This window comes from Phyllostomus hastatus, unplaced genomic scaffold (assembly GCF_019186645.2).
Source record: "Phyllostomus hastatus isolate PE091 unplaced genomic scaffold, TTU_PhHast_1.1 phas_scaffold_755, whole genome shotgun sequence".
Lineage (NCBI taxonomy): Eukaryota > Metazoa > Chordata > Mammalia > Chiroptera > Phyllostomidae > Phyllostomus > Phyllostomus hastatus.
Window position 1 is genome coordinate 10,949,371 of NW_025334039.1, and position 109,853 is coordinate 11,059,223.

The window sequence follows — 109,853 nt, forward strand, 5'->3', positions numbered from 1 at the left end:
GGTCAGCACACATGCCTCCCCCACACAGAGCATTAATCGTGTAGAAATAAATGCTGGAAACAGCACAACAACTTGTTTCAAGGAAGAGAGCAAAAAAGCACACCTGCGAGTGCCGGGTGGTGCCTCAGCGCACGGTTTGGGAACCGCTGTTCGCTTGGCTAGCCTTCTTTGACTGTCACTGACAGCCACCCAGATGACTCGGAGTCAGGAAGGGAATGGGAGGGTTACTTTGAGGACACAGGGGAGAGGGAGGCCGTTGGTTGGAACCTGTGGACAGACAGGAGGGGACGGGCACCCAGGACTGCAGAGCAGTCGTACCCTGGCCGCATGGCTGCTTCTCTAGTCTACACTGGACAGCCTGGCTGCCCCAGCCTCCGCTGTGGCAAACAGTTCTTTCCTCGTAGGCAGACTGTCTTAATTCCAAATTTCCAGAGGTGAGACTGACCCAGCTCGGGTCCACTCTTGGCCAAGTAAACTCCAGCCAAGAGGAATGGTGTTTTTGAGTATAAATGTTTGTGTGGGTGTGTGTGTGGGGGGCTATATCCTTATTAAATACCCCCCCCCCCAAAGTGCTGATGCAGGGACAAAAGTCCCAAAGCAGGAGCAAACAGCAGGAAGGTGGGGGAGATATCAAAGGCAGCTTCCTGTCTGTCCATCCCTATAACCCTGAGGCTGCTGCTCTCTCTCCCCCTAGGACCCGTGTCCACTGCAGTGTGATTCTGCTTCTCAAGTTTCTGTTCCCACCCATCTTCAGTGCCAGGAATACCAGGGGCGAGAGTTCAGTTCTGATCCCTGGTCTATGATCACATTCTAAGTGGTTAGACTTCAGCAAATCCCCGAGGCTACATGATATTTTTGAAGGTGTCTCTGGCCGTCTAAGCTTACCCCATATTCTAAGCTAATGTCAGTTTTCAGTCTCACGAATGAGTGATACTGAAAGTGAATTGGGACAAGGGCCCCTTGAAGGGTGGTGTGGAAAGGCGCTATGAGGACGGTAGAGGGCGCTAAAGACAAACGAACAGATATTTACCCCTCGCAGGCTCAGTGGAGCCTATTTATTCACTTCAGCTGATAGGCATCTGTTGAGTGTCTTTGTGCCAGACTGGATGAACACATAATTTCCAGATGAACAAAGATAAGTAATTTGTATAAAATGCTAAAGAAGAGGTGTGCTAAAACAGCCCAGAGAAAAGGGGTTTAGGGAAGGCTTTCTGGGGAAGAGAAGGCATAAACCAAGTCTTAAAGAGTAAGAAAGATCTAACCAAGCAGAGAAAGCTGGAGGTGTGTTCCAGGTGGAGAAAGAATAACATAAGTGAGGGCATAGGTTTATGGGTTCTTGGGTCAGGGATTTGGACAGAGCCAACGGAAATAGTTAATCTCTGTTCTACCATGTCTAGGGCCTGTGCCTGGGGTCCTCAGGTGTTGGGTGTGATTCAAATTGCTGGGAGCTGGTATCAACCCTCAGATGTCCCATATCTGGCCTGGGGTTACTGAAAAGCTGGGCTCAGTTTGGGTTTTCTCACAGCACAGGGCATAGTTGGACTGATCGGTCTTCCTTACTTTTCTGCATCCATCACCAGAGAGAAAGCACCCTAAAAGCAGAGAATGTGTTATTTATCTCACCACCAGCATCTAGCATAGCGACCCTGGGACATAACAGGTGTTCAAAAATGCTTCTGGAATGAGTGAATGGAAGAAGGCAGAGAGTTAAGGTGCTCTCTGTCTGAGGGCCTCAGCTTTCTCTGAGAGGGAGGAGACCTTACGTGTAAGGTCTTCCTTTGAGGACTGGGGGAGGGGGATATTGAAAGGTCCTTGAGGAGTTGTTGACGGGAGAGACCTGGTTCTTCTTGCAGACACATGTAAAGAATTACATATCAGCAAATCTAGTAGTATGTAATCAGTTTATTAGTGGTCCATTCCCATGGAAGAGAACGGGACTGGATAGAGTAGGAGGTGAAAGACAAAGTTTCAGGGCAAAGCAGGGCAGCAAAAGCAAGAGCAGCTGAAGACCAGGGTGGCAAGCCCCTGGGTAGCCTGGAGCCAGGTGGCCAGAGGCCCTGTGGCCCTAGAGCCAAGAGCCCCCTGAGCCCCGGAGACAGAGTGAGTCCTTTGTTCTCAGGACTTATATAGTTGGTGGGATAGGAGGGGAAAAAGTTACATGCTGATTAACAGGTACATGCACTGCCAGCTTTCCTGGGGGAATGTGACTACCCAAACTTAGGTATGTGTGCGGGTCTGTTGGCCCAAATCCTTGTCTTGCTCCAGACCCTATTTGTTCATCTTGTTGTAAAACAAATACTTGACAGGAGGCAGTTAATTAAAATTGGGGCACTTTCCAAAGTTATTTATGGGCTCTTTTTATAAGTATCAGGGACTCCATGGTAAAACAGATAGTAACCAGAGGTAGGCAATTAACCAAAGTTGTTTTATGGGCTCGCTCTTTGGGAACCCGGGGACCCTCTCCCACATTCAGGCCTTAGGAGGAAAGCAGTTTCAAGGCTTTATTTCCCAGATAGTGGAAATGCTACATAGAATTTCAAGGACTGCCCTTCTTTCTTGCTAATATAGTGTCTCTTGTGATGTTGGAACACCTGGCAATATTATCAGACCAGGCTCAGGACTGCTGAGTTAGCTTGTGAGACTTGTCTCCTTCCTCCTCCCTGCCTCAGTTTACTATTTATTCTACCTGATTGGTAAAAGGCATTTCCTGGCAACCAGGGTGCTAAATGCTGGCCTGTGACAGTATTGCAGTCTCCAAGTTCTTCCTATGCTGTCTCCTGCCTCAGAGTGGGTGAATGTTTTGGAAAATGGGGGGATGGGGAGCAAGGAGAGGGGCAGTGCCGTGGTCCATACCTTCACAGGACTTTCTGGAGCAGAGCCCTCCATCTGGATGAACACAGATGACGGTTTGTGTGGTGACCCAGGGCTCCGGTTTCACCTTAGGCATAGGTGTAGTGTTCCAAAGGCATTTCAAAGAGCTGAAGAAAGTGGTCCAGGGGAGCAGCTAGGGAGCCAGTGTCCTGGGAAAGCGCTGAGGAAGCAGATGGGAGGAGGAAGGAAAAGGCACTGACCAGAGGTCAGGCCTCAGGGCAGAGGTGACCCAAGTAATGGTGTGGGGGTGGGGGGGGCACTGAAGGCTACACGGTTACTGTTAGAAGGTGAGTATTGGAATGTAAGATGTATGTGGATCGAATTCAGGTGATGACAAATTCCAGGGTGTGGTCAGGATTTGGGGGGTGCAAGTTTCCATAAGGCTTAAGGCGTGGTTACCCCTTTATGTGTACCCATCCCCAGAAGCTGTCAGGGAAAGAGATGCTGGACATGCCTGTTTTCTGGGAGCGACTGTGTCTCTAGTCCCAGAAGAAATCTGTTTCCATGGGGACAGACCTTTTAGGATCTTTCTGTTGTGTTCATCAAACCTCTAGAGACTGGCTCATTACTGGACTGCTGCTAAACTGTGTGCCCGCTGCGAGACTGGTGCCCACCTCCCATCCTTTTTCCCGCTCTTCAGACTTCCTTAAAAGTCTGCGGTAATGAATTGGGTGTAGGGAGCAGTTATCTGTGTTGAAGAACCTTCATTGGGTTAGGGATATTCATGTACAAAAATGAAAGAACGTATATACAGCAGGACAGGTACATAGAGTATGAAAGTTCACGTAATAACCACAAACATTTCTATAGCATTTCCAGGGTACCAGGTGCTGCTTCAAGGGCTTTGCATATCTGAACGCAATCTTCTCAACAGCCCTTTGCAATAGGTACCATCATTATCCCCATTTTATAGATGAAGAACTTGAGGCCCAGAGAGGTCAAACGACTTGCTAGAGATTGCACAGCTAGTTAAAGGCAGAGCCAGGGTTTGATCCCAGGTCGTCACGGCAAATACTGTAGGGAGGCATTTATTCCTTTTGCCTTCCGAGGAGGAAACGGAGGCTATTGCAGAACTTACTTGCTGCAGGCTAATAAGCAGTGGAGCTGGAGTCCCACGCACAGCTGTCTGAGCTGTTAACCTTTAAGCCATGGTGGCCCTTTCGTCCAGACGGTGAGCTTTAGTTGTGAGCATGATCTCTGGCCTCTGCAGTCTCCCTCTGCGGGGGGGGCAGCCTCAGAAAACCTGGGCGGTGGCAGAGTAGTTGCTTAACACATGTTTGTGGAATCAACAAATAAGTGAGGGTTGCCACACTCCCCAGTGTTGCAGTTGGCCAGCAGGGTGTATTGTACAGTTGAGTAATTCCCGATAAAGACAGGAACAGGGTGTTTGTAAGCTGCCCGTAATGGCAGACAATGCAGACAGGAATGCGGAGGGGAGAAATCGAGAGCCCTGAGGAAAAGGGCCGGCAGCTGCTGCCAGCAGGTGCTAGGACCCCCAGGCCTTTCTGCCAACAGGGCTGCATGGCAGGGTCACAGGGGGCTGGCCTGCCTGCATCCCCCTCTCTGGCCCCCAGCTCAGCTGTAAAATCCCAAAGGGATACTGTAGGCCCTTAATAAATATTTGCCCAACACTTGAATGAGTAAAGGCAAGGGCGGTGGCCTATTTAAAGTCCATCCTCACCCTCCCCACTCACCACACCTCTTTAGTTTCTGCTAGATAAAACTCTGTGCTCCTGGTAACTGTCACCTGCAGAGGAGCCTGGCTGCTGTGGCCTCATCAGCCTGCAGGAGCAGCTGGAACCATGCCCAGGTACACGGTGCACGTGCGCGGGGAATGGCTGGCTGTGCCCTGCGGGGACGCGCAGCTCACGGTGGGCTGGCTGGGCCGCGAGGCCGTGCGAAGGTACATAAAGAACAAGCCAGACAATGGTGGCTTCGCCTCCGTGGACGACGTGCGCTTTCTTGTGCGCCGCTGCAAGGGCCTGGGCCTGCTGGACAATGAGGACCCACTCGACGTGGCGCTGGAGGACAATGATTTCGTGGAAGTGGGTGAGTGGCAGGAGGGGAGCAGCGCTAGCTGACGCCGCAGGATGCGGCTTAGTGCTCACGTCCCTGGCGGGGAGGTCCCAACGTCATCCCCAGTGCCAGGGAAACTGTCTGCAGACGCTGCTAGGCCTCCGTGTGCCTTAGGTCCCCACTTACCCCTGTGATACAGGGGGCTTCTAGTCCCCATTTTAAAACAGGGCAACAGACTCCCAAAGGGAGTCAGGCCATTGGTAAGAAGCAAAGATCAGATCTGTGGGTTTGAATCCCTTTGCAATTATTGAATTACTATGTCTTATGTAATTATTTTTTTTAGACAGGAAAGAGGGGGAGAAAGAGAGGGGGAGAAACATCAATGTGTGTTTGCCTCTAGCACACCCCCTATTGGAGACCTGGCCTGCAACCCAGGCATGTGCCCTGACTGGGAATTGAACCGGTGACCCTTTGGTTCGCAGTCCAGTGCTCAATCCACTGATATATCCAGGGCTTATATAATTATTTTCATGGATTTAAAGACGAAGATCTTCTTGCCCTTCAAAACACTTACCAGATGAAGAGGCCAGTGGCATAGAGGAGATCAGATTTGTAAATCAAAATAAAGCTGGGATGGGCATAGAGGTGGGGGTTAGATCTTGAACTTTCATTTAAACCTGGGTCCGCCTATATCTCTGTTGTTCACTGTCCTTCCTTGTAAAGATGCTAAGAGCACTTGAAAGTGTCTGAAGTCGTTTCAAAGCAGCCATTTTGATAGACTTCAAAGGCAATTGAAGAGACCTTCCTTGGTTTACCAGCCAGGCCCAAAGTGGCTCTCCGTTGTGGTCAGTAAGGGGTCATTCTCGCATTCTTGTTTCAGTCATCGAAGGGGATGCCATGTCTCCCGACTTCATTCCATCGCAACCGGAAGGAGTTTACCTGTATCCTTTCCTGCAGGCACCCTGGCCTGCTCTGCAGGCTCCTGCCAGGGGTGGGGCTGGGGCTCTTCCACACTCCCCCGTATTTTCCTTTACCTGGCTTCAGCTACAGCAAATACCGAGAGCCTGAAAAGGTAAGCTTCGAGCCACTCTCTCTTTGCTAGGAAAATGAAGTCCCCCTCATTTAAGGAGAGTGAGCAGAATTTATGAGTAAACGCTATCCCATGCATGGGACAGGACTTTGTCCCACTGTGGGTAGTAGGGACAGGCGTTATGCTTTTCCGTTTCTAACATTCCTTACTCAGCCTCCTCTTCAGTGAGCTGTCTTCTAAATTAGTATATTAAGTAGCAGCAATAAAATTTCTGAAGTGTCAGACTTTCGTTCTGCTTGAGGCTTCCCTACTTAGTGGCCCTCATTCGAGCAACTAAGCTGTTGGGATTCACGGAGCTCCCCTCCTTTGTGCAGTACATTGCCCTGGATGGGGACAGCCTGACCACGGAGGATCTGGTCAACCTGGGCAAGGGACGCTACAAAATAAAGGTATGGGGAAGGGCGGGGCATCCTCTGACCTTTTCTGCTACCTGTGGAAACCTTCCATGTGCTCAGCTCTGACCCATGTTTTCCTAGCTCACCCCAACTGCTGAAAAGAAGGTGCAGAAATCCAGGGAAGTCATCGACAGCATCATAAAAGAAAGAACTGGTACCTTTTCCCCTTTGTGTCATACATTTATTTTTACAGACTTAAAAATATGGCCTTAAAAACACTGGCCCTAATTGGATAATGTCTGTTTTCTGTTGTTGTTGTTTTTTATTCCAGTTGTTTACGGCATTACTACAGGCTTTGGGAAGTTTGCCAGAACTGTCATTCCTATCAATAAGCTAGAGTAAGTTTGATACCTGCTCTCCCCACCAAAGACACCCACATTCACATGCCAGCTATGCCCATTTTTCAGATTCCTTTCAGCAAAGGAAATAACATTTGCCCCAGTTTACAGATGAGGGGGATGAGTCTCGGGTTAACTTGCACATGAGCTGGCATTGAAAACACAGGCCTACTGGTTTCTTTCATTGGCTCACACTGCCTCACTCTGTTCCTCCAAAGACTGAACTGTCTCTCCCTTCACTTCCCCAGAAGAGGGCACGTCTTCACCAGGAGGTTATCTAAGAGGGTTTTTTCCCTTTCTCTTTCAGGGAGCTCCAGTTCAACCTAGTACGTTCCCATTCTTCAGGTAAATCATTGCAAATGCTGCGTGCCTCCTAGATCTTGTCTGATTGGTGGAACAAAGTGTGACACATCCCGTAAGAGCCGTGCAGAGCTAGTGCCTTCCAAGGCCGGGTGCTTTGGGGGAGGAGGAAAGCAGAACGCATCAGACAAGACCACCTTCTAGCTGAATCTCACAAAAAGGAAGGGGCTCGGTGGAGGGACGGGATTGAGAGCAAAATTAAAGCTGAAACTCAGGGAATGAGTTGATTCGGATGAGTTGAGGTCAGACCGTCTGTCAAGAATTGGCTCCTGTAAGAATGAGAGGCAACATTTGCTGAGGAGTCTGCACGCTACTCTAAGGGTGTCGGGTGGAGAATGGGGGGCTCACTGAAGGGTTCCAAGAAGGGAAACTGAGAAGGCAAAACTGGAGTTTCACCTTTGTCTGGAAGATGAGACTTGAAGCAGCAAGGCAGTCAGGAAGGAGAGCAGTCCAACCATCTGAGTCAGGAGTGAAGAGACGGTCATTACCAAGGCTTTCAGAATGCAGTGTCTTGTTTGCCGTGGACATGACCGCAGAACTTGTTCCTACCAGGTTTTCTGTTGCTACGCTGCTTGTGTTCAGCCTGTTGGGAATATTTCATTAACCCTTACTTATTTTCATTGCCTAGATCAGCACTGCCCAACATAAATATAACACAAGCTTTGTGTGGTCTTGTAATACCCATTGGTAATTAGTAGGGTTTTCCAATAGCTGTCTTAGGAAAAAAAAAAGAAGTGAAGAAAAATTTGAGAGATGAAGACAGCCAGGAGGTGGGAAAGATTTTGTTTTTCAATTGTTCTGTAGGTGTTGGAAAACCACTAAGCCCTGAGAGATGTCGGATGCTCTTGGCATTGAGGATCAATGTCTTAGCCAAAGGATACAGTGGTATTTCCCTGGAGACACTCAAACAAGTTATCGAAGCATTTAACGGTAATGCAATGGGTCCCCAACTGGCCCTCCATTGAGGCTGGGCACGTCCCTTAAGGTAGACTTGATTGACGGGATGGTGAGAAATTGGACGAGACAGGAAGACACAAGATAATGGAGATGGATGGAGAAAGGGCTTGGCAAGAAGGAGGGTAGCGAGGTGGGGGGAGTGTGGCCCACACATTTTCTCGCATGTACCTCAACCCACTCTCCACCATTCTTCACTTTGTATTTGGCATCTTTAAGACTGGAACCAGTCTGAGAGTCGGGCCTTACATTCAGGGGTGGGGAGAACTTCGATTCAGCGGTGCTCAAGGGTGGTTATAGAAGTAGCATCACATCATCAGGGAACGCCATGGCTCCTGGATGTCAGGCCCAGAGACTGATTCGGTTGTTCTGGTTGGTGCCTGGGAATCTGAAATCTTAATGCTCCCCAAGTATGCTCTCCAGGCTTGAATAACTGAAATCCCCCCATAACTTGCTTGCAGTTCAAACTCTTTGGAGCTTACTTCCTGGGATAGGACAATTCAAATACGGAGACAAGGTTTGAAATGCTTTGAGAGACTGTTGTCCATTTTCATAGATACAGATAAACATTCCAGGTCAGCAGAGTCCTGGGGACCCTTTGAGGTGAAGGAACGGGAGGAAAAGCAGGGCTGGGCAGTCACAGATAGAAACGCGTGCCAGAGCTCCCAGGCTATGGACACAGGGAGCCTATATGTGATGTGCCCATCAGTGAATAGCAATTTGAACAAACAATTGATAGTATACAGGGCTGTGCTTTCAATGCCTATTTCTACCCCCTTCCTGGTCTGCCTTACAATCCCAGCTAGTACAAATTTGGCAGTGACCCCCCTCTGCATGCTTTATGGGTAAGTCTAAGGTATTCCTGGGGCCCTAGAGTTCTGAGAATTCCCCAGAGTGAACTCTGATCTGGAAGCTGGCCTGGGGGTGGCACTGCTTTATCCCATTGACGTTATTTAGCAGTTTGCAAAAACGCTGCTATTAGGAGTCCGAGTTTACTTAGAAAAACGAAGCCTCTTTTTCTGGTAACTTATTGGGAATTTCCTACAGAACAGTACAGTCCGTTCACAAGCGGTGGCAAGGTGGTAATAAGAAGAGACTGAGTTGCCTAAGACTTCACCCCCACAGAAAACCATCCACAGCTGGGGGAACCTTATCTTCCTGGCACACTTTATACTACTTTTCTAAAGTCAACATTTCCAAACATTCTCTGATAGGTTGTAATGGCCACACACAACTTTCAGTCAGAGGGAGATCTCTTAATGCCTTATTTAGATCACTTTAGATTTTTGTTCTTAAAAACAAGGCTATAATGACCCAGCTAGTTTTTTATTACATCTTTCAGATACATAGCTAGAATTCTAGAAATCTCTAGGTCAGATTAGAACATGCACAGGAACAGTAAGAGAAGGAGCCGAGGTCCGAGGAGGAAGAAGACGTTAACAGATCATCTTTATGGGGATGTAGGTTCCCGACTGCCTTTCTCCCGTGCAGCCTGACCTTGATTGCTTCTGTGTACACAGTTCCCCCCACCTACCATCCACCCCAGCTAGCTTCCCACAGTGAGTCTGCGCAGGTCCTGGCTAAAACCTGCCATGCTGCCTGTCATCCTTAGGCGAAAGTCTATACTGACAGTGACCTGCAAGAGAAGGGAGGGTCCTCTTTCCTCCCTGCTCTCCCTCACTCTCTTCCCTCCCTTTTTAATTCCTTCCTGCCTTTTTTCTCCCTTCTCCTTACCTCTTTCTGTAGCACCTCACCCAGGTCCCTTAAGTATTATTAGCTGTTCTTGAGAAACTGTCTTTACCCAGGTTATTTGTACCAGAAGAGGGTAGTAGACCCTACAAGGGGGAGGCGGGTCTCACTGGCAAAGTGAGGTTGGCCAGAATGAAGTTCTCCTGGAGTAACTGGTGTCGTTTCCCTCCCAGCCTCCTGCCTGTCCTACGTTCCCGAGAAAGGAACCGTCGGTGCCAGCGGAGACCTGGCTCCACTCTCTCATCTTGCTCTTGGGCTGATTGGAGAAGGGAAGATGTGGTCTCCAAAGAGCGGCTGGGCTGACGCTAAATACGTAAGACTTGAACAACAATGTCCATCTGTAGGAGTTTTCCTGGACTGGACACTGTGTGTATGGCATGCTCTATATCATTTAGTCCTTACAGCAGCCCCGTGATGGGGCCACAGTTATCCCTAATTTATAGATGAGAAAACTGGAGCTGAGAAGTCAAACTAGGCAAGGCTGTTAGCTCCCATACCCAACTGTCAGCCTCTGGACTTGGCAATCTCCTTGATGCAAAGGTCCAGCTGCCAGTGTTGATGCCAAGAATTTCTTTTGCACCTAAAACACTTCCGGGGCCTATTCAGGAGGTCGTGTAGTGTCACAAGTTGACTTAGTTGCTGGTCTCACAGGTACTGAGCTGTGGATTATAGCACTTACTCTGTGGCCTCTGGAAAGAAGGTCCCATTTCCCCACAAGCTCCCACCCTGGAGGCTAATTAGAAAGGCTTATTTTTGATAAAGCTTTACTGGTTTCTTCATACATCTCCAAATTCCACAAGAGCAGCCTGAAGAATTATTTAAAGTGCCATCTCTGATCTATTGTTGGGAGGTCCCCTAACAGTAAGCAAAGTGTTGAGAACCAAAGGGGAGGGAGAAGCTAGGGAAACAGATAATCCCTGTGGGGATACAGGTTCCCTGTGGACTCATCTTGATTGTCTCTCTGTGTGCAGTGTTCCCCCAAACACCTTCACACGGCAAAGCTGAGCACACCCTGTCTAAAACCTACAATGCTTCCCATTTCCTTGGGAGAAAGCGTAAACTTCATGTGACCTACAAGACTCTTGTTTGTCGTGTTACCCTGTCCCCCCTACTCGCCAGGGCTCTCCATCACAAAAGCCAGAGGTTCCTTGCAGCTGGAGTGTGCTGCATCCTGGGCAGAGAGAGCAGCACGGGTCCTTCTCCCCTTCCCCACTCACTGCTGCATCTCTGTCTGACTAGCACTCTGGGAAACTCCCCTCTCTGCTCCTCTGGTTCTTTTCCCCACCCCCAAGTCACCTTTGCTCCTCCTCTGTGTTCTCCTAGCATCTTGTACCCACTTCTCACCTCCTGGAACACTTACCATTCTGCACTGTAGTGACCCTTGATCTTGCCTGTCTCCATTTTTCCTACCCTAACCCCGCCCAACACTCCGAGCAGAGTTAGACGTGTCATAGGTACTGTAATAAGCCTGAGAAATCAACATAGGAAGCGATGCTGGCTCTGTCTTCCTCCTTCCCTGGAGGGACCTTCACTCATTGATGGTATTTACTTCTTTTATCTCAGAGAGAGATTATTTGGCCCATCTCCCCTCAGGATTTTGTTTCCATTAGGCCAACAATCTTCCTTTCGTTGGTGCTCACACATATGCCACACAAGCGAGAAGCCCTACTTTGAGGTTCTGCCAGTGTTGAGATGCATAGGAGGACTTTGGGGGTTAAGCTCCCCAGGCAGGGAATGTGCAGACTGTCAGAAGCCCCGTCCTTCTGCAGTACAGGTGTGTGTATGTGCTCAGGAAGTGGCACAAATCACTAAAGTGGACACTGAACACACAGGACCTAGAAACCAGAACTCAAGGGTGATTCTGTAGACACCAGGGCCCCTGATTTAAGTATAAAAATCATTTGAAAGTTACATCTCTTTTTAGACTAAAGAACAGAACTAGAGAATAGACCAGAGGTGACAAGCAGAGCTAATCCATCTAAGAAGTAGGTCTAATCTTTTATAAGACAGATCTTTCAGCTTAAAGATCTTTCATTGGATTCCTCAGGAAATTAGTAATAAGCTAGTATTTCATTTGTTGCCCATTTTAATTTCTTAAAACCATTCTTTAGGTCCTGGAAGCCCATGGACTGAAACCAATTGTTCTGAAACCAAAAGAGGTAAGGAGACCCAAGGAAAATTTGTTCATGTCAGCAAGTCTCTATTTATGCACTATTTTCATTCTTAATGTCAGTCTCACTGACTTCTTTAAATAAACATGGCTTACATGTTTGTTAAAATTGGCCACTAAAGAAACAACTGCTCTATGAGTATTTAAAGATTCTTCATGTCATAAGTGCCTAGGGGTTCTCTTACCTAAGAACTTAAACTTTAAATCAGAATTTCTAGGGATCCCCAAGAGATGCTCTAAGCCAGCAACCATGAGGATGCTGTAAGCCAAGAGTCTGGGGCCAGAAATGTTTCAGGGTATCTTGTCTATAATGATGAGAAGTTAAAGAAGAAATGTGACATAATTAAGAGGTAAAGATTTTATATGCCTTCTATACTGGAGCTGTTCTGCTGCCTTGAGAATGGGAGTACTTAACAGCTGTTTGATTTATAGTGATTTTATAGATGTATAGTAATGATTTCACATAGGATGGCACTTAGTCCTCAAGTGCTTCAATAAACATTACTGCCCTACACTTCAGAAAACGTGGAAAAAAAAAACATCTTTTAGTTGACTGGCCAACTTCCCGCCTATAAAAGCAAATGGTACAAAATCAACTTGCACACAGGTTTGTTACAAAGAAACAGTAGGAACCTTCTCTCCCCTGCCCCAAAGGGTCTGGCGCTCATCAACGGGACACAGATGATCACCTCCTTGGGCTGCGAAGCTGTGGAGAGAGCCAGTGCTATTGCGCGGCAGGCTGACATAGTGGCGGCCTTGACCCTTGAGGTGCTGAAGGGAACCACCAAAGCCTTCGATACTGGTCAGCACGGTTCTCCTGTTTGGCTGCTGTTCATTCTGCCAGAGCTGGTGGGGTGGGCTGGTCTAGGCCTTTAGACACGGGAGAGGTGGGGTGGGTGGTAGGGAAGAAGGAGGAAACCCAAGAGCCTGTGGCATACCCAACACTTCTCCAGCTTTATCTAGATTCCGCCACACTCGACCCTTGAAATGACCATGTTTTACAGACAGACACTGACCCTGAGAGTTAAGTGACCTGCCTCCGATCACCTGGGTCTGACTCTTTCTAAACTATGTGTAATTTTAGGAATCTGTTTGCAGGGTTTTAGAACTATAGTAGGACTCAGGCTGGTTGCCATTAGAAAACTGAGGGAGGGGGGAGCTTTAGAGGTGATAGCTTACCTAGAAAGTAGCGAGTTTGAAAGACTCTCTACTAGTACATAGGACAGAAAAACTGTCTAAAAATAACTGAGTATATCAGGCTACTATAGAACTCCCTTCCATTATGAGTCTAACTCTTTTTAGGGTAGCTCAGTGTCTTGAGTTGAATTCCCAGTAGCTGAATTCTCAACACATAATTTGCACTTGGATATTTAAAGTAGAAAGAATAAAGACAATAAGGAATATCTTGTTTTGGAGTTAAGTTTCTAATCCCGAGTGGTGGATAAGGACCCCAGGACTGCATGATGGTCCGGAGCCGCCCACGATATTGTGTTCTAATGTGAGTTGCTCAGACTTTGCCCCTTCATCAATTCTAGACATCCATGCTGTTCGCCCTCACCCTGGGCAAATTGAAGTTGCTTTTCGGTTTCGGTCACTCTTGGACTCGGATCACCATCCATCAGAAATAGCAGGTCGGTACATTTTTACGTGAGTGAACTTATCTGGGTTTGGGTTATGTGGAAGAGAATTGATAACATTTTTCCTGCCCTCCCCTCCACCGCTTCCACAGAAAGCCACAGGTTCTGTGACCGTGTGCAGGATGCGTACACCTTGCGCTGCTGTCCACAGGTAAACCAACAAACAAAAAGTTTCTTTTCTCTCTCCCAGTTCCGAGGGTGGAGGGGAGGAGGGCAGTGGGCAGGATAGAAAAAGAGGAAGGTATTAGAAAATCATGTAATGGTCTATTAGAGTCCAAATTTCTTTACTGCCTCTATTAAAAGTTATGTGGATCATACTTCTTTTTGTCCAATTATTGTCAAGTTTCTATTCCATGTGACAGGCTGGTGTTTTCCTTTCGAATTGCTGTGCTCAACCTTGTAGGGAATTCCAACAGACGACTTGCTGTGTTGGCTTAATGCCCTCACTTCTTAAAATTCTGAGTAATAACATCATCTCGATCTGTTGGTGGAATTTTACTGGGTCTCACCCTTAGACAGAACTAGAGCCAGCCTGCCAGGGCTGTTCACAGGAAGGCTTCATCAAAATTCAAGTGCCCATCCTACTCTACCTTATCTGCCCTTAAGAGGCAGATACAAATCATCATAAATTGAATCTGTGAAGCCTAACTTTAAATAATAAATGCAGATGACTCAGGTTGGCGTGGTGATTAGTTGACTGAGAGATTAACATGCTTCTCAAGAATGAGACAATACAGGGTGGGGCAAGAGTGGCCTTACAGTTGTTCTTATGGGAAATAAGTACTTAAGAAAGAATAATACAAAAATAAACTGTGTTTTTCCTACTCACAACTGTAAACCTGCTTTTACCCACCCTGTATGTCAGCGTGTGCCAAATTCCAGTCTACCATGTAATGAAGAGTCCTCCCTAGTGTAAATACTCACACTTCCTTGTGCTCGGCACGTTCTAGTGTAGCTGGCTGGATCATAAACATCCACAGGGAAGAACTGCCCAATTCGCTCCAGCGTAAGAACGAATCCCACTTTCCAACATTCTTTCTATTCTAATAAGAATATCACCTCTATGTGACAGGCACCATTGGCAGTGCCTTCCACGTATTAACTCCCTTAATCTTATGTTTTAGGTGCACGGTGTGGCGAATGACACCATAGCGTTTGTGAAGAACGTGATCACCACAGAACTAAACAGCGCAACAGATAACCCTGTATCTTTTGACGGTTTACTAAACTGTAGTTACAGAATTTCAGCTGGTGATTTTGAGATCTGAAGTGACCGTTTTGTGTAGCTTCTCTTCTCTGTCACTCCGCTTCATAAACTGAGTAGCTGAGTCTCGGAAGGTAGGTGGCTGTCTCTAGATCAGAGCTGGAAAGTGGCAGAGGTAGGCTTGTGGACCTAATCTCGGGTTCGGAGTCTCACATGCCGTGCCTTCAAAACTGACCCATTAAAGATTAAAGGAGGGATTTCAGCATCAGCCGAGACATTTCATGAAGACATTTGCCCTAAAACCCATGGCTGAGGTTGTTGGTAGAAGGATGAAGACCTGCGTCGCAGGTGTGATTGTGGAGACCCAGGGCAGGTGGTACTTATGCAAGCCTTCCTGGTTCTAGCATTAAACAGAGAGCCACTTTTTAACACTGACCAAAGTGTTGTTCAAAAAGTTACAGCTTTGCACACCGGAATTTTAATTTCCGACGTGGACATCAAGCAAATCAATGTTTCTCCATGTTTGCACAGAGAAGAGTAAGAACCCTTCCCTTTCTCAAGGATGGGACTCTACTTTCTTTCCTGGTGTGGCTGCCTCAGAGCCGTCTTCTCTCCGCTGTGGAGTGCTCTGTGATGGCTCCGCTCCCCCAGAAGCTGGTGTGATCAGCCAGGGGTCACACTGGCAAAGTCTTCACAGAGACAACACTGCCTATGAAGACCACCAGCCCCTGAGGGATCTGTTTTTCCTCTCCTACATTTTTAACACTGGAGACGGTGCTGAACGAGCTGCAGACAGGTCCCCAGCCGCGGTGCGAGGTTTCTCACAAGACCTGTTCTGCGTGGCTTCTCTGACGAGCTCCCTGCGGGGTGTGCGGTTTACATCCTCTCGGATTGCGTCACAGTTCGGTCAAACCCACACTAGATAATCCTCAACTCACTAGCCCACCTCTACACCGTCCCACCTTCCAAATGGAATAGATTTCCTGAACTCCGTGTGGTCTGGTCTTGTCTGTCTATCCTGTAGAGTGGAAGTATCCATTTTACGCTTACATAATTTAGGCTTGAAAGGGTATCTTAGAGAGTTTTAAAAAACATTAAATTACTGGAAATGGGGGAAGAAATAATTCCCTACTAAATCCCCCCCCAACCCACCACTTGCTTCAACAAAAATCTCAGCCAAAAGTCCTCTACTTCCTCAATTAAAGATTTGTAATTGCTGATAAATTTCCAATAAACTGATCTTTGGGAGCTCTCCTGCAATACTGGTGTTACCCAAAAGAATATTTTTCTAACTTTTCTATCGTGGATAAAGAGCACCTATCACCTAGTTGCTGGGCATTATGGGAGTTAACTTCTAATTGCTATAATTTAATAGCCAACAGATTTGGAGCTAGAGAACAGTAGAACATGCTCAAACTCCAAACTGATGCAGAGATCACTTGCAATAAGGATCCAGAGAACCAAGACCTGTGGGTGGGGTGGGTTCATGGACAAGAGCAAGAATGGGGCCTAATATGCTCTCAGCTATAAGGTACAGAAAAGGGTAACTCCAAACTTGACTAAGATGATGTAATACATGCATCTCCAGCTCTTCACCTTTCTCACACAGAATGAGTTTCTAGTCAACAGGTAGTGAATATTCTTGAAACTGATAAGAACAGATACTACACTTTATCTTAGCCAAAAGGCTGAGAAGCGATTATATCCTTTAAAACCTTTTTATTCATTTTTTAATTCTAGTTATTTACTATTTTTTAGAGAGAGGAGAAGGGAAGGAGAGAGAGAGGGAGAGGAATCGTGATGTGAGAGAGAATCAATGGCCTCTTGTGCGTGCCCTGACTGGGATCCGAACTCACAACCCAGCCACGTGCCCTGACCAGGAATCGAACTGTTGACCTTTTGCTTTGAAGGATGTCACCTAACCAACTGAGCCACACCAGTCAGGGTGGTAGTGAATATTCTTTAGTTCAGTAGGTAATAATTGGCTTTTTGGAACCTGAAAGAAGGGTCTGTCACTGCCTTTGTCTGTTGGTTTAAGTAAAGTGCATGATGGGGTGAAATAGGCCCTGAGAATACCAATATTCAGTGAGTCCAAAGCTACCTCTGACCTAAACGGGTTTACGACGATCATTGGCCGCCATTTGCTGTGAACGTTGGCACGGAATCACTGAGTAGACAGGTTTGTCTGAAAGTTTTCCCAGAATTGACTGTTCCAGACAATGTGGTGGCTGGTCATCAGCAAAGCCTTCCATTCAGCAGGTTCTTCCGTGGAGCGCAAGCTCACAGCGCCCACTGAAGAAATACAACTTGCTTTTAAACTAGTGTCCTGGTCTCTGCTCTTAGTTTCAGGTTATAAATTTCTTGAGGGCAAGTAGTAACCACCTGATTAGTACAGTTATAGTGCTTGAGAATCTCAAATCTCAAGAGAAAACAGCCTTTCACGCCTTGTGTTTCTCTGGCCCCGAATTGTGCATTTATGATCCTCCTTCAAGGTTATGTTGGTTTGTTTTGTGTGTTTGCCCCTTTATGTCGACAACTGCTTGTGGAAAAACTCTTCTTCTCTCCACCTCACATTTTGCAAGGGCTGCCACCTCAATGCTAGAAATCAGCAGTTGGGGAAAGCATCACACTTGGAGTGATCAGCCAGTGTTACTTTCAAGCCTTAACCTGTTTTGAAAGATGGTCTTTGCCAGCCGGGGAGAGACTATTTCTGGAGGAAACTTCCACGGTGAATACCCAGCCAAAGTAAGCTTTTTAGAATTGCTGCTGCCCCTGAAAGCGTATTCCAAATACAGGCCAACTGAACTGAGACCCTCTTTCAGGCCCTGGACTACTTGGCCATTGGTGTCCACGAACTTGCCGCGATCAGCGAAAGAAGAATTGAAAGGCTCTGTAACCCCTCCCTCAGCGAGCTGCCCGCCTTCCTGGTGGCTGAAGGCGGTCTGAACTCTGGATTCATGATAGCCCACTGCACAGCCGCAGCCCTCGGTAAGCACACTGCCCGCTTCCCAGAACGCAAGCCTGCCCGGTGAAGGGCCTCTCCATTTTACCTGAAAATATCAAATGTTGTCTTTAAATGAGATCTACCTGTTTCAACACCTGCATTTGCATCCTACCTCTCTTAATACAAAAGCAGCAGGTTGTCTCTTTAATATTTTATAGAAAACAATTAAAACAAAACCTAAACAATATTAGACTGAAACATAAAAAATACATTAGTGCAATGGTAAACCATACGGCTTCCATAGTTTCTCTGTAGGAAGCAATTTGACATCACATACGAACTTGATCTTTGTAGCTTTTCCCCAATCTCAATTTGAAAATGATCAAAAAGGTCATCTGAAATTTGCACTGACCTGAATAATTGGACTTTGGAGACATTTCATTAGATACACTGACCCCTGAAAATGTGGTCCCAACATGCAACAACGCTTATAACAAACAGGAGGCCCTCTGTGAATACTGAGCTCCAACACAGATTTCTGGGCCAGCACTGAAAGGGAGAGATCAGTGACTCATCAGAACGGCACCTGGCACAAACGAAGTGCTAAGGACTTCACCTGTGTTCACTCACTCGGTCATCACAACAATATTGTGAGGCACAAACTATTTTTACCTCCACGTTCCAGACGAATACCTGGAGATCTGAGAAGTAGTGTTGTACCCAATATTGCACATCTAGTGAGAGGCAGAAAATTCAAGCCCAGGCATGTTGGCGCCTGAATCCGTGCTTTCCTTTCAGTTAATAAGGATCTCGTTTTCATCGATACTTAATCCTAAAATGAGGTAGCCAAATTGAACAATAGAAATGCAGGATATGCAATTAAATTTGAATTCTTTAGGACAGGCTTCTACTAAAACTTATTTTTTAATCTGAAATTCAGATTTAACTGAGCATTCTGTGTTTCTGTCTGGCTAACCTACCCGGAGGCAGGATAGCGTGGTGGTTCATTAAGAGCACAGAGTCCGTGTTCGAATCCTGGCCCTGCCATTTTCAGTGTGACATGGAATGAGTCTCAGTCCTGTTGACTCTCAGTTTACTCCTCTGTAGAGTGGCATGATAAACTTCCCTAGTGGGGCTGTTGAGTAGGAAGCGAAGTAATGCAGGAAAAGCCTTAGAATTATGCCTGGTGGTAAACAAGTATAGTTGCTCTTACTATTACTCCTAATTCCTTCCTCGCTTAAACCTCACACTAAAACTCAACAAAAATAACCAACAAAGGGCCACTGACGTCATCTTCTCCTCTGTCTAGTGTCTTCTATTTGTTCACTTACCTGCTCATTAAAACTACCCTTTCAAAGGGTAACAAGTTCTCACATTAACATTGTGTGGGGAGAGGTCACTGATTTCTAGAGAACATTACGGACTTCAGAAAGCCCCGTTTGAATGGGGTTAGCTCCCCAAGCTGCCTATCGAAGTTGTCCCGTTTGCTTTCATTATAACGAAACTGTCATTTTTCTTCTTTTTTTAGCCATTTGTATATTATGTTTCTGAATAAGCCTCATCACAGCCTGCTGACCCAGGGAGCGGGTTCAGGGCCCCAGGACCTGGGTTGCAGTGCTGACATCCTGGGCAAACCAGCATGAGTGGATCACCCCTATTAAATCTAGATTAGTCCAGATAGGATCCCTTAGAGCAGTGATGTTCAACCTTTTTCATCTCATGGCACACATAAACTAATTACTAAAATTCTGTGGCAACCAAAAATATATATTATTTTTTGTTGGCCTGACCAAAAAAAAAAAAAAAGGGTATAATTTTGATTCATTCACACTGGACAGCTATTGTTGTGTTCAATGTTGTCATTTTTTTATTTGACAGTCTAAGGGGAAAGAGGTCAATGCCCCTGACTACTTAGTCAGGTACTGCATGTTTTAAAAAGTCTTGCGATGCGCTGGTTGAAAATCACTCCCTTATAACGTGGAAAACTGTGGATGCTTCACTCACAGCCACTCTCAATGCCACAGAAAGAGGGGACAAGGCTCTCTGAGCTTGACCTTTCCTGGCTTCTGACGCTGGAAAGAAGGAACTCTCTAATCCAGGTCCTTGCTACTTCAGGTGTGGGCCACAGACCAGGAGCACAGCTGTCACTGGGGAGTTTGTTAGAACAGCAGAATCTCAGGCTCCACCCCAAACTCACACTGGCATTTTAATAAGATCCAGTGATGCGTGTGCCCTAGAAAGTGTGAGAGACATCACTCTGCGGTCCTCTCTAGGAACCTGTCACCGCCCGAAGATATCTCTGGCAGCCTTCAAGCCCTTGATTAAACTCAGACCATTCACTTATGTCACTGTTGAACAGTGTGAACCATCAAATCTTCTTGCCCAAGGTCTGTGGATCCAGCCTCCGTGCCCAAATGCCACACTTGAATTCCAATGTCACCTCCGCTGGTGACACAAGCAGTCAGGTTGTTCTCGAGGACCTGGAAAGGACCACATGTCTTTTTTTCTTTGTCTCCCTGGCATGCTAAGTGCTTCCAATGTTTTCAATGTGGCTTTGTAATATGATGATTTCCATTGGTTCTTAGAACTCACTATAGCTTTAGAGTTCTTCTCACTTTGTGTGTGTGGGAGAACATCCTATGTCCTTTTCCAAAGTAACTTTGGAGCATCTGGTGCTTGGACAACCACCAAGAGCTCCTGGAGAAGGCCCTCCATGCCACGGAGCACTTTGGGACAGCGTGTGTCACTTTGGCAGTCCTTTCTGCAGGAACACACTTAACACGCCCTGGCCTCTTGCAGTTTCCGAGAACAAGGCGCTGTGCCACCCCTCGTCCGTGGACTCCCTCTCCACCAGCGCTGCCACGGAGGACCACGTCTCCATGGGAGGATGGGCAGCCAGGAAGGCCCTCAGGGTCATCGAGCACGTGGAGCAAGGTAACCCCAGCCAGGTTGGGATGGCAGGCTTCACCGGTAAACGACTTCACCAGTGGTCCTCAAAGTGGGGTCCCCATGGGCAGCATCAGCACCAGCATCCTCGGGGCTCTTGTTAGAGGGGCGGATTCTCAAGCCCCTCCCCAGACTTGCAAATGAGAAACTCTAGGGAGGGAGCAGAAGTTGGGTATAACAAGCCCTCCAGCTGATTCTCACATTTGCTGAAGATTAAGAACCACCCTTGCTGGCTAAGCTGGTGCATCTGCCCGTTATTTTATTTTTAAAAACAAGACTTTCCAAAAATCTCAAAGTGGGGAGATTAGTGCCATGAACCTCATTTACACTGTGACTCCACAGTTAGCACATTTACTTCATTTTTTCTTATACTTTCCTCAAATTATTTTCTAACAAATCCCTGTTACATTATTTTCTGCCTTTAACGCTTTACCTCTTAAATATCAATGTTTGCTTATCCACCAGAATGCCATCATCACGGCCACCGAGTCTTGGTATCACCATCAAGTACATATTTTAAATTCTCCCAGTTCACTTGGTATCTTGACAGTGGGTTTGTTCAAATCAGGAATTGAGGCCCACAGTTTAAATTGCCAGTCAGGGTTTTAAGCTGCTTTTCCTCTAGAATAGTCCCATCCCCCGCCTTTTCTCCTGCCTTCATTCCGTTGGCTAGTTAAAAACTAGGTCAGTTTTCTGATAGAAACCGGTATCCTGAACTTACCTGCTGCTTCCTTGTCGTGGTACTCCTACCTTGTTCTCCATCCCGTGCGTTTGCTGTACCCTGCAGTGGGCTCTCAAGGCCTGACAAGCTTTAGGTCCAACCGTTTTGGCAAAGACACTTCACAGTGGAGCCTGGGTTAGGGCCACGTCTCCCCGCCTTCTTCACGACCTCTTGTTTTGTTTTTTAAAGGGAAATAGCCTTCCTTTAGACTTACTTTCTAAGTTCCTAAGTTTTTGCAACTGTATAAAAGGCAGTTGGCTGACAAAAGAATATCACTATTTTAAGATAAATGTGATCAAATTAAGTCTTCCTTTTCATGACATATATTTTTGGTAACGGCTGCACTGAGACGTAATTCACCCACCATGAGATTCACCCGTTTAAAAAGTACAACTTGGTGGCCTTTAGTGTATTCGCAGAGGTGCACAACCACCACCACGATCAGTTTTAGGACATTTTTATCACCCCAAAAAGGAACCGTGTACCCTTTAGTTAGCACCTTCCCATTTTCCTTCTCCCATCTGCCTTCCTCCCAGGCCTGGACAAATTAATATGCTCTCTCTCTGTACTGATTTGCCCATTCTGGGCATTTCATATAGGTGGAATCATATCACGTGTGTGGGGCGGGTTTTGTGATGGGCTTCACTTAGCATAATATGTTCAAGCTTCACATATGTCGTAGCATGTGTCAGAACCTCATTCATTTTTCTGGCCAAATAATACTCCATTGTACAGATACATCACATTTTGTTTATCCACTTGTCAGCTGAGGGACATTTGGGTTCTGTCCACCCTTTGGCCAGAATGACTAATGCTGCTATGGACATTTATGTAAAAGTTTCTGTGCAGACCTGTGTTTTGGTTTGTCTAGAGTGGAGTTGCTAGGTCATGCAGTAACTTTAGGTGCACCTTTGTGAGGACAGCCGCAGAAGGGGCTGTGCCGTGTTGCATGCCTATCCCCAGGGTGTGGGAGCTCTGATTTCTCCACAGCGTCGCCAACCCTTCTTGTCATCTGTCAGCCACAGCGTATTCTTAATGTTCATTCTCAAGATGTTTATTCCCCTTAAACTTGCTGCTCCGGCCCAAGTCACGCTTATCAGTTCTCAGATCTCTTATCCAGTTCTTCAGCCAACCAGCCTGACCTGCAGAAGACACCAAATCAAGCCTGTCATCTTCTTTTGCTTGGTCTCCTTGTTTTCACTACTGTTCTTCTACAGTCACCAGGTACAATAACCAGGGTGAGCTCCTCACACCATAATTTGACCGTGCCATGTCCTGCTGAAAATTTGCCGATTACTTCTTACTGTTCAAAACAAGTTCCAACGCCCTTCCTTAGCCTACAAGGATCATGTGGGGCAAGATCTGGCTTCTGGCTCGCACCGCCACCTCTCTCCATCCCCTTCTCTACCCTGGAACCACAGTGTTGTTCTTGTTCCTGCCAAGGACCCATCCCTCCCTCAGCACCTGAGTCCCCTCTGGTCCCTCTGCCTGCAACACTGTTCCCCCAGGGCTTCCCGTGGTTCACTTCCTCACTCCAGGTTTCACCACAGACGCCCTCCCTGTTCGCCCCGGCCAGCATAGTGCCCACTGTTCTGTACCCCCCTTGTTTTCCTAATAGCACTTAGCACTCCTGACATAGGGACTTAGGCTAGCTTGTCTCTCCCAGTAGACTGTAAGCTCCATGAGGGCCGGGATCTTGGCGAACATGCTCACATCCCTACATGGACCTAAAATACCTAGAATGGTGTCTGGCACAGATTTGGTGTTCAAATGTTCACAGGACATTAAAGTGGGCAATATAGGTCCAAAGTATAGGTCCAAAGTATAGGCCTAGCTCATCTGATGTAGTTCTGTATGTTGCGGACTCCAGCCAGCAGAGTCTGCATGTTGTAACTGAAGACAAAAACAAATGCACACAGATTATAGCAGTCCTGTGGAGAAAGGGGGATGGTACACGTACTGTCTTAAGATGAGAGTCCTATGGCTGCTTCTCTCAAGGGGAGAGCACCCCACCCTTGCCTGGACAGGCTTTTATTGTTTCTCCTGGGTCTTATTATCTATACACAGAATGTTGTTGTCTACATTTTAGATACAATCAAGGCAACGAAAATAACAAATGCAGAAGACAAAGATGGCAAGCTGATTATGTTCCATCCTTGGGAAAATTCACACAGGCTTTGGAAATTACCTTGAAGATAGGCAATAAACATCTACTGTTTCAGACCAGGGCGAGGGACTTTTAGCAAGAGCAAGCAAAAACAGTCTGGATGCATTTTCTGGGCCTGGTTCCCATGGGGAAACGGGTTTGAGGGTCTGGCTCCTGCCCACCACTTCGCTCCTATCTGCTTTCGATATATGGCTGAGTCACATTCATCATTTTCAAACAAACCGGTTCCCTACATCTATACATTGATAACAGGTGCAATTCAAAAGAAAACCAGAATTGGCAGTTTGAATTTCAAGCTTGTTCATTGTTACTTAAGTTTGCTTTGATTCCAGTATTAAACAAATACCCACAAATCTTGGAATCCAGTAGTGCCGGATATGAAGTAACAAGATGAGTACTTGCTCATTATAGCACCCAGTGATTCCTCACTGCATAAGGGGTGCAGAGAGAGAGTAGTTCTGCCTGGATTAAACAGTGAATGAGACGGTCGTTCTCTCTGCCCGCTGGGAAATCAGAGTCTAGCCAGAGAAGCAGACATTGGACAACAACGTGGCCACTCTTAGCAGCACTTACCAAAATTCTGAGTAAATAACAGAGTTCAAGGAGAACGTAACTGTGTCTGAAGGAATAAGACCTGAACAACAAGTAGGGCCAGCTGATTGGGTGGCGAGGTGCAAGATTCGCTTTGTAAGGGAAGAGGTGTGGGCATAAAGCAAATTGCTCTGACCTGCATTGAGATGATGGCACAAGACATTCAAGTACCGATTTCCAGAATTCCCATTTTAGGGGACGTGCGAGCCTTCGAGCTGGAAGGCTCGAAAGGGACGTTATGCAAAGTGGGGGTAAAGTCGGTTTACAGTTGTGAACATGTGAAACACAGAGTTTACTCTCATGTTATTATCTATGAATCACTGTGCCAGTTTCCACCCGAACACGGAGAACCTACCTTGGCCCCACCCTGCAGATCAGGCCCAGGGCAACCCAAGACGGGTCCGCTCATTCCTTCCCGGCTTCCGCGATCCTTGGATGAGGTTCTGTGTGCAGGTGTTTCAGGCTAAAGGGATGAGCAAGGCTAAAAACATGTGGAAATTTACAGATTTTTCCATCTCGATTGAATGAGGTGAGAAAGGGAAAAGCAAGACATTTCCCTGGATTTTTCCCGCTTCTCACCGTCCACGTCCGTGTGGTTCGCAGCCCTCCAGCCGAGGTCAGGCCTTAACCAGCCGCCCCTCCCCCGTCTCGTTTCAGTGCTGGCCATCGAGCTCCTGGCAGCCTGCCAGGGCATCGAGTTCCTGCGCCCCCTGAAGACCACCACTCCCCTGGAGAAGGTCTACGACCTGGTGCGCTCTGTTGTAAGGTGAAGTCACACAGGCCCCGGGATGTGACGCCATTTCAGAACTGGGAACCCTGGCCCTATTGCTGCTCGCCTGACGATTTGACTTGCCTTCTCTGCAGGCCCTGGATAAAAGATCGATTCATGGCTCCGGACATCGAGGCAGTGCACAGGCTGCTTGTAGAGCAAAAGGCAAGCGGCCTACTTGGCTGATTTCTTTGTTTGGGGTCAGATGGGAAAGTAAAGTGGAGTGGGTCTTGGAGATGCATTGTCTCATTCTTCTGTTTTCTAGCTATTTCTTGGAAACGAACAAAAAGGTACTTGGGCAATTTGCAAGGCCACCACTAAAAGCTATCTTAGGTGTCCCATGTTGAATACCCAAACATTGAATACCTGAGGATTGGAGGCAGAAATACATTTTAAATGGATTTTGGAACAAGTATGCATGGGGAGAAAATGAAAGTTTTGTGGATCCCCTTCACCAAAAATGTACTTTTTCATTCAAAAGCACTTTCTCTTTCTATAATGCATCCACCACCACCACCACCTGGTCCCACGCCTGCATAGATCAGAGGAGAAAACAAAGTCCCAAGGTTTTGCTTAAAGGGCCATGGGGCTGCCTAGTGCTCTGGTGCGTCCTGCCCATCACCCTGGGTGGCACAGGTTCCCTTTACGGCTGATTTCCCCCAGCCACACCGACTACAGGCTTGTCTGAGAGAGACAATTGCCTAGCATGCTGACTCATTTTAAGTCTATATTTTAAAGCTCTTGAAGTCATTTTTACTAATTTGTGGGTATCATGTTCCCCAGAGTTGCTTGATTTCCCCTGAAATCATTGCTCTGCTCTTGGGGAACAGTTTTTCCCTTTGACCTTCACACCTGCCATTTTCAAGTGTGCCCTGCACCCTCTGAGCAGAGCCCCTCGCCTGCTGCCAACTTTGGTGCCAGTGCAGAGTGTGTGAGAGGTTAGCCTTTTTTTTTTTAAATTGAAATACAATTGGCACAAAACACTATATTAGTTTCAGGTGGGCAAGGTAATTATTCAGTATTTGTATATATTGCAAAATGATCATGGCAAGTGTAGTTAACATCCATCACCATACATTGTTGCAAATTATTTTTTCTTGCTATGAGAACTTTTAAGATCTGCTCCCTTAGCAACTCTCAAATGTACAATGCGGCATTATTAGCTATAGTCGCTGTGTTGTGCACTGTGTCCCATGCTCATTTATATTATAAGTGGAAGTTTGTACCTTTTCACTACTTGACCCATTTCACTTCCCTCTACTTCCCCCCTCTAGCAACCATCAGTCTGTTCTCTGTATCTGTGAGTTTGGTGTATTTTATTTTATTTTATTTTAGATTCACACATAAGTAAGATAAGCCAGTATTTGTCTTGGACTTATTTCACTTAGCATAATGCCTTCAATGTCCATCCATACTTTCACAAATGGCTAGATTTCCTTTTTCTTAAAAAGCTGAATAATATTCATACATGTGTATATATATCACATTTTCTTGGTTTCTCTATACATTCATCAATGGACACTTAGCTTGCTTTCATGCTTTGGCTGTTGTAAATAGTGGCAAAGAATGTGGGGGTGCAGATACCTTTCCAAAGAGGTTAGTTTTTGAAAGAATACATCATGTAAGGCGATTCCAGAGAATAGGCAAAGAAGTCTCCTCGGCTGTCAGGGGCAACCAGGTAAAAAGCAGCTGTAAACCAAGAACAGGACTTAACTTGAGATGTTGTGCTTGACTGAGAACAGGTTGGCGGGTGGGGGTAAAAACCACACGAGGGTCGGAGGCAGTGCTTCCTACGCTGAAATGTGCATGTGAACCTTCTGGAGACTTCGTTATATTAAATGCTCGGGGTCAGCAGGTCTGGGGTGGGGCTGACATTCTGCCGTGTCCCAGGGGCTGCTGGTCCAAGGGCCACTTTGAGTAACAAGTCTGAGGGGCGGAGCCCACGTGGCAGGGAAATAGAACAAAAGAAGAAATCCATCACTTTTTATGACCCAAGACTCACTTTAGAAAACACATGGTCAGATCCCCGAGCAACTTTCTTCATTCTGTCCACACTGACTTCTCCGGGTTTTGTTTATTGGCTTGTTTGGCTCCAGAAGAGTAAGCCACTGAAAGAAAACCTTCATGGTAACTTTAGAGAAGTTTTGGACTTTGTATGTTAAAAGCTTTGAATGTACTCAAAGATTAATCGACACGGATTGTGTGTTAGATGCCTTGTAATAAAGGCAAGCAAACAGATGTTCTGTGTCTGGTCAGGTGTAGACAATGTTTGGGCTTCCGGTGAGGCTGATGCCTAATGGCATGCGAAAACAATGTTGTCAACATTTCGGTTTTGTCCTTGTTTCTCAGGTTTGGGAAGTAGCTTCACCATATATCGAAAAATACAGAATGGAGCATATCCCTGAATCAAGACCTGTTTCTCCAACGGCCTTTTCACTGGAATCTCTACACAGGAAATCCAGCATCATCCCAGAGTCTGGGGATCTTTAAAGGGCTTTGTCATGGAATTGTAGATCAGATGCTACTTAGTTTAACAGCAAGCTGTGTCATGCAGAAGCAGAGACCTGAGAACTTTTTTTCGGTAGATCAATTCATTATACAATTCAGTTCTTCTAACACCTACCTTGGTTAGACTCGAGGCAGCATTACAGTTGTTAAATCTAGTGCTATGTTCTTATCGATCTGGTCCAAGGTCTAGCCAGCAGGTGTTTTCAGAGGGTAGGAGTTTTCTTTCTTTAATGCTATCCAAAGGCCACTAACTCTTAAGGGTGAGAAGAGCAGCCACACTGCATGGGTCTTTTACTCTTAACAGTAGATCAACTCAAATCCTGAAACAGACTGACGGCATTCTTTCCCCCCCAGAATTAGACTTTGGTAAAATTTTTTTTTTTTTGCTTTGGCAAGCTCTCCACTAGTTAACTTTGGCTCAGTGTACTATGATATTGCACTATAAAAAATGTTCCTCAATATGCCTTCACAAATAACCCTTTTAAAAACCATAATTTGTCTTTAAGTTTCTCTTTCTTCTATTAAATTGAATCATAGTAAAGAATAGTCAATAGGTCAACAGGAGGTTTGTGTAAAGAAATTAATGAATGATTGCTATTGGAGTGGCGCTTATTGAACTGTGTGTTTCATATTTATCAGTTATCACTACACATATCCAAACAAGGACTCAGATGCTTAAACTGGAGTTGGAGGTTAGTATTATCACTACCTTACTATGTGTTAGTTCATGATTCACATTGTTTCTTTTTTATTGGATTATTGGGGTGACATTGGTTAATAAAGTTACACAGATTTCTGGTATACAATTCTGTGATACATCATCTGTGTATGGTATTGCATCCTCACCACCCCACATCAAGTCTCCTTCTTGATTCATGTTCTTGTAATAACACTGCGTTAAGCCTGCTCATTTCACAGACAAGGAATCTGATGATCGGGTCCAACCCCTTGCTGGCATGGTAACCATTAAAATGAGACCCCATTGACAAAGACCAGATGGGGCCCTGGGATGTATTACCCAATCTGGGTTTTTCCCCCTCAAAATTAAGTTTTAAAGGGCCTTTCTGGAAAGGCTTCAGTGTAATTTTCCAGATGAAAGATGAATCAGAGGACCTCTCATCTTCCCAGATCTGTGACTTGGTGCCCATCTGTGCAAATGGGTGCAAAGCTTCCCCAGTTCAGGAGTCTGGAACCATGTGTCCAAAAACTGCAGCTGGTTCAGGAAAGGGCAGACACACTTGCCAGATTGCATACCTGAGTACAGCCAAACTGCGTGCAACAGTATATTGCCCAAGAGAGTTTTCACCCTAGATTGCAACCTGTCTGCAGGAAAGGTGGGGGCAGGAGTCAAAACCACTGCCCACAGCAATTCAGTGAACAAAAAATATGCTGAGGAACTTGTTTGCAAAAAAGATGTTCTCCATGGTGTTCCTTGCTGAAATGTAAACACACACACACACAAATGAAGTTGATTCATTCTTACCTGTGAGCTGCAGCTGAGCTAGTAAACCCACCTGTCTGATGGCTGGTTTTCACTCCAATTTAGGGAGTGCTGGGTCCCACAGGCCCCTATGGTCCTTAGGGGCCCTTTGTCTTTGAGATTTTTTAGACCACTCACATAGTAACTGACATCACATGCCTTCAAGAGAATGTCAAGGTAAATATGGAATAAACTCAATTGTCTTATGTTGTCACTGCATTCTCAGATTTCTAAAACAAAGTTTAACAACTCTTTAGGGAAAGGCTATTCTAACTGCCGTTAATCAGGTTTCTCAGAGATGTAGCCAATAAATGTTACCAGTGAAAAAGTATCTTTAGAAAATGTGATGGACTTCGTTTTTCTCTCTCTTTCCCACTGAGTAACCGCAAGAGAGTTGGAGGCACTGTACCTACCTCCCCAGCAGGCTTGCCTGGCTTCCCCACCTACCAGAGGGGAAGCCCCAAAATGCCAGGACTTTTTGAGCTTCTGCTGTTCTTGTTGGGCAAAGCGAGTCAAGGTCAATTTGGGAGAGTAGGACTCAAGGGCATGAGCATGCGATTTGGGGGCTGTTACTCTAACGATCTGCCACATACATAAAATTTCATACATACCCCCAAAACTTTGAGAAAAACATACTTTTCATACTACTTTAAACTTGTGTCTTATTTCTGGATCTGGTTGCTGGATTATTATATTTTTGTTAAACCTAATTACCTCATGAACAGTATGATCACTTTGCATTTAGGAGTGATTTCTGTTAAAGTTATGTACTAAATTTAAACACTGACAATATACCAAAAAAACAAACCAAAAGAAAAAGGAGAGAGAGTTAGTGGAGCCTGGCCAGGTGGCTCAGTTGGTGGGAGTGTCATCCATATACCACAGAGCTGCAGGTTCAATTCCCAGTCAGGGTACATGCCGAGGTTGTGGGTTCAATCCCCAGGTGGGGTGCTTGCAGGAAGCAATCAATCAATGTCTCTCACATCTCTCTCTTTCTTTCTTCCCCTCCCTCTAAAATCAATAAATATGTCTTTGGGTGAGGATTAGAAAAAAAGAGTTGGTGGACATTCATTTCAGCTCAGGGCGAAGGCCTGGTTGGTCTCAAGGTATTCCTGTTCTCTTCACTTAGTGATTAGTTAAGAAAGGGCTGAGGTTGCAATTCAGGCCAATGAGACAGAGAAGAGTTTAACTGGAGGTGCTGAGAATCGGTTTTCTCGCTGGAGAACCACAGCAGCCATCCTTTGTCATCCTCCTGCTTGACCTGAATGAGGAGACGGGGAGCAACCATGTCTGCTGATAGCCAGCCCCGCCCAAGGCGGGCAAATGGCCTTCGGGTGATACCAAGAGCAGATGGCAGAGCAGAGGGAAGGAAGGAATCTGTGTCATCAGCATTATTGAACTTCCAGATAAACCAGCTCTGAAGCCTACTCTTCCTGTGAAATTTCCATGGGTAAGCCAATAACCTTCCTAATTCTGTAAGCCAGGTTAGGTCAGGCTCTGATACTTGTAGCTGTTGGCAGTCTACCTGCCAACCGGCCCAGCCGCTGTTTGTGAGGTGCTGCACCAGGGTTGTGGAGCATCAGAACAGCGTGTGGTCCTGTAACCAAAGACTTTCCATCTAGTTGGGGGCATGAAGCGACAATTACTAACCAAGGATGTGTCCTGGAGGAAGGCACAATAACTGCAGTGCCTTTGGGTCATCTGGGGAGGGGGGCTTCCTGGAAGAGGTGATTGAGCCAGGCTTTGAGTAACAGGAGTCAGAGAGAGGATAAAAAGAAGAAATGTAAGTTAAACTTTAATGTCAGCAGGCATTGATGCCAAGAAATCAATTCTATGCCTGGTCAGTTTCTATCACTAAACAGATGTGACCAACATGGTCCCGGCCTTGCCCTCACAGCGTGTATGTAGCCTTGGCAGTGGGCTGGAGGATGAAACAACAGCAGCAACACGTAGCAGTAAGATGGGAAGTTTGGGGAGTGAGTAGAGGCCACATCATTGAGAGCATGAGAATCCATGCAAATGGGACAGCAGGGGAAGTGAAGCTCCACCAGGACAGGCCGCCTCTGAACGCTCACAGGTGTGTGAGTGAGGACTCTGGCTCACCCGGGGGCTCTACCCTCTGGGGGCCTGGTGCCCTGTGCCTGAAGTTGCTTCAGTAGAACCCACTGGAAAAACATGTGCCTTTGTATTTTGGAATAACTTCCCATCAGAAAACTATCTCTCCTCAAGAAGCTGGCATTGCCTTTGTTCTTCTGCTTACTGTTATAAAGACCAAGATGCTCATGCTTTGAGGAGTAGGGGGTAGTCTGGCAAAACTAATTTAAATTTAAATATCACTGTGTTTAACCAGAGTTCTTTTTAAGACAACCAGCTCTTAGTATTGTCTGCCTTTCTTCCACTCTTTAATGTCCATCTTATTGCCCTAAATGGATTGTAAGTTCCCTGAAGGCATGGCCCAGCTTCAAAGCAGAATTTCAGAGCTGGAGGGAATCCACCCTCTGCAGATACAGAAAGAGTTACAGAGGAAATCAAAGCCCAGACATCAAGTCCCCCTGTTGCCTTGCCTGTCTCCCACGGTGTCTGGTAAGCACATCCTCAGCTCAGTGGGGCTGATGTTACCACTGAGGGGGCAAAACTGGTCTGGAGAGGCAAAAAAACCCCCTGACATGTTGATAGGGGCTTAAGACTTGGGAAAATTTAGCTTAAGGTAAATAGTCATAAATCTAGCAAGTAATGTGTATGTTAAGTTTTTGTTTCAGTAACTACAGATAAGGCCCATCCTGGCGCCTAAGAATAAGCAGCTGACCTCCTGGGGCAGTGGCTGGAGATTACCTTGCCTGGAGACATCTGTACCAGGAAGAAGCAAAGGACTACCCTTCCCGCCTTGGAGGCAACTGTTGAAGTTCAAAGGCTTTCGCTGACACCTTGTTTGCCCTCCCCCAACCCCCTTATAAAAGATCTGGCCGGGAAAGAAAGAGTAAGAGGGTTTGTTAGGGTATAAACCCGCCATCTTCTCTGATCACTGGCCATCTGAATAAAGTGCCTATAAAAGACTCAATCACTGTCATTGTTTATTGGATTTGGTAGTGACAGGCAGCCTGAACGCTGGTGTCTTTTCCAGTTACAATGTCACAATGGTTTGTGGTCTTCCAAAGCTCAACCCTACCAGACAAAATCTTATTCCTTAAAAAGAAATTTATTTTTTCCCCTGGGAGAATGGCCCAGTGATTTTAAAAGGTTGAGAGAAAAAATGTTAATCTAGGCCAGTGGGGAGCACAGATTAGAGTGTTCACATCTCACTTTCCAACTGGACAGCTAGCCCCTGAGGGCTCCTCCTGTCTCCACTAAAGGACTTGGTCAAGGTGCCGTGCCAGAGTCCACTCACACAACAAATATTTGAGTGCCTGCTGTGTACACTGAAACCAGATTAATCTTTTTACAACAACACTCTCATCCTGGTTCTAACCTACTCAGAAACATCCAGTGGCTTTCCCTGTCTTTAGTTTTTTAAAGATTTTATTTATGTATTTTTAGAGAGAGGGGAAAGAGGGAAGAAAGAGGGAGAGGAACATCAGCATGCAAGAGAAACATGGATCAGCCGCCTCTCACATGTGCCCCAACCAGGGACCAGGCCCCAGTTAGGGACCAGGCTGCAAACCGGGCATGTGCCTGGACCGGGAATCGAACCTATGACCTTTTGCTTTGCAGGATGATGCACAATCAGTTGAGCCACACCGGTCAGGGCACTTTCCCTGACTTTAAAATGAAGTTCTAACCAGTGAGACTGACATTAAAAGCCCTATGAAAAATGACCTCACCTTGTAGTCTTAGCTCCCACTAAATGCTCTACTCCAGGAAGACTCATCATCTGTCTTCTAAACATTTCATGATATTCCACCTTGGAGCCTTTCCCTCTCATCACTATCCTCCCAGCCTCCTAAGCTGAGGATGGCAACCCCACCCCCACCCCCTCCCACCCATGAAACTGGTTCTTTGGTTTTACTTTAGCACGTGACTCCCCCATGAGCATCATCCTTTGACATTATATTAAGGAACCCAAACACTCTTTCCAACCCATGCAATAATTGCACTCCTAGGTTGGCCTGTGTCATGTATTTTGATGAGTAATTTTTACTATGACGATCTGTGTGTCTGTGCAGCCATTCATTAATTCATTTGTTGATCACCTGCTGTGAACCAGTCCCCCACACTAGATCCTGGGGACATGATGAAGTCCCTGCCCTCTACTAACTCGCAATGCAAATTACAATGGTATAGAAACTGTATTCGAGGTAAGGGAGCATGTGGAGTGGGCCATAACTAGCTCTGACTCCCACCTAGAAGAGAGAGGGACAGCATTCTAGGCAGAGGGGACAGTTCCTCGAGGCCTGAACAGTCCATGCAGGTGGGTGTTTTTGAGGAACGGGGTGGAAGCCGGTTTGGCTGGGGCCTTAGGCTGCAGCACTTCTCAGACTTCAATGGGAACACGGATCAGCTGGGGGCTTCTTAAGGCGCAGACTCTAATTCAGCAGGTTTGGGGTCGGGCTGACATTCGGAGTTTCTAGCAAGCTCCCTTGGGCTGCAAGTTACTATTAGACACTGGCCTGGGAGGACTAAGGTAGTTCCTGGTGGGTATCCTCTTCTGCTTCCCTTCAAAACAGACATAAATATGACTTGTTTTGAGTGAGTGTCTCCTGGAGGCAAATAGGATGTGCTACGCCTTCTTATTCTATAAGGATAAGGATAAACTTCTGTGTGGCTCGGGTTCCAGGGCAGTCCTAATACATAGTGTTGGCCTTTATATCTACCTCATACACCCTGAATTCCTGCCATTGACTAGGTGATCCCACACCCCCTCAAGATGCTTCTGCCAGGCATGTGAGGGGACAGCCAGAGCCCCCATGCTCAGGAAGTGGTGACACAACGTGCCACGTTACCCTCGACATTCTAACGAGGCGTATCTCGACTTGATTTACACTGAACACAGAAAAGCCTCATTGATTCAGCCTCTGTTCACCTGAAACCAGTGAGAATTTGGATTGTTATCATTTACTCTTCCAATCGTTTCTTCATAAATAGGACAACGTTTGATAATACAGTTGTGATCATACAGATGATTAAAACATTTTAAAAGATTTCAGATAAACTCACATGGCTTTCTCAGCTATTTATATATGTAAATAATCATCCACTCTTTACGAGTAATTCCGTAATTTGTTTATTTGCAGAAAAGCTCTCCCAGACCAGGCCGCTGTGCTACCTCCCGGGTGGTAAGGAAACCACAGCAGCAGTGACAGCGAACACTTATTGAGAGTCATACATGTTCTCTGTACATCTGTAATGTGAAGTATCAAAAGCTTAAAAACAATTTTAAAAGTGACATTATTGGATTTGGTCAAAATGCACTCACTACAGGAAGTCTTGAACTGTGCTGGGAAGTCTGTTTCGAGCTAGGGTGGAAAAGAAATTGGAAATGGAAGGACCCTGGAGCATTCAAAAAGCACCTAGACAGACAGACTGGGTGCGGGAGGGAAGAGCTATTTGCTCGTCATAGAAGCCTACATTTCAGCCGAAGCTGGGCCATGCCATTGGGTTTCCCTCCACCCCCAACTTTCACTAAATATTGTTGAGCCGAAATTCGAAAAGCGGAAACAAAATGGGAATTTCAAGCCACATCTACCTAATTGTCAATCGATTCCTACCCACAAATGTGTTCTTTTAATAATTCATCATCTTAACCCTCACAATATTGATGACAAATCTTTGTGAAATAATTTAATGTTTTGAGATGATCATCATGATTGGTTTACCTGTTTCTGCATCCAGATGCATATCAAATGGTAATAAATGAATCCCTTGGGTTTCATGAATGGATTAACAAAACAATAAAATACATTTGGTTTTAAGTGACATCATTTTGGTAAACTACTAAGGTAATTTGTATTTTAATATAACTGTATTGATGTATTTTATGCAATTGAAGAGTCTTCTCTTCCCTTTAAGATCTGTCACTTTTTATAGATGACTTTTCCTTTAGCTATAACATATTCAATTAATTCATTGTGGCCTCCAAACTGGTAAATCAAATGCTCCCACCTAGAAAGAAATCAAACATTGCTTCATTACAAGTCAAAAATTTATCACTGTCATTAAATGCTAGTTTAAAAACACATGTTCTAAAAATTTCTTTATACCTAGTCATTGATATTTGGGCTTTTAAAAAAATAGCATATTACTCAGTAGCCTATGATAACTCAAATAACGTTTAATCATATCATTTAAGTAGTTGATCCAAAAACATTTGATTTAACTAAGTAACGCACAAATGGTAACACCAGTACTATTTTCAGTATACAGAATGGTTTGTGGGCACAGAGAGGAGAAGTACAGAGCTGTTCACTTCAGTCGAACGTGAGGCCCCAGAGCTGTGATAGGCTCACTAGAGTCAGGGAATGAAGATTTAGAAGAACACGACTCAAACTGTCACATGGGAGACCCAGAAGGCAGCAGGCTCTGGGCAATGAGAAACCAGGACAGGAACACTGAAGCAAGGATTTGGGGTCCCCTAGGAATAAGAAGTTGGAGCAGTAATGAATCCGAACCAGGGTGACAAGCTGAAGTTGAGACATATGTGGCCCAGCATGGCCACAAGGTCAGAAGCCAAGCAGAAAAACAAAACCCCATGCCAGAGGGCACGGTGAGTCCAGAGTCCACGTAGACAGGGCAGAAGCCTGGAGCTCTATGGGAGATGGGAGATGGATGGAGAGACCGGAAACTTGGTGTACCCTGTAGTTTAGGACCTGTGGGGGGACTTCATTATAAAAGGGTGAAGATGGAGGGGACAGGGGACAGAGCCTGACACTAGTAATTAGTGGAAAGCGGATTTAAGCAGGCGTATACACTGCAATGGGCATAAAATAGGTTAGCTGGGAGAACACTCGCCTGGATGCATTGATGATGATGAGATCTCCCTGTTTGCCAACTTCCAAAGATCCGTGAGTGTGAGATTTCCCCAGCGCATACGCGGCGTTGATGGTGGCAGCGGCCAAGGCCTCCGGCATGGACATTCTCATGTTTACGCAGGCCAGGTGCATGACCGTTGGCTGAGGCGGGGAGAGCAGAGTGTTGGAGGGAAGCAACGAAATGCAGCTGCTGTGTGGGACATCTCTCAACACAGCACAGCACACAATGGTGATCACAGGTGTGGGTGGACAGGGCTGGATTGGTATGGGAAAACTTGAACTTACACATGAAGGTTCTTTATGCCTTAGAAAAGATTCCTTTATTATAGAGATTGCCTCACGTGTATTTAATATTTATTTATAGCTTTTCAAGACCACTTACTGTATAAAATGAAACTCCCCTTCATGCTTACTTACTAAAACTTCCTTGAGCTTATCCTCTTCTTCCAGAGGGGAAATGGGTTATTGTAAAACCACAATGCAGACTAAGTCAGGAAACAATTTGAATAGGACCTTTTCTCCTTTCTCTATGCCTGGAGGCCTTCACGTGTGCAGAAAAATTCACGTACGCTACTGTCTATGTCTTTGTTTCTTGTTTCATGGGAAAATATTTTTTGATGTTTGATACATTTGAACAGAAATATTTTTAAATTATGTATATGCTTGGTGGGAGTTCAATACTCTGTTCAGAAAGGCATATTAAAAATAATTACCATCGAAAAGCAATAGGCATTGGGGTTGAAGTCACTGCCCAAAGCAACTATTACTCCTTCATCCAACATCTTCCTGGCCCGAGGTTGCTTCAGTCTGAGGGAGGGAAAAAACATGGTCAGCACCCAGCATCGGAGCTGTTGTAGAACAGATGTGCAGAGCGGAAGAAGACTTAAGATACCCAACCCCTTTGTCAAACAGAAACCCAAAGTGAAGTGATGGGCTATTGACTGATATTTCCTGGCTGAGGTCTACATTAATGTATGTGTATACAATAGTATGTTTCAGGAGAGCACTGAAATAGTTCTTTCTTTTCCCTTGTAACAGTTACTCAAAACCTTGTTTTTCAATCCCTAAGGCAGAGTGTTTCAACCTTGACGCAATTCATTTCTTGGGCTCGATAATTCTTTGTTCTGGGGGGTTATTCTGTACCCTGTAGGATGTTTAGCAGCATCCCTGGCATCTGTCCACTCGTTGTCAGTAGCATCACTTAGTTGTGAGCAACAAAAATGTCTCCAGACATTGGTTAATGTCCCCTGAGGGGCAACATCACCACTGCCCTAAGGCCGCACCTGCAGGATCACCCCCATGGAGACCGTGTGTCCCAACCACACAGAAAGCACCGGCCTCCCTGCCCAGGGACTCGGTGGCTGTCATGCGAATGGAATGATGAAAAGAGTCAGATCTCAGGTCTCCGATTTGGTGGGATTAGAGTAATGGCAACCATATGAGATGTACTAAGTGTATAAAATCCATGGAGAGAATAGAGCAAAATTCTTGGGGAGATTTTACAAAATATATATTTTCTCTCACCCTCAGTGTTTGTGAGGATTCTGGTCCATAATTATGACACCCACACTCCTCAGAACACAGCTCATGCAGATTCTGAGTACTGCTAATATCCCTACTATCTCATGCATGGTTTTTAAAGTATAAAACCTACTGCATCTTTTCTCATTTATAAAGGTACTGCATACTGATTTTTCTTTAACTTAGAAAACCCAAAAAGTAGTAAAAAGGAAAATGAGCCGCCCTCCCCAGTAATTCCACCACTCAGTCAGTTTAGTTCTGGGCTTGGTCCTCGGGATAATTCATTTCTGAACATCGTTCCAGAACTGGCTTCTTCCATGAGCTACATTTTCTTCATCTGCATTTTTAAGGGATGTGTAAAGACAATGAAATAATAGCTGGGCATCTTGCAAGGCTATGTCTGCACAACTTTTCTTTCAGCTCTTGTGCGGGGGTGAGGAGGACCTCACCGTAGCATGTAGGCTGTGGTGGGCAGAAGGACAGCAGAGCACCTGGCCGTGGCCATGGCGGCGATGCCTTCGTCACTGGCTTCTTCCAGGTGACTGATGGCCCGGGCTCCCAGTTCAGCTCCGAGCTAAGCAGAATGAGCAAAGAGGAAAAGATTTAACCAACAGCAACAAGAAATTGATAAAGTGCCATCAAACTATTTTTCCTGCAAACATAAACAGCATTCTATTATTAAAATTTCTTGCCAACTACCTTTAGTAAGCACAAGCTCCAAAATAGATAAAGGGTTTGTGATCAACATTCATTTGAAAATTTTTCTAGAGTGCTACTTCAAAAACTATTCTTAGACAGAAATGCTTACTGACAGTATTCATATATTTGTTTTAAAAATATATATATATATGAATGAATCTGCCCTGGCTTGTGTGGCTCAGTGGATTGAATTGAGTGCTGGCCTACAAACCCAAAGGTCACCAGTTCGATTCCCAGTCTAGGGCACGTGACTGGGTTCTGGGCCAGGTCCCCAGTTGGGGGTGTGTGAGAGGCAACCACACATTGATATTTCTCTTCCTCTCATTCTCCCTCCCTTCCCCCCTCTCTAAAAGTAAATAAATAAAATCTTTAAAAAATTATGAATCTTATGAATCAGAATAAAATGTTGGGTAATATTGGTAATAAAATCTATTATAGCATCATAAAATCACAATATAAAGGTATTTTGGAATGCCATTGCTCTCAGTGAAAACAGATCAGTTAAGAAAACAAACTTTTAAAATGTGGGATCAAGTATATAATTAGAGAATACTAGTTGAGCTTGATTCCTCTCCAGATGAAAAGTTTAGGCTAGATTGTTCGGAGAAAACCAAGAAGAGGCGATGCTATGCTGAAAACGGAACCATGCACTACGGTGGCTTTCTTCTCTTGCCAGTTTTACACACACACACTATGCCCCAGGAGGGAAGGTGGTATGTTTAACACATTCCAAGGAAAGGAGAGTGGACACTATTTGACACTACACTGCGGCCCAGGCCCGGGAGTCTGCGGTCCCCCCACACACCAGGGCAGGAAGAGCTGGCCCCCAGCAGCAGCCAGCTCAGGTCCGGCAGCATTTTGGACCACAGGACAGACAGACTGTGCTCCCTCAGAGGGGCTCCTTTCTGACTTTGGAATTACCCTCACTTTTCCAAACTTGATTTGCTCACCCTGGGTATTGATTAATTGATGGAAACCTCTATTGAGTTCATTTGCCAGTCACTCTCTACAACCGAAAGTGTCTTCTTGACCACCCGGCTCACATTCATGTAACAAATGTCCAACAACTATTTACTTAGGAAAGGCCATCGGTATGCTGGGCGCCGGACTGTGTGAGAGAGCGGTGGTGCGGCAGAGGCGGGTTTAGCACAGTGGGAAGAGCACAGGGAGAGCTACAACCCACTGCTGGAGAGGTCTGCGAAGGACCCCAGAGAAGCCGTGGCTAAGATGAGATGTGGAAGGGAGTTAGAATTAGCAAGACAAGAGGGGAGTTCAGGTTAGAGAAACAATGTGTGAAGAGGCATGGGGTATTCAGTGTACTGAAAGTAGTTTATTGTGGCTGGTTCATGGTAGAGAGGGTGAAGGAGGTAAAAAAAAAAGGGGGAGGAGAGACAAAGGAGGAGAGAGAGGTAAACAAGGGCTGGATCCTGGCAAGCAGGGAGTTTGGAATTCACCCTGTGAGCAGTGGTGAGCCGTTAGGTAGTTTTAAGCCATGGAGAGGAGGGGAAGAAGAACTAAGGGGATGGATTAAAGAAACAGATTAAAGCGGAAGCAAGCCTGGAGGCAAGAACAGTAGTTACAGGAATCCCCCGTGGGTGGGCCTAGGCAGTGGGCTGAGGAGAGATGAATCTAGAGAGATTCAGGAGGAACTGGCAGGACTGGCTGCCTGGTTGAAATGTGGTTAGGTGAAGGGGAGGGTGGAGTCAAATGACATCTGGGTTTTGACTTAGACAATAGGTAATGTTGTCATTCACTGGGGCGGGAAACACAGCACACGGTTTGGAAGTGATAGTAAGAGGTGAAGTAGGATGCGTGGAGCTTCAGGCACAGGTGGGGCATCTACATCTGTATTAATGCCCCAAAGGCAGTTTTCATTTAGCCCCTCACCCCCACACAAGAGCTGTCTGCATTCACTGATGAATTCTCAGTGCCTGGCACACGCTGCACACTCAAATGTTTGCCGACAACATGAATACGCGACTCTGGGCAAGACATACAGATTTGAAAATCATGCCGTGGCCCTTAATGGGGGGCTTCACCAAAATTCATCTGGATGGCGCCACAGAAAGCCCCGAGAGGCTGCATGTGAAATTAGTAGACTCTGCTGGTATGACTTTCTGTACCAACCCAAATAGGCTGTGAACTTAGTAAAAGAGATCCTGGAGGTACATTTTTCCACTAACACTTCCAGCAGGTGTTAAGAAAAGTAAATGACCAGCAAAAAGTAAATTTCTAACAGAAGCCGGGGATTCCAAGGCTCAACCAGTGCATTCTGCACACTGTTCAGGCAAATATCCCCACATCTTTTTAAAAGGCCGCTCCTGTCTTTGAACAAACCAGGTAGGTTTTCTATAACATGGGTGTCGTTGACAGAGGAGAAGCAAAAGGGCGACTGTACCTCCGCAGCCTTCATTGGGTGCAGTTCATCCCCGTGGAAGTTGATCTGTAACCCTATATCTTTTCCGCCTTGAAGGATCCTTCTGGTAGAATCAAGGTCAAAGACACCCTTCTCACAGAACACATCTATATTGTCAACGTGAATTTGCCCATTTCTGCTAAGTTCCTTCAGCTTTGGGAGGTGGTTATTGATGATGTCATCAGCAGCTTCTGTAGCAGTTTTTCCTCTGAGGAAAGAAAGGAAGATTTCTATGAGTGAAATTTTAAAAAAATGCAGATAGGCTTATTTGGTCTTTGGAGAACCTGAGAAACTGTAGGTAAATGACCTCAAGCCTCAGACAGGCAAAGAAAGAATCATAGCTCAGAAAGAATCAAAGCTACAACAGAGGACTCAAAAATGTGACCTGCCCACATAGCAGAGGTATCAACAAGACTTCTGTGTGCGCCAACCCTGTACACAGAGGCTCAAATCCTCATCCATTCAGGTGCACCAGTGCTGCCTTTGGGAATTCCAGCAAGGGCCATCTGGTGGAAAAAATGGATCTACTTGTCAAGGGCACTTGGAGGGCATCATGGATGCTTCCCTGACAACCCAACTGCAGGCCTCTTCCCTAGCCTCGAGCTATCAGCTGGCCCTGAAATTCTCACTGAGATCCTGGGGGTAGTTATATATTGGGAAGGGTTGGGCTTTATGAGGTCAAATATACACAGAGCTTGACCACTCGCTGGCTACTAACTTTCAGACACGTTGTTTAGGTGTCATTTGCCATGCTCTGAGCCTCGGGCTTTATCATTGGGGATCAAGATGCAGGACTCAGAGGCTCGTTGGCAGATGGAGAAATTTTCTGTAAAACTCTAGCCCTGTGTTTGGCACATAGAAGACTCTCATTCAATGCAAACCCTTTGGGTGGGGAGACAGAGATGGACCATGAGGAGACAGGCACTTACGTATAATTCTTAAGACAATTGTATAGAATAGGATGTTAGGTAGCTCTTTTACAGATGGATAATTCATGTTCAAAAACGTTGAGATGTCCTCAAAATCACCCAGCTGGAAGCAGCTAAGCTGGGTTCAGGCCCCAGTCTGCTACCACTCCAAAGCCTGAGTCTTTTCTATCATGTCACACTGTCCTTCCTACTGAAGAAACCAGATGGTCAGACCCCTTTTTGTCATTTGGGGGAAAAAAATCTGTTTTCTATAGACCAGCTCTCCCAAACATCTGAGGGCAATTTCAAACTTTAATAATTTCAGATGTATAAATGCTAAAAACATTCAATAAACACCATTGGAAATATTAAGTATTTATGTTTCTTTTCCACTTAATTCACTTTGTGAATTTTTGATAATAAAAGTTAATGTTCAATTTCTAGTTCCTCTGAAGATGGTAAACACAAAATTACCATTATAATTTTCTTTTTAAACTTCACAAAATGAAATACCTTTATAAAATATAGAGATCCTTTTTTGAATAATTTGTGTAAGGCTATAACAATTCTATATCTAAGCTGTGAAAACTTAAAACCGCACGGACACTGTGGGGAATCCCTATGGATTCTGAAGTCCTGGTTTCCTTTTGGATCTCTTAGTTCCGGAACTCCGGGCCTTCGGGCCTAGAAATTCGAGGACCGGGGAGAGGCAGATGAGAGACAGCCATTCTCTGCAGTAAAGCCACATAGATAATGGGGGGAGCTGAAAACCAGTAACAACAATAACATGAAAATGTTTGCCGATAAACAAGCAACCATGAACAAAAATAAAAACTTCCGAGTCACTCCAAGATTGCACATTTCTCCTACCGGGTGTTACTCTTAATCTCTAAAGTGCTTTTATGCTGTCACGGGAAACTACTTAGATTGATAGCTGTCATTTTCAAGGATCTACGAGGGACATGTCTCTTTGTTAACCGAAGGAGTTTTGAGCATCTTCTCTCCCTTCATCACTAAGGGACTAGCAAAGTGACAGGTCTAGTGGAGGTGACCTTCCTAAAGCCACTTGTGTGAGATGACTGCCCCTTAGAATCCGAACACATTTCCAAAGGCTTCTACTGGTGTCTCTGACAGAACTAAAGTGCTGAACCGTGGCGCGGGGTCGGTGTGGGGTGTGGGGGTGGAGAAAGCAGCCCCCTCTATGCCGTAGTTAAACCGGGTGCCCATAGCCAGAGGTTACTTTGGCACTGAGTGAGCCCCGCAGTAAGTGGCCGAGATGCCGAGGTCCATCTGCTGCCGGGCGCGCTCAATCACGCGAAGCATCTTGAGCTCGGTCTCCAGGTTGAGGCCGTATCCGCTCTTGCACTCCACCAGCGTGGTCCCCGCCCGCATCATGCACTGCAGCCTCTGCTGGAAGGAGCCGAACAGCTCCTCCTCCGAGGCTTGGCGTGTGCGCTCCACCGTGAAGTTGATCCCTCCTCCAGCCCGGTGGATGTCCATGTATGTGGCCCCTGCCAACTGAACACACAGCTCATCGTTAGGGCAAACAAATGCAGGGAGGTTGCAGGCAGGTCTCCAGAACCTACTTGCTGGGGTGATATTCAACATGACTCACAACCAATAAGCCATGGCACCAGCCAATCAGAAAGGGGTGGGGGGTTAGCCGTGTTGTCTCAGGACAGTGCTGGGGTGGCAGAGATGGGAGACATGGTGGAGACTTCTGGTCTCAGGGCAGCGGCAATTTACCACCCAGTACGGAAGGATTTCAGTATTTTAACAACCCAATCCACCCCAGTGTGTACCAGTTAAGTCTCCACCTATTAAAAAACGAAGACAAACAAACAAAAAACAAAGCTTAGCTGCTCCAGGGAACCCCACTGCAGTCATTCAAACCTCCACCAACAACACCCAGTCGTGTTTCCTCTCCTTGGTATGAGGCCACAAGCGTTTGGGGCCTGACATCTGGCTCAAGCAAAGGAAGAGGCCCTTTGTGGGATCCCAGTGGGCTCTGTTACTCTGGGCAGCAGAAAGTGTGGTGCAAACACAATATGCCTGTGGGGGGTGGGGGTGTCTCCTCCCAGGAGTTTTTATCTGGGTTCTGCCAGGTGAGCTAGTGAGCTCGGTGGACACCCCTCCCTCTACGGACCTCCCTTTCTGTGTGTGCACAGTGAGAGAACTGGGCTGCCAATCTCTAAGGTCGCTTCTTAACTCTGAAATTCTGTGATTTAATAAAGAAGTCTTCAAAGCAGCTCCAGTGTGTTGAGGAACGTACACGATATCTGAAGAAACGTTTCCTTTTTCTGAAATAATGCAATTTAGCTGTTAGGATGCATATATTTTTTAGGAACAATGTGAAGAAAAGGTGTGGAGGAAACCAGGTGCATATTACTGAATGAAAGGAGCCAATCTGGAAAGGGTACACGCCAGATGATTCCAACTATGTGGAGGTCGGGGAAAAAGCAAAACTGTGGAGACAGTGAAAAGATCAGTGGTTGCTAGGGGTTGGGGGAAGAGAGGGGTGAACAGGCAGAGCACAGAGGATCTCTAGGATCTCTAGGGCAGTGAAACTACTCTGTGTGAGCCTACAGTGGTGGGTTCATGTCATCATACATTTGTTAATAGTGCATCAACGTAGGTTCATCCAGTGTAACACATGTACCAGTCTGCTGGAGGATGCTGACAATGTGGAAGGCTGGGGTGGAGGATGGTGTGTGGGAAATCCTTGCAGCTTTAGCTCAGCTTTGCTGGCAACTTAAAACTGCTCTAAAAAAATAAAATCTACTAAAAACAAACAATGTAAAATGGCTCCAACCAGGGATCTGAGGGTTGACTACAGCTAATTAATTACCAACAGACTTTTTTTTTATGTTTCTTAACAAATCTCGGGGTTTTTTCTGGAAAAAAGTGAGAACAACATAAGACATTTTATTTTTGTTATTAGTAATATATTTCTCCTAGTTTGACCTTAATGGATAGTAATTTTCAAGCTGCTCCCTGGAGCCTTTTCAGACACTGCTAGGACTGGTGGGATGGAAAGGGGGGAAGGAAAAGAGAGGAGAAATTAGGTAGCAAGGCAACTCAGCTGTGTCAAAATGAAGATTCTACAGCTAAAATTTTTGAAAACTTTCCTGTTTAAAATGATTGCTAGCCCTGTGCATAGTATAAAGATCTGAGGCAGTTATAAACTAGTTAAGTTTTATTGTAATTTTTCTGCCATAGTCCAGGCTGGTAAAAATATCTACTAAGAAGACATGTAGGCACACATTGCAAAGCCTGACAGTCTACAGACTCCTTAGAAAAAGATTTGTCTATGTTGTCTATGCCTCCTTTTGATTCACCACATCATTCACCATAGTTACCTTCATTGCGAACTCGTGGACTCTTTCACCAGCCCATACTGGATGTGTGTGTGCATCCACCAAACCTGTAATCAAGAAATCAAATCACTTTTAAAGTTAAGAAAGAGAAAGCCCCAGCTGGCAGGTGACAACACCGTCCTGCTCCTTGGGAAGCACAATGTGGTCAGCCACCTCGGGGTGGGGGGCGGCGTCGGCAGAGAAGCAAGAATCTGTCTCTGTTTCCCTCACATAGAGGACACAAGCGGTACCTCTGAGTAGTTGTTCTCGAAGGCTCTGATAGAGGAGGGTAACTCAAAATTATGAAAATATTCCTTTAAAAATACAGCTCTTTTTGCCCTCAAGCCCATGCTCACCATAAACAGGATGTCAAATCTACTAATTGAGCAAAGAACCAAGGACTATGTCACCAAGGAATAATCTGGGTGTGAAAACAGACTCATTCAATCCCTACTCTCAACCTTGGAAAAATATGAAATCAGGAAGATGAATCTTTCTTCAAAAAAGAAATGTATTTTATATATTTATATAGAAAGAGAAACTATAAAGCAATCACTTGGAACATTTGTTTACCCTGGTACGGTTCAGAAAAGTGTGTCTTTCCAAGACATTCAAAACACCTAAGAGATGAAATGGCTTATGAGTGGGTTCTGACCTGGAGTAAAATCAAAAGTCCCTGTTCAAATGGCTTTCCAGTATAGTCTGGTTTCTCCCAGGGTTCCACCCTGACCTTATCTTCTATCTCCCAAGAGCCAGAAGGTAGAAGCTCTGTCAGATACACACAGTACACTCTTTAAATGCACAAATCTTAGCCTCTGGGTTTACATAGGACTCAAAATTTGTGAAACCTGTTTTAGATCATGACATGAAGCCATAAAACATAGACCCTGTAGGAGATGATGGCCCACAAACTGATTCTGTCGTCAGTCACTAAAGATACAAACGAACTTCAGCTACAGAAATCTCTAAGGATTTTTTTTTCCCATCTAGAGATGGGTCCTTTGTTTCACACTCTCTACTAATTTAAAGTATATTCTGGTAAAGATAGCAGTTTTCCCTCTTTGCCTTCCCATCCTGCCATCCTGCCACAATGCATTAATACAATTCTTCTGATGGTTTTGAACCTAAATACAACACAGCTGGTCTGTCTTCACTAGGAGAGTGGGAAGAAGTAGAACTGATGGGTGGGTTTGAGTCTCAGCTTGCAGTGTACCTGGTCAGCAGTCCCAGGTGAGATACTTCGCCCCTGAACTGCAGTGTTCTAATCTAAACAAGCTACTATTCTTCCTCTTGGCATCCTTAAAACTGCATTCAGGGTTTCACTGAAAAGAAGTGAATACCTGGCAAGATGCATTTCCCAGAACAATCAATTCTTTCTTCAAACGTTTCTTCAGAAAACTGTTTTTGAATAACATCAGCAGGACCGATGGCTTTTATAAACCCATCCCTGAAGAAAAATCAACAAATAATTAGTGAAGTTTGGGGAAATATTGTGAGAAATCTGACCAATGATTTAAAATAAGTTATCAATGTCTCAACATTTATTGTATTTCCTTTTTGGAGTTGTGTCTTGAGAAAATCGCCTCCAGCCACCGGTCAGGCAAAAAGTCCAATAGAACCTAACAGAGAATGCCAACTGCTCTCTGATGCCCATGTTTCCTTTTCCCACAGCGCCGGATTCCTGAGCTTCACCAGGACACATAAAGGGCCACCCAGAATAAAATTTCGTTTCCCAGTCTCTCATCAGCCTGCCGCAGCCACGTGACTAGGTTTCAGCCAGTGGGATCGTTCTCTCTTCCGCTGTCCTACTGGCTGGGAGACAGATGCCGGGAGAGCCGGAACAGCCACGTGGGGTGACGGAGTGACTGGAGAAGAAGGGGTGTGCGCAACAGGGCGAGACCGTGGGGGGCCCGAATCCTCAAGAAGTCTTATTTTGTGCAATTCCGTTAACTGACTTTAACAGCCTTTTGACAGTAGCACTGGAGATGTTTCTATCCTTTTGTCCATGAGAAACACACACATTCCCTAAAAGCTGGACTCCAGCCCTACCCTAAGCAGCCTCAGCTTTGGGTGAGAAGGACCGCTCTTGCACAACCGTCCCGCCACGTCGCTCTCCCCTTTGGCATCCGACCCCATCCCCGCCCCAGGCGCGCCCTCCCAAACTGGCTGTTCCGTTATGTGCTTCTAGCAGGAAACACAGAAAGTTTAATAAAAACAATTGGACATGCCCCCGTTCTCTGGTGGCTGAACCTTCATATCTTATAACCACAAACCATCACCATCCAGGGCGTTCAACCTTTTGGCAAATCTGGGCCACACTGGAAGAGTCTTGGGCCACACAGTAAATACACAAACACTAATGAAAACTGATAAGCAAAAAAAAGTTTTTAAGTATTTATGATTTTTTGATGGACCGCATTCACAGACATCCTGGGCTGCAGGTTGGACACCCCGACTGCCGTGGTTCTCAAGCTTTAGTGTACAGAGAAGGGGTTGGGAGAGGTATTTAAAAAAATTCAGATCTCAGCCCTGCCTGGCGTAGCGCGCGGTGGATTGAGCAAGGGCTGCGAACCAAAGTATCGCAGGTTCGATTCCCAGTCAGGGAACATACCTGGGTTGCAGGCCATGACCCCCAGCAACTACACATTGATGTTTCTCTCCCTCTCTCTCTCTTCCTTCCCTCTCTAAAAATAAATAAAATCTTAAAAAAAATTCAGGTCTCAGAACTCCACCCAGAGATGCTGATTCAAAAGATCTGGGGATGGAGGGGGGGGGGGCAGTGGGCCGGTGGGTGGTCTTAAATCTGTGCAAAAAAAAAAAATCTCAGGCCATCGGACGGACGCAGGTGGTCTCTTGGCTACACTTCAGGAATCACTGAAAGGAACCCTGACCCCTTCTGCTTGTCGGACAACGAAATTTTGTCGGCAGAGGTGGGATCCCGATGCGTCCCGGTGCCATGTGCAGCTGCAGTGCGTTTTTCCACGGAAGGACAACCTGAAGCCGTCAAACACGTCGGCAACAGGTTCTTAAAGGCTGCCCTGCCAACGTCTCCCTGGGCTCGGGGAAGCTTTCACCCGGTTTCCCTCCACAGCGCACAAGTTGGAGAAAAAGCGCCAAGCAGGGACTTGTCCACGCCGCCGCCACTTACGTGCCCACCACCAGGCTGGCGTCCTCCAGCACCGCCAGGCTGCGCAGCGCGTCCCGCACCAGGAAGCGCTCCCCGCGGGCGCACACCAGCACCACTTGCCGCGCGTTCTCCAGCAGGAGGCGGTGGTCGCCCGCCATGTCGCCTCGCGCCGCGGGTCGCGAGGCTGTCGCAGAGCTGAGGCCGTGGGAGGGACCGCAGAGAGTGCAGGTCCGCAGGCGGTGCCGCCCGGGGCCGGGAGGGTGGAGCAGGGGCGGCCTTTGCAAACCCGCGAGAAAAGCGCGCCTCCCCTCCAACCTTGGCAATGACAATCCCAGAATGCTGATTGATAACCAGTGTTCTAATGAGTCTCCGCCGTTTTGGTCGACTTGTCACGTTCTTGGGCAAATGTGGTAGAGATTAGAAACTGAAGTGCTGTCACCAGGAGAGAGAAAGGTGGGCTGCGGCGATCACGTGGCCAGGTGGAAGGGGGTCACTGTAGGCGAGGACTTTCAGAGTGGGTAAAGTGGGGAGAAGCCAGATAGAAGCAGGTGCGGGAACCTGGGGCAGGGCCCCGGGAAGGGACAGAAGGCGGGAAACCTCCGCCCAGGGGGCTGAGTCCAGCCTGGGACGCGGAGGGTCGCCTGCAGCAGAACCAGCAGGTAGCGAGGAGGCGGATGCGGTGGGGGAGCTGCTCCTGCGTCCGCGCGGCCACGAAGCAGGGTGGCGGGTGTCGCGTGTCGAGCATTCTTCGGTTGGCCAGCTTCGCTCCGGGATGCTCTACCAAGCGATCTCCGAGATGAAGGGGGCCCGGGGTGGGGGAGGCTAGAGCCGAGACTGGAGAATCGATTGGTGCCTCCACCCATCTCCCCCGTCTCCTTCCTTGAAGGATTTGTTGAGAAGGCTCCCGCATCCACAGTCGTTGAGGTAAAGGTGGTTTCAGCTCCCTGTGCCCCACGCCCCCAGTTGTATCTGGTCAGGCCTACCCTCCATTTGCATCGCAGGCTGGAGACCAAATCAAGTTTGTTTAAGGAAGACTTAGAGACGGTCTGTGATTCTCAGCCACAGCTCTCCCTGCCTATCAGTTGCTGTGAAAACACCGTCAGGGCTGCATTCTGTTAGGAATTTCTTGATTATTTCATTCAATTTATATTCTTTTAGTAGGAGCTTTGTGTCGTTAGGCCTGTGGAACATGTAAAGACACGCAGAAACTTTCCCTGCCTAGCACAGGCCACAGTCAAAAGGAAGACACTTATGGATACAATAACATACCATTAAAGGAGGTGTGAGGCCCATAAACCTGTAACATATTACAGTAAGTCAATTTAGTGTCATTTTAAAGCCATCTCAAAACAAAGAACAGAAAAGCAAAGACTCCTTTAGATGACACAATAAGTAAGAATATACTTTGGCTTCATATTGTGTCCATGAAAGAGAACCCAGTCAGGGAGAAAAGAAAAAGCAAAGAAAAAAAACTGGAAAAGAATTCAGTAGACAATGTGAGTCACAGAGATGGAAAAGGGAGAAAAAAAATCCCTAGATTATTCATAGCAGCACAGACACATAATCATGAACAGCTGTGTGTGTCCATACACAGATTTTAAAAGAAAGGTATAATACACAGAGAGAAAAGTAGAAATAGTGGAAAATAGAAACACAGAATCACTAATTCATAGAAAATATTAAAATGTTATATTATAAACTTTATGCTAAAGACTTGAATGTCACACTTTGCATGTATATTTGCAGATTTATGCAATTATAGAGGGTGAAGGGAAATTATAGGAAAATACAAGACTGTGGGATTCAGTAAACTTGTCTTAATCCCATTTCTGTTACTTATGAGCTGTTTGGCTTTCAGAAATTCATTTCCCTGAGCCTCAGTTTTCTCATCCGTATTGTGAGGATAACTGTTTCTGCTCTATGGACTTATCTGAGCTTTAACTATGATGGAATGTTAAACACTTAGCCCACTGCCTGTCTCTAAATAAGTCACAGCTATTATTATTGATAGTAGTTTATTTTAATCCTGCCCTTTCTCTTGCTGGTCAATTAAGTTAAAGGTTAGATTTCAGCAGTACTAGGTCCCCTCCTGACTTCACAGAATGCACCGTGTACTTCAAGTTTACAAGTTCTGGACAAGTTTAAAAGAAATCGTACTTTTTAAAACGGGGATTTATGTCCGTGGGAGCAGTGAGTGCACCTGATTACAGTCCAGATAAGCAACGTTGCCTGAATGGCCCCTGCGAATGAGAGGTCTGCAGATGCAAGAAGGATGAGGGTGGACTTCCCTCCTCCCTGGTCACCGTTCAGTAACTACAGAGAGGAAAGATAATGTGTTTCGTCCGTGGCGACCAACATCCCTGTAGTGGCAGCTCTTAGTGTCCAGGGTTATCGTCACATCATCTGACTCACACTGGCTGATTTCCCTTCCTCAATCTCCCTTCTACTTCACCTTCAGTTATTTTTTTCAGTTTGCAAAAGGGGCAGTCAGAGACGTCAACAGAAAAGTCTATGCCAAATAGCCAGCTTGACGTCAGCGGGGCCTTCAAGGTCCAGCTGAAGGTGATTTCTTCATCGGTGCGCTCTCCCTCTGACCTGACCCAAAAAGGCAGTGCTCGGTCAGGCCAAGGACCTCGTGGCTCCTGGCTCTCAGGCAAACAAAAAACTGCTGGCTCTGGCCTAGAGAGAGGACACAGTTCACAGCCCTTTCTCTCCTCATTTGTCCAAGTGGGTGGGAAGGAGGTGGGAAAAAGCCGGGAGTCATTGGGCCTGAGAGAATCTGTCTACATCCTCATTTGCATGTGGGAGATAAAGGTGTTCATCTCATATGGATATCTGCTTTCACTGAGTTTGTAGAGTTGTGGAAAAATTTAAACAGAAACTTCTTTGAATAATATCTGGTAGATATTGTTATTGTTAATTTTATTTAGAGTTGGTCTAGGGCTTACGTTTGGACGGAATAAAACCCGTTCCCCTTCCTCCACTTGCATGAAGCTTCTGCACTGAGAATAATCTGGAGAATCTGACAAGATTGCACTAATGGGGCGGAGGGGCGGGGGAGGTCAGATTTCCCCAATTTGCACTGACATTGCTGGCAGATTCCTCTCAAATGACCCAGTTTCAAGAACTTTAATTCAGGATTTCTCACGAAAGCTAGTTATCAGTCATCCCCACTGTTCTTTTCAAATGCTGGTAGTTATTCACAGAGAACCAGAAAGAGGACACACCTGGATGTCTGGTCTGAAGATGGTAGAATCAATTATTTCCAATAGCCTACTGTATGTAAGCACTTTGCTTACGTTATCTGTGTTCGAAAATAGCAACAGGTCTGTACGAAAGGTGTTAGTATCCACACTTGATAGAGGAACTTGAGGTACACTTAGTTCAATTGGATAGGCAAAAAAAAAACCCACCCCAAATCAAACAAACAAACAAAAAACCAGAACTGGTAAGAATCAGAGGCAGGATTCAAACCTGCTTGCCCCCAGAGGCCAAGGTCTTTCCACAGTGCCTTCACGCGGCCTCTGTGATGACATGCATCAAAGACGCTGACTCGGTGACCACGTATGATTGCATGGTGTTAGAGGAAGGCAAAAGTTAAATAAATCAGACAGCATAGGGTTCACTTGGAAGAACAGCATATTTTACATCCGAGTCTCTTAGATGTTTCATAAATGTGTCAAATTTAGCCTGTTCCAAACTGAAGGTTTGCTCTTCCCAACCACCCCCTCCCCCACAGCCTTCTGTGTCTCAGTTGATGGCAACTCTGTCCTTTCCTGACTGGGCTCTCTGTCTCATACCCCACGTCCAACCCCTCAGCCGCTTCTAAAGCTCTGTTTTCCAACTCTACCTAGAATCTGACCACCTCTCGCCATTTCCACCACTGTCCTGAGACCCCATTATCTCCTGCCTTCCAACAGGCCTCCCTATGGGACGCTCATCTCCCTCTGCAATGTCTTCTCAGCTCAGCAGTCGGAGTGATTCATTTCATGATTCTCATTTCACTGAGTCCATAATCCTCAGGGCCTCTGTTATTTCTCTGACCCCACCCATCACTCCCCTTTGTCCTCTGTGCGTACCAGTGTCCTTGCTGCTTCTCCTTAGAATGCTTTCTCCTTGGCTTGTGCTTATAAGGCACTTACTATACACCTGATGCTGTCCAAAGAGAGGGACATATGTCAACTCACCTAACAGTCCCAGCAGGTGGGCACCATTCTCACCCTCCCTTTTGGAAGATAAGGAATTGGAGTGTGAGGGGAGGAGCATGATGAGAGTCTGCTCTTAGTCATTAGCCTCTAGGCCGTGTGTAAAAATAATGGCTTACAACCACTAGCACTATTTTAAATCCCTGATCTTTCTGAGTTCTTTATCTTTTTCAGCTATCAGATGTTGGATTTGAGGTTGTATTTTAAACGTAAATTTGCAGGCATTTACTATGCAATTCAACAGCATTTCCCCTCTTTTTTGGTACCAAGCTATAGGTTAGTCATTATACTATTTTTATTTTGCTCAACAAAGACATTCACCAGCTTTGACTTTTTTTTTCCTGGTTGGTGCATCATATTGGTTTAGTTCAGAGAATGTTATAGTCCCCTCCTCAGCGTAGCTGGTTCTCTTCCTCTCTCACGTGTGCTTCACCAACCAGTTCACTAATCAGCAGGGGGTTAATACACATGGAAGTACAGAAGTATAACAACTTCTAGAGACTATTCGTTCTATTTACATGTTCTATGAGTCACTGGAGAGGAGGAATAAGAGCAGAGATCTGCTATTCACAGTTGGCTTAGAGAAAGAGGAACTTCCACTTTCCTGTAAGTGAGAGCGTGCCAGAACCCATGAATAAGGTGTTTATTGAAGACAGACTTTTTAGGACAAAGGGAATGGGAGTGGGGATGGAGAAGAGAGCAAATTCAGAAAGAAGCATTGAAGAAACAAAAGTATGACAAGAAAGAGGTGAGCAGAACCTTAGGAGTGAAGATAAGTGCAAAACAGAAATTTAAGAAAATCTACAAGTCTTTATATTATCAACCCCACAGATTATCATCAATTTTTCACCAGTCTTTCTTTCCCGCCTGTCGGAATAAACCTAATACCTATGAAAAAATTCTCAGTAATATCAGTGCTGTAGATTTTTATTAACTTTTCTCTTTTATAAGCTTTAATGTAATTTCTTTTTCATCTTTGTTTTTGTAATTACTGGAAGTCAAATCACATATTAACTAGTAAATATTAACACTTAATAACTCCCACTTACTGAGTTCTGTCTTATGCTAGGCACCTTGCCTTGTTGTTTATGCAGTTGATCTCATTGAATCCTCATGGAAGGCTTAGAAATGGAACTATTATTCCCATTTTATGCAATAGGAATCTGAGACTCAGAGATGCTGAGCAATTAAACTGTAGGTTCCATGCAGACAATAGTTTTTGTCCTTTTTGTGTGCATGTCTTATTTTTTAATAGCCCTGTCTCCAGCACCTGAAACAGTGCCTGGCACATAGGAGGTACTCAAGAAATATTTTCTAATGTGAAATGAACTTGCTCACACATCTGTAAATGCCAAACCAACAGGCTTGTCCAAAGTCTGTGTTCTTTTTTTTTTAAAGATTTTATTTATTTATTTTTAGAGAGGGAAGGGAGGGAGAAAGAGAGAGAGAGAGAAAAACATCAATGTGCAGTTGCTGGGGGTCATGGCCTGCAACCCAAGTATGTGGCCTGACTGGGAATCGAACCTGCGACCCTTTGGTTCACAGCCCGAGTTCAATCCACTGAGCTATGCCAGCCAGGCAGTCAAAGTCTGTGTTCTTAATCACTTGCTACAGTGCCTCTGGGACACTTGGCTCTTAAGTGTGGCTCTTTGAGAATGCTGAGGCACAAATTAAATGAGAAACCTGATATAGGATGTTTTGTCCCACTTTTCCTATTGTGGGTACACCTTTTTATATAGACTCCTGAACATCCTTTCTTCCCCCCCATTAAAATACCATTGTTATTATTATTTATTGTAAAAATTACACAAGCTCATTGAGAAATTTGAATGATACAAAAAAGCACACACATTCTAGACAAGGATTAGGGTGAGGCAAATGAGGCATTTGCCTTGCATGCAACATTTAAGGGGGAGGCAAAAACTCTGTAATCAAACATTTTAATTCACTATTTTAAAAATAAGGTTTAATGCAAAAATCCATAGTGAACAAAATATCCAAATGTTAAGGCTAGATCTGTGGGCTGGGGCAGGGTGTGGCGAGCGTGACACTCACTCTGAGTCACCTACATGTGGTGAGATCCCATCCACATTTAAATGTTTGATATTTTATCTTTAATTGTTTCCTGCATTAATTTTTATTTTTTAAGGCTTGCATTAGCATGTTATTTATGTTACTAACTGAGTTTTGAGGGGCATTTCCTTAAATTTTGCAGCCAAGCTGATTGCCTCACTCAACTAACCTGCATCCCAAACCTGATAAAAATGAAAGGAGATTGTTCCAATTCAGCGATGACCATTATTAATGTATGGGGAACATTTCAAACACCTCCCTTATTTGCCATGTGTTTTTATCTACATTATTCCTGTCCTTTTGCTTATAGAGTATAAGTATGATGTCCTTATAGAGTAACTAATGCTACAGCATGGTTTTATGGGGCCACATGGCAATCCATTTTATGTGTACACCATCACCTTTCCTACCAGTTTCGACACGATTTCTTCTTTAATTCTGTAGTTGTAGGACTTCCATTCAGCTCTATTTCTGACAGTTCTGAATGATGGTCATTCTGTTTAGTTTAGTTGTACTTTTGATATGGTTGTGCGAGGAGGAAAGCCAGGCTTACCTATGCTGCCATCTTGACCGGAAGTCCCTGCACTACTTTTAAAAGCAATAAAACCTATTTGGGAGTAACCGGCAGTTGAATTTAGTGACTTTATGCCAGGTTTATAGAATGTTTTCCAATGTGTTTTATTTTCTTTGGACAGGACCAGGAGACAAAATGCCATCACCTTTTTTGTCAAAACCATTGGCTTCTAAAGGTAAGGAAGAAACCAGTCCCTGAGTTCTTGCTTTGTGCCTAGCACAGTTAGTCTCCAAAGCGGATTGGGTGAGTAAGAAAAGGAGAGTGCTACACGGTGAACATCAGACATGGTCTCTCTACGTAAAGAACTTATGAGCTACTTGCTCAGACAGTTCCTTTCTAGTCCTTAATTCTCAAAAGAAAAATCTTTAAATACTGTTGTATTTAGCGAGATTACCAGTCTTTCATGACATAAAATGATGAACTCAATTATTTGTTATGATAAATGACAGGAAGAACTACATTTTATGAAAATATGTCCTCTCCTTTCCTTTACCACCCTCTCTCTTGTTATCCTCCCACTTCTTTACAAGTTTTCAAGGAATTAGTATTGATCGGTATGTAGTAATAATTTTTTACACATAAATTTGATGAAGATTTAAAAATTGGAAAGCCCCAAGAACTTGTTATGGGTAACAGGCACTGTATAGGGATTCTCTTTGAAAGAAATTTGGTCCTCTCTGTATTTAGAATTAAAACATTTGGCTGTAGCTGACAGAACATATAAAAAGAACAGGGGCTTAAATGTGATAGAAGTATATTTCTCTCTGAGATAACAAAGTCTGCACATAAGCACTCCAGAGTCCATCCATATGGAGGCTGACATCAGGGGCCTGGGCTGCTTCTCACTTTTTCTGGCCTGTATTCTTGGTCCTGGGTGACTGCCTCTGTACCAGTGGTCACACCCATCCATACTCCTGCCAGCAAGAAGGAGAAAGTGGGAGGCGGGCACACCCCTTCCTTTTAGGACATTTCCTCAAAGTTGCACTCCCCACTTCTCCTGACAACCCCTCTCCCCAGGACTCAGTCGTATAGCTAGATCCAGCTCCAAGGGAGGTCATGACCTCCCTTTAAAATAAAGATAAAATACAGTCTTTACTATAATAAGATAAAATATAGTCTTTACTTTGAGTATGTGCCAAGCTAGAATTAAGGGCCCTATTCTTAGAGAACAGCTAGTCAACTTTTTACATCGTGGCTTGAATAAACTAATTTCTAAAGTTCTGTGGCACATTAAAAGACATTTTTTGCTGATCTAACAAAAAATAAGTATAATTTTGATTCATTGACACCAGATGGCTATTGTTGCATTGGCTGTTATTTTTTCATTTAACAATCTGCAGGGAAAGAAGTCAGTGCCCCTGATTGAACAGTCAGGTATTGCATGTTTTAAAAATTCTTGTGGCACACCGGTTGAAAATTGTTGCTATAGAAGATGGGAAAATGGGTACCGAGGGACCGCCAAATTATCTGAAAAGCATTTAAATAGGGTGTTGAGAAAATTTCCCAAAGTACTAGTATATTGGAATTGATCTCTCAAGGAGGACAGGCCAAGAGATAAAAGAAAAAAGAGGTGAACAACTCTGGAATCAAACAAAGTTTATTAAGGGAACTTATGGACGGAAGAGAGTTTGGGGCCTCAACAAGAAGGTGGATTTCCACACCCAAAGGGGGATGGGGGCTTGATCTATACAGTCTCCAGGCACACAGGTGGTTTGTAGCCCAGTGATGTGTGCTTGTTAAGAGCTGTGCATTCCAAAGCATTAAACAACTTAATGGGCCTACTTACCTATATAAGAACATTCCTTTCAGGTGATGTGGGCAAACTGTTGATCGCTCAGAGCAACTTGCTTCTTAAGATGGCCTCAGTCACAGCAAGCACCAGAACCCATTTTGCCTAACAAAGGACCATGCTGACAATTTATTCTGCAGATAGGTGTGCTCCAGTGATTAAAGAAGCATATAAGAACAGTCAATCCAGCCTTGCTTAAAATAGCAGAAGACTGGGTTCAACCCTAATGTCCTTTGGTGTGGGACTGGTTATATAAAGTATGATACATCAAAGGAATGGGCCACTGGATAGCTGTTCTTTTTTGATGAAATAAATATGTAAATGCTGATGTAAAAAGAACTCCTAAACATATTACTAATTAAACAAAAGCAAGATTCAGAACAGTCAAATAGTATGCATTGAACAGTCTATTTTATTAAAGGATTTAGGGTTCTTTGTGAAAAGCTGTGAGAAATCTAAGGTTAGTATGGTAAACATTCATGTACAAGTTTTATGTGGACAAATGTTCTCACATCTCCTGGATACACACCCAAGTGTGGAATGGTTAGATCATGCAGCAGCTCTATGTCCAACTTGAGGAACTGCCAGACTGTTTTCCAAAGTGGCTGCGTGATTTTGCATTCCCACCAGCAGTGCGTGAGGGCTCAGTTCTTCCACATCCTTGCCCATACTTGTTATTATCTTTGACTTCTTTCAAGACTCTATAGACTGAGGATCTCTGTAAGGGTATTGTATGAATCTATTGTGGCAAAAATGGTGGTATAAGGGTAATGGTGAGTTTATTTGTAGGGGTGGGAAGAATCAACACGTTAATATCTCAATATATGATCCCACTAACCTATAATAAGCCCCTTTATCTAAATACTCACACACAAAAAATACAGACTCATTCCCTGTGAATCACCCAGCACTGTCCTCAGTGCCATGGGAAACAGACAGGGGAGCCGCAGCCCCTGCCCCTGGATGCTGGCCCCACATCCTGCTGGGGAGGCAAAGCTGACTGCACCTGCCTCTGTGAAGACCCACTGATCCCCCTCACTCTCCTCTGGCTGGTGGGAGCCTGGCCACCTGGTCAATAGAGAAGGGATGACACAAGTTTTCCTTTCCTTTTTCTTAACAGATAAACGAAAGGATGAGTCCACCAAAAAGCAGGGGCCATATAAGATCTTTTTCAAAGATCTCTTTCTTTTCAAAGACACTGAAGCGGCAGAAAAGAAAAAGGTATGGTTTTATTAAAATCCCAATCCCAGTCAATGTTAGAAACATATCCTCTTATCAGTCACTTTTACAAAATTTGCTGGGGTAAGGTACGGAGTCAGATGTTGATGTATGGGCTATGCACTGTGCTGGGGCATGGTATGTACACACACACACACACACACACACACACACACACACACACACAGCAGAACAGTACCCAGCCTGTGGTGGGGACCTAATGATCGCCCCCTACTGGAGGAAGACAGACACACACTACAATCCACTATGACAAGTACACATATAACCTTACTTCATTGATTTTAATAGCCACATCTTTTCACATTTTCTCATTCCTGAAACTGAGATCCAGCTATAGAGGCAGGGTGGAATACACAACTGGAAGTGCATAAAATAACAGTACATCTTACATTCCATGACATCTTGTTTTAAGATAATATTATATTTGGTATATTAGAAATTCTTTTAAATTTTCTCACTTGGGCAGGAAAAACTCTTGAACCACAACAAGAAAATCCACCAAAAGTCTACCTTTTCATCACGAATGAAGAGTCGTTCACACCTGAGCCAGATAGCAATCCGCACTGACACTGCTGCTGCCTCGTTTGAGAAATTCATGCTGGACCCTGCTCTTATTCTCAGGTTACAAGAAGGTGAGTCTAAATGGCTGTTTGTTTAAAAACACTGTTTGAATACTTACTATTGATATTGGTGGCTATTCTGGAGATGAGAAACACAAAGTATGCTATCTCATTATATGGTTGGGGGGTTTTTGTAGATGTGGGGTTGAGAGTCAGGAGAAAATCTGTTTTAAATAGGAAAACATACTGTGCCAAGAAACAGGCTGTCCCTCATTTTCGTGGCTCTGAGGAAGGCGGCCACTGCCTAAATGCCACAGCATTGACGTTAATGGCTCTGGCCATTTAAGTTCAGTTCTCCATCTAGAACTGAATCTAGAACTGAATTTAAAAGAAGTCTTTCTAAAGAGAAGTCTTGCTTGTCTGGGCTATACAACTCACATACTGAGAATCAGGAAGCTAATAAAATGAAATAGTTTGCCTGTGGTTGCAAAAACAACCTGTTTCAGTGACCTATGCAGGCAACATGCTAAAATACTACAAACTATTAACTACCGCTCCGTGAAAGAGGGCGGCCTGGGAATCAAAACATCATGGCCATTTCCTACTTGTCAGATCGAGAAGTGCCCGCAAACCAGATAGGAAGCAGCTGGAAGCTAGCAAGGTTAAAGAGATTAATACCAGGATGATGGATTGCTTAAGACAGTCTCCAAAATGAGTTTTATTCAAACCTTTAAATTAAAAACTAAAATGGAAGAAAGGGAGGAAGGGAGGGAGGGAGGGAGGGAGGAAGACCGAGTGTCCAGGATTTGCTGTGGTACCTCAAAAAAAAAAAAAACAAACACATTTCTCTGGCTCCTGAAGTCCAGGCGCTTTCTCAAATATTGAAAACATTTTTTTCCCTCACAGAAAACCACTTAGGAAGGAGCTTGGGATTCAATAATGACTGTAGAAAAGGAAGCCTTGTCGACTCGCTTAGAAGGTCTTGGCGGTGCACAGCCTGCACTCCCGTAGGCAAAAGCGGCAGGTGATAGACAACACAGTGATGCCCGCGACTGGACCGCTGATAGGGCGGGTCTAGGTCCAGTCTTGTGTCTCATGTCTAAGGCTCACCTCTGTCACACGGTGAATCCTGAGTCACCAAGTGCATTTTAAATCACACGTGGCATGTTTTAGAAAGAGTTGTGCACAAAGTGGCTAACTTCTAAAACCCTTGCCGCTCGGACCGTCTGACGTAGGGAGGAGGCACGACACCGCAGCTGACCCCATTCGACACCACTGGTGGTTAAGAGAGGGGTAAAGGGTGTCGGGCAAACTCTTGAAAACGAAATGGTAAAATTGTCCAGTATTATCCAAGGTAACCTGGGCTCTGTCTGCAAAAGGCAATCAGGTCGTCAGTTTCCACTGATGACACAGATAATTGGACATTTTCATTTAAATAAGAAAGTCCCCCTCTCACTCTTTCCAACTGAGAACTGCTTTGGGCAAAACCCTCATTCCCCAACCTTGCACTTCCTGCCTGAATTCAGATTACAGACAAAGCTACATGATAGTCCCATGAGCAAGCGACCCCTACTTTGGGAGCCCAGGTTATTTTATTTCTGTGTAGGCAGCAGTGGCAAACTACTACATCACCATCCCAAAAATTACACGGGCAACTGCCATAGACCAGTCCGCTAGGAATATGACAGAAGTGCACTTCCACCTTCCTGCGCCCAGCAGCTCGACTTAAAAGGGCAACCCCTCTGGGTCACATCCCTGGGAGTGGTGGGGGTCTCGGGCGCCCAGGAACAGTAGTGCTTTGTGTGGGGCTTTGCCACACATGGTCTCTGGGTCAAAGCAGCTGCCAGAGCTGCCTGAGAGCTGGCAAAGCACTATAGCCAGTCTATTTAGAACTGAAAAATCAGATCCATTCAGCCAGACAGTAGCATCTTAAAGTAGCCTGGAATGGTGCGCATAGCTATAATATTTAAAATAACCCTATACAATAGGATTATTTTTGGATATTGAAATTTATTTTCAATTCATCTGACCCATCATAACTGACCAAATGAAAGCCATGGTAAGGCCTTTCATTTTTTTCTATTAAAAATGTTTAAATAAACTGAACCTGAATCTGATCAAGTAAACACAGGAGTCTGAGAACTATGCTCAACACATCCACCCTGGCCAGCGTGTCTCAGTTGGTCAGAGTGTTGTCCTGCAAACCAGAAGGCCATGGGTGCCGTTCCCGGTCAGGGGACGCGCATAGGTTGCCGGTTCCAGTTGATGTTTTTCTCCCTCTCTCTCCCTCCCTTGCCCTCTCTCTAAACCAATTAAAAATTTAAGAAAATAACCCCATGAGAATGCAATCTGCCAGAACTATTTTGTATGAAATTCTACAGGAACATTGACCTGGTTTCTCAAACAAATAAAAGGCATGGAAGAAAGGGCAGTGTATGGAGAGGAAGGTGGCTGTTGTAGATTTTAAAAATAGACTTTAAGAGTCATACCAGCCAAATTGATCTTTATTGAAATTTAATTGTTTTTTAATTCTAAATAGGTTTTTTTTTGAGACAGTGGGAAAAATTTAAACCCAGACTTGGTATACAATACTAAGAAATTGTTCATTTTGTTTGGGATGATAGTGGTATTATGGTTATGTTTACATTTTTTTTGTTATATGTTAGAGTTACATACTGAAGTATTTATGAATGAAATAATATCTTGGATTTGCTTTAAAATATCACAATGAGGAGAAGAATGAAAGATGGCAACCGATGAAGCAAAACTGGTAAAATGTTGACAACTTGGAAGTTGTGTTACGTGTGTGGTAGTTCCTTAGAGGACTGCTTTTGTGAATGTTGATGATTTCTATAACAAAAAGTCTTTTTAAAGTATTTTTTTAAAATGGTGCTAACTCAGCATTTGTTACTTTCATGTATGTTATTTTATTTAATCTTCAACAAACTGCTGTTACTGGGTTTTGCCTCCTCCTCTCTTTATCTGGGGAACATGGCTCAGTGAAGTTCAGTTTCTTACTCGAAGTCATCAGCGGATGCAGAATTTAAACCAGTGCCTGTGTGACTCCCAAGCTGCTCGTCTGTCATCCACCCTCGGCACTATTCGTCAACGATTATGATGATAGTTATTATTGAAAAATTAAATGATTATTCCAATTGTATTTTTGAAATAACGACAGCTAGCAATCATTAAGAAATTACTATGTGTTCTATAATACATTGCCTCGCTTCATTTTCGCAACACCACCACCGTAAGGTGGACAGTAATGATAGCATATCTACTCGGTAAATTATGCCGTGGCAATAAACCAGCCCCGAACCTCAGCAGCTTGCAGCAGAGCTTTATTTCTCACTCACTCTTCAACTTCGGTGCTTTTCACTGAGGCCTGGACTGAAGCAGCAGACCCTGCCTGGATGGTGCTGTAATTAGGGCGAGAGGGAGAGAGGGAGACACGTCTTACTGGGAGCAACATAGGTCACGTCCCATGGGGCCACATCAAGCTAATGGGCAAGCCCAGCATCAATGGAGTAGCGGCAGGGGTGGGAGGATGGAGATGATCTCACAGAGAGGGGCAGCAAATATTCTTGAACCATAATATAACTAATCTACCACAGTTAGCATCCTATTTGACTGAGGCTTGGAGAGGGAAAGTCATTGACTCACCCACCCCACAGCTACCAAAAGGTGGAGGCAGAACACAATCCCAGGGAGACTGTGGGCTTCCTCCTGCAGCCCAGGCTCACTGGCTATTTGGGAAATACTGTTTTCTCTCTATTTCCAAGTACATTTTTAGTAAAAGATTTTATTTGATATCACGCATTCTGCTGGTTTTTCACGAGGCAAACATTGTTGAAATATAGCCTACATGTTGTGTAATTTTTCCAGAACAAAGAAACCTTGCTAGGAAACTTTGGTATTTTCTGTTGCCAAACGGTAAGCTGGTTGTCATCTTCCTTTCCTGCCATAAATTGGTGTGTGATCTCCAAACACACTTTACCCAAAGACTCCAGTTTTATGTCCAGAATGGCCAAAGGGTTAAGATTTAAAACAGCTAAGTTGTATTTAGCACAGGCTTCGGCGTCCTATGCCCTCCTTCTACCTGTTAGCTGTGCAATCTTGGACAAGCATCTCGACGTCTCTGAGCCTCAAGACCTCACATACAGGATGGGGATAGTACCCAGTGCCTCACTGGGGTTACTGTTAGGATGAAGTAAAATGGTGTTTTGAAGTCTCTAATAAAATTCCCGGAATATTATGGACACAAGTAAATGGTAGTTACTCTAATTAAATTAGTTTTAAGTCCAGGGACATACTGAATGCAATCATTTAATTACATAGCTTTTATTTTATGCATCTTAGAGGGATAATGAACTAAACCTAAATCAATTTCAATTTTCTTTACAGGTGCAGATGTAAAAAGGAATATCCATGAATTTATTAATGACCAGAGACACAGGTTTCTGCTCGAGGTAGTAAAAATGATTTGTCTCCCAAATATAAGACTTATAGTCTTACATAGGCTATAGTCTTATAGCCAAATATAAGACTTCTCGCATAGCCCTGCCAAATTTTCACCGTGACACTCTATTTTCCCATTACATGCCCAGATCTATTGCCTCTCCGATCCACTTCTTCTAAACCCATTTCAGCCAGGCTTTGGCGCTCATCATTCCACCAAAACCACTTTTGCCGAATTCGAATGGGCACTTCACAGGCTTCCTCTCACTGGTCTTTGGGCAGTAGCGGGTCCATTGGGTCACTTCCCCTCTCTGGAAACACTTTCCTCAGCTGGTTTTCGGGATCCACTCTCTCTCGGTTCTTCAACGTCACTGGCTGCTCCCTCCTTCACAGTTTTCCCCTCCTGTCCCTTTTCTCCTTGCTCCCTGGATGCTGGAACATCCCAGGGCTCGCTCCTCACCTGTGGTCCACCGCGCCCCTCCAGGCCACGGCTTTCACTTCCGCTTCCATATTAACAACTTCCAGATTTACTTCTGCAGCCTGACCCTCTCCCTTGAACTCCAGACTCACAAATGCAACTGCAGTTCTTCATATCTCCACTCAGACGCTCACTAGGCATTTCTAGGACTTGGCCCCTGCTGCACTCTTCCCGAGCCCTGCAAACCTGCACCTCATGCAGTCCTCCTATCTCAGTAAACAGCAAGTCCATTTTTCCCAGTCGTTTAGGCCAAAAATATCAGAGTTATCCTCCACTCCATCTCCTTACCTTACCACCCGTATCCAAATACACTTTCAAATATTTTGTCCAAATATATCCATAATTGCACTGCTTTTCGTGACTGCCACAGCTGCCACCCTAAGTCTGTGTCACCAATATCTCTTGCATGAATTCTCCACTCAGCACCAGGAGTCTATCCCCACCCATGCCCCCTTCTGCTGAAGACCATTCATCAGTGACTTACCTGGTGCCCAGTGTGCGCGCACTCTTTTTCTCTCTCTTCCTCTCCCTCCGCCCCCCCTCCCCCTCTCTCTCCCTCTCTCTCTCTCTCTGACGTTCCTACCACTCTTCGCTTTGCTCCACCTGCTCCAGACCCACTGGCCTCCCTCTGTTCCTGGGACACATTGACGGTGTTGTTGCCCCGGAGCCTGTGTGCAGAGGCTCTCCCTTCTTGGAGGAACGTTCCTTCCTCAGATTTGCTCCCCACTTCCTTCCAGCCAGTCTCTGTTTCAGTGTCAGCACACCAGGGAGGCTTTCCTCGCCTGCACATAATGGCGACCCTGGCCCTTACCCACTGGACTCCTCATCCTCCTTTATTAGACTCCCCGTCTACCAGCATGTGTACCCCATGAAAGCGATTTTGCTTATTTTGTTCTTTGCTCTAGTAACACCACTTAAAACAGTCCTGGCACTCAGTAGTCACTCAACACATTCTTGGTGAATGAAGTGATAAATGAAATATGGTTTTTGTTATAAACGTGGAATATCTAGTTATTGGCTGTGTTTCTTTAAAATGATCTCATTTACATAGTTTTAGTTAATGCGTATTACAATGTTTACATTATAGTCTATAGTTAATGTCTATCTATAGTCTACTTTCCAAGCACGGCATTAAAAACCCTCGTGGATTTTTGTATTCTGTACTAAAAAAATACAAGCTGATGCCGAAGTTGGATTTGGGGCTCTCTGAGGCAGAGTGCCGCCTCCCTGGGCTGGCCTGGAGGAACGCATCCCTGGCTCGGCAGCTCTGGAGCCTGCCTCTCCCTCAGTGCTTCCCTGCTTCCTGGGGCAGGGCCTGGGAAGCTGCGCACAGCCCAGCCTTCTGATGCACAGGAAGCACTGGAGGGACGCTGAGGGTAATACAGGTGGGCCTGCCCTTGGAGCAATAGGTAGCTAATTTTGATTTGTAGGGCCCAGGCATTTTGGAACAATATTGAACCCCTTCATGAAAGTGAGAGAGGAATTAGCCTCCCTTCTCATTATCTCCCAAATAAAATTCCTCCATGAAGTAAAGGCCAAAGCCCCAAGATTTGGGCATACCATTTTTTTTCTGATATAAATGACCACTTACAATGCAGGCTATTTTCCCCTTTATTGTGAGACTGTTGAGATGTGCTAGCCGTGTGGGGCAATGTTCTCGATGCCCTTCTGTTTTCAATGTTCCCAGTACACTCTGTCGACCAAAAGGAGCGCAATCACAAAGTTTGAGAAGTGCATGGAGACGGAGGAGCAGCAGATCCTAAAAGCAGAGACAAAGCTCCAGGACGACGCGATCGCCTTTGAGGAGTTCCTGCGAGAGAACGACCAGCGATCTGTAGAAGCCCTTAAAGTGTTCGTTCTTTCCCCTCCAGCCACGTCGCTTTCCACCTCCTGCTTCCTTCTTTCTGGTTCCTCAGAACACCACACCACACCACACCACACCACACCACACAACACAAACTAACGAATCTCTGTTCCTCCTCAGTGCAGCCCAAGAGACTGTGAACAAGCTCCACATGACGGCGGAGCTGAAGAAAGCGAGCCTGGAGGTGCAGGCAGTGAAAAGGTGAGGCCAGGGCACCATCCTCGTCTCGCCGTGTGTCCACGCCCCACTCAGTCCTGTGTGTGCTCAGCAGGACCTCAGTGGGAAGAATCCTTACCTGCTGACGATTTCATAGGTATGACCGCATTTTTTAAATGAGTGCTCTGCTGACCAGGGACTGTCCCTGACTGGGCGTCAGGACGGCACAGTGATCCCGGGCTGAAAAGTTTCTCCAACTTGTCAATACAGAAACCAGGAAATGTAGTTGCAAAGAAGAAAACCAATGCTAGGAGTAAACAAATCATCTTCTAAGGGTCCTTTATTTTTCATTCTATAGCACATTTCTTCCCACATTTTAACATCTCTGCAGTGGGGATTCCTAAAAGGAATTTTAGGAATTTTAATTTTAAAAAAATTATCTTGCAACTATCTTGCTACTGCGTTTATAACTGGCAGTATTTTTTATATTTATCCTTATACTTAGATGAACCTAGCATTGATATTAAAAATGGGTCTATAATATTGAAAATAAAGGAGCAGGAGTTTGAAATAAAATTTGTGTACCATCTGCCACTTTCCCCCCCCAAACCTGGACGATTTCTTCTACAGTCAAATGTACCTCACCTGATCTCATTTTAAATATCTGAAGAAGCTTCCTTTTGTCATCATCCTTGGACAGCAATTTTATGATCCAGGAGACTCTAGCCTTGGTTTTAAAGCATGCTCAATATTGTTTTTTTCTTTTTGAGGACTTGATGTTTAGTTTTGCTCTAAAACCAAGCCCTAGACTTAGACTTAACACCCTTCCTTGACTTTTCTGGGGAGGAGGACAGGAGGTTGTCTAAAATGCAGCAAATGAACTGGAGGGCGGTTTCTTTGAAACCAACTGTTATGAACAAAATGTATGTTTCAAACACATTCTGGCTCCAGCAGCCTCTTCCATGGTAGGAGCCCGGCTGTAGGCACTCAGAGATGCAGAATTCCCTTCCCTCCTTTATGCCACAAAGTAATGAGAAGCTCCCATCTCCTTACAGAACTAGAGCAGCAGCCACTGAGTTTGAACCAAGGGCTGCATTCCTGCACAGTGGCCACCCAGGGCCCACCCTGGTCCTCCACCGCAGGGAGGGCTGGGAATCCATGCACAGAGGGAAAGGGGGCTGGTTCTGAAGCCTTTGCTTGGAAGCCGCACAATTCTAGCTGTTTTAACCCTGCTCGTAGTAGCACACCTTGGAGGCTTTCCATCTGAAAACGAAAGTGGTGGTACAATGAGGGCCTCCTGACATCTTGCGATTGGTGATCTGTGAGATTCTTTAGATATTTAAAACGTCCAGGTTTGACCCTCGAATATCACTCACACAGCAGGGCTTCGGGAAGGCTCTGACTGGAAGCAGTACTGACGGGGAGATACTGATATAGGAGAGATATTGATAAGGGTGCTGAAGAGTGAGCGTTTAAAGAAGGCTCTGAAGGAAGAGGGTGGAGCCTGCTTTCCTGAGGGCCTTCGTTGCTATTGTGAACAATCCCTTTGGGTCCACTTTGAAACACGGTTACGGGGAAGCCAGGTGAGGCTGGGGAAAGGCTTTCAGTCCAGGCCTCAGTGCTGTGCTGGCTCCCCCATCTGTCAGACAGGTGGCTTTGCAAGTCACACAGGTCTTCCTCCAAAAGATAGGAATGATGATGCCTATTTTTAATTTTTTAATTTAACATACATTTTTAAAGATGTTATTTATTTACTTATAGAGAGAGGGGAAGGGAGGGGAAAAGATAGGAAGAGAAATGTCAATCTGTTGCCTCTTGCAGGTCAACTGGGGACCCGGTCTGTAACCCAAGAATATGCCCTGACTGGGAACCAAACTAGCGACCTTTCGGTTTGCCAGCCGGCACTCAGCCCACTGAGCCACACCAGCCAGGGTGATAATGCATATTTTAAAGCGCTATACTGAAGATGAAACTACATCTGTAGTGTGTTCTGCATATTTCCCAGTACATAGTGGGTGCTGTTGAATGCTAAGTTTCTTTTCTTATCATACAAGTCCCGAGTACCTTCTAATTTCCCCCTGTGTCTCACCCTTAACACAACATTTCCCTCCGAAATAAATACGTAGAGTCAAACTATCCCCAGTCTGCCCTAGTTGCACATATCCAGGGGCATGTTTATTTCAACAGATTTCCTAGAGGTTATTTCTTTTCATCTCATATCTTACTGCTGCCTATATCTTTATGGCCACACTTGGGATTTTTGTTAAGTACATACCTAATCAAAAGAATGAATTTTGTAAAACTTTTTTGTAAAAAAAGGACATGCTTTCACACAGATGTGTCTAATCGTATCTTCGTTTCCTTTGTGTAGTGAAATATCAAAAGCAGAATTCCTTCTCAAAGAGTACATGAAATATGGACTTTTTCTGCTGAAATTGTCTCCGAAACAATGGCAGATCCAGCAAGCGCTGAAAAGGGTGCAGGTGTCAAAGAGTAAAGAAAATTCGGAGGGCACTCTCCCCAAAATATTAACAAGTGAGTCACGTCCTTAATGTCAGTAAGTATCCCTGGGTCTAAAATGTCCAACTTCTATGTTCGTTTGCTACTTATTAAGTAGTTAAGATTTCAAGCACAACCTGAACAAGAATTCTTACTGTCTCTGATATTATATATTATTAATTTGGAAACTCAGGTTAATGACAGATATAAAGCAATACAAATATATACATGGAGGCATAGAAATTATATTATTTACAGATGATCTGATAGCATACCTAGAACCTCCCACACATAAAAACCTGAAAAAGAATTTGAGCAAATGAACACAAAGCCAATCATATTTATTAGCCGAACGTATTAACCTAAACAAACTAACTTTATTAATTAAGAGACATACTAGGAAATTAAATCCAAGAAAACAACAATAAACTTAATTGTGTGACCTGAAGATTTGACAGAGAGATATGTCATGTTTTTAGACAGAAAGATTGAATTGCAAAGCTACCAATTTTTCTGACAATTGATGTATAAGTTTTATGGAATTATAACAAAACTGAGACCACAAATTTGTCAGGGACTTGGGTGTTGGGTTGGGGAGAACTGTACTCAATGATTCTGAGGTTCACCCAGAAAGCTAAGTCCTTTGGAAGGAAGGAGGTAATGGAGGGGGAGCTGTTACTGACCCTGTCACCGAACCGAGGTTCGACTGCCGGCCGCAGCAAAAGCCACACTCGTGACACGGGTGCTGGTGAGAAGGAGAGAGGCTTATTCAGGTGCTGATCACGTGGGAGGATGGAGGGCCCTTGTCCCAAAGCCCAGCTGAACACCTCAGTGCGGGCAGAGGTTTTTATGAGGCGGGAGAGGGACGTGGAACAGGGAGATCCGGGGGCCAGGGGCTGTGGTTGTGCAGGCAGTGCCCTTGCTGGTCCGAACGTGGATTTTTCGTGGGTTTTCAGTGCCCTTGAGCTGGTTGTCGGGTTTTTTCCCAGCTGCATTCCTGGGTCTGAGCCGTCGGTGGTGGGCGGGGGCCTCGGGGTGAGGCTGCTCCTCTGGTTCACACAGGAACTGAAGCTGCTGAGCTGTGAAGCACACTAAAAAAAAACCCCTTTTAACGTGCAAGTTCTAGTTTTGAGAGAAAAATCAGGTTAGAGTAACAAGTTGGGTTTAACATTTACTAAGATTCATATAGGTAGCTTTACATAAGTACAGTGTATTCATTCCCTGTTACAACCCTTTAGGATATACAACATATCACAGAGTCTCAGAAATTAAAAGAGTATGGTAGTGGTGTTTGGAAGTCAGCTCAATGAAGGCAAATAGATCCTATTATATATAAGAATTTAATAAACGATCAAAGTGGGGTCATCAGGGAAGACTTCCACTTCTAGTAACTTTGGGATAACGAGAACCCGTCACCTCCCTGCCTAAAAAGTATGAAAAACATACGAAGCAACAGGTTTCAGACACTGGACATCAGGAGTGATGCACGGTAATCCCTGAGAGAGAGGAAACAAATGAGATGAGCCCTACCATGGCGTCTGGGTGCTGCCTGGGGAGTTTCCGGGGTGCAGCTGAGGAAGGGGGAGCCCAGGTGGGCCCAGCAGTCCCCACGCATTGAAGAGACAGAGCGGACCCAGGGCAGGCACAGTGGCTGGAGCGCCCGGAGCAGAGCACTGGAGAGGAGAGAGCTACTCAGAGAGCTCCGAAGACCTGCAAATGCTTCAGCTGAGAGCTGATTCTGAGACTCTGGGGTAAGAACATTCACATCCCAGAAATCAGTCAATTACAAACCAGGGAGAATTTTCTGCCAGAGAGCTGGCCGTTAAACATGTACTGGCACACCGTGGACGGCGGCCCTGCCCAGCTCCCCTGCGCTTTCACTGCCGAGTGGGATTAACTTGGATCAGTGTGTATGAAATATTGAGGGAGCACAGCGATGATGCCTGACAAAAGAAAAGACAAGTGGAAAGGAAAAGTGAGAGGTGTTTGCACCTAACAGCTTAAGATTCAGTGCTCCCAGCCTTGCCTTCTAACTGGAAGACACTCAGAAAGCAATGGGCTGCTCAGTCCAGAGCAAGGAATGGCTTGCACCGGGGTTTTAGAGGTTAGGACAGACTGATGTGGGAAACAGAGACTTCCTCGTGCCCTGCGGGTTAGCCCTCGCCCATTCTGCCTGCTCCAGAGACCAGCCCTTGCCTTCTGCCTCATACATTTGCTGGTTGTGATGTCCCCACCGTATATTCCTGTCCCTGGAAGCTTTTACCATCACTCTGTCTTCCCTCAGACAAAGCTATCCTCAGAAATGTTTCTCCCCTCCCTTTATTTTCTCTTTCTAGAATTAAATGCAAGGAAGGGAGAGAGCAGTGCAGAGGACGTCACAAAGATATCGTTTTCAGATTACTATTCTCCGGGCACAGGTAGCCAAGGTAACACGAGAGATTTGGAACTTCACTCACAAAAGTAAGACCCGAGCAGGTGCCCTTCTCAAAGGAGAGATCCAGGACCTGTAAGCTAACAGGGGCAAGGGGGTGGCGTGAGTAAGGCCTGCTGTGGTTCCAACACGGAGTAGCAGAAAGAGTAGTTGGATGTCGTGACAGCGCAGGTGTGAGGAAAGACGACCTGGGGGCACCTGGGGGTGAAATGCCCGAGGCCAGTTTTGCCCACGGCTCAGTGTCAGATCAGGAGGAGGCACAGACACAGGCGTGCAGAGACCAGGCGCATGGAGGGGTAGGGAGGAGAGCGTGGCCGACTTGTATGTGGCAAAGGTAGGTTTCCCCACAGGATGCACTGACTGAAGTGTTCACCACCTTTGTCCGCTCAATTAAAAAAAAAGTCTGTGACTAGGAATATATATGATTAGGTAAGAATAGCACCATGACTTCTATTTCACAACTGATGTCCCTGATTTTGTGACTTGTATCGTTTTTGACACATGCCCCTCCCAACATCAGGGTGCCTTTGATTTTATTCTTACGCTTGTAATCCAGTTTCGCTAGACTAAAAGAGCTCCATTTTCTGCAAATATAATTCTGATACTTTTTTAAAGTAATGGGCATATCTACGCAGAACAATGACTATCTTGCACCAAATAACAAGGATTAATTTCTAATTATATGTTATTTCTTTTCACCTCCACCGTTGCTGACGACACGGACTTTGCCTGGACCTTTCAAACAGGAAAACCACACAAGGAGTCCACTCGCGCCGTGGAGAAAAGCAAGACATCCTTAGCAAAGTAGAGTGCATGCTTGATGAGCCCTCTTGGAAACAATGCCTTTCAGCAAATATCTCTTTTAGCCTTTCTTCAGCACATGTACCAGGCCACCACGCCCCCTGTAGGACACTGGAGGTAGTAGTTGCCATTTCTGCGTGCTCCTGAGCTGACGGAGCTCTTAACAGGCCTCCCTGCCTTCTCTGAGAAGTGTCTGCCACTGGTATCTGCAGAAACTTCCCGCCCCTGTGTCTTGGGTCTTCGGCTCTCAGAATCTACTGCTCACTTGTTCATTACGTTACCCTGCTGGTCTGAGTGTTTGCAATTCACCACGTCATTCAAAATTGCTGCAGGAGGACCATAAACGTTTTTGCTTCTTTCAACCCTGCCTAACCCAGGGAGCTTTAAGAAAATATATTGATGCCCAGGTCAGGCACACAGGTCCCAAGGAAAGGCTCTGGGCCAGCACCACGGGATCCACAACAGTCACACATGACACATGTCCACACAGACACTGCTCTGAATTCCAGGGGCACTGTGGCAGTTAGCCGTCACTGGTTTGGTTTTGTTTTTAATTAAATGCTTACTTTGAGGTAATTGTAGAGTCACATGTACTTGTAAAAAATAATACAGAGAGATCCCATGCACCGTTTACCCAGATTCGCCCACAGGTAACACCCTGCAAGACTGTCCTACAATACCACAGCCAGGACACTGGCATTCACACAGTCGAGAGACGGTCCCATGCAGAGTGTGCCCCCAGGATTCTCAGGTCGCCCCTTTCCAGTCTCATCCCTGACCTGTTCGCCACCCTTCGCCCCTGGAGACCACTGAGCTGTTTTCCATTTCTGATTTTTATCATTTCAAGAATGCAACATAAATGGAATTGCACAGTATGTATGCAACCTTTTAGGACTGGGTGTTTTACTGCTCATAATTCCCTGAGCATCAGTCCAAGATGTTGGGTCAACCAGCAGTTGGTCCCTTTTCACCACTGAGTAGTGTTCTACAGCATGGACACACTGCAGTTCAGCCATCCATTCACTGAAACACATCTGGATTGTTTCTTGTTTAGGGCTACAACGAATAAAATTGCTGTAACTGTATTTATACAACTTTTTGTATAACATAGTTTTCATTTCCCTGGGGTTAAATACCCAGAATGCAGCTGCTGAGTTGGGTGGTGAATGCAAGTTTAGTTTTTAAAGAAATTGCCAAATTGTTTCCCAGAGTGGCTATGCCACTTTACATTCCCACCAGCAATGTATGAGGGACCCATTTCTTTCCTTCTTCACCAACATTTGGTATTTCACTACTTTTTTATTTTAGCTATTTTGATAGACGCGTGTATCTTACTGTGCCTTTAATTTGCATTTCCACAGTAACTAGTGGTGTTGCACACCTTGTCATGTGCTTGCTCACATCTTTAGATCCTCTTAGGTGAACTGTCTATTCCTGTCTTTTGCTTATTTTCCAACTGGATGGGTTAACTGTTGGAATTTGAGAATTCTTTATATATTTAGATACTAGTACTTTGTGACTTGGTGGTTTGCAAATATTTCCTCTCAGCCTGTAGACTGTCCTTTCATCCTCCTAAGAGGGTCTTTTATTTGGATGAAGTCCAACTTACCAGTTTTTCTTTTACAAATCATGCTTTATATGTCAAGCCTAAAACCCTTTGCCCAGCCCTCGATCCCAAAGATGTTTTTCAAGTTTTCTTCTAAAAAGTTTTATATCTGCCTTAAGTCTGTGATGCATTTGGGTGTTTTTTTTGTGTGTGTGTGTGTAACAGGGATGAGGTTTACATTAAGATGGGGTTTTTTAGTTGTCTGTGGATGTCAGTTGCCCCATCACCTTTGTTGAAATGGCTTTTTCACCCAAATCGCTTTGGCGTCTGTGTCAAAAACTAGCTGGGCGTACTCATTCGGGCCTACTTCTGTCTTCTCTGTTCTGTTCCATTGACCTCTGCTGACACCACATGGTCCTGACTACCATGGCTATGCCCTTGACATCAGGTAGACTGATTCTTCTTATGTTATCCCCTTTTTCAAAATTACATGAACTATTCTGGTTCCTTTGTCTTTCCGTATACATTCTAGAATAATCTTGCCTATATCTACCAAAAAAAAAATCTTGCTGGTATTGTGATAGGGATTATGTTAAATCTCGTTAGAGGTTGAATTATGTCTCCTAAAAAGATACGTTCAAGTCTTAACCAATGTTATCTATGAATGTGACCTGATTTGGAAATACCAAGTTCCGACTTCTCTATGTTCCCATCATTTTCGATGTGTCCTTCTTAAAGAATTTTTCCAGAGCCCCTTTGCAAGTCACATAATTGTTCGAGCATGTATCTTATCACCCATCCCCTGGCCAACATTCGGAAGATTTTTTTTTTTAATTAAAATGTGTTCTTAGAAAAAAACCCAAATATTTTATTACTCAGGGTACAAGCTTTATTTTGAGCACTAGGGCACATGTAGTTTTTCAAGAAGACTGCATTAAAATGGACAGAATGGATGTGGCAATTTGGGTTGTCATGTGTTTTTTTAAAACAAATTACCTTTCTCTGTTGATGCACCTCAAACAACCAGTACTGTATGGTAGGTACAGCCCTTTCTCGGAGTTTCCTGTTTGCACGTCACCCCTGTCTGGGTGAGTCTGATTTTCTCCTGCACACTCATGGAATCCACTGATTTCTGAAATAAGAAGGTCCTTAAAAGGCTAAATAAGCTATTGAAAAAAACTATGTTGTAGTTCGTTTCCAAAGAAAATTTAGAAGTGGAAGCAAATCTGGGGACAGAAAATGGCTCAGAAATCAGGCATTTTCTTTTCCTTTTACAGCCGATCTGCAAGCGTAAGTTCCGAAGACAGTTTAGATGATGAACTGGACTACGAGCTGGTAACCATGTCATGTTTCTTGATTTAAATACACATTTTTTCTTTTGAAATTAAAATTTCCTACTCCAAACATTCCACAACTTTCCGGGAGAAAACACAATTTTGATACTATTCCCCAGTTGTGTATGTAGTTCAACGTTGTCATCAGATATGTTACGAAAAATAAGTGTCTATAAACAAGTAATAATTTAGGGGATATATGTGACAGTCTTCCTGTAAAAAGCAGCCACCTCCTGACCTGACTGCCCATCATTTTACTGAGATACAGATCCACTGAGCAGCTGAACTGTAAGATAAATTGACCTTCGATCAAACAGCCCTTCACAGCTACAGGAGAGACTGTGAGCTGACCCCGCCCTAAATACAACTGTAGAAACTCAAAAGAACTAAAAATAAATAAATAAATAAATAAATACCCTTAAAAACACCATCCATTATTATATAAAATATATATACAAAATATACCTTACCTGTCCTTTTAAATTATGGTAAAAAAAGATAACATCAAATTTACCATCTTGACCGTGTTTGTGTGCGGCGCGGCAGCCGGCTGCTGCACACGGTGGGCGACAGGCCTCTGCGCCTCCTCACCCCGTAAGGCTGAGACTCCACACTCGCTGGGCAGCTCCCCGAGCCAGTCCCCTCTACACCCCAGCCACCACGGCTCTGTTCTCTGAGGGTCTGATGACTTTACATACCTCATAAAAGTAGAATCATGCACTATTAGTCTTTTTGTGACTGGTTTCACTTAGCATGTCTTCCAGCTTCATCCATGTTGTAAGATTTCCTTCTTTTTAAGGTTAATAGTCCATTGTATGAATATACCACATTTCTTTTTTTTCCATTTTTTTATTGTTGTTTGGTTACAGTTGTCCTCATTTTCCCCCCATTACTCTCCCCTGCCCTCCCCTCCCCCCACATTCAATCCTCTCCCCGCCCCCGTTGTCTTTGCCCATGAGTTCTTTACACACGTTCGTTGACTCTTCCCCTTCTTCCCGCCCCCTGACCCCCAGCCAAGTTTCTTTATCCGTTCATCCAGATAGACACTGAGGTGTTTCCACCCCTTGGCTATAGGAAATATGATTTTTTTAAAAGATTTTATTTATTTATTTTCAGAGAGGGAAGGGAGGGAGAAAGAGAGAGAGAGAAACATCAATGTGCGGTTGCTGGGGGTTATGGCCTGCAACCCAGGCATGTACCCTGGCTGGGAATCGAACCTGCGACACTTTGGTTCCCAACCCTTGCAGGAAATATGATTAATATGGGTGTATAAATACCCATCTTTTTCAAAAATTAAATTTACTTAAAATAATACACCCTTATTCCCCCAAATTTTGGAAAATATAAAATAATTAAATATGGGAAAAAGATGACCTTTACTTCACCCCATCTTTATGTTTCTTCTCTTTCTTCTCCCTTGCCTCTTCTGGCCATCCTTGCTTCTTTTCTCTTTTCCTCACCCTCTTCTTTTCGCCCAAAACCTTTCACCTCCCCACAACACCTCAAATATCCTCTTCCTGAGGGCCAGCTGTCACGTGGACATAGGCTCCTTTGCCATTCTCTGCCCATCTCTCCCTCATAAACAGAATCACATTCCAGAACATATTTTTCTCGGTAAGTCACATGTCTATAGACAGCATATTTCTAAATAAATTACATTCTTCATTATTGATTGACTAGGAGCCAGAGCTTTATTTCAAAGAACCAGAAGAGTTGCTTCAAGTCCTCACAGAGCTGGAAGAGCAGAATCTTACTCTGGTACAATATTCTCAAGATGTAGATGAAAATCTTGAAGATGTGAATAAAAGAGAGAAACTTATACAGGATAAAATGTAAGTCATTGAAAACAAGGTTTATTCTATTAAGCAATTTCTAACCAGAGACAAAAATCCAATGTATCCATGTGTGGTCCCTTCTTGTGGTCTCTGTTTAGGGTGAAAATTTTATTAATAGTTTACATTGTGGAGTGTGCAGAGTTGAAGTTGTATTTACACAGAATAGACTGGCTTTAGTTTTAGTCCCTACTTCCCTTCACTTGTCAAAATATTTTCCTAGCTAACTATAATAAAAGATAAAAAAGAACCGCCGTGTCCCCTACTGCCTTAATTTTTGTTCACTACAGTTTTTACCCAGTCTTCTGGCTAATCAAATCATGTTTTCAAAGATGCTAGAACAAATGCGTTTTCCTCAGTGTTGACTCTCCTCAGCAAAACCGCTTAAATGGTGTTACCATTTTGTAACACACATGTCAGCATGTTAGGGCTACGATAGGAAGGGATTTCTGTCAGGGGAAGGACGCGGGGTTCGAGGACTCACAAAATCCCTGTTGTACAATTTTGTATTATTACAATTTTGGTAAACAGCTTCAAGTTACAGAGAACAGATCTTTATATATAATACCCACCATAAAAATGTATAGAACCTTTTTCCGAACAGTTGCTGGGCCAGAAGACGGCGATCTTTTTAAACAGTATGTCAAACTGCATTGAACTTCAGAACAAACTAACTTATTTAGAAGTTAGAAACCTAAAAATCATCTCATGGCCCCGTTACCACTAATGTATCCCTTTAATCCACGTCCCCCCTCCCAATCCTCACAGCTATGGCCCCCCTACCCCTGACGATATGATGTTGGATGACAGGGTGGGTATGGCTGGGCAGGAAAAGGGGGCCCATGTCAGAATCCATCTCTAGATCTATATCCGAATCTCTAGGGGAGGGAGCCAGGAGCCTGTGTTTAGCCCTGGCTCCACAGATGTTTGAGAACACAAGACATACTGGATCTCACACCCTGAGCTCCCAGCACCTCAGCTTTGTCGCCCTCCATGAGGGGGAATCGAGGACCTCAACATGACAATAGTAGAGAGGAAGAAACTGCTTCCTCACGGCCATTAAGAACAGACTGCATTTTTCTCATTCTAACCTGCGAAGTTGCATGTACCTTGGCTGTGTCTTAAACTCGGGTTTGGCTTGCTCGTTACAGGATGCTAACCCACGATCTGGAAGGAGTGTTGAAGCTCCTGGCTGATGGTTTATTTCACCAAACCACACATTACAGACAAGCGTTTCTTTCTTCTTTTGCCACAGAAATAGCAACATAGAGTTTCTTTTAGAGCACAAGGAAATGCTTAAGGCTAACTGTCTGAGAGAAGAGGAAAAAGCAGCAGAACTGGAATTAAGGTCCAGGCTTTTTAGTTTTGGAGAATTTAATTCAGAAGCCCAGGTAAGCCTTCTTTGCCTATGGTCATTTTTACTCCAGCAGTGATAACAATCTGCACTCCCTGCGTACCAAGTGTTGGGATGGGAGGATGAAAGGAAACCAGAAGCCCCAGTTTGATGACAAAGGCAGAAAACCAGCTTAGAATGATCTTGTCTGTACATAAGTCAACTTACATAGTAGACAGAAAGCATTCAAATGGGCATCGAGGTTCTCTTAAAATGTTACTCTAATTATTACAAAGTATGATGTTGAAATTTTCCCTCTATAAATACATTTTCTTCTAGTGACAGTGTATACATATTGAAGTAGCTCACTGCCTGTGATCATTTGGGTAGTAATTAAGGAGCAAATAATTAAGAGAGGAGACACTGAATCAACACTGAATGGAATATCTGACCAACAATGAGCTTGTAATAGACCTTGGCCTCCTTGGTCCTGCATGGATGAGTCATTATCGGAGCACCTGTGACACACACTAATGCACTCATTTATTTACATGTCAGTCTCTCCCAGCTGGTTGCAAACAAACCCCTTGAGGGCAGGGATTTCTTACCCTTCTTAGCTAAGTTTAGGGTCCCTAAACTAGGTGCTCAATAAATGTTTGTTGAATGAATGATTAGGTTTCTAGACCCACAACTCCAGCAAACATTGGATTGCTTGTAAAAATCTCAAATAAAATGAAAATTCATGCTAATATGTGAGGTTAACATCACATTTATGGTTATGAACTCGATCTTCAAGCAGTAGACTTGGGGGAACTGGATTATCAGATGACTGCGCTTCCCTATCCATAGGTAAGCAGGGCTACAAGAAGCTCCCCTCCCCACACACACGTTTCCTGGGGTGGTACGGCCTTGAGTTAGGAGGGGATGGGTTGTGCACTGCTAGAGCAAGAAGTGTGATGACAGCTGTCTTTCCATTCTTCAATGCTGTTTTTTTTAAACCATTGTTTTAATTGTGGTAAAATACGCATAACATAAAATTTACCATTTAATCATTTTAAGTGTACAATTCAGTGGCATTAAGTATATTCACAATATTGTGTAACTATCACCACTATCTACTTACAGAATTTTTCATCATTCCCAAATAGAAACTCCGTACCCACAAAACAATATTTCCCCATCCCCCTTTTCAGCCTGATCTCTATTGTGCTTTCTTTCCCTCTAAACTTGCCTATCTTAGGTACTGTATATAAGATAAATCATATAATAGTTGTCCTTTTGTGTCTGGCTTATTTCACTTAGCATGTTTTCAAGGCTCATCCATGTTGTAACATGTACCAGAATTCCTTTTATAGCTGAAAAATACTCTACTGTATTTATTTACCACATTTATCCATTCATCTGTTGATGGACACCTGGGCTGTTTCCACCCTTCAATTCTGTTTAATTCTGAAATTGCTTGATGTGGAAAATTAAGATAATGTGGTATCTCCCCCTTCCTCACACCAAGCCCCTTTCACCCAGGTTTAGGGTAGCTGTTTTAAAAAGTAGCATTTTCAATACTGTTAAACTTGGAGGCAACCGGAACCAAGAAGGTGCAGTTTATCTGAAAATTACTTCTAAAAGACTATCCATGAGATTTTGGTTGCAGGTGTAGTTCTGGCACCCAAGTATTACACTCTCCTAGAGATGTAAAGTACAGGGTGGGAAGGGGAGGGGAGCAGAAAAATTGGCAGGGGAAAAACATTCTTTTCTTAGAATGTTCTTGCTTGCCTACTCCCATTCTTTTAGGCCTCAACACGTGCAAAACATAATCCTTTGTGAGTAAATAAACGTAGTTGCACCTAATTTTGATACTCACAAAATTATCAGTTACTTTGGAGCTATGATAACTATAAATTTGCTTCTTCCAAAACGTCCGCACTCCTAATTATACCTAATCCTCTAAAACATTTTTCATTGATTTAATGTTACTTTTATGATAAAATTTTAAATTCAGGTATAATGTAGTACTGAAAAGTGCACAAATCATCAATGTACCTCTCAAAGGATTTCCTCGGGGAAGAGACCATTACTAGCATCCTCTCCTGCAGGTGACCACTATCCTCACCTTTCCCACAATCCATTCGATTTTATGCTTTTGAACTTTATATAAATGGAACTGTGTAATATGTCTGTTTCACCTGGCTCCTTCCTCCCAACGCTGTCTGAGATTCATCCATGCTTGTGTAGCGGCTGTTTGTTCCTTTTCATTGGACATGAAATGGAATGTAAGCTATTCGAGTGCTCAGTTTGCAGCATGTGTTCTTCTTTGGTTTAATTTTCCTTCCAACAGGGAGCTGATCCAGTTCAGTTGGGGGAAGTGTTTATATTAAACACACAGTATAGCATGTGACATGGATTAGAATAGAGAATCCTTGAGCTGGAACTTTAAATGACATCTAGACATCTCCCCATTCCTATCCAATTTTGGTAACAGTTATTCCTTGTAAACATGGCTCTGGTCAGATCACTTCCCATTCTGTTGGAAGGCATCTGAAGTTCTTATCCGGGTATTTATTTAGTCTTCCAAAACCCTGCCCCACTGAACCACACGAAACAGGTACTAACTCCCACCCCTCACAGCCACTCCTCCGAGGAGCTCCAGGCCGGGCCTGCCCTCTGGTGGCAGACCTAGGGACTGGACTGACACTTGGCCTCCGTCATCAGTAGGCCTGTATTGCATCCCTTTTCTTTGCCCTTCTAGGTCGATCCAGGCCCTCCATCTCATTTTCTTGGTATTTTCTTTAACCTCATTCCCTAATCCTATTTCTCATGCTGTTTGTACCTTAAGAAAACACTTCTCTTTTTCTTTTCCTCTCTTGCTTGACAGGAGAAACTTAAAGATACTGCACATCCATCTCTAATTCCAGGTCTCCTTCAGAAATTTCCATCAATGAATCATTCCCATATTAAAGTTGTTTTTTTCTCAGAACCAGACTTCAATGTATTTTTTAAAAAATGACTCACATTACAGCAATATTGTTTTCTCATGTCCTAAGTACATTTCAGCCCCTTGATGGCTTACTTTTTTTTCTTTTATATTTTTCTGTACTTCTAAAGATTTCTATAGGAATGTGTGGTTAATATAAATGGGAAATATAATAAATGTTATTTAGACACAGTGAGGAAAAAAGGAGCTTTATGGCAAGTAAGACTTGCTTTTTTTTTAAACTTTTATATTATTTTGTACTTCTCCAAGTTTCTTAAAAAGCCTATTTTTAATATAATTAGAACATACAGTAAGTGTTACTGTAGAGAGCAAAGGGGTGAACAGGACCATCAAAAAGGTGGTTAACGTAGGAGGTGGGAGACGAGCTGCTGGAGTAAACTCTAGGTAACATCTTGTAATGGTTGGTGGCTCTGTAAGGAGTCCCAGGACTCCAGGAGTCACATCTGTCTTGAGTGTTATTTGTCCTTGGCTTCATGGTGATTCTCATCTTCTTGAGCAGAAGAATGCAATGGGGCTGAAATCTTCCTGGAAAGCGATTAAATTGGCCCAGGACTTTATTGAGATCCTCTTAACTACGAATGCCGGGTACAGACTGAAGAAAAACGATGCCAGTTATATTTTGGTCCCGAAAAACGTTGTCTTCAAGCTCCAGAATCTCTACCAACAGTTAAAATGCAGCAGTAGCCAGGTACAGGGATCTGCAGGTTTGGCCTAGGCCTCTGTTTAACAGACTAGAACACTGCAATGGGTTCCCAATGGACCGAGTGAAACTTAAACTTCTCTGAAGGCTTTTATAGGTCAGCCTGGGAATCTGTTTGCTTGTAACTTTTCTTTAATTCTGAAAGAATGCATTCATTTATTCAGCAAACATTTATTAAGTGTATAGTTATGAGCAAGGCGCTGTTTTAGATATAAATGCCAACCTAAGAAATAGCTCCTGCCCTTTAGGTGCTGACAGTCTAGAAAGGAAGATAAGGCATGCATGCAAAAACTACCATACAGGATGATTATACAGTTTTAGCAATTAGACTAGTAAGAGCAAAAAATAAAAATAAAAAGGAGCTCACAGCTGTGCTGCAAGGGTATACTGGAGTGACAAAATAGGGTTTAAAATGTGTATGTTGCCTTTACTTGAATGCTTAGGGAATCAGATACACAAAAACATTCAGGCAAAAAGATTACAATTATAATTACTTTTTAGACCTAGATTGAACTGTTTTTAAAGAAAATAATCCAAGTTGTTACTATAGCAATGATCTGACTACAAACTGTTATAAATATCATTGCTGCATTTTCTCACTCTTCTGTGTACCATTAAAGTTCTTCTTTGTTTATGGTGGCATATATCAAAAACCCTTTGCATTATAATACAATAAAACAGAATTTTACATTTATTAAACAAGCAAATAGTGATGAGAGGTTGTTTCCTGTTCTCCTTTTCTTCTCGCTCTCAGGAAAAACTGATAGACTCTCTTAGTAAAAAAATTAATCAAGTGTACAATGTCTGCATCGGAGATGGTGAGGTTGGCAGCCTCAACCCAGTCCAAAAGCTAGTAAAGATAGAGTCTCGCCTGGTGGAACTGAGTGACCTCATTGAAACCATTCCCAAAGAGAATGTGGAAGCAATTGAGAGGATAAAACAGAAAGAACGACGGCAAAAGTACAATATCTTATATAAGTGCAGTGAATTACTTAATGAGTAGCTGTTTTTTTCTTGAATTCCACATTTAGCAAGCTCTCTCTTGCATGGCAAGGATGACCACACAGACACAGTGGGAGGAACCAAAGCCAGCCCTGCCCTCCTCAGAGAGCCATTATTGAGTGGACAGACATTCATCACACACTCTTACAAAATAAACGTGCCATTACCAATGTGAACACTGTGAAGAAAGGGAACCAGGTGACCAGAAAGTTCACCAGCTAACCTAGTTTGGGATGGGCAAGGGGTCCTTTCAGCCTGGAAAAGTGAGTTTTCGGGGTGAACATTTACTATTTATATGAACATTTTTGAAGAGCTATCATGTGGAAGAATGGCACTTGTGATGAAAAATTCCAAGGCCCGTAGATTAGAAGCCCTTCATTGCAGAACTGCAGGGAGACTCAATCTACGAAAGAAGTGTTTGAAGAGCCATGCAACGAGGGTTCTTCTCTGTGCGTAACTGCCAGCACTTCCACACGTCACATTTACACATCAATCCCTCAGTTCCTCAAGACAGTCTCATGAGGATTACGGTCCTGAAACATGCCCCACCCCCACAAACCCACATCCTTGCCTCGCTTGGGACCTTTCAGAAGAATGCACCAACCTACAAATAATCTCCACGCCAAGCTATATACTACCTTTGAGGCAATGAATATTATAAATACATGGTATCCCTAGTATAATATGGCACGTAGAGAATGCTAATAGGTGGGATAATGCTCATACTACAGCAATGTCGGGAGGCAGACTAGTACTATGGCTAGGAGTATGTGTGTGAGAGCTAACCTACCTGAGTTCAATCCAGGTTCCACCTTGACAATTTTTGTGACGTTAGACAAGCCAAATAATCTCTTATATTTCAGTTTATCTGTAAAATGGCAGTAATAATGGCAATAATGACCTGTAGTGCTGTTGTGAGGATTAAATTAAATGATCTACCTAGAAGCAATAAAGCATATTTGGCACATAGTAAGTACTCAAATATTAGCCACTAATATCAGATATGTTGTTATTGCTTACTGTATTACTGGTGTAGGGGGGGATATTGATTCCCCCATATAAAAATGAAGTCCAGAATATCTTAAGGTGATCCTGATGGAATTATATCAAATACAAAGCAAATTTTTAAAAATTATAAATGCAAGATGACTCCTTCCACAACATGACCTGTGATTAATTACACTAATAACAGATACTTTTTTGCAGTAGGAAATAAATTGTCATCCAAGGGTAATTACAACTTGTTTTCAGTAGTGACACATGAATCTAATTCCAATTGTTTACTGTTCTTATCAAGAGAATTTCAGTTGATGTTTCCCATGGTTTGGAGGCATCTAACATAATACCAATCTTGCATTAAAAATATTTGATAAATGTAACACTTAAAATTAAAGGCCCATAACATAGCTATCACCTAGTGGATGCCTGTTCCACACTGGGCACTGGAGCACAGACGGCCAAGGTCGTCTCATTTAATCCCACCCTCACAACAGCCCTAAAGGAAACAAGACAAACGGCACTGGTCGGTCTTAACTTGAGAGTCCCATCTGAAAAGATTCATGGGAAAATGTACTTTCGCGGTAACTTTTTGAACTATACACGTGATCTCTTCTGCATATGTCAGTAATAAAGGTTTACGGGGGCGGGGATAATGGGAAGTTAATTCAAGGGGCTGACAGACAGAGTAAGGTGAAGTGCTGACATGTGAGTGACGAGGAGGCTTTGCCGAGGTGCTGGTTTAGACCAAGACAGGGGAGTTTTACTTCTTCCACAAGGAGACGTGCAGTTTCTCCCCATTTCAACACAGTCGGGATGAGCTGCTGAGCTTTCGCCTGAACAGTCAAAAGCCAGACCTATGTGTGAAGATGAATTATTAATTTCATTTAACCTTAATGGAGACCTTATAATATTTTGGTAGTTCATTATCAACTATTAATAATGTTTAGGTCTTTTTTAACTTTGTGATTTATAGTTAGGAGAACATTTTCCCTCTCCACAGGCTGCGTGAAGAGAAAATGAAAGAAAAACAGAGACACCAGGAAGAAAGGCTACGAGCTGCTCTGGAAAGAGCAGTGGCGCAACCGAAGAAAAAGGTTTGTGCTTGTTATCAGCAGGTCCAGCTGCGTGTGAGCGCTTCTGTGGTATAAAAACCAATGATCTAATTCGTCTAATTTATCCAGGTTCAACTTCAGTGAAATCTTTCTGGCTCACAGCTTCAATTGGTCTCTCTCTGGTTCCTTGCTATCTTTAGAATAATTCAAATTATTGGCTAACACTTCTCCATTAGGCCTCCTTTTCAGTAAAAGAAACTTGTCCCCTCCTCTTTTTCTTTCACTCCAGGCTCACAAAATCAGAGAATTTTAAAGAATAATTTTTTGAATAGGTAGTACAAGCACATGTTTCAAAGTTCAAAAGATATGAAAGAGTCTTCAGTGAAGACTCTTAGTTCCCCTCCCTGGAGGCAACAGCTGCTAACAGTTTCATCTGAGTCCCCCTAGAAACATCCCATGTATTTGTACTTCCTCTTCTTACAAATGAGAGCTAGGAACCTTGCTTCTCTCACTTGACAATGGAGACAGTGAACCCAGAGAAAAATCACAAGGCTAATAGTTTAAGTTACGATGGTATACGCAGTGTCACTTCAGATTTAGAAGATGAATCGGGACCAGAAGCCAAGGTTCTTTATATTGCAGGATTACCTGTAAGAAGTTTGGAATCGGGCAGTCACTGTGCGCTTGTGGCCCAATCCACGCCTCTGCGCCGGGGGAGGGCCTTGTGTCTCCAGGACACTCTCCCTCCTCTAGGTTAGGGTCTGAAATATACTCCGGGAACCCAATTTCATGGTTTTCTACAAAGCTAGTGTGGACATTGGTTCTCATCATAGTCATAGCTAACCCGCAGTGAATGCTTATTGTGTACCTCACTGCCAGCCTGTTGAGGTACTTGAAAAAAGTTCCAAAGTATGGCAATTATGTCAAGAAGTAATGACTACCTTAAATTCTTTCGTGTAAATAAGCATCTCATCTGAAAAAGTGCCTGCACCTCTCTAGCTCAACTCTCCCCATGAACACCTGACTTGCCCTCTTCTTCCCAAGGGAGAGGAACCATCCACCACAGTCCACATGCACATACTCGTCGCTAAACCCACAACGTTGAAACAATTATTCTTAAACATCTCTCTCCTTCTGGACCATGAATGAGTTTTAGGACCTTTGTATCTCCAATGCCTGGCGCACAGTGGACACTCAACAAATGCTCATTGAATTAACAGACTAAAAATGACAATGGAAACTAAAACTCAAAATAAAATGGTGGTCTGATAAGTTGACAATGTATGAAAACCTGTGATAGTTCTTACCCAGCTGGGACACTTCATCACTGTAAATTTTCTTAGTTTTTTAATTTTTTATTGAATGTATTGGGGTGACACTGGTTAATAAAATTACATATAGGTTTCAGGTGCCCAGTTCCACAACACGTCACCTGTACACTGTCTTGTGTGTTCCACACCCCAAGTCGTCTCCTTCCATCAACACTTCAGACAGTGTTAATAACGACAGTTATCACACATCACTGACAGTGAACATAAACTCTGACTTCAGACAAGGAATTCAGGGATCACGGTCCCCTAAGGGCATTCTGTTGGCATACTCATGGGGAGTGGCACTACTGTTACTCGGTTCACTGAGGTTAGGAATGTCAAACATTCTGCAATGCCAGGGACAGTCTCACATAGAGATAAGGCCCCTGTTGGGACACAATGGAGATGTCCCACCAAATCTCACCTCCAGTAGAATATGTAACAATAGATTTTTCATCTATTTAATTGACACTCAGATGTAAAAGCGAAACAAAAAAGACTACAGGAAAAAGACTAAAAGACAAATATAATTAGTATGATATACTTGAGTATGTGCTCCGGAGAGAATGAATAGGTGTGAAACCAAAGATTTCCCTAAGCCTGTTCTGGTGGCAACACACAGGATTACTAGTGTTTAAGATAGTACATGGTTTTCTCGAGTTTTTATTCAAAACTGAACAGGATTTTTAAGCGCTGGTCAACTGGTACTCAGCAGAAGAAAGTGATTATCTTCTAACCAATGGAAGAAAAACTAGCTATGACACTGAGAAACGAGTTGTGGCCTCAAACATGGTTCTTTCTCACCATGTCTGAGACAACTTGACCTTAAACCGCCTCCTCCCCCGCCCACACTTCCCATAAAACCTGACTGCTTTGTCTTCTGCATACTATGGCGCTCCACTTGTTACCTAGTTTTGTCTACCACGTTGGACACCCATTAAATTATCAATCCCTTTGTTACTATTTACTATTTCAAACCGTATTATTCCTTGGAAAAAATCAAGTTAATTAGTATTTCCCTTATACTTCAACAGAAAAAGACTATGCTAAAGAACACTAAGCATTTTTTCTTTTGTTTCAGCTGGGAAGACGACTTGTCTATCGTTCAAAACCTCCATCTGGTAACAAACAAGAGCTGCTTTTAGTCCAGGCTACAAGAACAAGATCCATAGAGGACGAGTATTTCTTCACTTGAATAGGAGCAGTAAGACAGCAGCACGACGTTTAAGCACATTGTACAGATTTGGGTTCACAGTAATGGCAACGTTCTGCACCATACGCCGGCCTAACCAATTTGAGGGAGACATGCTGTTGTTCTAAAGGTTACAGGATTGGAAATGCAAGTTATTTTCTTTGGTTGAAGGCTTTTATTACCCATGGCCTAAGTATTATTCTAAACATTTTATATCTATACTTTGAGCTGTCCCAGTTGGGGATGATACACATCCAAAGTTACTTTATTGGTGTAACTATACGCTGAATGGCCACTAAATTGCAATAGTGGCATTCTCTGACAACACGAGACTTTAAATGGTCTTTTTCCCCAACCAGTCCACAGGAAAGTTCACAGTATACATTTTATCATTGTGGGATATGTGGAGTATACATTTTAATAATGTACAACTCCAAAACAGGTTAAGGGTTTTGAGGAATTTAAAATGTAAATGAAAGCCACTAGGTTATGTTCTCAGAACATAACTGTGAGAATGGTTTTTAATTCATGTTAAGAAATACTGTTCAGAAACTTAATTCTCTTAAGTGAACCGACTGTGTCTTCAGCCTTCATGGCAGTTCACAATTTGTTGTGCTCTACATTCATAATCAGTTTTTAGGTGATGTTTCATTTTAGCTGGTATATGTATATTATTAAGCTTACACGTAATTTGTCTACTAAAATAATATATATGTTAAGTTTAGGAAAATATTTAACTTTATACATGTCAAAAATGGCTCAAAACTAACTAAAAAAGTTGCTTTTAAAAGGTCTCAGTTAATATATAATTACAAGAAAAGGGCTGAAATCCACCTTCATAAACATTTATAAAGCATATAAATAACTTTCCTTTACAGACAAAAACAAGAGCATTGGGCTTACAAAAGAAAACCGATTGGGGCGAAGCTGGGTGGCTCTTAGGGCATTACTTTAGTGAATAATCTTCCAAATGTTTGAACATTTGAGTTTTGCATGTAAATATCTGAATATGAATAGTTCACAAGTCAAGTTGAAAAACAAGCATACATTTTATTACCTAGAAACAAATATAAAAAAAATTCCCAACAAAAGATGCTATTCTCTCATCTCCCCATCTTCTTCCTCTTCTTCAACACCCCTGATATAAAGGACATTATTACACCTGTAAATAGAAAAACAGTCCATTTTGTTGTTCCAACAGGACACCATGTATCTGATTCACGATTACTAGACTACATCCATTACAAAAATAGATTACTAAATTTACAGTATAGCATTTTTTTCTTCTCTTATTTAAAAAAATGTTTTTACCATTGATTTCTTAAAAAGCACAAGGCGCTTATTTTTTTTACCATGTGGTAGTTGTAAATGGTATCTTTATGACCTTTCAAAAGGAATAATGACTAAAATTTGGAAGTATGTAATTCTAGGAAATGAGCATTAACAAAAGTCCCTAACAGCAGCCAGATCCAACTAAAATTCAAAACCAAGCTCTTACAATTAAAACCACTAAAAAAAGCTAAAGTTAAGATCTAGGAAGTTTAATACTAATACAAGAAAAATCTTAAGGATGAATAGCTCCAAAATATTTAAATCTGTAATAAGTTTAGCAATTTCAAAGATTCCTGAAGTGTAGTTTTAGAATGTTAAGTTAAATTAATAGTGATTTTTAAGAAGTAATTCTGAAATTGAGGCACTAAACTAGTTCATTTACATGGGTATTTCTAATGCTAACAGTAACCCTTATGTATAATACTACTGGTTTTCTTACCTTATTAAAACTTCACCCAGGTGTCCAGACAATGCTCCATCTATGTATTCTTCTGTGTTTGCAAGCTTTAAATAAAAACAAAATATATTAATACAAAAGAAAAACAGTAAAACACACTCAATACTGGTGAGAGAACTTAACTGAGACCATTTTATACCTACAACTCATGTTTTTCTGTAATTAATATAAGTTTAGTTTTCTATTACTATTGTAGTACTTTTTAGTTTCATATAATTATTTGGTAAAGTTAACATTGATGGATATAGAGCTACTATATAATAAAGCTTGTTTCAACATAATTTTTAAAATCTCAGTTGTGTAGTATTTCTTTCTAACAGACATTAAAACAATGTGTCAAGGAAGGCAGTCTCTCAATTTATGAATAAGCTGATTAAAAAGTTTTCCAAAAATTCAGTTTTTTTTTAGAAGCAGACATTAACTTTCCTTGGAATAATTTTATATTGTAGTATCATATTGAGGAACCCAATGGGTGTACAAAGTTATAACTAAAATGCTTTTACATTAGTCACCAACCAAACCAAAGGACTGAATAAGAAATTTTTAGCCCTGAATGGTGTGGCTCAGTGGGTCAGGCATCGCCCCACAAACTGAAAGGTGGCTGGTTCAATTCCCAGTCAGGGCACAGGCCTGGGTTGCGGGCCAGGTCCCTGGTTGGGGGTGTCCAAGAGGCACCCCCTGATTGATGTTTCTCTGCTTCTTATTCCCTCCCTTCACCTCTCTCTAAAAATATGTACATAAATAAAGTTTTTTAAATTTTTTTTAAATCTATCTGCTAATAAACAGGGAACTACAAATTCTTAAAAGGAGGTTAAACAATTAAGAGTAACCTTACACACTTTCAGGTACTAAATAAATAAATCACAGGGACATGAGGTATAGGACAAGGAATACAGTCAGTATCATAATAACTGTACAGTGAGAGCTGCGTACTGAACGCACTGTGGATTTCACTGTAACATATACATAGAGAACACCGCTATGTTGTACACCTAAAACCAAGTAATTGTGTCAATTATACTTTAATTAAAAGCAGAACTCATTAAAAAAATTTGACCCAAAACCCCTTAGGAATTGGGATTTGAAATTCATTCATAAATATTTAAACTCAACATTTTCCTTACTGAATTGTGGCTGGTGGGTTACATACCTATTATGTGATAAACATTTGTTTATAAAGGGAATCTTTTAGAGACTTGAAGTTTGATGAAAGCTTTCATGTTTCAACTGTTAAGTGTGAGACATTTAAAAGTTTTAAAAAAGTAACCTTTATAGTTAGGGAACCACATTACTTCTAATTTTACATCAAAATGTTTAGCTTTCCTTCTACGTACAGGTAATAAACTCTAATTTTAATCTGTTAAAGATTATAATCTGTGCTACCAGAGACTCACAAAAGACATAAGAAAGAAAGGCGAGGGAAGTTTCCTTTGTTAGCTGGGCAAGTGGCAAAGTGGAAGAAAAATAGGGCGTAGAGAGGATGTGAGGTAAGGCATGTAAAACGTGTTAATGAATTAATGCTGCTACTGGATGTTATTCCCTCTCATATAGAAAACAAAAAGTAACCTCCTATACCAGACAGGTTTTGTCTGAAGTACACGTATTTGTTGAGGCAATTAGTTTTGTATGTTACAGCTCTTGGAGATAATGTATTCCTATCAGCGGATTTCTTTAAAAGTGATTGTTGGCAGATAGTCCTCACTATCACCTAACAGGCCCTCTTTGACCACGACTGCAACCTTTCTATCACCATTGCCCTAATTCATTCTGCTCTGGCCTTCTTGCTGTGCACTGAAGATACCAACCAAGTTCCTACCACAAATCCTTTGCTCTTGCTGTTCCCCTCAAAGTGGAACGTTCTCCCTCCACCTGCTCTCGCTTTTCAGCAACTGTTCAGCTGCTCGCTCAGTTCTGCTCTGTTTAAACTCCGTTCCCCTCTCTGGGGCTCTCCTGGGCTATCCCATCTCACATTGCACACTCTCATCACTCTGTTCCCTTTCCGCTTTCTTTTTCTCCATGGCCCCTCTCTTTACCCGATACCCCATCATACTGTGTTACCATCTCCCACCACCACAGCCAACTGCGTGAGGGCAGGGGCTTTGTTTTGCTCAGTGAGCACTGGCAGGGCCAGGCACACAATGAGTGAACAAATTCAAAGGCATCATCTGTGTGGTTCCTCGGGTACGTTTCAAACCTGGCAAGCTCACTAGGAAGTTACATTACTTTTAAAACCAAATATTCAATAGTAGCCTTTATTCATTTCTTCTACTGATACAATTCCTGTAACATAAAATTCACTTTTAAGTGTATACAAGTCAGTGTTTTTAAAATTGTACAGCCATCACCACTATCCAAGTCTGGAACATTTTCAGTATGTGGGATGTGTTCTTTCCAACTTTTCTATGGCCTTGGCAAATGGCTCCTGCTTAGGGAATTTCCCAGGTGAAAACCACGCTCCACAAAAATTTGGGGGACCTGAGCATCAGCTGTTCAGGTGGAAAACAGTATGGCAGTTCCTCAAGAAATGAACAATGACTGTATGATCCAGCAATTCCATTTCGGGACATGTACCCAAACACCTGGAAGCAGAGACTCTGGCAGATATTTGTGTAGCCACGTCTGCTGCATTATTCACAGTAGTCGAAAGATGGAAACAATTCCCATGTCTACCAACAGAAGAATGGATCAAAATAACATACAATGGGATATTATTTCAACCCTAAAAAGAAATTAAGTTCTGATACATGCTATACCATGTATGAGCTTTGAAAATTAAGTTAAATAAGCCAAAAGGATAAACTGTAGGATTCCATTTAGATAAAGTACCTAGAACAGAGAGACAGAAAGGTCAGTATTTTCCAGCAGCTGGAAGTGGGAGAAGTTACTTTTTAGTGGGTACAGAATTTCAGTTGGGAATGATAAAAAATCTCAAGAAATTGATAGGGGGGATGGCTGCACAACAATGTGAAAGTACTTAATGCCACTGAGTTGTACACTTGAAAATGGATGAAGTGGTAAATTTTATGTTATATAAAAAAATATATCACAATTAAAAAAAACTTGGCTGAAACATTTACATAAGTATACAGAAGTACAACAGACATGCAGTCATTTGATCGACTCACTATGCTGATATGTCTTTTCCCTCAAGAAATGCTTTTATGGAATTACTCTGATGTCGTACCTTTAGCATTCATTAAAAGACTTAAGAATTTCACTTGAAAAATTTCAGAGCTATGTGTTACTTGAAAGGTTTTTCTTTTTCTGCAAACTAGTGTGTTTCCCTTGTAACATTATGGACCAAAGGTCTGAGCTCTTCTTACTGTTAACGACTAGGAGTCAAATCTGTGGCCGTTGTTTGTTACGGCTGTACCAGCCTCCCTGAGCTTGACATTTTCCCTTAACTTCTGCTTTAACTGTCAATTTAAATAATTTCATCCTCATAAGTCACACTAAACCTTAGAGGACTAAGGTGAAGAAAAATAAACACAATTTAATAATTTTTATGCATCTTCAGCTTACCTGCATGTTCATATAGCCATCCACAGATACTAGGTAGCCTTTGTACTCCATTCCCCACTTAAGTTTCACCATTACTGGCTTTCCTGTTAATCCATTGAGGAAAGGTTTGGGATTGAGGGGCAAACTCTGCACAAAAAAACAAACAAAAAAACAACTCAAGTAATTTCTAGAGCTCCGCACCTACCACCTACTCTCTGCTACCAAATCACCAATATTTTATGGTATCCAAAGGAACCAAACTCTTGACTCGCTCTCACATAATTTTCACTTTTATTTGTTGAAGAGCATCAGAGAAAATTTAAATACCCAGTCAGCCAATTTCATCTTCAAACCATCAAAACTTATAAAAAGTATTCATTACTCCCTTAAGAAACACCGAATAGCTATTAAACATCACTCACGGTTGCAGGTTATAAAGAAACAAATGGAAGGGCAGTGGAAAAAAAATGCAGGCGACAGTCCCAGTCCTCAAGAAGCTCACAGTGGAGGAGGAAGTGCAGAACACACACAAGTAGACAATTCTATTGCAACGTAGAAAATGGCCCTCTTTTGGTGTAAGGGTACCAAACCAACCCAGCATTAAGAGAAAAGGAAAGTTGCCTGAAGTAAGTAATGGTTCCATTTTAAGGAAGAGAGGTATTTCCAGGAGGGAAAACAGCTCTCCTAGGCAGAGACTGCACATGTAACAGGGGGAAGAAGGGAACAACAAGGTGTATCAGGGACACACAAATTCAGGGCTGTCTGGGTCCCAAACATGAGGCTACAGAATGAAGAGGGGCAGATCACACCTGGCCGTCTTGCTTGAATTCTAGGAGCTAGAACCGGGACTTACCTGACTTAGCAGTGCCCTAACAGATGAGCTAATCACTTAGTTTGTTTATTCAGCAAAACAGTAGTATCCCCTGTAAATATATACTTTTTTTCCTTCCTTCATCTGCTCACCCATCAGCTCAAAGAACCTTAGCTAATAAATACCCTTTTAAGATAAACATATTCAGAGTCATCTCAAAGGCCACGAAAATTACGGCAATAACCTCCAAATGAAGTGTCCAGTTTTCACTCTTGTATTTCTCCAACTTACTGTCCACATGACCACAGTTACTTTTATCATGTCATATCCCTGCTTAAAATGCTTCAGTGGCTTCAAACTGCAGGTGGAGTTGAATGCTGACCTCCTAATGAGGCCCAAAGAGATCTTGCCGGACCCTATCTCATAACCACAGTTCTTGCAAAAGGCTGTGGCTTTCCGTTCATTCCTCCCAGTGGTCCAGCCTTAGGGCCAAAGCCCACGTTCCCTGAGCCTGGTACACTCTTCTTTCTGTTCTTTAAGGGGCGGTATTTCCTTTCATTTAGGTCAGGTTACACCCCTCCCCTTCCAAGGATGCCACCTCTGACCACTATTCTAATGTACCCTCGCGCCCTCTCACAGCATCCCGTTTGCTTCCTTCTTAGCACTTAATATTATTTGCAACTATATATTTCTATTTTTATTTGATTAATGTCTGTCTCCCACGCCTGATGGAATTAACCTAGCCCAGGGTCCGCATCCATTCTTTTCACCTCATATTCCTACCGCCTAGCACAGTAACTGGTAAGTAGCATGGGCTCAATAAAGATTTGCTAAAAGAACAAATCAACGCTCCAAAGCCTGGGCGCTACAGTCCCAGTATCGTGGAATGAATGCACACTTTCATTTCAAAGTGGGACGTGAAAAACCTCTTTGTCTTTACCCCGTGGCCCCAGCCAGCAAGAACACCTCAGGCACAGACTCAAATCCAAGCAGAAGGGGAATGCGACAGGGGCTCTCCCGGGGAGCCGAGGGCAGGGGAAGGAGCGCGGGATTTAGATCCCCTAGGTAGGCAGGAAAGGGCTGCAACAGCGTGCGCAGCGCCTCCGTCTCGCGCGGATGAATGGGAAACACGCGAACCAGCCAGCAGGCTCCGCGGCGCTGTTCACGCGCTCTCCCTCGCTTCCCGGAGGTTCCTTACCATCGCGACGACGAGCAAATGCTGCAGGTTACTCGCCGCCGACCCAGCTCCCGTCTGTCTTTAGTGACTGGAGCACTTCGACGACAGCCCAAATTGCGGAGCTTTTAGAGAAATGGCCGCCAAAAAGCAGCGTGACCCTTCACCTCCGACTACAGCTCTTACGCTTCTGTGATTGGACGCAAAGAGATGCGTGCTGATTGGAGGAGGTGGACAGGGTCTCCTGGCAACCAGAGACGCTGTGGTTCTCCGTTTCTTTTCAAAGACTCCGAGGCCTAACTGCTGCCTTCTGCCGCTGGAGTCCGTAGGGTCCTTGGAAGGCTGAGAAGGTAGTAAGGCCAGCAGGGTTTCTGGTGGGCTCAACCGCCTGCCTCGAAGGTTCGGCTTAGAGATGCAGTGTACCCGGGACACTGTAGAGCGTACGTGATTTCTCGACAACTAGGCTAATGGGGTTTTCCTTTGTTCTTTTACACCTGGAGAACGAGTTCAGGACTCATGGATTTCTTCTTGACTTTCCCACAGATTCTGTGATTTGGGGGCTCCTTCTGCCTGACTGTTCTGTATTCTGTACTGTTCATTTCGATGCACTTTAAAGGATGTGGGAGAAGCAAGACTAGACTACAGGAAGAGAAACGCACCAAATAAAATCAAGTGCAGAATGCATTTCATAGGAGGTCAAATTGAGTCTAGAATGTGGTGTGGTGGGCTCCCCTGTCCATCTGTTTCTTTTGCATTGCCCGCAGAGACCCAGTACAGTCTTCTTATATGTATTTATAATTAAGCAGGTGGGGGATGTTGACACTGTCCTGGACTAATCCTTGACAGAGTAATAGTATTGGTCGGAATCGCACTTGTTTTCCCCCAGTACAGGCTTTCAGCTCGCTCAGATCTGAAATGCTAAACGTAGCTCTTTGAGAAGACCCACTCTGAGTAGTACAGCTTTCGGTTTTGTTATTGCAACCCTAAGGAGATGAATTTGGAATTTAGGTTGAAATTTCGTGTATTAAATCGTTGTGGAGAAGAGGGTAAGACTTTGGAGGCAGCCTGAATTCAGAACTTCCGTCCATCGAGTGGGATGGTGTTGGGCAGTTTCTTAACCTCCTGAGGCCTTTGTTTCCTCAACTGTACATGGCTTTTAAAAAGTATTCCACGGCATTGTAAGGAGTAAATAATTAATGTGGAGAACGCTGATAAAATGCTGTAATTTTTAGTATAGTTTATGCCAAACAGTTGGAATTATTTACCACAAAGTTCAGTGGGGTTTTTTCCCCTTAGTTCCAGGATTTCTAATGGATATTTAGCTTTTGTGCAGACCGCGACCGTTCCTACTATGTGCCAAGCTCCTTCACAGTTCTTATAATGGGAATCTGACCACACAGACAGGTTTAGTAGTTATGGCCCCATTTTTGAGATGAGAAACAGGTTTAGCAGGTAACTTGTGCAGGGCCGCACAACTGGGTTACACCTGAAAACTCTTTGCTTTTTCTAGTTCAAATAGCTAACTTTTAAAAGCTCAATATATACTTTAGAACTCTTCTTTATTAATTTTATTGGGGTGGCATTGGTTAATAAAATTATACAGGCTTCAAGTGTACATTTCTACGATCATCCGTATATTGTACTGTGTGTTCAGCACCCAAAGCCAATTCTCCTCCCATCACCGTTCATTCCCCCTTCACTGTCGTCCACCTCTCTCCATCTCTCTTTCCCTCTGGTAATCACCATATTGTTGTATTTATGAGCTTGTTTTCTCCTCCTCCTCCTTTTTTACTCTAAATTCCTTCACCTTTTTCACCAACCCCCAACCCCCCCACCTCCAACAGGTGTCAGTCTGTTCTCTGTATCTATAAGTCTGTTTCCATTGTGTTAATTTATTTTGTTCATTAAATTCCACATATAAATGAAATCACATGATGTTTGTAGAAGATGTTTTATATATATTTTAGAAGATTTATTTTAGCTATTATCTCAGTGAAAGGAAACAAAATATTTCTGTAATCTATATAAAAATAATTATATTTAAAATTGGTTTTTCTCCTCATGTTAAATATTAATTTTAGGTGGACCCTAAAGCAAATTAAGTCTTGAACATCACTGGAAGAAAAAATGACAAAACTGAAGCTACCCTACTTCAGGCACATCCTGAGGAGGCACGGTTCTGTGGGAAATACAATAATGCCAGATTTTAAGCCGTTCAGTTTTCCATGTATGTCAAGAATGCTAGGCAGTAAAATATAATTATTTCAAAACTGCACGCTGTAAAATGAGATTTCGCAGTGATGTTAACACTCATGTCCTGATTCTCAGAGTACAATAGAGCAATTATAAATGTAATAAATTAAGAAGGGAAACTAAAACAGGATCTATTTCTGTCTGGTTATTTATAACAGTGAAAAAGATAAAATTTATCAGCAGAAAATATTTTTATTCATAGTATAATTCATCCATTTATAATTATTTAGACTCAATAAAAATTTTCTTTTCCCTACAGGTGCATATTCTGTTTGGGAAAAAGTCTAGATCTTGGATCTAAATAATAATAAAAAGAAGCAGCAGCAGCAGCAGCAGCAGCACTGTGGCTGTCATTTATTGAGCACTTATGTGGCAGTGCTTTACATAAAGTATCTCATTTAATTCTTACAGCAGTTTTGTGAAGTAGGTATTATTAGCTCGAATTGCTAGGTAACTTGTTCAAAGTCCCGTAAGAAATAAGCTTTCAAGCCAGGTTTGTCTTTCTCTGAACTTTGTTCCTGTAGCTCTTTTTTAATTTTATTTTATTTTCATTGTTGATGCAGTACAATTTTCTATCTTTTACTGCCATCCCAGCCCACTCACCCAGTCCTCCCCTCTTCCCTCCCATTTCCACCCGCCTCTAGTTTTTTACCCATGTGTTCTTTATATTTGTTCCTATAAACCCTTCCCCTTTTCCCCTGAAATTCCCCTGAAATTCAGGGGATTTTCCCCTGTCCCCTCTGAACACTGTCAGTCTGTTCTCTATTTCAGTGTCTTTGGTTATATTTTGCCTTTAGCTCTTCCAATCCAAACTGAAAGAACCTCAGGGAAAACAAAGCATCTTAATTCTTAATTCCACACAGAGTTCATAGCCTCAGTGAGACAGTGAAATTCCTATACTGCAGACTGAGTGTGAACTATATAACTGTCAACTTAATTACCCATACACATGACCTTCTGTATAGTATTGGATTCATCTGCCAGTCTCTGAATCGGGTTTTGGTGAGTGGTCAAAATTAAGATCACTCAGATCAGAATGTCTGCCATGCTTTATTTCATTCTTTGTCTATAAGCAGAGGACACAACAGACAGCTGAGAGTTTAAATTACAGGAAGACTTTCTTAGTTTCTTACAAACCCGCTTCCTCTTTTGAGCAGTCGCCTCATAGGCTTACGTAAATAGACATTTTCCCATGGCTCCCTGCTGATTCTGAATGAACAGATGCTCAGCCACCTGCTGGCTGGCAAATATATTGCTTATCCTCATCTTTACATTTTACTGACAGCCTTCATAATAACTTGCTTGGAAGACAAATAGCATGGAGGAATCTGACAGCCTATTAAGGAAGAATACAGTAGATTGCTGCTAAACACTCTACCATTTTAAAGTTTTTGTCATGATGGAAGAAGGAAAGGATGATATTCAGGACTATTGCCTTCTATCAAAAGCAGCATACTGTCCATTTGCATTGTTTTTAGAGAGGATTTAATGAAGTCAACATATAGATTATGCATAGTGTTTTGCCTTTGCACATGCTGTTCCCTTTGCATGGAATGCCTTTCTCTTCCTTCTCTGCCTGCCTTTCCAGAGCCAGCCCAAACAATGCATTCACTCTAAGTCCTTCCCAGACTCCCATGGTATCACTCCTTTCTCTGGGCTCTAGCAATACTTTTTTTCTGCCTCTGACATAGCAATTAACATGTTGCAGTATAGCCTATATAATTATGTGTCCATCTTGACTTAACTAGAACATTCTTGAACACAGGGACCATAGTGTGCTAATTCATCTTTGCATCCCCTGTACCCAGAACAGCACCTAGCACAGAGTAGGTGCTGGTTACTGACTGTTAAATGACTTCCCTGCCACAGTATGAGAATTTTCTTGTTGGGGTCCAGACCTACTTAGAGTATGGTTACTGAAATCATAGCAACTATTGAGAAGTGCCATCTCTGCTAATTCCTTCCCATGCAGGCTCTCCAGTTTCCCCATTCTGTAACATGGGTTGTAATGATACCGATCTCACAGAAATGAGTTTCTGCAAATCTTCTCAGTTCTTTTTCATGATTCTAGATCTATTCTGGTTTTCTGCTGTTTACTTTTGAGTCAATTAATGTAATTTATATTTTCCTAAGAATCATTCATATCTAGTTTTAATTTTCATTAAGTAATAAATATTCTATTTGTTGATTTTTCTCTATACATCTGGTTATACCACATCGCTAATTTGTGTGTGTATATACACACATACACACTCACACACACACACAAAACATACTCTCTTGTCTTTCTCTTCCTTCTTCTAGGGAGAAATATGTTAAAAAATTTTTAAATTGAATTTTTATTGTATTTTTTCCCATCACCATCTAGTCTCCTTATACCCTCTTCTTCCCCATTTAATAGTGGCTCTCTCTGGGTGGTATGATTATGGGTTATTTTAATATTTTTCTGTTTTATCCTAGATGTCCAGAAATCTATGCATATATTACTTACATGTCCACAAAAATACTTAAAGATGTCTTTATTTCCCAGTAAGGAAACTGAGGCCAGGAACATTCCAAAGGCAGATCGTGGCCTTAGACTGGAACCAGGAGCCCGGTGCTGGCTCTGCTACTTTCCGCAGTAAGGTAAGCACTGGGAACACCGCCACGATTTCTCCAGTTCTCATCTGATAATAATAAACCGAGCCACCAGGCCTTCTCACTTCCTCTTGCTCTCATATAAAGGGGAAGATTGTTAGAGCTGGGTAAAAGATCACTAAGAATTAATCTTTGAGGCCTAACTCACCTTGTGTGGTAAATTGAATTTTTTTTAGTGACTCAGCCGTTGATGATGAAAGATACTGTATAGCAAAATGATGATGGACAACTTTGTTAATATGTGAGGATAATATATTTGGCAATGAGTGAAACATTTGAACATGTAATTGGAAAGTGGATGCTATCTATTTGATGTTTTAAAATTTCTTATGAGCCTATAGTATGATTTTTAAAGGAAACGACTTTTTTAAAGGCTCCTTGTGGTTTTCCAACTCACAACAAATTACAAAGGAGAGACATGCAGTCCAGTTTGATTCAACAAGTATTTTTGGATTACTCACTTGGAATCTTTTACTAGACCACGAATAGGGATGCTTTAATTATCTCGTTAAGGACATACACTGCTTTCAAATAGACTTTCTACAATTAGATTTTAACTGTTAGACAACTGCTTCACTGCCCAATAAATCACTTGAGGGCAGGCAAGTCGCCTTAATTCATCTTTAAACTCTTAAGGACATGTTTGGTGCTGACCACATAGTAAATGCAACAACAATCGTGTCCCTTTCAACTAGGTTATATGCTTTAAGAAAGCAAAACATTTTCCTTATTTAACTGTTCTCAGGCTGTCGTTACCAAACCTTAGATCACTGGCTCAACAGAGGAGTTTAGCAGACTTTTAAATTAATAGCCATACTAGTAGATGACATTTTTCAACGTGCCAAACATGGTGCTATCCCTTAAATCATTCCACTGATCCTCACAATAGCTCTGTGCGACACTAGTAATATCTCCATTTTACTGAGGTTTGGAGAGATCATATATCTTATGCAAGGTCACATGGCTTTAACATGGTCTGGCCATAATTTGACCTAGGTCCATCTGATTCTAGAGGTGGATCTCTTCACTATGTTGGTCATCGAACTCGATAAATGTTTGGTGGTTAAATAAATGACTGAAGTTTCATTGCAGAAATTTGTATTTATTTCATCACTTTTTTTAAAAAAGAAAAAGATTTCTGATTTTATTAACACCTTCCTGTAAGAAAGAGTAACTATAAGTGCCTATAAGATTTATTTTACTATGTTTCAAAGATGTATCATTGTTTTTGTACCAATTATGTGTCAATTATAATTACAGATATTATTTATGTATAAGTTTATATGTCAATTATAATTGTAGACCCCACTGATTCTTCCAGTTTTAGAGAGATTACAATTTAGAATAGGTAATATACAAGGTCTGACCAGAAAAAGTCCAGCCATTGTTAATATAATGAGAATGGTTTATGTGACATCTATGTAACCTGGCAGCCAAGCAGAGTGGACTGGAACACACATGCATGAACAATGATGACTTCACTGTACTAGTCAGTGGGGGCGGTAGATGCCATTGAGTGAGCATGTGTACTGTGTGGCCGTCACATGCAAAATGACTGAGCAAATAAAGCAATGAATCTACATCAAATTTTATGTTAAGCTTGAATGTTCCTCTGTGGAAACAATCCAGATGATTCAGAAGGCTTTCAGGGACAATGTGATGAATGCAGTGCAAATAAAAGTGTGGCACAAATACTTCAAAGATGGTCAAGAATCCATTGAAAGTGACTCATTTTCTGGAAGGCTTGCAACAAGCAGAACACTTGAGAATGTTGAGCGTGTATGGGCTGCAATCAACAAAAATCAGCAACTGACAGGGTGAGAACTAGAAGCTAATCTGAGGATTCCCAAAACTAGTGTGTCTGAGATTTTGATGCAGGATCTTGGCATGAAACATGTCGTGGCAAAATTCATTCTTCAGCTTCTGCTACCAGAGCAGAAAGAACATTGTTTTGCAGATGTTAATGATTTAATTTGAACCCCTAGCAATGAACCAGATTTCCTTAAGTGGTTCATAACCAGAGATGAATCGTGGGTCTATGGCTGTGATCCTGAAACAAAGGCCCAGTCATTTTGATGAAAGTCACCTGGTTCTCCATACCCGAAGGAGTGGCGAAATTCCAGCAAGATGAAGACCATGTTAACTGTGTTTTTTGATTGGGAAGGTGTTGTCCATCATGAGTACACCCCTCCAGGCCAAAATATTAATAAGGAGTACTACCTCAATGTTCTTCATCGGTTGAGAGATGCAATATAATGAAAATGGCTGCAGCTGTGGGCAACTGGTGATTGGCAGCTTCATCAGAACAATGCACCTGCTCATGCATCGCGTCTCATTCAGAGTTTTTTTGCGAACTATCAAATCACCCAGGTAATTCAACACCCCTACAGCCCAGACTTGGTGCCCTGAGACTTCTGGCTTTTCCCAAAACTAAAATCACCATTGAAAGGGAAGAGATTTCAAAACATCCTTGAGATTCAGGAAAATACAACAGGGCAGCTGAAGGAGATTCCAATAAAGGATTTTGCAGAGTGTTTTGAACAAGTGGAAGAGATGCTGGGAGAACTGTGTGAGGTCTCAAGAACTGTGCTCCTTTGAAGGGGACTGAGGCGTCACTGTCCTTTGTACAATGTTCCTTGTACAAGAAAACATTCTTCAATAAATGTCTCTACTTTTCATAGTACATGGCTGGATACTTTCTAGACAGACCTTGTATATATTTAATTCAAATTTTATTTTTTACTTACTGTTTAAAAAATTTTTTTTACTGTATTTTTTTCCTTTACCGTTTAGCTGGACCCAACTCCTGAACTGTGGCAGGTATGGCTGGTCGAAGTGGCAGTACCACTGAAAGGGGGCATCTGTCTGGACTGGAATGGCCCGGTCTGCAAGGGCACCCAGCTGAGATGTGCAGCATACGTTCGTTGAAGCAGGAGCTGGCAGCCTCCTGAGCTCCTGCTAAAGCTGTGAAATGATAAATGATAAACCAAGTGCCTGCATTTCTGGTGGTTCCCCAACAGACAAAACAGAGCCAGTTTTCCAGAGAAGCCTCAGCTCGGGACACAACTCAGGGTGGCCTCCTGATGGACAGTCCAGCACATGGATGATATGAGGTCTGCCTATGCTTCTGGCCAGCATCTGAGGGTTCTTCCTGTGTATCTGACACGGAGTCATCCCGATAAGATCACGTGCAACTCCTACCCCATCCCACCATGATCTCCCCCAACTTCTAACCCTTTGGCCCTGACTCCTGGGTCTGTATGTCGTCGGGTCCAGTTCCATTGAGGTCAGCACTGCGCTGTATCTTAGCCACAGGAATCTTCCTCTTCCTGTAGTGCCTTGGAGGCTTCGAGAGCGGTATCATTTTCTGGAAAGTCAAGGGACCTGCCTCCCCAGACACAGCACTGTCAACAATGATGTCTTGCTTGTGGTTGCTCTTGGTGGCTTGCCCAGCCTACCCCTCACCACTGGTGACAGGGCTGGGATCTTCACTGTTCCATCTGGCCAGGTGTTGGAGTTGGGAGAAGAGAAAATATCACCTCTGTGCCTGTAATTCCCGTGGCCCAGCACAGACAGAACACAGCCAGAGCCTTCCAGGGATGCCGCAGCTAACGTTCCACCCCAGGACACTCTCCCCACAGACAGTCCAGCAGATTTGGTGGTCTGAGGCCTGTCTTTGCTCCTGCCCAGCTTCTGTGGGTGCCCCCTGTGTGTCTGGCACTTACTCTTGCTGATAAGCTTGCCAGCAAGTCCCCCACCCATCCTACCACCACCTCCCCCAACGTCTAACCCTTTGGCCCTGACTCCTGGGTCTGTATGTCGTCGGGTCCAGTTCCATTAAGGTCGGCACCTTGCTCTATCTTGGCGTCAGGAATCTTCCTCTTCCTACGGCACCTCAGAGGCTTCGAGGGTGGTGTCATTTTGGGGGCAGGCAAGGGACCTGCTTCCCCAGGCACCTCTGTTAATTTGTAGACTTCTTCTTGTTCTCAGAGTCTTGGCTGACCTGCCCCTCACTGCTGGTGATGGGCCGGGATCTTCACTGATCAGCTGTTCCATCTGGCCAGGTGCTGGAGTTGGGAGAGGAGAAAACACCTCCCACATGCCTGTATTTCTAATGGCCCAGCACAGACAGAACACAGCCAGAGCCTTCCAGGGACGCCGCAGCTAACGTCCCACCCCAGGACGCCCTTTCCGTGGAGAGTTCAGCAGATGGCTGGTTTGAGGCAGGTCTTGCTTTTTGGTAGCCTTTCTTGGTGTTCAGTGTATGTCTGACATCGACTTCCCCACAAGTCCCCTCCTGCTCACTCCCATCCCACCCCCACTCTCCCACCTGCTCACCCTCCGTGTCTGCCTCCTCAGGCTTCAGGTCATCTGGCCTGGTTTGCTTAACGTGGGCACCACGTTCCAGGTTGGAGACAGAAATTGTTAGGTTTGTGTTGGGCTTGGGCATCTTTGGGGTAAGTGGCCTTCTCCGTTTTTTTCTGTGGGCCTTCTTCCCTAGACCCCTGGTTGGCCAAAATCGCTTCAAGCCCGCTCTGGTCCTCGGCGGGGTGGCGCATCTTCACATTGCTGTTGGAAACAGGGCAAGGTTCTCTGTCAACCAGCTGTTCCTCCTGGGCTTGTGCCTGAGTTGCGAGAGGAGAAAAGATCTCTTACGCGCCTCGTGCCTGCTTTTCCATGTGCTCCCGACCAGCCACTGCGGCTGCTCCCTGTGTTTCGCATGAACCCTTGCCACAAGCTTTCTTTCATCTTCACTGCCAGTCCCCCACCATCCCACCACCACCTCCCCCAATGCCTCACCCTTTGGCCCTGACTCCTGGGTCTGTATGTCATTGGGTCCAGTTCCATTAAGATCAGCACTGTGCTCTATCTTGGCCTCAGGAATCTTCCTCTTCCTACGGCACCTCAGAGGCTTTGAGGGTGGTGTCATTTTTTGGGCAGGTAAGGGACCTGCTTCCCCAGACACCTCACTGTTAATTTGTAGACTTCTTCCTGTTCTCAGTGGCTTGGCCCACCTGCCTGCCTACCTCCCATGCCTACCTCCCCCACCTCCTCACCCTTGGACTCCATCTTTTTGGCTTCCAGGTTATCTGGCCCTGTTTGTTTAATGTGGGCAACTTGTTCCATGTTGGTTTTGGAAATCCTCTTTCCGTGGAGTCTGGGCAGCCTCCGTCCATGAAAGGGTCCTGGTTCCCCAGAGTCCTGGGTGGTGACAGGGATTTCAGGGTTTCCGTGGGTCTTGTTGTTGTGGAGCTCCTGGCCCGCACTGGCGGAGACGTGCCCTGGTTCTTCCTCGACCACCTGTTGGTCCTCTGTAACCACGGTTGAAGTCTGCAGTGACAGCGCCGGGTTGCCGCTTCCGAGGCCTCAAGCCCTGCTTGGACCTAGTCGCTGCTGCTTCTTCCCACTGCACTTTCCGCTTCAGCTCAGGCCCAGCCCTGTGTTTGCACGCACCTCCACCAGGAAAGTTAGATTCACCTCCAGGGCTCGGGATAAACCTCGGGCAGAGGACCCCATCCATACTCCACATCCACCCCGCCTGGCTTGACCTGGTGTGTGAGCATGAGCAGCCGCTCACCAGTGTTCTCATCAGCTCCTGCTTGGGGCAGGCCTACCCACGTGAACCCCCTTAAACACACACGCTCACACAAGTAAGTGTCTTAGGGCCACTCAGGTGTGATCTGAGTGGTGGCCTGGCCCGAACAAAACCACCCTGGTCCTCCCTCAGTTACCTTTCTGTTGCGCTGTGAAAAGGGCCATAGGCCTCTGGGATGAGCCTTGGACCAACGGTGTCCTTTCTTCTCACTGCCTCTTTTAAGGCCATGGCCTCAGGACGTCCCCACACAGCAGCAGAACATCCTTACTGTTGAAACGTCTAACCAAGTGACCAGGGTAGGGGCAGCTTTAGAAAGTGCCTTCCTGGTTATCAGGGTTCCAAGTTCTGTTGGGCTCTATTGTCAGAAAGTGAGGTCACTCTGTGGGTGCTTTACCCCAAGCATCTCCTCAGATGAGCAGTGACTTCACTTCCTGATAACCAGTGGACCTTACCACACTGATCATTGACATCCTAATACTGCCCCTATCAGGCTCACTTGGCTAGAGACATTTGCATCACAGGATGTCTTCTTGTCTGCCCATCTCCCAAGGCTGCTGGACGAGCAGCAGCTGGTCCACGAAGACCCTGGCCTGGTCTCCACCACCGAGGGGCAGGTGTGCCACGCCACCAAGGGCCAGAGCAGGCCAGAAGCGACTGTGGCCACCTGAGTTGTAATTAAGCTATATATACAGTTTTGTGTCTTGCTCTTCTTGCTAACTAGTCATGTAACTATTTTTTAAGGGATATATTTAACTGTGTTTTATGAGGGATCCTGTTAACTGTGTGTTTAACAGGAAGTGAGTGAAGTCACAGACATTACCAGACAGTACCCCGGCTGCCTGCAGCGGGAAAGAGACTGAAAGCGTAGTACTCTCAGGAAGCTAGTTATGCATCATGAAAGGAGGGGGGAGCTGATGTAAATCCAACGTGCTTCCCAGGGAAACTCCCTAGATAACATTTAGAAAAGCAGTTTCATGTGTTGCTTCAAATTTGCTTTGTATAAACAAGCTACAAGAGAGAAAAAGGCGCCCCCTATATATACAAAAAAGAAGCAGAGGAAACAACTTAGGGGGAAGTCCTTTGAGTTGACTGGGAGGCTTTCAGAGGTGCTGAACCTGTATTTTATTTTCAAAGACTATCTTTTAGTTCAAGGACTTTTGTCTCAGGAGGTCTCCAGTCCTAAAAACAGCTGTCCCATCGGGTTATTGACACTAGAAGCTTGCAAGAAGAACGCGCCCCAGTGAGGCCCCTTCCCATGCACTGACTCCCCACTATGTCAGGTAGCTTCACAGAAGGAAGATGTTTAATTAGTCACTGTAGCCTTTACTTCTCATTCTAACCTTCAAGATGAGTGCGTTTTCCATATCTCTCTGCAACTGGAAGATATATGTTCATTAATATTTTCTTGATCTCGCGCTCTTTCCTCCTCTGCCTCACCAGTTAGTCTTTGCACAAATAAGCCTGCTAACTGTATTCAGGTAGCAAATGAACAGAGTTCATTCTTGTCAGATGAGGCCCAGGGGCCCAGTGGATCTATTTGGAATGTGTTAGGCTATTTGTTAACTAAGGTGAGCTATGGTGAATTTTTGGAAGCAAACAAACAAAAAAAAGGAGTTTTTTGCTCTAAGACTGGGAAATGAGTTTTGAAGTTAAGTTTACGAACGGTTAAGATGTGGGATTTTTTATTTTGTTGTATTCAATCCTGATGGCTAAGAAAGAATGAAGATGTTAACAAATGCTAATTTTGGACAAAAGGTGTAAGAATGATTATTTTCTGTATTCTTATGCATTTAAAACAATTTCCCCTGGGAAAAGAAGCCCAAATTTCTCCTTTTTGAAAATGTCAGAAGCAATTTGCCTAAAATATGACTTTATCGCATTAGTACAGCGGTTCTCAACCCTGGCTGCTCATCAGAGAACATTGTTTTTTTAAATCCCATGCTTGAAACCAAATACAGAGATTCAAATTTAATTGTTTTGAGTTGGGACCTGGGCATTGTTATTGTTTAAAAGTGTTTCATGCGATTCTAATTTGCAATCAGGTGTGAAAGTCAGAGGGGTAACTAACTAATGTGCTGCCTTATCTACGTGTCTTCCCGATCTCTCAGTAACCTCCTTGGGAAGGAAACGGACTCCGATACTTCACTTTATTCCTTATGTAACATTTGATTGTATTTGTTGTTTGATTGAAGGTAAAAAGGAAGATAAGAAGGAAAACACATGATCTGTAATCTGAACTTTACAATTTAATGATGAACTTGTGACCAGAGACTGAGTTGGTTTATTTTTGAGTCTCAATGCCACACAGCTATATTATTGTCAACCTTAAACTAAATCACAATGCCTGTCTTTGCTGCAGTGACTAGAAACTTTACATCCGTGACCAGAATAATAACAGAATGTGTTCCAAGGCCCTTGTCAGTCTGGTCAATGAATGCGTGTTTGGCTAAATGCCAAGGGGATCTGCTGCCCTCTGGAGGGTATTGTGTTATCACAGATGAAAACAGCATTGTCTGTGTGTATTTCCAGAGCATGCGAGAAGTTATGAAACAAAAAGGTTTCATGGTCAAATTACTTGGAAAATGCTACATTTTCTCTGTGTAAGGAAGTTACAATGCAAATTAGCAAAATAAAGACTAAGGAATTTTATAAGAAAGAAATTTGGTTTCCAAACTAATTGTACCATTTTCTCTCCCACCTAAATCCGATTAATAGTATTTGGGAGACTAATATTGTACAAATAATATTTTATATTAATAATACATAAATAACATTCTGGATTTGGAGGAGAGAAAGGAGAAAAATTTAATGAAAGATTTCTTAAGCAGGCTAGAAAAAGGGAAAGATTTATAAAGTAGATGCATTAAAACAAAAAGATCCCATGTCTGTGCAGTGACATTTTGACTGGAGATTTATAACTGGCTGTGGCGGAGTGATGTGCCACACAAGAATATTCATGTTTATCTTTCTTCTTACTTTTTATCCTAATGAAACATTTGAGATGTTTGTGCTGCTGCATGGCAAACGGAATTGTGACCTGTACTTGTTAACATGAAGCTGATTTCATGTACTGTCAGATGTGTTGGGAATCATATCAGACCAAAAGTGTGCAGATGTCAGGAGGCCAGGCATAAGGGCATTCCACCCAGTGGCCCAGTGAGTGCAGCCATAGACCACTTTTGTGCAATTTACAGCCGTGTTTTCCTCAGGCTAGGAAGTAGCACATTAAGTAGAAATAAATATTTTCAGTCAAGAGGCTTTTGTGTCATTCTTTCATGTCATTAATTCTGTGATCCTTGCCAATTAAATATAATTCTCGTATGTAAAAGGAAGACAGAGCTACTGTGTGTGAAAATGCTCCACACAGCTTCTGACGTATAGTAGGTGCTCGACAATAGAAATTCAGTGTAAAGATGACTGTTGAGCACAGAGATGACAACAGACTAAAGAATCATGGGGTCAGCCTGGGAAGAAGCTGAAACTGGAAGTAGAGACTAAAGAGACACAGCCAGCCCATCTCAACTTGCCAGGACTGTCTCAGTTTTAGCACGCAAAGTCCTACATATGATGTTGAGGAAACTCCTCAATCCTGAGCAAACTGGGATGGTTGGTCACCCCAACTCAGAACCCAGAGTATCCCAGGAAAAAAGCTAGTGGTCAGAACACACACACAGAGGCCGGGAACATTAGGACGAGTGCTCCTGAGACTGGTATTTCTCAGGCAGATGGCAAACCAGTCTCAGAGCATGGGTTGGCATAAGCCCACAATTGGAGGTCAGTAAACACTCAACTGAGGGAATCTCAAGGTGCTATGCAAGAGACATTTTACAACTAATTTCTTGAGTGGCCATGGTGATAAGACTGAAGTAAACAATGAGGAAGGGATAGTCTCTTCAATGAATAATGCGAGGGCAGTTATTTACCATGGGAACAGATAAAACATTCCCTACCTCACACAACACACAAAAGTTAGCAACACAGAAGCCTAAACATGGACATCAAAACTTTAAACATTTTAGAAGAAGGTAAAGGAGAAAAGCTTCATGAAGGATTTCTTAAATAAGCTGTAAAAAGGGACAGGTTGATAAAACTGGTTGCGTGACAATGACGAGACCCCGTGAGCACGGTGAAGAGCCAAGCCATGAACTGGGGAACGATAAATGCAACACCTCGAACTGATAAAGCACTTGCATCCAGAATATGTTTTTAAAAATTCAACAGTTCTCTAAGAGAAATGCCAGCAATCCAATAGGCATTTGAGAGGAACAGGCAATTCACAGAAGAAATTTGAGGGGTAAAAACCATTTTTGAAGAAGCTCAGAGAAATGTGAGCTTCTTCACGACTAATCAGAGAAATGTGAATTGAATAGAATGAGATAACATTTACAGTAAGCAGATTGTCTGAAATTCAAAAGCTTGACAACACCAGCCGTTGGTGAGAATGTGAAACAACAGAAATGCTGTTGCACTGCTGGTGAGGGTGTAAATTGGTACAATCACTTTGGAGAACAAATTCTCAAAATTATTGATGTTTTAAAAACAACTAAACAAACAAGAAAAACAGAATCATGGGCACAGAGAGTGTTTTGATGACTGTCAGCTGGGAGGGGGAGGGGAGAATAGGTGAAGAGGAGAGGGGATTAATAAATATAAACAGGTAATTACAGAGTAGCCACAGGGATGTAAGGTACAGCATAGGAAATGGAGTAGACAAAGAGTTTGTACGCATGACCCGTGGACATGAACAATGGTGTGGGGATTGCCTGAGAGAGTGGGGGGTGCTGGATGGAGCGGGGCAAAGGGGGGGAAATTGGGACAACTGTCATAGCATAACCAGTAAAATGTGATTTAAGAAAAATATAAATTAAACACAGGGATCACATGTGTTCACTGTTCCATGGTTTACAAGAGCACGAGCTGGAAAAACCCCAAATGCCCATCAGCTGTAGAAAGAATTGCGGTATAATTCAGTCAATGGATTACTGCCCCACAGCACTTGAAATAAATGATAGAGCTAAATGACCTATATGAATACGTCTGAAAAGCACAATATTGAACTAGAAAAAGCAATCGCAAAAGGATGTTTACAATACGGAATTTACTTCAAGAATAAAAAATACAATGTTTGAATTTTATAGACACACAAATAGGTAATTAAAATATAAAAACAGTCACAGAGATAAAAAACCAGATAGTGGTTATTTCTGAGGAGAAAGTGGAAATGAAATCAGCAAAGAGCCGACAAGGCAGTAAACGTGCCTATTAAGTTTTACTCTTAAACAACCTCAAGCAAATGTAGCAAAATGTTAAGATTTGCCAAAACAGGGCGATGGGTACCTGAGTGTTACTTTGTTCTCCGTACTTCTCTTTATGCTTTGAGTGTTTTGTGTTTTTAAAGAAAGTAAACGCAATGTTATTAACATTTAAATTCAGATGATTTCAAAATGACTCCAAAATATTTTAAAAATAATGAAGCGGAACTATGCTTTTAAGAGTTGGCCAAGCCAAACTGAACATTTTTTCCAGAGTGAGGTGAAGCCACCCAGTGTCCTGGCGCGCACGTCACTTCCGCGGAACCAACACTAGATGTCGCTTCACCACATGCGTTTAGTTCACTGGGAGCACTTTCTGGCTGAAATGAGAACTGGACTATGTTTTCTCATTTTTTCTCCTGTGAATATAGAGAACGAGAAAACAAGAGGGACAAGTCTGTTTTTGTTCATCGTTTTATCCACAGCACCTACTGCACATAATAGGGCTGCAGAAATATTGTT

At 43.7% G+C, this 109,853-nt stretch overlaps 4 protein-coding genes, 1 long non-coding RNA gene, 1 other non-coding gene and 1 pseudogene across 6 annotated transcripts; 4 read left to right on the forward strand and 3 right to left on the reverse strand.

Moving 5' to 3' along the window:
* Positions 1–4,290: 4,290 nt before the first annotated feature.
* Positions 4,291–28,231, forward strand: HAL (histidine ammonia-lyase). The gene is made up of 20 exons (XM_045826512.1): positions 4,291–4,920; positions 5,768–5,828; positions 5,932–5,959; positions 6,292–6,366; positions 6,454–6,526; positions 6,644–6,710; positions 7,018–7,055; positions 7,875–8,000; positions 9,947–10,086; positions 11,885–11,932; positions 12,598–12,745; positions 13,479–13,574; positions 13,673–13,731; positions 14,705–14,785; positions 17,464–17,529; positions 17,607–17,772; positions 20,528–20,662; positions 24,811–24,919; positions 25,018–25,087; positions 27,272–28,231. The coding sequence occupies exons 1-20, from the start codon at positions 4,674–4,676 to the stop codon at positions 27,410–27,412; spliced, it is 1,974 nt and encodes a 657-aa protein (XP_045682468.1). The 5' UTR covers positions 4,291–4,673; the 3' UTR covers positions 27,413–28,231.
* Positions 7,549–7,668, forward strand: LOC123810761. The gene has a single exon (XR_006784313.1). It is a non-coding gene; the product is annotated as a small nucleolar RNA SNORA32 (small nucleolar RNA).
* Positions 16,311–16,484, reverse strand: LOC123810747 (annotated as a pseudogene).
* A 5,873-nt stretch (positions 28,232–34,104) lies between the features above and the next one.
* AMDHD1 (amidohydrolase domain containing 1) lies at positions 34,105–48,162 on the reverse strand. Its single transcript, XM_045826602.1, has 9 exons — positions 47,921–48,162; positions 46,113–46,219; positions 44,776–44,840; positions 42,657–42,934; positions 40,491–40,716; positions 37,843–37,967; positions 36,586–36,679; positions 35,853–36,013; positions 34,105–35,006 (listed from the first exon to the last, which is right to left on the reverse strand). Exons 1-9 carry the CDS (start codon positions 48,055–48,057, stop codon positions 34,919–34,921), a joined length of 1,281 nt encoding a protein of 426 aa, XP_045682558.1. The 5' UTR covers positions 48,058–48,162; the 3' UTR covers positions 34,105–34,918.
* A 76-nt stretch (positions 48,163–48,238) lies between these two features.
* Positions 48,239–87,204, forward strand: CCDC38 (coiled-coil domain containing 38). Its single transcript, XM_045826363.1, has 15 exons — positions 48,239–48,352; positions 54,873–54,926; positions 57,661–57,761; positions 58,246–58,411; positions 62,744–62,808; positions 64,963–65,126; positions 65,260–65,340; positions 67,667–67,830; positions 71,092–71,143; positions 73,850–73,907; positions 75,587–75,738; positions 76,994–77,129; positions 81,518–81,723; positions 83,765–83,858; positions 86,208–87,204. The coding sequence occupies exons 2-15, from the start codon at positions 54,887–54,889 to the stop codon at positions 86,319–86,321; spliced, it is 1,593 nt and encodes a 530-aa protein (XP_045682319.1). The 5' UTR covers positions 48,239–48,352; positions 54,873–54,886; the 3' UTR covers positions 86,322–87,204.
* A 144-nt stretch (positions 87,205–87,348) lies between these two features.
* SNRPF (small nuclear ribonucleoprotein polypeptide F) lies at positions 87,349–93,754 on the reverse strand. Its single transcript, XM_045826603.1, has 4 exons — positions 93,618–93,754; positions 91,630–91,755; positions 88,090–88,154; positions 87,349–87,480 (listed from the first exon to the last, which is right to left on the reverse strand). The coding sequence occupies exons 1-4, from the start codon at positions 93,618–93,620 to the stop codon at positions 87,414–87,416; spliced, it is 261 nt and encodes an 86-aa protein (XP_045682559.1). The 5' UTR covers positions 93,621–93,754; the 3' UTR covers positions 87,349–87,413.
* Positions 93,755–93,893: 139 nt separating this feature from the next.
* Positions 93,894–107,314, forward strand: LOC123810553. Its single transcript, XR_006784276.1, has 3 exons — positions 93,894–94,033; positions 98,377–98,471; positions 101,277–107,314. It is a non-coding gene; the product is annotated as an uncharacterized LOC123810553 (long non-coding RNA).
* Positions 107,315–109,853: the final 2,539 nt, after the last annotated feature.

Excerpts from the sequence above, each read along its gene's own strand:
- SNRPF (XM_045826603.1), bottom strand. Across the intron at positions 88,155-91,629 it reads ATGGCTATATGAACATGCAG|CTTGCAAACACAGAAGAATA; the intron begins GTAAGCTGAAGA and ends TTTTATTTAAAG. Across the intron at positions 87,481-88,089 it reads CTGGGTGAAGTTTTAATAAG|GTGTAATAATGTCCTTTATA; the intron begins GTAAGAAAACCA and ends TTCTATTTACAG.
- AMDHD1 (XM_045826602.1), bottom strand. The coding sequence starts at position 48,057 with ATGGCGGGCGACCACCGCCTCCTGCTGGAGAACGCGCGGCAAGTGGTG. Across the intron at positions 46,220-47,920 it reads GCCAGCCTGGTGGTGGGCAC|GGATGGGTTTATAAAAGCCA; the intron begins GTAAGTGGCGGC and ends ATTTTTCTTCAG. Across the intron at positions 40,717-42,656 it reads GGGGCTCACTCAGTGCCAAA|AGGAAAAACTGCTACAGAAG; the intron begins GTAACCTCTGGC and ends TTCTTTCCTCAG.
- HAL (XM_045826512.1), top strand. The coding sequence starts at position 4,674 with ATGCCCAGGTACACGGTGCACGTGCGCGGGGAATGGCTGGCTGTGCCC. Across the intron at positions 6,711-7,017 it reads ATTCCTATCAATAAGCTAGA|GGAGCTCCAGTTCAACCTAG; the intron begins GTAAGTTTGATA and ends TTTCTCTTTCAG. Across the intron at positions 25,088-27,271 it reads GGCTGCTTGTAGAGCAAAAG|GTTTGGGAAGTAGCTTCACC; the intron begins GCAAGCGGCCTA and ends CTTGTTTCTCAG.
- CCDC38 (XM_045826363.1), top strand. The coding sequence starts at position 54,887 with ATGCCATCACCTTTTTTGTCAAAACCATTGGCTTCTAAAG. Across the intron at positions 67,831-71,091 it reads TCTCCCCAAAATATTAACAA|CCTTTCTTCAGCACATGTAC; the intron begins GTGAGTCACGTC and ends TATCTCTTTTAG. Across the intron at positions 83,859-86,207 it reads TGGCGCAACCGAAGAAAAAG|CTGGGAAGACGACTTGTCTA; the intron begins GTTTGTGCTTGT and ends CTTTTGTTTCAG.